This window comes from Rattus norvegicus, chromosome 20 (genome assembly GCF_021556685.1).
Source record: "Rattus norvegicus strain SHRSP/BbbUtx chromosome 20, alternate assembly SHRSP_T2T, whole genome shotgun sequence".
Taxonomy (NCBI): domain Eukaryota; kingdom Metazoa; phylum Chordata; class Mammalia; order Rodentia; family Muridae; genus Rattus; species Rattus norvegicus.
In genome coordinates this window covers 6,958,982-7,098,789 of record NC_141553.1, presented here as the reverse complement: position 1 = coordinate 7,098,789, position 139,808 = coordinate 6,958,982, and the positions used below count along the sequence as shown (strand labels likewise).

Genomic DNA, 139,808 nt, shown 5'->3' with positions numbered 1-139,808 from the left:
CTAACGGCTGTGCGAGCACACGTGTATCTCTGAAGCCATTTCTGGGGCTGCAGAGCATCAGTCTGTAATACCTTCTTGTGGCTGTTTCAGTGAGAGAAAGTAGAACATTAGCCAGCACTGGAGGGAAGTCAACAGTCATCCAGGTCACTGGAGACGTCCCTTCGCTGGGTCTCTTGCTGTAATTCTCTCCTTGGATACTCCAGCAAAGCCAGCAGTTTCTAGTCTTAAGCAACATACGTCGTATTAGTTTCCAACAATGGCTCCACACTGCAGCTCAGAGAAGCCTGGTCATGACACCAATCTTCAAAGTACAGAGACGGCTCAGGCTCAGTAGTTAAGAGCTCTGGCTGGGAAAGGGCTGGTGGTCAGGCTGGGATGCGGCTTGGTGGGTACAGCGCCTGCCCTGGAACGTACAAGGTCCAGGGCTGGATCCCAGCACTTATGGTGCCACGGGCCTGTTCTTGGACAGCAGAGGCAGGAAAACGAGGGGTTCACTGCTAACTTCAGCTACATACTGAGTGTGGGGTTAGCCTGGAATACTTAAGACCTTGTCTCAAAAATAAAGGGGAAAAAGGCAGACTTGTGATGGCTCAATGGGTGACCAAGTGTGACAAACTGAAGGAATTCCATCCCTGGGACCACCCACAAAGGAGGAGAGAACTGACTCCCAACAGCTGTCCTTTGACTGCCACATAAGGTGCTGTGGTATGCTTGTGTGTGCACAAACACATACGAATAAACATAATTTAAAATTCTAAGGAGTAGACAGCAGGGTTAGAGAGATGGCCGTGGTGAGGAGCCAATCCAGCCAATCCAGGCGACCTGGGATTGGTTCTCAGCACTCATGTGGTGGTTCCCAACTGTCTGCAGCTACAGCCTCAGGGGATCTGCTTGCTTCAGCCCTGCATGGGTACCAGGCATTCTCGAGCTGCACAGCTTACATGCAGGCAAAATGCTCGTGATATAAAATAATTCCTTTTTTATGTAGAGATCCCCTCACATCCACAGGCAAAGCAGGGACGGTGTACCCACAGAGGAGGAGGCCACTGTGGCAAAGGAATGAAGAAATGCTGTCTGGCCAGCAAGGATGGCTGAGACGTTCTAAGTGAAGCCTGGGTGGGGGCAGGGAGCACAGCAGCAGCCCCCAAGGCAGGGAGCATAGCAGCAGCCAGGGCAGGGAGCACAGCAGCAGCTACCCCAAGAGCACTAAGGTCAGAGTAGGGTCACACAGGGGTGTGTCCTCTAACCCAGCACTGGGGGGCGGGCAGAGGCACGGGTCACTTCAGTCTGGGTGAGAAGGAAGACAGAGGAGAAGGGAGTATGTCCTGATTCCTGTGTAGCACTAGCTTGAGACAGAGGGCAGACTGGTGGGTTCTGGGGCAGACGGGGCTGCAGGGGGCAAATGGGAGTGAAGGTTTAATGTGTAGGGTTTCACTGTGGGAACTGTGAAAGAGTCCCGGGGGTGGAAGGTTGACGAAGGCAGACACTATGGACATAGTCACAGCTCCTTAAAAAGGACTAAGATGAAAGGCTGCACGGGGCACAGACCACTCGAAAGCCTCCATGCACACAGATGCTCACAACAGAGGAGGAAGGATGAACAGGAGACGAGGGAGAAAGCACCCCAAATGTCCATCACTGGCAAACAAACGCCTGTGACTCTAGCATGAGTGCAGTGGGTCTGTCCTGAAGCTGTCTGTATTCGAGGCCCAGTTGCACAGAGCAGCTAGGGTAGAATAGAGAATTTAGTAAGCAGTAACTCGGGAGTATTGGCAGGAGGTGGATTAACCACAAGGTTACACAGTGGCCCAGCTGTTGTGCTGATTAAGGGAACCAAAATACAAAGGCTGTGTGTGTTCACTCAGGAACACAAACCACTGAGGCCGGGAGCAAACCCGCCACCGATGAGATATATAAACAATTAATTCAACACATAGGAACAGAATGAGGTCGGGGCTGGCCTGTGGCTGTTCACAGAGCGCTCGCCTGACATGCGCGAAGCCCTGGGTTTCATCCCCAGTGCCACATAAAACCAAGCTTGGTAGAGGGATAAACCCAGTATTGGGGAGGCAGAGGCAAAAAGACCTGAAGGCCAAGGTCACCCTGGCTTGGTAAGGAGTTCGAAGCCATCCTGGGTTACAAAGAGGCCCTGCTTCCAGAACCGGGAGTGGGCACCAGCACAGAGTAGGATCGCACGGGCAAACTGGAAACAGGATGCTGGGAGACGGCTCTGTGGGGAGGCGATCCAATCCTAAGGTGGTGGCCTGAGTTCCTTCCTTGGAACAGGGGACACATGTGTAATCCCAGACCCCAGTGAGGTGGGAGGCAGAGAGAGGAGAATGGTCTGGAAGCCCACAGGCCAGCTAGTCTGGAGCACACGGCCTGTGACAGAAACAGAAAGAGAACCTGCCTCAAACTCGATTAAAGACAGAGCCAAGTACTGTGAAACTGACCTCTGACCTGCACACATGCGTGTGCCCCCCCCACACAGATACACACACACACACACACACACACACACACACACCCCTACGATAGTTTTTCAGAAGCCAGGTAAGTGGCCGTGCGGTCCTCACATACAGAATAGAGACCTATGAGGGATGTGAGACCAGTGGCATGGGGTGGGCAGGGCCTTTGGGGCTTACCTCTCGGAGGTATGGGCCTGTTTTGGGGTAAGGCAGATACTGTGCAATTACATGGTAGAGCTAATCACGTGATATATTAAAAATCACCTTAAATTGATGAGTTTTATGTCAGGCATATCTCAATTCTAAAATGCTAAAACATATAAACAGAATGGACTGGGTGTGGCCCCTGGGGAGACACGGTGGGCAGAATCAGGAGTTCAGGGCCATCCTCCGTTACACAGTCAACTGCAGGCCAGCCTGGGGTACCTGGGACCCAGTATCAAAAGACTATACTACAGAACAGCTCACAGTGTGCCCTGCAGTGGGGTGACCCAGAATGTGCTCCCGTCTGTTCCCCCGAAAGTGTGCTTGTCATCCCCTTCCTAGCTGTCCATCTACCCCTTCCTTCTTCCCTCTGGCTCAGCCCTGGGCAGAATCACAGCCACCTTTTCCTGGCAGAACACCACCTACTTAGACCTGCCAGGGACCATCTGGAAGCCAAGATGCTGGCCCCTGAAGTCACCCCAGACAAGCTGCCCAATGGCTAGGCCTGCGGTTACTTACAGCCATGTGTCAGCCGAGGGATGCGGTTTCACATGGGAATTTAATTATAGCTCTGGAGGGAGGAGGAAGGGAGGCGGGGCAGGCTTGGAGGGGATGGACGGCAAGCCATTGCACTGGGCCTGCAGCATGCACGCAAACACACAGCTTACGCTAAGTGGAATCCTGGCACAAACCAGGCACAGGCCACCATTGCACACAGAAAACCTGGCCGAGTTTCGCTCGCTGCCCTGCTTGCTGGAGACCCCAGTCATCTGGTAGGCTCCCTGGGAACATCACTCCCAGGTCTCTCCCTGGCTTGGAGTTTTTCCTGGCACGGAAGCTGAGTGGATCTATAGATGTGAGCGGTCCCCCACCTCAGTACCACATTCAGCTCTCTCTCTCCCTACTCCCGAGGAAGCGTGACAGCTGCTGCCAGGTGGAGAAGGTAAATGTGGAGAAACGGAGAACCACCATGGAGGACTACGGCAGGGTGAGGTCCATGGCGGCCTCCTCCTGGTCAGCAAGAGCTCCCTGCAATCCTAACTCCTTCAACCGCTGCCCAAGAGGGAGCAGGGGACCAGGCCTCACCCTGTCAGTTGGCCACACTTACCCAGCCCGGAGACCAACCTTCCGTCTCAGGTTCCCCTCTTCTGAGCCCCAAGGAATGCTTCCTCAAAGCTATGAGAGAAAGCCTTCAAATCAGAGGGGGAGGGGGAGCTTTTCTAGATTGGCATGGAAAGAAATGGGAGTAAACAGGTATAGCGCAGAAAGATGGGGTCATGAGAGTGGCCAGCGAGAACAGGTAATGGAAGCGGGTATATTCCAGACATTACATTCACATTGTGGGTGAAGATGCCATGGGAACGCCATTGCTGTGTGTAATTATCATATGCTAGAAAAGCACAAACAAACACTAGCCAGGCTTACACAGTCTGCGAGACTGCAGCCACGACTGGCTGCAGCTACCTCACTGTCACTGATGGAAAGGGGAACGTCAGCCTCAGCCCTAAAAACAGAGTCTCCCCATCGACCCAGCCAGCAGCACATGACTTCTCTACTGTCTGAACCCTCTGCATGCAGCTTCCCGGCAGTGGCCAGGTCCTTAGCCAGAGGTGGAGCCCAATATCCTCAGGCTACAGGATTTCCCTGTAGCAACTCCCTGCTTCCCTTGGGAGGGGCCCTGTGGGGTCCCCAGGCTGTCACCAGCCGCAGGGTGATTGCACAGGCTGCTGCTCTCTGTAGAGAGGTGCAGTACTAAGCTCTGTTCACCCAAGGCTGCACGTCCACCTGCAGTGTGGGGCCATGAGGGGACAGTCAGGGTACAGGACAGACAGGAGGACAGCTGCTACCCCACGGAAGGCACAGTGACCTGCCCAAGGCTACCCAGGTAGATCCAGCTTGGCTCCTGCAGTTGCTCCTGACCACCACGTCCTGTTCCCCCCAAGTTCCCAGGCAGTGAGCTAGAATGACCGGTGCCGTGTGACTTCTTGCTCAGAGTCCACAGAAATGGGAGCGGGTGCTGCTCAGCACACCTGTCCCTCCAGCCTCCAGCCACCGGACCTGAGGTCCCTAGGGTCCGCAGTTTACAGGCCAGTAAGAACAGTTCCCAGAGACAAGCCAGAGCCCCTGCCACTCCTGCATTCTACTCTGGACCAGAATGGGAAAACAAACAGAAAGGGGTGCTTAGCCAGGTGGACAGGTGAGATGTCTCAGTAGGTGGCGCCTGCCACCAAGCCTAACCACCTTACTATAACCAACCCCAGGACCCACAGAGCAGGAAAGGATTGACTCCTGCAAGCTGTCTTCTGACAGCCACACAAGTGCTATAAACAATTAAAAGTAAGGTATGCCAGGGCGGGCACGAGGGGGCAAGGGAGAAGCAAACGTGAGAGAGGAGTCAGGTCTCTACTTTAGGGAGGGCTGGCATCTTGGAGCAGGGCAGGCCCAGGCCCCATACTGCTTCCAGTCTCTCCTCACAAGCCTGAAGTCTAACTAGCACATCAGCCACACACCCACGGAGCCCCGCTGAGGGGACACTGTCAGGACAGGCAGTCACTGAACGAAGAACAGAGACTCTGAAAAGCTCAAAATGATCTGACTCTCAATACCCTGCCCTTACAGGCTGCAAGGGGCAGGGGTGTGAGGAGGGTGGGGTTGTGGAGCAGGTAGGTGAGTGCTGCCTGGCTCAAGGGAGAACCTGATGAAGGCGATGCCCTCTTTCTCCTCTCCCCAGACGAAGACAGCCTCGCCATCTTTGCTTTCCCTTCCCTTATGACCTAGAGCAGAGCCTGAGCCCTGCCCCCCTCCCGACAAGGCTGGCCCTCAGTTACTTGTGTTTCTCTGGGTGTTGGAGCGGGTCCAGGCAGCCACTGATCACTGGGCCTCCTCTGCCTACTGACTGGAATGAGAGCCTGCAGGAGGCCTGCCAGAGCGCTGCTTCTGCTCAGTGACCAACAAAGGGCTGACTGTTCTCAAACCAACACCAGTCCAGTGACTCAGAAAGGTGATTTCCACCTAGACCAATCAGATTCAGCTGTCCATCCCTCCTAGGAAACATTCACGGCTTTCATCAGTCGGGTTCAAATCCCAGCTGTGTCCTATCAGCATGTCTGTCTGTCTCTCTCCCTCTCCCTCTCTATCTCAGGCGCACACGCTCACACGCATGCAGGCACACTCACTCATACATATACACACATGTTGACACAGACATACACACACACAGACCCACTGACACACACACACACACACACACACTCACTCATACATATACACATACTCAGACACACACACACACACACACTCACTCACTCATACATATACACACACTCAGACACACACACACACTCAGACACTCACACACAGACACACACACTTACAGGCAGAGTGTAAACACACTGAGGTGTGGAAGTGCACACTGAGCACTTAGCCCAATGTGGACAGGCACTCTCCACCCAGCCACAGTAGCCACCAACAGCTCTGGAGACTCAAAACAAGCAGCCCAGCTCCTGAAGTCACCATCGCCCTGGCAGGGGGCAGCCAGAGGTGGGAGAAGGGAGCTCAACTCAGTCCAGCGAGGGAGGATGGTCGTGCCCACAGGGAAAGGCACAGTGAACCCTGGCTTAAATGTCCTATGCGTGAGTGCTCCTCTCAGACACAGCCACCCTATGGAGGCAGCCACACTGGGTGTAGGCTTGCTGAACAGCTCTGTGGGGGGGCACTGCAGGGCTCCATCAATGAGCTGCACTCTGGGCAGATGTCGCTGCCGGTGAACAGTGACCCCCATCCAGGACTGGATGCACTGCAGATCTCTGACTCCTGACACACCTCGGCGGACACACTGATGGTCTCACAAAGTCAACAGAGAAGATGGGAAAGAGGGCAAGTGGAAACTGCAGTCCCAGGGAAGCCGCTCGCTCGGGAAGGCACGGCCTGTTCATGCACACTATCACACCCTCAGGAGTGTGAACGCTCACAAGAGTGAACAATGAAAAGGTGGCTGGGCTGACAGGATGGCCACCGGACAGCCTGAGTCTGAAGTCCCACTCCCATATGGAGGAAGGAAAGAACCGACTCCCACAAAACGTCCTCTGACCGCTACGCACATGCTATGCCCACTGGTAGGACACTATCAATCAATAACCAAACTTCTCAACTGAAAAAAATAAGCAGGTGGTCCTCACAGTGGTGGGGTCAGGGTGGCCATCCCACTCCACACTTGTAGGGCCCAGGCTAGCCCTGGTTGGGCACACAGATGCCAGCAGGGTCAGGCAGTTAACCAGACCACAGAGGAAACTGTCTACAGCTGAGCACACACAGCACTGGGCCAGGGCAAATCACACTGTGTGCTACACTACGCTCAGCATAAATGGCACCTGCTCCAGCTCACCGGCTTACTTAGCTGAAGCCCGCTCTTGGTCAATGGATTATCAACGGTTTCCCTCACAAACCCTGCCCTGTCCCTCCTCCCCTCTACTCCTGCTGGGGAGCAAGAGGGGAGACCAATCCCGGGGTGAGCTGTGCTCTCACCTTGCTATTCGAGATTCTATCAGAGGTGGAAAAGGGATGGGTGGGGGTTCTATTGACAACCCCTGGAGATGGGGAAGAAGGGCAGGCATAGAGGTGGTGTCACAGCTGAGGCTGAGTGGGGTGAGCGCACAGTGGTTCAAGGAGGTGCCACACATAAGGTGTGAACTGGGTGACAGACACTCCTGGGTACGTACGGAGCAGCAAATATTCCAGAGAGGAAAGGAGACAGGTGCTAGGGAGACTGACACACAGCGCTGGAGGTCAGAAGGCCCAAACTGGTTTCCCTGGACCAAACCCAGCATGATCATACTTCCCTGAAGGCCCTTGGAGAGCCTTTGTCTTTCTCTGAGGCAGAGCCACATTCCTCACATTCTCTGGCCTCATCTTCTGTCTTCAGAGCCAGAAGCAGAGCACCTTGCTCGGAGGTCCTGGGCCCACTCCCTCTGCTGCCCACTAACAGGGACGCCTCCAATGGTGCAAAGAACCCATCAGGCAATTCGGAACAATCCCTCAGCTCAAGGGGGCCCTAACTGTCACATCTGAGAGACCCACCTGGCTGTCAGATGGCAGCTACAGCCCTTCAGAGACTTACTCATCTCTTAAATGGCAGAGGCGACCCAAGGACACTCAGGGAATGCAGGTCCTGTTCGGACCGGAATCACACGCTTACTAGTCAGATAGTGGAGGGAGAGGGCCTGTGTGTAGGCTTTGGGGGACCCCTGATGAAGGGAAGGGGCTTTCTCCAGCCTCCCGAGGGCTCCCAAGGACTTCACTGTAGGATCTGCACTGGCCTCAGGAAGATATCTGTGTGCTGACATCCGGGGCTCCCTGACCGTCCTCGGGGCTCTTCTGCCATGGTGAGCTGTCAGAGTGTTCGGGGCCAGGCAAACCCATTTTGGATCAGGATGACAGGGACACATTCTCCCTGCAGCACACTGCCTAGGTGGTCAGAGCGCCCCATCCTCCGCTGTGAAGGGATAGGTTCGTGTGTAGCAATGTGCAGAGCAAATGCCACCAACTGTCCCAGGAATGTGGCTTCTGCAGACACCAGGCTGGAGAAGCACACAGCCAGACATGAGTGCCCTGGGAGATGGCTGTGTCCTCACTGGGATATGTTGTTCTCTGTAAACCACTCTCACCTTGCCAAAGCCCCCCGGGACCTGGTGAGGTAACATTAAGGGTCAACTTCCCACACAAGGCCTACCCGTTATCCTTACCCAGTGTGCCCAGCTGGCCAGGGATACTCAGGGAAATGGCTGAGAGGTGGTCCTCAGCTGATTTTGGCCCTAAGGGTACATACTTGGTGATGTCTATACATTTTGGGTGTTCACCGGCCTCTAGTGGACAGAAGTCAGAAGTCAGGCACTGCTAGCTTTACACACACACACACACACACACACACACACACACACACACACACACACACTCACACACACAGGACTGACTCCCCCAATACACCCAGAAGGCTGAGGAGCTAGTCTGTACTCAAAAATGTTAAAGCAGGGGAGGGGGGCAGGATTACAGCTATGAGCCTAGAAATGTTTAGGCATATAGAGAAACTGAGCAAACCTCCCTTCCTTGGAAATGGAGATGAGTGGGATTTTGGGTTCCAGAAAATTCCAGCACAGTGTGTTTATGAGGTGTGCGAGAGAGAGGTCTAGTCTGCTGTGCTGCCAGTTGGAAAGGTGAGTTGATCTGTAGAGGGGAAGCCAAGTTCTCTGAGCCTCAAAGGTCAGGACTCCTGGACACAGAGGGCCCAGTCTGTGCCACGGAGCATACAGGACAGAGGCGTGAGCTCAGGGCCAGGCAGTGCCCCTGACACTGTGAGCTTCTCCTAAGCAGCCCTCCGAGGGTTTCAAAGCTGCGTCCAGATGAGCTGTAAAGAACTCAGTAACTCAGGGAGAGCTGCTGAGATGTGCGGACAGGGCTGATGCAAGATGCAGAATGTGGGTCAGGAGAGAAAAGGAAGGGGGTGTTGCTCCCCTGGCCCCAACACCAGGTGACAGGCGGTAAAGACACTGTTTAAACCTGGTTCCCCAGTTGGGAGAGGAGCATCCTCAGAAGTCCTTCCTCAACTCTAGACCCCAGCCCACTGAGGCAGATGCACTAGGGAGGGCAGTTCCTTTTACTCCTCCAGGAGACGCTGATGAAGGGCTGGGGACACCAAACCGTAAGCCATGGTTAACTTGGCAGCCAGCCTCCTGCCGTGTCCCTAGTTGCCACTCTCCAACATGGCTTCAATCCTGTCTCTTCCCAGCCCTCTCCTTCCTCCTGTTGTGATGCTTGGTCCCATGGAGCCCAGGAGGGCTTCAAACTCCCTGAACTCCTGAGCCTCCTGCCCCCACCTTTCATGTATTCAGACTGCAGGTCTGTGCCGCCAAGCCGGGTGCTGTAAAGGACAGTATCCTCCAGGCACACTGCAGCCATCTTTAGGAGCTGGCCTGGGCCTGCTTCCCAAGGATCTTCACGTCTGGGCTCGTAGACTGTTAATACTCCCTCTTGGAAGTGGGTCAGGGGATGCTCACCCGAGGATCCAGACACCCCTCCCAGCCAGACGGAAGTCATTCTGCCCTGGTCCCAAGGCCTCTGGGGACATATAGAAGATGCAGGTGGAGAAGGATTGAGGGAGGGGATTCCACCCACACAGCCATGGGGGCATCGTCGTCCGCACTAGGTACAGACCTACTGTGGCTGCTTTGAGAACATCCATGCTGCCGAAAACCCCTAACCCCGGCTCAGTAAAGCAGAGCCTGATAAAGGTGCCACTGGCGGAATCACACCTTGCTTTGTCACTGAGACCGTGGGGGAGGGGGGAGGTTCCAGTTTCCCAAGGACACTTAACACCACCTGGCTAGTGTCTGTCCCCGCTTTTTAGAAATATTTTTAAAGACTCGTTTTATATCATGAATATGAACGTCGGGAGTAGTTTGTCCACATTCATGTCCTCACAGCAGGCACTTCCACACCTGGTGCCCTCAAAGGTCCTAAGAGGAATTGAGTCCCTGGAATTGGAGTTATGGTCAGATACAGTTGTGAGCTACTATGTGGGTGCCGGGAATAGAACCCAGGAAGAACGAGTGTTCCTAACCACTGAGCCACCTGCTTCCTTGCCTTGATAGGGTTTCTCTGTGTGTAGCCCTGGCTGTCCCGGAACTGGCTTTGTTGCCCAGGCTGGGCCTCAAAGTCAGAGAGCTCCTCCTGCCTTTGTCTCCTCCATGCTGGGATTGAAGACACACACTGCCATGCCAGGCTCTTCCTTGCCTCTTAATGGTCCTGAAATCTGAGTACACTTGAGACAATTACTGGTGTTAAAAATTATTTTGTCGGGGTTGGGGATTTAGCTCAGTGGTAGAGCGCTTGCCTAGCAAGCGCAAGGCCCTGGGTTCAGTCCCCAGCTCTGAAAAAAAGAAGCAAAAAAAAAAATTATTTTGTCTGCTGGGCGGTGGCACACACCTTAAATGTGTGGAAGGAGAGCAGACAAGCAAAAAAAAAAAACAAAAAACAAAAAAAAAAACCAACTATTTTGTCTGCCTGGTTTTTCACTGTTTAATGAAAGGCCCAGCTTTATCCGTGCCTTAGCCTTGACAGCAAAGCTTAAATGTAGCTGCCTCTCACGCACATGAGCCCTTCGATCTCTCCACGCATCGACAACCCTGAGGGGGCTGGAGGTCCCTCCTCACTCTCTGGGCCCTTGTCTGGTTGGTGGACAGATCAGAGCCAGTGCGGGTGACCAGCTGTATCCACAGGGATGACTATAAGAGCGGGAAGACCTCCCTCCTCCTCTGAGAGCCCTGTATGGTCCTCCCCTGCCCTGCCACCTCCTACAGTATTAGTACTCCTTCTCCTCCAAAACTACCAGTGACTCCCCACCACCCAAACACCCCGGAAACACCTTGCCTTGGGACTCGGCGTCCTCGATGAACTACCAGTGTGTTCCAGAATGGAACCGATGTGAAAGTACTTTCCTTCTGCCAGTGACTGGAGCGCAGGCCAGTGACCTTACCACAGCCTGCTCTATGGCTGTGCTGAGCTCAAGGAGGTCTCTCCCTCTCCACCTCATGCCTAGGTGCCAACCTCCCTCTCATGTGAACTGGTCCCATGACCAGAAGAATAGAGGAGATGACACTGTGATTCCTGAGACCAGGTTATGAGAGAGCTGGCTGTCTCCTCCATACATTCATCCTGGGATGTTTGTGTTCAGAGCCTAGCCACCATGCTACAAACAGCTGTTGTCCACATACACACAGACTCAGACAGACAGACAGACAGACAAGTGTAATTTAAAACATTAAAGGTGGCTAGATTATGTGGTTCATGCCTTTAATCCCAGCGCTCTGGAGGCAGAGGTGGGCAGGTATCTGAGTCTGAGGCTAGCCTCGTCTACAAGGACCAGGACAGGGCTACACGGGGTCAAAAAAAAAAAAAAAAAAAAAAAAAGAGAGAGGGTATCGGGGTGTTGAGGTCACGAGCTTGAAAACTACTATTCCCATGGTGATGTCAGAGCCTAGCAACCTTGTTTCCTCAGCCCTCAGGCCGCTGACTACAGATAAACCACCAACCATCACACCCTGAGCCCCTGCCAGCTCCCTGACATCAGGAGACATACCTCATGAGTGTCTTCTCTCCCCAGCCAGGCTCCTCAGCCCTGGACTAAGTCAGCTTAAGGCAGCCCCAGCCCCAAACTCTTGAGATTTGTACAGAAGCCCCTCAGGTTGAGCCTCAGTGGGAAGGCTCATTCTGAACTGCAGCCATTGAGGCTCTGCACGGACAGAGAAACCAGTGCAGCTCTCCCAGCCTGGAAGACTTCCTCCTCCTCCCTGTTTAGGACCTCCAGAAGCCTCGGCCCACCTCTTCCTCCCTCACACTCCCTTCAGAGGAAAGGGGCTAGATTCGGGTATGAGAACTGCAGGGGCTCTTGCCCCAGACCTTCCAGAAGGATCCAAAAACAACCTGACCCTTGTGACAGGCAGCCAGACCCAGGCTGGTCACCCTGTTTGGCAACAGGAAAATCTGCAGGCTGTAAAATTCAGAGAAAGGGAAGTGGGTCCCACAAACAGACCCTGGACCCCTGAACATCAGAGATTAAAACAGGGCCAGGTTTCCCCTGCCCCCAGCAGGGGCCCACCATAACCCTGCCCACCAAGGCATCAACACAATGACCATCAAACTCCCTGGTGTGCTCCTTCTGAGAGTTTCTAGAACCTGCCAGGCATCCTGAGAACAGGGAAACAGTATGGGAAGCCGGAGGCATTGTTAGAGTCTGCTGGACACCCAGCAGCGAAGGAAGAGCCCTGTTACTGCCCCACAGACCCGGGGGCAGGGATTAAACAACTCTATCATGTCCCCAGAGCCGGGCACACACCTCCAGTTCCAGCACGGGAAGAAGAAGGGTGAGCTACAAACCCAGAAACAAAACAGCAACTCATCTGTTGGATAAATAGAAGAGCTTTGTAAAGGAGTGTTCAGTTAGTGACTCAACAGACACTGGCTACCCTCTGTAGCCGGCAGCCCCTCAGACACGAGAGAAAGTCCGTGTTCTTGTGGGTATGAAGGTGAGAGACTCCACATTCCTAAAAGATCTACTGAGCCACACACACTTGACGAGCAGCCGTCATGGTGATAGGTGCAGATACCACATCTGGTGACCCCTGCAAGGCCAGGAGCCTGTGGAGCCTTGGCAGTCAGCCGGACACCCGAGTCAGTGAAGCGGGCTTACCTTTACCGTGGGTTTGTCCTCATCTGTCAGTGAGCAGGAGCCTCTGGGCGAGTCCCACACGCATAACCCCGCTGCTGCACAGCGCTGCAAGGTAGAAAGGAGCCAGTGTCGGTAACTGAGTGGTGCCGGGGTCCGATAAAAGAGTTTAGGAAGTTCTAACCGAACCCTGGGACTCAAGAACCGATGGTCCCATATGACCTCACACACACACACACACCCTGGGAGACTTGTCGATCTCAGACTGAGTCAGCAAATATTTCCCAATCCTGGAAGGAGCCCGCACTGCCAAGCAAGCAGACACTGGCTCTTCGGATCTTACCTGGGTGGGGCGGAAGGAGCCGGCAAGGTAAGAAAGAGGTGGTGCCTAGCACCCTACTAGTTCACAGAAGGAGAGGCCCTGAGTCACACCCCAGTCACTAGCCCTGAGTTACGAAGGCCCGAGGGAGAAGACCCACATCCTGAAACCCAGGCCCATAGGCCCTCGAGGCCCCAGCCAAGTACCCAGCTCTCCTCTGACTCTCTGGAATCCAGCTGCTAGGGCAAGCCACTCCTCCCCTGGCTCTGTCGGCATACAAACATGCCCAGTGACATCAAGCCATCTCCAAGAAACAGCCACAGGGCAATCTGGGACGACACGGCAGAGACAAGGGCACTGGGCACAAGGCTTCGGACACAACGCAAGCCAGAACCTGGCAGGACAAACAACCTTGTGGGATTGCTGGCAAGGGAAGAATGCTCCCAATGCGGGCAGTGCCATGAGGCTACTCCTGACATTACCAGGCCCGCCAGAGCCACTAGAAGGGGTACTAGAGTACACCCATTCCACCAGCCAACATACAGAGGGCAGCAGGGCTCAGCCAGGAGTCCAACATACCTCCTGAAGAGACGAGACTCGTTGTACCAGGGCATACCAGGCTCAAACCCTGGGGACAGCTTGCACAACAGCCAGGCAGCTTTGTTCTGTCCAAAATAGAGGCCTACCAGCTTCCGAGGCCTGTCTCCATACTGACTATCCTACCAGGCCTTTGGGGAAGAGAATAGGGGACCACAGGTGGGGCTGGCATTTGTGCCAACTCAGCATAGAGCATAGAGCACTATGATTGGCTAAGCAGAGACAGGACAATAATAGGTGGTTTTATTATCAAGGGTGGTAGGTAGGGGGACTGAAGAGATGACTCAGAGGTTAGGAGCACTCGTTACTCTTTCAGAGACCCAGGTTTGGTTCCCAGCACCCACACGGTGCGTACCAGCCAGAACTGGAAATCCGGGAGATCCAACACTCCCTCTTTTGACCTCCAAGAGCACCAAGTACACACGATACACAGGCGGTACAGCCCAGACCTATACTCAGGTAAAACACTCACGCATAAAATAAAATGAATAATGAGGGGCTGGAGAGATGGCTCAGCGGTTAAGAGCACCCGACTGCTCTTCCAGAGGTCATGAGTTCAATTCCCAGCAACCACATGGTGGCTCACAACCATCTGTAAAGAGATCCAATGCCCTCTTCTGGTGTATCTGAAGACAGCTACAGTGTACTTATATATAATAAATAAATAAATCTTTAAAAAAAATGAATAATGAATGAATTAATTTTAAAAAAGGACTGTCAGGCAGAGTCTCTGGGGAACCAGAGACTGGGCTAATCATTACCAAGCACTCAACTGTACTCCTCAGGAATGACCCGGGTGGGGTGGTATATCCCAGCGACCCCAGCACTCTGAAGACAGAGCAGGAAGACTGCCCTTGGTGAGGAGGCTAACAAAGTGCCCTCAAGGTCAGCCTGGGCTACATCGTGATAGTGTTTGTCTCATATTTAGAAAGGGAGGGACAAGATGGCTCAGCGGGTAATGGCACTGGTCAACTGGCCTGATGACCTAAGTTCAATCCTGGGAGCCACACACCAAAAGGAGAAACCGACCCTCAAAACTTGTTCTGCATGCTCACACAAATAATTAATAAATGTAAAAAGATATTTAAAAAAACTTAAAGGATGTTTCTCATAGGAAAAGATTCCTTCTAACCTCCTCCACCCTACCACCACCCCCACACACACCCGGTGCTCCATAGAGGGGCCTTAGGGATCAGAGGAGAGGAGACTAGCTCAACCCGAGGCCAGCCACAGTCTTCCTGCCTTCACAGAAAAGGGTCAGTGCACGCGGAGATTACAAAACTGTAATGTCTGGACAAGCTGGTTCAGTTGACTCCCTGCTGCGGCTCCAGAAGGTGGCCTGTCCTAAGGCCAATTCTGGCAAAAGACAGAGAGTGCCATCCTCAAAAGAGGAGACCTAGAGACCTGGTGCCAATGTAACCGTGCGCTCTCGCTTTTGAAGTGAGAGTGGGTCAGACTCCCACCGTCTTCAAAGATCATGTGAGCTGGGGTTGGGGATTTAGCTCAGTGGTAGAGTGCTTACCTAGGAAGCACAAGGCCCTGGGTTCGGTCCCCAGCTCCGGAAAAAAAAAAAGATCATGTGAGCTAAAGACAGGTTATGCTCTCTCCTGAGGATGCCTCCAGGGGTCCCTGGCCAAATAAAGAGGCTCAACCCCGGGCCCAGCTGAGCTGTTGATCCATGTGGCTGGAAGCAGACAGCCCAAGTTCCTTTGCAAGGCCTCACTGGTGCAATCCCTCGGCCTGCCCGGACAGATACCAAGGCAAAAGCCCAGACCACACCTGGGCAAAGGGAAAGATGTCAATTGCCTCTCCCAGCCCCAGTAAATACAGCTGCCCAGGAAAAAGGGGGAAAGGCACCAGAGAACCATGTCCAGGGACCCACACGAGAGGCACATCCGTCAGTGAAAGACATGAGAGAAACTCTGTCGCTTGTACAAGACATCAAGATTAAGGGGACAGATGACCAACAGCCCCAGGGCTTGCAGGCCCACAGTCCATTTAAAAACTCAAACAGGAACGTATTCTGGAACTGGTAAAGTAGATCAGCAGGTAAAGGTGCTTGTCATCAAGCCTGAATGGCCCGAGTCTATTTCCAGGGCCCGCAAAATCGAATGAGAGAGCCAACTCCCAACTCCAGTAAAGTTGTCCTCTGACCTATACACACCTGCACCCCACCCAACATCCACACCCTGCAGAAATAAATGTAACTTTTACACACACACACACACACACACACACACACACACACACACACACACACAAAAGCATTCTAGAGCCAGTACAGGGAGGAAAAACCAAGTTAAAAACCACGGTCATCCCTGGGCAAGGCTTCTGGAGACTCCTCTTAGCTTATGGGATAGGGCAGTGCGTAGAAGGAAGGCAACAACAGCACAGACAGCTTTAAGTATCATAGTTTAAATACATTCCATAATATCCCAAATGAATCCTGTTTCCTGGAAGGGGAAAAGAGTTATATGAAGCCTCCGGCTGGCTACCGCTGGCACACACCCAACTCAGAGCCGGCTCTCCCCAAGGGTTCCTGGAAGTCAACAGACTCATAAGGGGAAGTATTGTAAAGCTGAGATTACAAGGGCCTACCAACTGGACATTCCCTCCCAATCCAACAAACACCCAGTAAACCCTGTGACCCGAACAGATCTGGTCAAGCTGGCCCTCAACACCCCACTCTACCGCCCTTCTAGCTCAACTGAAGGTGAAAGGGAAGCCTATCGTGCACCTCTGGATTCTCCCCAAGCAGGGGGCAAAAAAAACCTAGAAGCGAGGCGGTCGGATGACAAGAGGAGAAAAGGACAGGAGATCAGAGCCCAGCAAAAGCAGGGCCTCTGTCGGTAGCCAGGTTAGATAGAGGAGGCTCGGATAAACCGGACTGGCTCCCAAAATCCTGGGGAAGATGGGGAGGGATCGGACAACTGGAGAAAACAGGGGTCGGAGATGAGAAGAGAGCATTGACCGACAGGGCAAGGGTGGAAGGCTGTCGAGGGAGGCAGGAAGGATCTGCAAGGAGGGCCTGGGTAGCGGGACACCAGAGAGGCACTCAGGAAGGGGGTCAGAAGGGAGGTGACATGGGGTTCCCGTGGAATTGGGAGGAGATGAAGCCACGGGGCTTCAGAGGGGTCAGGGTGGGTGGGAGGAGGTAAGAAGGCCGGCTCCGAACAGCCACGGGGGTCCCCGCGGTGGAGACCCTGGGGGTGTCGCCTCTGCGCGCAGGCCGAGCTTGGACGAGCCGCAGCCGCGCGGAACGCGGCTCTCGGAGCCCCTGACCCCACCGTCCACCTCGGCCCGGGCCGCGCTGACCTCTCCCGACCCGAACGGACCTGTTCCAGCCGCCTCTCCCGCCGCCGCCGCCGCCGCCGCCGCCGCCGTCCCGCACGCTCCGCAGAATCCCCCAGCTCCTGTCAAAACTTTTCCCATTAATCCCCAGCTCCGCCGCGGCCTGCGGCGTCACACGCTCCCAACCCCGGCCCCGCCCCCGGCTTCGTGACGTCACCGCGCCGCTTGCTCCCTCCCCCACCAAGCACTAGCCCCGCCCCCTTCCGCCGGGGGAGCATCCAATCGCCGCGCCTCCTGGAGCGACTCCCTTGATTGCCATCGCTCCGCCCACCGCACGGCTGCCCCCTCGCGCGTCTGCAGCGCCCTCTGCAGTCAGATGTGGGAGCAGCCGCTGAGGAAGGAACTGGGGAGAAGTTAGGGCAGGTCGACCGAGTCCACCAAGCCTCACTCACGAAAGGATATTTAAAGCTAGAAAAGAAGGTGGAGGTCATCTAGTACAACCTCCTTACCCTTCTTGAGAAGAAACTAGGCACAGACTTCTGTGAGCAAGAAGCAACGCCAAGGGCGGCGGGGGAAGGGATAGAGAGACAGACTGTAATTTTCAAAGGAGCTCAGGAGAGATGTGGTGGGAGACTTGGGAATGAAAATCCAGACACCTACATTTTACAAAATATCTATTTTTATACGTCTGGGTGTTTTGTCTGCATGTCTGTCTCTGCGCCACGAGCGTGCAGTACCTGTGGAGGCTGGAGGGAGGCGTTGGCTCCCCTGCAAGTGGAATTACAGACAATGGAGAACTTCCATGTAGATGCTGGGAAGCGGTCTTCTGCAAGAGCAACAAGCGCTCTTCACCCCCGAGGCATCTCTTCAGCACCCACAATTTTTTAATTTGAAAAGAAACCCCCTTCCCCAGGCAGTGGATGGCTCAGTGGGTCATCACTTTGCCTCCAAGCCTGACGCCTTAAGTTCAGTCCCTGGGACCCACACAGCGGAAGAACTGCCTCCTGAAGGTTACCCTCTGACCTCTACACACCGCATGTGCCCGTTCATGTACACCCACACACAGAAAAGAAAGATCTGGGAGGCAGGCGTGGGGGCACTGTAACTCCAGCACTCGGGAGGTAGAAGAAAGTTCAAGGTCATCTTTCACTATGGAGAAAGTTCTAGGCCAGTCTGTGCTGTGTGAGGCCCAACAGGAAAACAAACTAAAAAAGAACTTTTCTCCCATTCAAGATTTCTGTCACTGGGGGCTGGGGATTTAGCTCAGTGGTAGAGCGCTTGCCTAGCAAGCTCAAGGCCCCGGGTTCGGTGCTCAGCTCCGGAAAAAAAAGAAAAAAAAAAAAAAAGAAAGATTTCTGTCACTGGACCTACCTGTAACTTTGTCCACCTAAGCCAGGGGCGGCCTTCCCGGGGCCCAGAAGAGGAGCCTGTCACCCCAACTCTCCCCTTATCATAGACCATAGAAGGAATGTAGCCAGAAGGCAATCTGGTAGGGGCTGGTTTCATCATCGCAGAGTGAACAAAACTTGACTGGCAGGAAAGTCAGGGGGCACCTCCCTCCTCCACACCGCCATTAAAGTTACCCTGCCCTGCCTGGCACTCCTTAGAGACCATCCTCAACTCTTGCTCGCTCGATTTGAGATTCCCACACCACCTTTTCCTGCTGTTTCCGTGTGTGTGTGTGTGTGTGTGTGTGTGTGTGTGTGTGTGCGCGTGCGTGTGTGTGCGCGCGCGTGCGCGCGCGCCCGCTTGCCTGTGCTCACACATACATGCACTTGGAGGACAAACAAGGGTACTTAGTGTCCACCAAGGGTATATATATTTCCACGTTGTTCTTTTGAGGCAAGGTCTCCTGATGCACGAGCAGCTCTGGTTCTGTGGGAACAGTTGTCAGCGGTCGAGCTTGGACCTGCAGTTCCAGGAGTGCTGGGGACCACACCCTGCTTTTCCATGTCTGCTGGGATCTGAACTCTGGTTGCCCTGCCTACTCTTAACTTCCGAGCTGTCTCCCTAGCTCCCTTGGTCCTCTGAGACTTCATTCAGTAAAAATGGCCTGCGGGTGTCAAAGATTTCTGCCGGTTTTTTGTTTGGATAAACTCTGGTGTAGGATCTCAGGCTGGTCCTGAGCTCCTGACCTTCCTGTCTGCAGTTCCCACGTGCCGGACTCCTCCATCCTGGGTTTCTGTGGCTCTGAGTGCGGAACAAGGGCTTCACGCATGCCCAGTGAGCACGCTACGGACTGAGCTGCGTCTCGAGCCCTCCCCTAGATTCTTAACGTTTGTTTTGAGAATGTCACACCTGCGCTTTTTGAACTTTGGTCATATTCATGCTCACTCCTCCCAACTCCCTCGAGGTCCAGACAGGTGTGAGCTCTCCTATGGTTGCTGGGAATCGAACCTGGTTCCTCTGGAAGAGCAGCCAATGAGCGAACATGTGGCAGTCAGGAGGCACAACTTGTAGGAGTCCGTCTTTCCGCCGAGTGGGTCCTGGGGCTTGATGTCAGGTGGTTAGGCTTGGCAGCAAACGTAAACACCCTGGGCCATCTCATCTGTCCCCCTTTTGGTTCTTAACCATCTTACCTGCCCTCTTTTGTTTTTTAAGATTCATTTATTTTATGTGTATGAGTACACTGTCACTGTCTTCAGACACACACCAGAAGAGGGCATCAGGTCTCATTACAAATGGTTCCCAGCCACCATGTGGTTGCTGGGAATTGAACTCAGGACCTCTGGAAGAGCAGTCAGTGCTCTAACCGCTGAGCCCCTCTTTTGGGTTCTGAAGAACTCGGTCTATGGGCTGGTAAGATGGCTCCGTGGGTAAAGGTGCCTGTTGTTAAGCCTAAAGACCTGTTCACTCCTCAGGACCCGCATGCCGGAAGTAAAGAACTGGTTCCCACAGCTTGTCCTCTGACCTCCCCATGTGTACCGTGGTGAACTTGTTCATGTCCATAAATATTTAAATAAATAATTCAGTCAGATTCTTTCTGATACTTGGATCACAACCTTGACTGAAACAGAATCCCCAGATCTTCCCGTTGGTTAGATTTGCCCTTGGAGACAGTTGGGTGGGGGAAAAAAAGCAACGACAGGATTCTGCCAAGTTTTTCAGTCCTTTGAAGCCAGCCATTGATCTCAGCTACCCAAACCTGCCCAGAGATGCCAAAGGGCCATGTAGCTGGTTAGAGAGCATCCTGCTCACGGCTGTGTCAGCCTCTGTCCTGCAGGTGGCGACAGCTCACTCTCCCAGACCTCCCTCTTCCGCTTCTCAGGGTCAGAAGTAACAATTCAAAACAACCACTTTCTGGGTCTGGGTGGCCTCTGACCACAGGCAGCACGGCACAGAACGTTGAAGAGCCCAGAAGACACTCCATTTACCACTGAGGAAACAACGGAGGCACAGGGGACAGATGGCGATCTGGAGTCTAAATTCTTTGCAGGGTTAGGGATATAGGAAGACCCCAAGTTTGATCACAGCAAGGCAAGCATAAGGATTTGCCTTAGCAGGTTGGGGATTTGGCTCAGTGGTAGAGCGCTTGCCTAGCAAGCGCAAGGCCCTGGGTTCGGTTCCCAGCTCCGAAAAAAAAAAAAGAAAAAAAGAAAAAAGAAAAAAGATTTGCCTTAGCCACATGATAGCACACATCCGCCAGCCCAGCACTCGGGAGGTAGGGGCAGGAGGAGCAGCAGCAGTTCAGGGCCAGCCTCAGCTACACAGTGAATTCCAGGTCATTTGGGGCTATATGAGACCCTGGCTCAATGAACAATCCCTGATCTGTTGTTGTTGTTGTTGTTGTTTAAAAAAATAAACAAAACACAAAACAAAATCCCAATCACTCAGTTTTACCAATGAAGACTCAGGAGCCAGATGCCGGGATGAAAACTTGCTCGCTCAGAGAGACTGAGAAACACCTGGCTGACCTTCCTACTTTACCAATTCCCCAGAAGGAAAAGCCCTCTCTCCTCCTTTACGCTGTTTTAAATACCCTTCAACTCAAAGTCCCTCCGTTCTCTTTCCTGGGTTTTCTTATGTTCACTCCGGGTCAACTGGTTGCTTGTTCTGCCTCTTGACCTAGGGTTGACTAGGGTTGACTTTATTTAGCGCTTGTTTAGAGAAAGCACTTGGGTTATATGTGTGCACTGGGGCTGAGCCACATCTCAACAAGAAACAGGTTTTGCCAGTTCACTGTCTCTGGGTTCACAGTGGGATCAAATATCCTGCAATACCAAATAACAAATTTTATCTTACATATGGTCGATGATTTAGATAGTACATGCCGATAATCCCAGCTCTGAGGAGGCTGAGGCAGTTCCTGGTATTTCACGTTCATAACCAGTCTGGGCTATAGAATAGGAACTTTCCACAAAACTTAATAACAAAGATTTAGAAATCCACTCATCAGGCTGGAGAGGTGGCTCGGCGGTTAAGACTGTTTTTCCAGAGGTCCTGGGTTCAAATCCCAGCAACCACACGGTGGCTCACAACCATCTGTAATAGGATCGGATGCCCTCTTCTGGTGTGTCTGAAGACAGCTACAGTGTACTCACATATATAAAATAAATATTTCTTTTTTTAAAAAAAGAAAGAAATCAACTCATCTTACTTAGCGTTTTTCTTGTGATGAAACACCATGACCCAAAATGCAAGTTATCGGGAAATGGTTTATTTGGCTTACACTTCCACATCACTGTTCGTCTATGAAGGAATTCAAGACAGGAATTCAAGCATGGCAGAATGCTTGATGCAGAGGCCATGAAGGGTGCTGCTTACTGCCTTGCTTCCCCTGGCTTGCTCAGGCTGCTCTCTTATAGTACCCAGGACCACCAGCCTAGGGATGGCTCCACCCACAATGGGCTGGGTCCTCCTCCCTTGATCATTAATTGAGAAAATGCCTTACAGCTGGATCTCATGGAGGCATTTCCTCAACAGAGGGAGGCTCCTTCCTCTCTGATGGCTCTAGCTTGCACAGTTCCACAAAACTTATATAATCTGTCAAATCTGTGTAGTCTTCAAGAATCTTTCTGACCAGGTCTTCCTTTTCCTTTCTTTTCTCCTCTCTCTCCTCTCTTTCTTTGGTTTGCTTTAGAGTATGTATGTGCCTGGCTGTCCTGGAACTCACCAGTCCACCCGGGCCACCCTTGAACGCATAGAGATCTGCTTTTGATTTTTATCATAACCTTCTTCCCTCCCTTTTCTGTTTTTGTTTTGGTGGTGTTGTGTTACCGTTTTGAGACAGGGTTAGACATACTCCGGGGTAGCCTCAAATGCCCTCTGTAGCCTCCGATCCTCCTGCCTCACCAGCTTACTTATCATTAGTGCGTGTGCACGTGCGTGCGTGCGTGCGTGCGTGCGTGCGTGCGTGCGTGCGTGCGTGCGTGCAGGAGAGCGCGTCTATCCTGAAGAGCAGGAGGTCAGAGGACAGCAGCAGCTCCCAGGGACTTGGAACTCCTGACTCTCAGGGATAGTCTGCTCTTGCAAGAGGGTGAGTGGATGCAGGGATGGTCAGACTCCCTTTTGAAAGCAGAGACGGTGGGATTGAAAACATGAGAAGACAGTTTCAGTCGACAGTGCTTGGGAACTGAAACGGATCCAACTTTTTTTTTTTTCTTTCTCTCTCACCAAAATGAGCAAGTAAAGATGATTGAAGTCCAGGATGCCTTCTCCACACAGCATGGATCCAACTCTTTTTTTTTTTTTTTGGTTCTTTTTTTCGGAGCTGGGGACTGAACCCAGGGCCTTGCGCTTCCTAGGTAAGCGCTCTACCACTGAGCTAAATCCCCAACCCCAAATATGAGTCAGGATCATTATCTCTTTTTTTTTTTTAATTTATTTTTTATGTATACGTCATACACCTTTCTGCCTGCATGTATGCCTGCAGGCCAGAAGAGGGCACCAGACCTGATTATAGATGGTTGTGAGCCACCATGTGGTTGCTGGGAATTGAACTCAGGACCTCTGGAAGAACAGACAGTGCTCTTAACCTCTGAGCCATCTCTCCAGCCCCAGCAGTTACCTTTGTTGTACCCTAAGTATGAAGTGCTTCTCTGGGCCTACTTGTTCCATGGCGCCATGATCTTCGTGTTCATGGGACCCTGAGGGCTTTGCCAGCTTGGTAGCACACACCTGAAATCTTAGTATTTGAGTGACCGTTGTCAGAACGATGGTGAGTGCAGACCAGCATGGGCGAGGGTGAGCCCGAGGGCAGCCTGAAGCATGAATTAATAAGTAAAGAAGTGTGAGCTAGGGCTGTGCTGGAGAGGCAGCCCCTGAACAGTGAGCGGTAAGAAGGAGACATTCACAAAGCCCTAGTTGCTGTACTAAGCTCTGCAGAAACAAAGCAGACCAGGCAAGCCCGGGCAGCCTCCACTCATAGTCCTGGCACCTGCTTCCTTCTCCTCCAGTTTAGTTATTCCCACAGCACACGGACTTTGGGCTTCACATCCCGTCCCTCTGCTCTGCACCTTCTCACGCTAGTGGCTGTTTCATGGCACTTTAAACGTCACACACTTCCTTGAAAGAGCATCGGGTGCACTTGCAGGAGCTGCGAACTTTGTGATCAGATAGCGAGGAGCAAGCTCCGGGAGGGCGGGAACCCTTCCCCTATAATAGTTCACGCCAGGGCGGGAACCCGGGTAACAGCTCACACCCAGCATAACGCCTGGCCCATGGTAAGGAATCACCAGGTTCCATGCTGGACGGGCTTGAGCTGCAGTCGCAGCAGTATCCTCACATTCTAACTGCTCCACGCCCAGTCGTGCATTGCACTCGCTCACACAGCTTTCTCAGGAGCAAACCCTGTGCCAGGCATTGGGGACAGCGTTGAGGAAGACATGTCCTTGCCTTCAAGGACCTCCAACATTTGGAAATGAGGAGGAAGGACTTCGTGGTGAGACCTAGAAGAGTGAGAGGGAGAAGCCGAGGCTATACCCCTGAGGTAGAACTGTAGCAGGTCTTCTTGGCTTGATGAGCAAGGCCCTCGTGTCCCACAGTGCACAGGGGCAAGTAAATGTGACCCACAAAAGTCAAGCTGCAGGTCCAGGGTGATGGCTCGACAGGTAAAGGCACCTGCTGCCAAACTTGGTGTCTTGAGTTTGATTCCTGGTACCACATGGTAGAGAGAGAGAACTGACCCCTGAAAGTTGTCCTCTGACATCTACACGCTCACCATCACACAGAGAGAGAGACAGAGAGAGAGACAGAGACAGAGACAGAGAGAGAGACAGGAACACACAGAGACACACCACACAGACAGACAGAGACACACACATGCAAAGAGACAGAGAAGACAGACACACAGAGATACGGACACAAAGAGACACACACAGAAAGAAACACAGAGACAGATTTAGAGAGACAGAGAAGACAGAGACACACACAGAGAGAGACAGACACAGAGACACAGAAAGACAAAGATACACACAGATAGACAGAGACAGGGAGACAGACAGACAGAGACACACAGAGAGACACACACACAGAGCAGACAGAGACACACAGAGACACACACAGAGCAGACAGAGACACACAAAGATACAGAGCCCAAGAGACAAACAGACAGAGACACACCGAGAGACAGAGACACATGCACAGACAGACAAAGAGACAAAGGGACAGAGTCACACACACACACACACACACACACACATGTGCACACACATGCAGAGAGAGAGAGAGAGAGAGAGGAGAGAGAGAATATAATTAAATTAACTCTTGGATATAACTGAGCCTGATTGTCCTTACCTGTAACCCCAGCCCTTGAAAGACTCAGGCAGGAGCTTGCTGAGTTGGAGGGCATCCTGGGCTACACAGAGTGAGAGCCAGTCTTAATCACTACAAAGCCTTCTGGACAGCAGCAGGAGTCTGGAAGGGAGCAACACCCCTGCTGTTTGGAAATCCCACCCAGGGAACAGAATTGGAAGAGTGCCAGGGAAGCTCTTATTTAATGAGGAGCTGACAGAGACTGGCGTAAGGCAGTGGCCACTGGCCATAGCACCACAGGGATACTGACTTATTAAATGTGGGGGCAAATGGAGAAGTCAATGGTTCGAACTCTGAGCTATGAGGATGGGGAAGGGGGTTGTATTAATGACCTCTGTGTCACTGTGACACTGACACAAACAACTGAAGGGAGGAAAGACTTCTTCCGGCTTAGGTCTCAGAGGACTCTCACTCCATCATGATGCGGGCGGCATGAGGAAGTAGGTCCATCGGAGGGTGTTTACATCTGGGAGGACAGCAAGCAGAGAGCATAGAGTGACTCTCTTTTCAGGAAGGTCCCACCTGCCGGAGGCTCAACGGTCTCCCAGAAATAGTGCCCTAGCTGGGAGACAGGCATCCGACACACGAATGAGGGGACAGTCTAGACACAAACCATTCTAGAGAGAGTTACAAGGATATAAAGAACGGTGATCCCAGTGGACGTCCCAGGTTTGGGATGAGGGATATAGAAGTGGAAGCAAACTCCGTGGAGTCTAGAATCTCAGATGTCTTGTCTGGGAGAAGCTCAGTTAACATAACAGTCACTCAGCACTTAGGGTTTCGTTGGGAATGAAGTAATGTGGGTGGCCTCAGGGTAGACAGTAAATGCTCAATAAACACCTCAGACACTAGTGATGACAGTGCTCGCAACTGTGCCAAGCGCGAGCTCCACTCAGGAGGCTACATCAGGGGCTATGACCCTCTCCATAGGCCCATGTTGGGGGATGAAGTTCACCTGTGAGAAAGTGGCAGAGCTGAGTTCATCCCACAGTCCGTGTTCCTTAATTGCCTCACCACACCTGCTGCCCCAGAGACCTAGAACTTGAACTCAAGGTGGGGGGAGGGATAAATGGAGGGAGGGAGGGAGGAAGGGGCAGGAGCAGTGGGGAGGTGTGAGCAGTTTTATTTGGAAGTATGTCTCTGTGACTCGATCTGGAGGGAGGGGCGTGTGATCTTTTTTTATTTTTTTTTTTTTAAGAAAAATTTATGTTACGTGTACAGCATTCTGCCTGCATATGTGCCCGAAGGCCAGAAGAGGGCACCAGATCCCATGACAGATGGTTGGGAGCCACCATGTGGTTGCAGGGAATTGAACTCAGGACCTCTGGAAGAGCAGACAGTGCTCTAAGCCATCTCTCCAGCCTAAGGGGCATCTTGGTCGTTCCTCATCTTTCCCAGCTCTGGCCCCAGTGTTCTTTAGGACAAAACCATATTCTCAAGTATTAATATCCCGGACAGCCTCCATGGTCTCGGCCTGCTGAGAATGGCAACCTAGTCCGATCCTGGACTGGCTTTTGGTCAGCAGGTGGTAGCACCAGGACTTTACCAGAGGCGGGAGTCACCCACAGGTCTGCTGGGACCAGGTCCGTGGACACAGCATCGGAAGAACAAGGGGGTCTCATCGGAGGCTAATTTTCTGGCGCTGCATCCAGTTTCTCTTCCTGAGAGGCCAAAGCCAGGATGGGAGTCTCGTCCCCACCATTGAGGGACTTCTGTTCGCTGCTGTTGGCCGAGAGGGTTCTGTTGCCTTGGGACCCCCAGCGGGTCAGGCGCTTTAGAGAGGAGTCACGGCGGGCGAGCGGAGGGGCCTGGAAGCCGGTGAAGGAGCTGCTGGTGGTGGGACGCTTATCTGGTGGAGAGAAGAGACGGACAAAAGGGGAAAGTGAGTCGGAATGGGAGAAGAGAGGCTCATGCCTCGGCCCTGGGAGACCTTTGATCTTTCAGTTCCACCTCCGTGACCCGGGAGATCTGGCAGCCTCCCTTTCTCCCTCCCAAACTGGGGAAGGTTCACCTCCAGGCTCGATCGGATGCATGAGCCTGTTCATCTGGACGTTCCAGTGTTTCACGTTGGTGCTGGCCTGGCGCAACTTCCTCTGGGCAGCCTGCAGGGCAAGGTAGTGGGAGTGGGTCAGAACTGCCATCCGTGGAGTTCTGCTGTCCCCGTCAGGCTCAGAGGCCCTGAGAATCTGATCACAGCTACCCAGCTCCTCCCTAGGAAGGCTGGGCATGGCCGCGCATGCCTGTAGTGCTAGCCCTTGGGATGTAGACACAAAGGGCGGTCAAGGCCTGTGCTACATAATGAGTTAGAGGCCAGTGCGGGTTGCAGGAGCTCCTGCCCCAAAAAGGATGGGGGAAGGGAATTTGAGAGTGTTAAGAGCACTTGCTGATCTTTGCACAGGACCCAGGTTTGGTTCACAGCACTATGGTAACTCCAGTCCCAAGGGGATCCAATGCCTTCTTCCAGCCTCTGAGGAGTCTTGCATGCATGTTGGGCATATATATATATACAGTCTTCACCATCATCACCACCACCATCATCATCTACCGAGCTGCTAAGATATGCTGAGTGCCTTTACAAATTTATCTAACTTCCTAGACAAAAGTTAACAACAGTCAGATTTGAAACACGTTCAGTGTCCTACCCAGGAACATAGGCTGGGTACCAAAGCACTCAAAGCGCTGTAGGACAAAATTCTCCTGGACCTCACAGGAGAGTCTGCTCCAGCATTCAGAGCCCTAAGCAGGGGTCCGGTGGGTGGGCAGATCCATTCCTTCCCATGTTAACATTTCTGTGTTGTCGTAGGTGGCTGTGAGCTGGGTGCTGGGGGCTAAACCTGGGTCCTCTGTAAGAGTGACAAGTGTTCTTAACCACTGGGCCACCTCTCCAGTCTCTGTGTTGTTTTTCCAATGACTCTGCCAGCCAGACAAAAAAATAAATAAATAAATAAATAAATAAATAAATAAATAATAAATGCTTTTTAAAAATTTATTTTTAGAGGTTGGGGATTTAGCTCAGTGGTAGAGCGCTTGCCTAGCAAGTGCAAGGCCCTGGGTTCGGTCCCCAGCTCCGAAAACAACAACAACAACAACAACAACAATAAAAAAATTTATTTTTAACTGGGCTGTTGGTCTGTAGAGTGGGTTTCAGGATAGCCAAGGCTTCACAGAGAAGTTCTGTCTCGAAAAACTAAAGGCAAGGGCTGGAGGGATGGTTCAGAGGTTAAGAGCACTGGCTGCTCTTCCAGAGGTCCTGAGTTCAAATCCCAGCAACCACATGGTGGCTCACAACCATCTGTAATGTCCTTCTCTGGTGTGTCTAAAGACAGCTACAGTGTACTCACATACATAAAAGGAATAAGTCTAAAAAATTTTTAAAAACATTAAAAATATGGGCTGGAGAGATGGCTCAGTAGTTAAGAGCACTGACTGCTCTTCCAGAGGTCCTGAGTTCAAATCCCAGCAACCACATGGTGGCTCACAACCATCTGTAATGAGATCTGATACCCTCTTCTGGTGTGTCTGAACACAGCTACAGTGTACTCATATATAATAAATAAATACATTTTAAAAAATAAAATAAAATAAAAATACATAATTAGGCTGGAGAGATGGCTCAGTAGTAAAAACATTGGCTGCTTTTAGAGGACCGGGGTTGGGTTCTCCCACCCACATGGTGGCTTAGAACTGTAACTCCAGACCCAGTCGATCCAACAACTAACACCTTCTGGCCTCTATGTGCACTGTTCGCACGTGGTGCACAGACATTCATGCAGGCAAAGCACACATACACATACATTTTAAAAAGTTTAACAAAAGATTTTTTAAAAACTCCACCAAAACAACGACAATATACCAAACTAGAACCTTTTCTACGGGCATTCAAGCTCTAGGAAGTGTTTGGGGGTGGGGCGGGGAGGGATTCTACCCAGGTTTATAGCACTATTGGCAAACCAGCTGCATGAGATTCGGCATTTGCATACTAAATACCACGCATAAAATACACTGCTTCCTCTCCCGGATGAGAGACTTCAGACAGTTTAGGCAATTTGTAGGCGATAACACAGCCAGCTGAGGATAATGCGAGTTTGAAGACAGGTCTGGAGGTGGGAGCTATGACATACTGCCTCCCCCATCTTCTACGGTTCCCGGTCGGAATCTCACCTCCACGTCCTCGTCTGCCCTCTGCCGGTTCTGCCGCACCTCCTCCAGCTGCTGCTGGGCCTGCTGCAGGGAACGGCTCTGCAGCGCCATCTCCTGCTGAAGCTCCTGCTTCTCCTGCTGCGCTCGCTCAATGTAGCGCTCTTGCTCCTCCTTCAGATGCATCAGCTGCTTCAGCTTCTCCTCCTCCTCCTCCAGCAGCCTGCCGGAGTGCACAGGGACGTCTCAGAGCCCAGGAGGGTCCGCGTTGGCGCTGGCAGGAAAGGTTCCCTTGGCTACCGTGCCTACCTGGTCTGGGCGAGGCGCACGGCCTCCTCATCTCGCCTAGCTTTCACCTCCAGTTGCAAAGCTTCCTGCAGCCGCTCCTGCATCTCCTCCAGCTCCGCGATGCGCTGCCGTTGCCGGGCCGCCTCTTCCTTCTTCAGCTCCATCTCAGCCTGCATAGAGGCCCGGGCCTGTGGGGAGCGCCGAGCCGGTCAGTGGGATGCGGGAGAAGAAAGACAGGCTACTGCCTCCCTCCAACTCCCAACCCTGGCTCTTTAGTTGGGGTTTCCTGATCTGAGCTGTTCCAGACCCTGAATCTTCAGATTATTCCTGCACTGGCTTTAGAAAGAATAATTAGATGCTTGCCGGGGCTGTAGCTCGGCAGCAGAAGGCTTGCCTAGTCTGCCCACAGCCCTGTGTTCGCTACCCAGCCTCGCACAAAACAACACCAGTTATAATTACATGTAATTAAACATTATAATATGTTCTATTGCAATAAACCAACATTAAACGAAGGTAATCCCTTCCTAGCTCCTACCCTAACAATTATAATATCATTATGGTGGGTGCCAGGGACAGCAATTATTAAGATAACCCAAAGTTATTGAACTCTTATTTTTTTTCCGAGACCAAGTTGCTCTGGGTAGCCCGGGCTGTCCTGGAACTCACTCTGTAGACCAGGCTGACCTTGACCTCAAAGACATTCTCCTGCCTCTCCTCCCGAGTGCTGGGAATAAAAGCGTGTGCCGCCGCCACCCAGGTTATTATTATTACTATTAATTATTATTTTATTACTTTATTAAGGTTTTTATTAGTTTGTGTGCATGGGTGTTTTGGCTGCATGTAAGTCTGTGCAGTACATGAGAGCACTACCCAGCGGCAAGAAGAAGGTGCGGGATCCACTGGCTGGCTCTGAGCTCCCATGTGTGTGTACAAGCTCAAGTTGGGTCCTCTGAGAATGCAGCCAGTGGTCCTAACTGCCGGGCTATCACGTGAGACCCAATTTGTTCTTTGAGACAGGATCTCAGGTAGTTCAAGGTGGCCTCGAACTCCCAAAGTAGCAAGGATGTCCTTGAACTCTTGCCTTTCCTGCCTCCACACCTGCCTGGCTTTATTAAATTCCTTCTGTCTTCCCAGAATCCTCATCCGATCCCCATGAATAGAGTTCTGGTTACTGATACGGAGAAACTCAGTGCGTGTCTGAGCCCATACAACTCTTGAGGAGGTGTAATGGGCGGACGTGCCACAGCATGCCTGTGGCGGTCAGAGGACAACCTTGTGGAGCTGGTTCTCTCTGCCCATCTTTTCCGGGCTCCAGGAACGGAATTCGGGACTCTTGGTGTGTGTGGCAAGCACCTTTACCCTCTCTGAGCCAGCTCCAGAATTGATAATTCTCGATTTTAAAGTCAAATGTCTCTGTCCTTCACACGCGTCCCATCTTATGGTTCCCCAGACTGGTTTTGCTAAAATTTAGTTCAAGTCTAGATTGATTTCATTCCAAATTATTTGCAATCACGAGGTCTTAAGCAGCTTCTTCAGCCCAAGCCCTACCCTCAGAAAAGAATTCTGAACCAGGTCACATCTTACATTTAGGTTTTCCCTATCCTCTACCCCGTGTTCCCGCCCCACTCCACCACCCGTTAGGTCACGCCCACAACATCCAGACCTCACTCCAACCTATTCCCCTAAGGGCCCCTCAGGCCCCGCCCACAGCATCTTTCAGCCTCTATCTCCCCTCCATCCTTCAGCCGTTGGGCTCCACCCTATCTAGGCCCCTCCCATAGCCTCCTCAAGACCCTAAACTATGCCCTGCATTTAAGCTTCGCCCAGTACCTAGGCCCTGCTCTCCCTGTCACTCCCCTGTCACGGACCCCACCCCAACCCGCCCAGGCCACGCCCCCAGCATTCTCCCGCCCCTGACCACGCCCTCTTCCTAGGCCCCGCCCCGCATCTCGGCCCTGCGCTCTGGACCAGCCTTACCTGCTCCGCCTCCCGCAGCTGGCCCTCCAGAGCTTGCTGCAGCTCCCTGTGCTGGCTACGGCGGCGCTCCTCCTCCTCCTGCAGCAGCCGCTCCGCCTGCCGCTGAGCCTCCTGCAGCAGCTCCAGCTCCTGCAGCTTCCTCTCCTTTTCCTCCTGCAGCTGCTGCAGCCGCAGCAGCTCCTCCTCCTTGGCTGCCCGGCGCCTCTCGCGCTGCTCCCGCTGCTCCCGCCGCTTCTGCTTCAGGTCCTTGTGCAGCGACGTCTTCCCCTCTGCCTGTAGCCGGATCGCGGTCTGGATGGCTATGGGTAGAGTGGGACGGAGTCAGCCCGGACCCAGGCCACCACCGCAAAGGGGCTCCAAGGGTCACTCGGGTGAAACGACCCAGGGCCAGCTAGACTCAGGCCCGTACTCACCGGCCGTCCACTCCTGGCGCTGGCGCGTGTCTGAGGCGCTCATCTCGTACGTGCGGCTGGCAGTCTTCACACAAAACATGCAGCGCTTTCCTTCGCGGTCCGGAAGCACCTAGGAGATGTCCCAGGCCAGGTGACTTCGCTGAGATAGGAGCCACATCTGCCACAGCAGTGCCCCAGCTCCACCTTCCTCCTCCTCCTCCTGGCTGACCATCTTCTCTGGGACCTTTCCCACCCTGCCCTGAGTATGCATGGTCTGCGGTGGATGGTTAGTTACGGGGTGCGTGCGAGCCATTTTCATCTCGGTATCTCTCCATAAGGTTTAGTACATAGTACATGTTTGAACCTGTGCCCGGGGCCTCAGCACCTACAACTGCTGGTCTCTTAAATGTTACTCGTTCTTCGAAGGTTTTGGGGGATACTGATAATACAGGGGTGTGTCCGATATCCTTGCTCTCACTAGCTGTCTGCACTAGTGTTTTCTTTCTTTCTGTCTGTCTGAATTTCCTTCCTTCCTTCCTTCCTTCCTTCCTTCCTTCCTTCCTTCCTTTCTTTCTCTCTTTTTTCTGAGACAGGGTTTCTTGGTGTAGCCCTGGCTGTCCTGGACTAGCTCTCTAGACCAGGCTGGCCTCAAACTCTCCCTCTGCCTCTGCCTCTGCCTCCCAAGTGCTGGGATTAAAGGTGTGCACCACAACACACCCAGCTCTACACTAGTGTTCTCTGTACAGCATTTGTCTACGGTCATATATTGGGCCTTACTTCATAGAGAAAGAAATTGCTCTGACATACCTGGAGGCTTACCCAGCACCTGTTTCCTCATGCAGCAGAAAGGGTTAATGCTTTGGGTAACGACTATTTTCTTTTGAGACAAGGTTTTGCTGTGTAGCCCAGGTTGGCTTCCTACCTCAAAAATCTCCTCTGGGGTTGGGGATTTAGCTCAGTGGTAGAGCGCTTGCCTAGCAAGCTCAAGGCCCTGGGTTCGGTCCTCAGCTCAAAAAAAAAAAAAAAAAAATCTCCTCTGCGTCAGTCTCTGGAGTGCTAGGAGTCCTGAATAAAATTTTAATGTAAAAACAACAACCAGGGTGAGAGATGGCTCAGCGGTTAGAGCACTGACTGCTCTTCCAGAGGTCCTGAGTTCAATTACCAGCAACCACATGGTGGCTCATAACCATCTGTAATGGGATCTGATGCCCTCTTCTGGTGTGTCAAGGGTAGTGCGGTCATATACATAAAATAAATAAACAAATCTTTTTTTAAAAATGGGGGGAAAAAGAACATTTGGCATTTCCTCAAAAGCTAGAATTATCATTTGGCCCAGTGATGCTACTCCTATATAAGTGTGTACCGAAGAGAAGTGGAAATGCGTCCACTGGATACAGTGCTGGTTCAGCTGTTAAGCGTGCTTGCTTATTGTTCTTGCAGAGGAACTGGTTTGGCTCCCAGCACCTACGGGGCTGTTCACACACAAAACTAAAGTTTAGGGCAGGTGGGGGGGTGCAGAGCTAAGAGTATCGGTAAGGCCATGCTAGCCACGGGAGTTTAATAATGCCCAGCAATTGTGCCAAGAAGGCAAGTTGTGGGGTTGGGGATTTAGCTCAGTGGTAGAGCGCTTGCCTAGGAAGCGCAAGGCCCTGGGTTCGATGCCCAGCTCTGAAAAAAAAAGAACCAAAAAAAAAAAAAAAAAAAAAGGCAAGTTGAAATTGAACAACTGGGGGCTGGAGAGATGGCTCATAGGTTAAGAGCACTGACTGCTCTTCCAGAGGTCCTGAGTTCAATTCCCAGCAACCACATGGTGGCTCACAACCATCTGTAATGGGATCCTATGCCCTCTTCTGGTGTGTCTGAAGAAAGTGACAGAATACTCACATAAAATAAATAAACAAATGTTAAAAAAGAAAGAAATTGAACCACTCTCTCTCTGTGTGTGTGTGTGTGTGTGTGTGTGTGTGTGTGTGTGTGTGTGTCTTCTATCCATGGATTCAATGGAAGCATGTTTGGGGCTGATAGCGCAAGCCATTCCCTAGGGGTAGCAGTAGCAAAAACTACACTCAACACCCACGCAGGTCATAAGCCCCAGAGGCCATAACCTAAAATGATCATGCTACTAAACGGTCAGGGTATGTACGAAACTGACTCCTAATGACTCATGGGTATTTCCTAGGCTGGGAAGCTTCTGTGGTCAGTAGATGGTGGGCACAGCGTAAGAGACTGCAGAATGCTGGGCCCTAAAGGGGACATAGAAACCACAAACTCCCTCCCAAGGTTCAGGGATCACTTCAGAAGGGGATGAAAAACCTGCAAGAGCCTGAGGGGGCTGGTGACTACAAGGAAACATTATTTTCTGGACATGGCACGGCAGTTTTGACGGCACACATAAAGCCTTTGCAAACCCAAGCCAGACCCAATCCCAGCAAGGAGAGGAGAGTTGGGCACACTATCCCACCCCAGGCAGCAGTGCTACTGGCAAACTGTTAGTTGCTGGGAGAGGAAAGGTTGGTCTTCTCTAAGAGTGTAGCACTTTGTAAGGCACAAATTATCTTGAAAAAAGATACAAAGTATCGACATAGTAGAGCAAGGGGAGGGGTGAACGGAGGAAGAGTTGGGGAATGGGAGGTGAACATGATCAAGAGAAGTTGTATGAAATTCTCAGCTATGAGAAGATCTTGGTTCAGTCCCTAGAGTCCATGTCTGAAGGTGGGTATGATGTCATTACAGGTGGGCATGATGTCATCACAGGTGGGTATGATGTAATCACAGCTGGGTGTGATGTCATCACAGCTAGGCATGATGGTACGTGCTTTTTTTTTTCTTTTCTTTTCTTTTTTCGGAGCTGGGGACCGAACCCAGGGCCTTGCGCTTGCTAGGGCAAGTGCTCTACCGCTGAGCTAAATCCCCAACCCCCAGCATTTTCTCTCAAAAGGTAAGGTGAATGGCCCCTGAGGATGGCTGGAACACAGACACACCCATGCACACATGTGCATACATGCGCGTGCACACACATACACAGAGAGAGAGAGAGAGAGAGAGAGAGAGAGAGAGAGAGAGGAACAAACCAAAGCAGTTACCTCTTGAGGATTGACACCCTAGTTTAAACTTCGATTTCCATATATATGTGTATGTATACCCACGGGAACATGTACACACACACACACACACACACACACACACACACACACACACACACACACACACACAAACGATCCCAGTGTTTAAGAGATAGAAGCAAGAAGAGCATTGGGAATCGAAGGTCAGCGTTAACTATATAGTTCAACGCCATACTAAGAAACCCCGTGTCAAAGGGAAAGGGGAACGGGAAGATTGGCCGCAAAGTGTAGCTCTGAGTCAGGCCCTCGGAAGTCTCTGTTGAAGTCTAGTAATCCACCGGTGGCTTCTGCATCTGCTGGGTGGTTTTAGGATTCTAAGTGCTGACACTGGGCTGGTACGGTGAAACACCTGTCTTATCATGCAGGAAACGCTGCGTTTGACCCCTTACACGGTGCCCACCGTGGATGAGCGTGGCCTTGGGGCAGCCAGGTGGGTGTGAGACGCATTAACCTACTCTAAGCGGAAACCTCTTCCCATCGTTCCCAATACCGGTCCGCACTCTGCGTCCTCACCTCCACACAGCAGTGCGCGTCCAGGGGTATGGTGCCTCGTTTCTCCTTGCATTCCTCACTCCCAAAGTAGCAGAGGCAGCTGGGTTGCAGCTGGAACCAGCGCTCGGTCCAATTCCTCCTCAGGTGCCCTCTTTTCCACAGATAGCCCTGCGGACAGAGGTGAGGCGGTGAGAGGCCTCCGGGGTCTCCAACACCTCGCCCACTCCCTAGGGTCCCCTCCGGGGCTCCTGGCTTGCCTGACCTGTTTCAGGACGTCTTGGATGAGCTCCTGGTAGACTTCTTGGATGGCCATGCTGAGGGAGTCCTGCCCCACACCCCGCAGGCAGCGGCCTGAGTTGAAGAGCTCCAGAAATTGCCAGACGCTGAGCCCCCCGGAGGTCTGGGCTGATTGGGCGTCCTGGGCCAAGAGTTCCTCCAGCTCCCCGAGGCCCATCTCCAAGCTCAAGCTCCCGAGGAGCTTCTTCAGCAGATACTCAACCTGGAAGAGAGAGGGAGGCCAGTTGACCTCAGCAGACTCCAGGGCAAGGGACAAGGGCATGGGGAGGCCACACACAGGTGGAAACCAGGAGAGAGGTTTTTCTTTTCCTTTTCTTTTTTAAAAAAATATGTATTTATTATTATTATTATTATTATTATTATTATTATTATTATTACATTTTATTTATTATATGAGTACGCTGTCTTCAGACACACCAGAAAAGGGCATCGGATCTCATTACAGATGGTTGTGAGCCACCATGTGGTTGCTGGGAATTGAACTCAGGACCTCTGGAAGAGCAGTCAGTGCTCTTAACCGCTGAGCCATCTCTCCAGCCCGAGAGAGGTTTTTCCATGGGTCCCACAGCCCAGACATCCTCCGTCTTCCCTGTCCTAAGACCACCTCCTCTCTGCTATAAACTAAAAGTAGGGTCATGGTGAGCTTGGTGGTACACGCCCTGCACTTGCTTGGGACGCAGAGGCAGGCAGGCCCCTGTGAGGGTTTTCTGTGAGGTTTTCTTTTGGGTTTTCAAGATAAGATTTCTCTGCATAGCTGCTCTGGCTGTCCTGGAACTCACTCTGTAGACCAGACTGGCCTCAAACTCGGAGATCTATCTGCCTCTGCCTCCCAAGTGCTGGGATTAGAGGTGTATGCCTTCATGGCCTGGTCTAGATCTCTGTAAGGTTGAGGCAAGTGTGTTCTATATAGTATGGCCTGGTATAAAGAAATAGATAGATAGATAGATAGATAGATAGATAGATAGATAGATAGATAGATAGAGAATTGGGTCAGGTGGGACTTGAGAGGCCAGGCAGAGTGGCAAATCACCACATCAGACATAGTATAAGAACTCTCCTACCTGGCCAGGGTGGTGGTGGTGCACACCTTTAATCCCAGCATCCAAGAGGCAGAGGTAGGTGGATCTCTGTGAGTTCAAGGCCAGCGTGCTCTACAGAGTGAGTTTCAGGACAGCCAGGGCTACACAGAGAAACTCGTCTTGTAAGAGCAAAAAGAAAAAACCCTCTACCCGATGCAGTCAACTTCGCGTATGATGAAAACCAAGGAGCCATGTGGGAAGTGACTTTCCTTCAAGTCCCACAGCACACAGGAGGCAGCCAGGACTCCATTTGGATTTCTGATTCCAAAGCCAATCTCCAACCCTTGAGAGCCTTCCCTTGTGGGAGATCAGTGGGACCAGGGTTGGGGGTAAGCAGGGCAGGCACAGGAAACCCATGGTAGACGAACAGGAAGTGGTGGTTGGGGTACATCCTGCTTCAGTCCGTTCTCACAGCGGCATGGGCCTTCCTACTCGCTGAGGGACTGCTCTGCCCCAACTGGCAAGAACCTGCTGAGAGTGCCCACACTGACTTCAGCAACTTGGGAAACTCTCTTTACGAATGACACTCTAGGGGGACCACTGGGGGTTTAGTAGAAAGTATTCGTTCAGATCTCCTATTTCCCCCAGAACTAAGGAAGCAGAGCCCAGGCTCCTGGCCTCTTCCCCCAGCATGCTTTGTATCATTGGAGTCTGTTTGGCTCTCCAGTTTTAAAAAAAAATAAAGGAAACCTCTGGGGCCAAGGCCAGACTTGGTTGCCCACCTTGAGTAACTAGGGAGTTACTGTCTGCACACTGCTTCCCTTTCCCTGAACAAACGACTTTTCTAGAGTACCTCTGGGCCTAACCCTGCTATTCCACTGAATCCCGCTGCGGGATCTGAATGGTCTTTAAAAGCTTAGCAGTGTGCCGGGCCTTTATGCTGCCACAGAATGTAAACGTCTGTGGCTCATTTTCTTCCTTCAAGAACTTGGCGGAGTCCCCCGATGGGAAATGGGTTAATGGTAAAGTTAGGGGATCTGCGAATGCCCAAAGGTACTGTCTTCCTCTAAGGCTTTGCCAGGGGTTGGGCCCTCAGTGACTCCACCCTCTGGCTCTGACGTCACCCTTACCTCATCCGGAACCATGATCAGCGGGTACTTGTCCTCAGACAGGAAGTTGAAGAGGCACCAGAGACGGAAAGCGTCCTGATTGGAGAGCAGGCTGTTTCCGTTGCCTTCAACTCGGTAGTTCTTCTTGGCCGTCAGTGTCCAGCACAACTCATCAAAGTGCTCCTTAACGAAAGCCCCCTCCTCCACCTGCCGTGAGGCATGCGAGTCAGCCAGCTTCTTCATCCTCGTGTACTCTCAGATGAAGCTCCAGCCTGGCGTCTTGAGTTCGTCTACAGACACCCCCCCCCCACTTCCCCATCCTGCCAAACCCAAGGCTGAACTCAAGTTGGCTCAGACTCTCCAGTGTTTCCCACCTTCACACCCTAGCTTCTGTGGCAAGAATGAAACTAATTTCTCAGCCCTTGGGAGAGAGGAAGGGAAGCCCAGGGGATGAGAACCTGCGAAGACAGGAACAGCCGAGAAGAGTAGGGTGGAAGTTAGTGTGGGCTTAGGCAAGGAGACATGGGGAGCTTAAGAGAGAGGACAGGGCTGGGGATTTAGCTCAGTGGTAGAGCGCTTACCTAGGAAGCGCAAGGCCCTGGGTTCGGTACCCAGCTCCGGAAAAAAAAAAAAAAAAAAAAAAAAAAAGAGGTGCAAAAAGAGAGAGGACAGACAATAGAGCGGAGGTGGCTGCAGTGGTGATTGGAGATTGAGGGGCAGGAACAGACAGCATAGATAGAAATGCGAGTTTACTGGGGAATGGAGTGTTTGGGTAGAAGGCAGGGTATTAGGGTGCTGGGGGAGGGGCGCTCCCCCACGAGCTCCTCACCTTGTCTAGGATGTACTTGTTGAGGTAGGGCATGTATCCTTGACTGGACACGGGGCCGTCGTCGTCATCCCGGAAGTGTTCCTCCAGGGCCACGGGGTCATGAGGGATGTGAAGGACCGTGTACAGGTTGTGGGACAGCACCTTGGACAGAGCAACAGGTTGCTTTTCTGCATCCCAATCCGACTTTGGCCAGAAGACCGAGCCCACCTGGTCTGCTCACTGGCCCATGCCCTGCCTTGCTTGGCTGAGTTCTCTGTGAGCATCATCCTGTTCAACACACAGGAGCAGACTCTTGTGTCCCTCGTTCACATCACTGCCGTAGCAACCATCCCTGTCTGTCCCCAGGTGACAGAGGAGAAACTCTGAGGGCCCACTCAGCTGGCAGAGCTGGGATTCAGACCCGGGAGGATACTTCCCCATTATTTTGTTGTTATTTTGTTACACATTGAGAGCCCAGGAGCTGGGTTTCAGACTACAAAGGACTCTTCCTGGTTATTTTGTTACACGTCAGGAGCCCAGACGTGGTGAGATTTCAGAGCCCAAGGTCTGGTCACGAACCAGCGCTAGGCTATCTATCTGCAGGGAGTAAGTGGGTCATTCTGGGGCAGGACCCTTGACTTCGTCACTTTTAACCAAAGACTCAATATTTAGGGTGCCATGTGCATGTAGGCAAGTGTGATGTGAGGAGGGGTCCCCTGAACAGGGAAGCGAGCTAAAGAAGATTCAGAGAATGCCCGTGAGAAATGGTCAGTGAGAAATGGTCCCCCATGAGATGGAGAAAAGGGAGGAATGGTAGCAAAGTGGCAGTGATAGCCTGTGGGGTGGGGTGGGTAATGGCTAAGGAGATTGGTGATGCTAAGACAAAGGGCTGATTTGAACTAGAAGATTCGGTTAAAAAAAAGAGGGGGAGGGGGTTTTGGGGGAAATTCTGTTACAATGCTTAATCACCGACAGTGTGGTTAAAATAATGTTAAAAATAATAGTCACAGGGGTTGGGGATTTAGCTCAGCGGTAGAGCACTTGCCTAGCAAGTGCAAGGCTCTGGGTTCGGTCCCTAGCTCCGAAAACAAAACAAAACAAAACAAAAACAAAACAAAAATAATAGTCACTTATTGGGTGGGGAATGGTAGAGCATGCCTTTGGTCCCTGTACTCAGAAGGCAGAGGCAGGAGGTCTCTGTGAGTTCCAGGCCATTCTGGCCTACATAGAGAGTTCCAGGCCAGCCATGGATGCACAGTGAGAGACCCTGTCTGAAAGAAGAGGTGTTGTCTGTCCCCAGGTACCAGCCACTGCATAAAGTGACCTAAAATTTCTTATTACATTTATTCATCAGGCTTAAGCCAAGCTGTAGATGCAGAGGTCGGAGGACAACTTGAAGGACCCAGTTTTTTTTTTTTCCTTCCACCATGTCAGGCTCATCAGTAAACACCTTTACACACTGGGTCGTCCTTCCAGCCCAAATTGCTGTTTTAATTAAAGAAAAAGAATGTAAAGGCATCACAAGCATGGTGAGCAGACGTGGTGAGCAGACATGCGGTCCTGGCATTTTGGGAGGAGGAAGGAAGAATCAGGAATTGGAGGCTAGCCTAGGCTACATGAGACTCTCAAAAAACCAAATAAATAATTTGTGTGTGTGTGTGTGTGCACGTGCATGTGTTGTGTGTGTGCATGTGCATATGTGTGTGTGTGTGTGTGTGTGTGTGTGTGTGTACTATGCTAAGGGATGATGCCAGTACCTTGCTAATGCTAGGTGAAGTGTTCTACCACTGAGCTGTTCTCCCAGCCCCATTCCTGGAATTCTGGCTGTGAGAGCCAGTAAATACCCTTTCCCTTAAACCCTCTGCGTTTCTCCTTATGACTTAGATCCAAGAAAGTTCTGGCTAATGTATCTGTGGTCCATCTAAGGGGTGTTGTTAGCTCAAGGTTCAGCATTTAAAAGTCCAGTGACTGCTTCAATAACACAGTGCAGGACACCCCCAGTCTTTTTTATTTTTATTATTACCTTTTGTTTTGTTTTTTTTTTTTTTTTTTTTCGGAGCTGGGGACCGAACCCAGGGCCTTGCTAGGGCCTTGCTCTTGCTAGGCAAGCGCTCTACTACTGAGCTAAATCCCCAACCCCTTGTTTTGTTTTTGAAACGGGGTTTCCTTCTGTAGCCCTGGCTGTCCTGGAACTCTGTAGACCAGGCTGGCCTCGAACACACAAAGATCTGGAGCCTCTGCCTCCAGAGTGCTGGGATTAAAAGGCACCACAGACTGTTTAAAATGACAGTATGGGGGCTGGAGAGATGGCTCAGCGGTTAAGAGCACTGACTGCTCTTCCAGAGGTCCTGAGTTCAAATCCCAGCAACCACATGGTGGCTCACAACCATCTGTAATGGGATCTGATGCCTTCTTCTGGTGTGTCTGAAGACAGCTACATTGTACTCATATACATAAAATAAATAAATCTTTAAAAAAAAAGAAAAAAAAATGATGGTATGGGGGTTGAGGATTTAGCTCAGTGGTAGAGCACTTGCCTAGCAAGCGCAAGGCCCTGAGTTTGGTCCCCAGCTCCAAAAAAAAAGAAAAAATAAAAATAAAATAAAATGATGGGGGGTTGGGGATTTAGCTCAGTGGTAAAGCGCTTGCCTAGGAAGCGCAAGGCCCTGGGTTCAGTCCCCAGCTCCGAAAAAAAGAACCAAAAAAAAAAAAAAAAAATGATGGTATGCACCTGAGAGTCCCATCTGCTGTGTCTCTTCTCAAAGCACCTACTTGAGGATGCTTCCTGGAAAGCCTCAGCCAAATGGCTACTCTCTAGTAAGGACGGGGGGCATGGGAAGGCATGTGTGGTCTTGGATAAACCCCTTCACGCTCTGAGCCTTGGTTTTGCTTTCAATAAAATGGGCTGTAGCTGCTGTGGACTGTGAGATGTGCAGGCTCGGGTCTGCATGCAGGGAATGTGACTGTCTAGTGGGGAAAGTGGGTTTGTTGTTGTTTTTGAAAATCTATTTGTCAAAGATGCAAAAGACAGTAACAGCAAACACTAAGGAAATGGGAGCTTTAATAACCTACCACCAGCATTGAGTTAGTTTTAGATATAGTTGTGCATATAACTTTAAAACTATATGAATAGATAATAATATATAAGTATATGTATATTGCGTTGCCAAGGCTGGCCTTAAACTCACAATTAACCAAATATCACCTTGAATCAAGGTCCTCCTGTTTCCACCTCCCAAAGCTGAGAATACAGAAGTAGGTCACCATCACTGGCTACATTAGACATCTTCATGGTGTTCGGGAATCTCTCATTTTAAAATCGGGTGTGGGCTGCAGAGATGGCGCAGGTTAAGAGCACTTGCTGCTCTTCCACAGGACCTTAAGTTCAGTTCCTGACGTCTACATCAGGTAGCTCACAGCTGCCTGTAACTCAGGACATCTGAGGGACTGGAGAGATGGTTCAGTGGTTAGAGCGCTGACTGCTCTCCCAGAGGTCCTGAGTTCAAATCCCAGCAACCACATGGTGGCTCACAACCATCTGTAATGGGATCTGATGCCCTCTTCTGGTGTGTCTGAAGACAGCGACAGTGTGCTCATAAAATAAGCAAATCATATACATATATACATACATATATATGTCTTTAAAATTGGATGTGACCTTTGACCCAGAATTTCTTTTATTTTTTTCATTTTATGAAGATTCATCTGACTTTTTTTTTTTTTTTTTTTTTTGGTTCTTTTTTTCAGAGCTGGGGACCGAACCCAGGGCCTTGCGCTTCCTAGGTAAGCGCTCTACCACTGAGCTAAATCCCCAGCCCCGATTCATCTGACTTTTAATTATGTGATGTGTGTGCCTGTGCCTATCTACGTGTGGGTATGTGCGGATAACTGTGGGTCCCCTTAGAGGCCAGAGAAGGACATCAGTTTCCCTGGAGCCGGAGTTATACAGGCTGTGAGCCATCTGATGTGGGTGCCAACCTCGGCTGGATCTTCTTCAAGAGAATATGAACTCTTAACTACTTAGTTATTCCTAGGTCTTAAATATCTCTTTAAATAAAAGTAATCTAAAAGACGATGGAAACTTTAAGTGTATGGGTATTTTTTTGCCTGCATATCTGGCTGTGCACTGTGTGTATGCAGTGCCTGCACAGGCCGGCAAAGGGCGTCAGATCGCCTGGATCTGCAGTTATAGACAGCCGTGAGCCCGACCCAGGTTGGGTCGTCTGCAAGAGCAGTTAGTGCTTCAAGAGCCATCCCTAAGGTGTTTGTTTTCACATTAATTTATTTGCGGGGTTGGGGGGGGGAGGGCGGGGAGGAGGAGTGTAAACACCTCACAGCTCTTAGAAGTCACTCAGGCGGCAGACACAGATTCAGGGAGGACATCCACCGAGCTCTGGGGGAAGGGTTTGGCTTAGAAGTTCCGAATGGGTGACATCCCGGAACTCGCAAACGGGACAGCGCAAGATCATTTCATAGCGCAACTTAATGACCAGGCAGAGTAATGATAGCTGTTAAGGGTACACTTTGTTGTCTAAATCTATTATTTTAACAGCTCGTGTGTGGTGCTCAGAGGACAACCTATGGGGAGTCAGTTCTCTCCTTGCAACAGGGGGGTGCCCTGGATCAAACTGGCGACGTGGCTTGGCAGCAGGTGCGTTGACCTGCTGAGTTCTGCCAGCCCGTCTGTTGTTTAGCCCTGGAATAAGCATTGTCTTTATGACAGACAAAAATGGGGGAGGGGTATTTAAGACAGGTGCCCCTCCGTAGCCTCCCCGTCCTACCTCACTCAGTGTTCTGGTGCTGGGATCAAAGGTCAATATCATCTTGCTTCTTTATAGAACTGGAGTTATGAGGAGGAAGTTGTAAGTCACCATGTGGGTCCACAGCTCTTAACCACTGAGCCATCTCTCCAACCCATTCCTGTTCTGTTTGTAGAGACAGGCTCTCAGCTAGTCTGGGCTGGTCTCAAACCCATCCCGCATGACCTCAAACTCCTGATCCTCTTGCCTCTAACGTGTTCTCTAGCATGGCCAGCTTAGGCGGTGCTCGACTAAACCAACCCTGGGCCCCGTGCACACTTGCACAAGGCCTCCGTCCACTAAGCTGCGTCTCCAGGCCTGTTCCCTTCCTCGGATGTTCACTTGTATCCACCTACACATCCCGGTTTCCTCATCTGTGCCCTACATGACTGACTCCGCAGAACCCCAGGGCTGGGGCTGTCAGTCGTCTGGATGAGGAGGTGGGACTTGAGGCTCTAGATGCTTGGGGCCCTCTGCACAGAGAGGCTGACCTCAGACTGCGAGACTTTCCTACGCCTGAAAGTGGGGTGAGGGGCGGGACCGGGCGGGAAAGGAAAGAGCAGGGGTGGGGCAGGAGCTCACTGCAGATCTCAATCAGCACCCCGGGGGCCAGGAGGTAGGGACTCATTATCTGAGCTTTGCAGGTAAAGAAATGGAGGCTTGGGAGGAAGTGAGGTGCCCAGGGTCTAGCTTCAAGGTTCCCCCACGTTGGTCTCCACGGGAGCAGGTGAAACTGAAAGACCTACCCCTCCCTGACTCACAGTTTCCAGGGGGTGGGGTCTGGGCGTCTGCATTTTCTATGTGCTGTCATCTGGAGTCCCTCAGTCCCTGACCTCAGAGTGGACAGCCCTGTGCCTAGAAGGCTCCTCTGTAGGTGTGGGATGAAGCCCTTCTCCCCGGGGACCCAGGAAATTGGCTGTCGTGTCTCCACTGACCATGAGAATAGAAGGTCTGGCTCTGCAGTACCCAGCCCTCAGATCCTGGACCTCTGTCCGGGGAGGTGGGGGGAGGGGCGCACACAAAGTGGGAACCCCACAAAAGCAACAGGCAGTGACTTCGAAAAGCACAAGCAATCCCTCTCCTAAACAGACTACTCTGTCAATTTTTCCTTATTGGTTTGGTTTTTCTTTCTTTTTTCTTTTTTGGATAGGATCTTACATTGTAGCCCAGGCTGTCCTCAACTTCTCAGCAATCCTCCTACCTCAGCCCCCACCCCACCCCCGGCCTCCCGGCACTCAGTGGTGGGGATCACAGGTGTGACCTCTGCATAGGTTCCAAGTCATTCTCTTAGAAGATACAGCCAGGCATGGTGACATAGGCCATTAGCACCTGGAAGACGCAGAAGTGTGAGTTGGAGGCTAGCCTGGGCTACACTGAGTGCTGGGATTAAAGGCAAGGTACTGTGGCAAGACCTCCCAGTCTGAGTCCACCAGGGCAGGACAGTTCTTCTCACTGGTCCGTTTCCACCGTTCACACCAAGCTAGACGAAAGTCGAACTTTCTAAAGCAACGAAACGCAGTACAGACCTTGCAGGAGGAAGGTGCTTGTCCTGACCCAGCTAACTGAACTCAATGTCTGGGACCTACCTGGTGGAAGGAGAGAACTGGCTTCCTAAGCTGTCCTCTGACCTTTACATATACACTGCAGTCATCACACACACACACACACACACACACACACACACACACACACACACACACACACGTGTAAATGCAATAACATGTAAATAAGAAGAGTGCTGGGCAGCCGAGGATAAAACAATCAGAACAGAGCAAACAAAACAAAAAAAGCAAATAAGACTTCATGGAAGAAAAGCGCCTTTCTCCCGCCCTCCACTCCCTACCCCCAGAAAAAAAACCAAACCACTCTCCATCCTCTGGGTTTGTTTGCATCTTGATTTTTTTTTTTTTTGAGACAATCCCTGGGGTGTCCTGCTTCAGCCTTAAGGACTGGGATGGCAGGTGTGACCCCACATACAGCCCCTTGGGCTTTTCTCAACCCTTTCCTCTCTTCCTCTGGCCTCAGCAGGAAGCACCAGGCTAGCCAAGGCAGCCCTCCATGAGCACTTGGAGGGGAGAAGAGGCGATTCAGACATAGCCTGATCTGGGGTTGGGATGTGGGGGGTGGGTTTCTACAGCTTCCTACTTGTCCGCAGCAGAGAGTACCAAGGCTAGGACCATCTAAACCCAAGCCCTCCCCTCATCTCTACAGGAGACAGGGTGTACCCCGCTGGTGTATCTCTCTGTCCTCTGCTTCTTCCTCTGCCTTCTGACCACTTCTCCATTACTCTTCTCTGCCTCTCCCCACCTCCAACAGTGTTATTACTTCCCTCCCAGCCCAGCATCCACCACAGAGGGCCCCCAGGAGAGAAACCCTTCCCTCACATGCAGGGGCCTTGGCATTTCTGCCTCACCTCCACGTGGCCCCAAACTCTCTGTTTGAGAGTGGACAAGTTTCCTGTCGGGCAGATGTGACATTTACTGTTAGTCCTGTACGGTCAGAGATGTCACTGCGACTGGGCTGTACTCGAGCTGGGAGGTGCGCAGTGAGCACTCTTAGAGAATCTTCCCCAGAAATGCTCAACCTGTGGCTGCCCGGGGAGTGGGGGTGGGGTGGGAATGGGGCCAGTCAGAAGCTAACCCAGAGGCGAGGGGTGGGGGGGTGGGGGGTGGGGGATGAGGGGGGAGACTCTAGTTGGGAGGCCTTCCTGACTGATAACACCAAAAAATTAGAACTGCCTGAGGGCTGTACCCTCTGCACATAGGTCACAGGGAGAGCCTAGAGAGGGGTCAGAAGTCACAGAGATGGAACACAGAAGCCATGTGGTAGGGTACTAGAGAGACAGAGTGGGGGGGGGGAAGGCGAGTGGGGGCACAGTTTCTACAGGAGTGGTATCTGGACGATCTAGTTTTCTTTCATGGGCAGAACTCGACCAGGCGGGATGAGGGGGGCTTACATGGGAAGGGCTAACCTGCCTCTCTAGGGAACCAGAGGTGGTATTGGACTCTCTCCTTCCTGGGGGAGTTAGATCAGGCGTTAGATGCTCCCAAATCCAGCTAAGGGGGGAAGGGGGGGACACAACTAACTGGAGCATCTGAGTTCCTAGGACCCAACTTCAGCAATATCGGGGTTGAGATGGAGGTGGGCCTGGCCTATTCTGTCCCGTTTGCCTCCCAGGCTTCCTGTCTTGGTTGTGAACAGTGGAAGTTGTAAATAGCCCCACTCTTCTGAGGGGAGAGTGGAAGGGAGACACAGCCTCGAGTGGAGCATTAGATGAAGTATTTACAGAGACTGACTGGACCCCTAGCAGGGTCAGAGAGTTGAGGCTGCTTTGACACTGGGCTCCGGGTCTCCCTGGCTCCTGCAGACTCCAGACCTCTGGTGTCTCCCCCTACATCCCCTACCCCAACCCCAACCCCCTGGGAAGAGGACACCTACCCAGGAAGGAGAGAGAGCTGTCCAGGCCTAATGGTTTTAAGATGATATGAGTGGTACAGAGGCGGGGGCGGGGGGGGGGGTGTGAGTTGGGATGGGGGTGGTCACTAAAGAAGGAGTTTTCTCAGGCCTGGCTTCCCCTGCTACCCTCAGCCTGAGGTCTCAAGACATAAGATAAACACCCCAACCTGTTGTGTTCCTGTGCTGACAGGCAGAGCAGGACGGTGAGCCGTGAGCCACAAACACTGTGGAGCCTTGGCCATGACCCCTTAGCTGGCCCACATTAGCCCTCGCTTTGCAAATGGAGGAGGCTCTCGGCTCCAAAGGGAGTAACTGGCAAGCACTAACTAACTGTCTTTCTTCAAAGCCATGAGGAAGCCACAGGGAGGAGCGGGGTACGTGCCCAAGCATGACGCTGGGGAACCCACAAGGAGCCTAGGAGGGGGCCTGGCTACTGAAGAAACTCAGAACTTCGCGATGCCGCCTCCACTGTCTAGTCAGGGTACTTGGTTCTGGACGGTGGGTTCTGGTGACACAAACCTGGGGCCTCTGGGAAGCATCCACTGAGCTCCGCTGGTTTTGTCACTCCACGTCAAGACTCCACCCAGGGCCAGGGCTGCTGGATGGTAAGGTGTCTGCCGGTAGCAAGGGCTTCCGTGGCTGACTCCCAGGGGTGGGAACTGGTGTGGTGAGTCAGCCTCCCCTGAGCCCCAAGGATGCCCCCTTACCTTGAGTTGAGACTTGGAGACCTTGCCGCTTTTCTCCACGTCCAGTGCAGTGAAGGCGTACCAGATGGATTTGAGCAGCTCCTTGCGCAGGGCCATGGCTGAGGTGCCCGCCCCGGCCCAGGGGCGGCTCTGACACCAAGATCCGGTTTCAGGAAATGCAAACGGCTGCAGACCGCAGAGAGAGGCCCTGGCGCGCAGCAGAGCGAGAGCTCCACCTGCCTGCTCCCTCTTGCTTCCAGCGCCTGGCCAGTTGTTCGAGCCACACTCCACTTCTCACTCCTTGCAAGGGACCAGAGCTATCCTTCCCCGAGATAGACCCCCTCCTTGGCTGGGCCTGGCTCCCTCAGACTTTAGAAGTCTGCTTGTCCCAGTACCTTTCTTTCTTTTTTTTTTTTTTCTTTTCTTTTTTTTCGGAGCTGGGGACTGAACCCAGGTCCCAGTACCTTTCAAGGCTCCCGGTGTTATCTCTAGAGGACAGAAGGCAGGCCCTTCCAGATATGGAGGGAGGCAGGATCAGGTGTCTAGCTTACCAAGTGGATGAGATTGGACCAGTTACTCCTGAGAGTCTATTCTTAGTAAGTTCCTACCTCACAGGGCTTGTGTGGATGTCGGAGACCGGACATAAAGAAAACTATAGGCTTGGGACAGGACATTTCTCTTCGGGCCACCTAGCAGGACCTCAGTGAGGAGTTCTACAAAAGCAAAAGTCACCTAACCGGAGGAAGCATGGAGCCAGCGCGTCTCCAGGATGGGGTGGGTGCCTTGGCACTTTGGTTTGCTATCCCCTCCCCCTGCCCCCTGGCCTTGGCTCTAATAGAAACTTCAGGATGCTGTCCACTTTGTACCTGGTGGCCTTAAAGACACCAAAGGCTGTATTTAGGCACACGGTGTGTGTGTGTGGGGGGGGGCGGTCTTGACAGTGAGGCTCACCTCAGAGGCCCTGGCAGGGGCAAGCCAGGGGCAGCCTCCACTTCCTCAGATGCGATGCCCACATAGATCATGGTGGCCATTAAATTTCAATGAAGCTTTCTGGAGGCTAATTCTGGAGCATGCATGCACTCGCGCATACACACACACGCACGCACGCACGCACGCACGCACGGACGCACGCACGCACGCACGCACGGACGCACGCACGGACGCACGCACGCACGCACGCACACTCCCAGGGAAGCACCCCTATCCCCTCCACTTACACAGGGCTGACGTCCAGAGTAAACAGCAAACAGGATTTGGGGACACACACTATAGCTTCTCTCTTGGGAGTTCTAAAACTTGAGTTTGAGACCACCTAGGCTACAAAGAACAATTCTGCCTCAAAAACAAACAAGGCTGGGTAGTGGTAGCACATGCCTTTAGTCCCAGCTCTCGGGGGGCAGAGGCAGGCGGATCTCTGAGTTTGAGGTCAGCCTGGTCTAATAGAGTAATTTCAGGACAGCCGGGGCTACACAGAGAAACCTGTCTTGGGGGAGAAAAAAACAGGAAAAAAGAAACCAAAAAACCTAAAAAAAAAAAAAAAAAAAAGATCCCAGATAAGCAACAGCAAATGTGGGCTTTCTGGGTAGCCCAGGAGAGGATGCACTTATGCACCTGGTCCTTGATTTCCTGGCTCTATTCTCAGGTGGCAGGAAGGGGCTGGGGGCTCATTAGAGCATCGTATAGGAGGGAGGAAGAGTCACGCCGACTCCTACGATGTTCCTACACAGCTGTGGTTAGCAGTACAGCTGTTCCTCAGGAGTTACCTCCAGCACCTGTCCTGCTTTGGCCACTCTGGCCTCTCTCGTTCTTCAGTAGGGTTCCTAGATGTCCTGCCCACTCACTGGGTTACAGAGCTGGGGTGTCTGCCTAGGTACAGGGCATGGGAACCTCGCTGAGGGCGTGCGGGATGGGGAGGCGGCTGGGAAGGAAGGGCCCAGGCTCCATTTAACAAATGCAAGGCAGACCCAGAATTCTCCCGAGCCCAAGCATCAACCCCAGATCCGGCCACAGCCACTCAGGACCTGTTTGGTGTAGATGTGGGCAGAAGCCTATCAGCAGCTCTCAGAGCTCTCCTCTCCTAGGGCCTCCTCCTGCAGGGACCTCCTGCAGGGACCCACGGAGAGCCACCCTGCCTGCCTGCCGGGTGGGCATTGAGGCTATGCAGGGAAGCGGGCCCTGCCGCCAGGGCCCAGTGCTGAAATGACAGAGGAGCCGGGGTGGAAACTTGCAAGTTTTATTAAATACTCAATTCACCCGTTTGCCACCGCCACCCAGAGCAGGAAAAAAAATAATTATCAAAATAGGATTAAAAAAACCAAACCACAAAACAAATTAAACCCAGTCCCCAGCCGTCCAGGTGTGGGCCACTCTCTTGTCTTTCTGCCACAGACAAGTGAAGAGGCACCTTACGCCAGCCACAGGCCCCTGAGGAGTTAATTCTGACTGTGGTGGTGGGGAGTCCCTGGTGGGTGGCATCTTGGCCACCTTGCTCCCAGGAGATGGTTATTGCTGGGAGGCACTGGGCTGAGAAGCTGCCAACCTTTCCCCTGGTGGTATCACCAGTCAGGGTGGAGGCCAGTCCTTGTCCACCTAGTCACCTGCTCCCTGAGAAAGGGAGTGGACAGATGTGGGGAGAGCATTCTCCCCAGGGAGGGAAGCAGGTGTCTGAGGCAGCCTGGTAACCAAGCTCAACGTCCACTGCCTGCTGCCCGGCCCTCACCTTGGGTGTAGCCCACAGCCCTTTCCACTAGAGGCCATTTCCCTGTTGCCTCATCGCCCCAGAGGCCTACGCGGCCATCTTCCTGGGGTCAGCCACAGCTGGGGCCCCGTTGGCAGGGCTGCCTATGAGCATGGTGCCCTCTCCAGTGTGGTGTGGGAGCCGGTCCTCTTGGGCTCAGCAGCCGCTCTCCGTGGTTTCCAGGGTCACGGCCCCTTGCTGCATGGCAGAAGTGGCTACGCTTATGACCTCCTCCAGGGTCTGCTGATCCTCCAGCTGTGGGGAGGAATGGCAGGTGAGAGGGTGAGGCCTCCTTCCAGACCCCACAGGCCGCCTGTTCACTCCGCCTGCTGCTCTGTTGCTTGGTTGGCTTTTCAGGGTCTCTCTGTGTAGCCCTGGCTGTCCTGGAACTCTCTCTCTAAACCAGGCTGCCCTCGAACTCAGAGATCCGCCTGCCTCTGTCTCCCATGCACTGGGATTAAAGGCGTGGCCACCACCGCTCTTTCCTATCAGGACTGTACTAGAGGGAAACTCCCTGATAAAGAGTCCTGTTAGGTATATCTTGGGTGGACCACAGGCTGCTCTGCGCCAGAGCTGGCTGACAAAAGACTGACTAGAAAGGGCCTTGGAGAGAGTTTGCTCCAGTCTCTCTATCTCCCAGGTGAGGAGAAAGCCTTAGAGCTTGAACCACAGACTGAGGCGCTGCCTCAGTCACCCCAAGGTGAAGGACTCCCCAGTCTCCCTCAGTCAGGTCCTCGGTGTAGGCAGAGGGGGCCTGAGCTCTCCCCTCCCCTCCCCCTCCGCACCCCTCCTCTCACTGCCCCTCCCTTCACCCTCCCCTCCCCCTCCCCTCACTGCCCCTCCCCACCCCTCCCCTCACTGCCCCTCCCTTCACCCTCCCCTCCCCACCCCTCCCCTCACTGCCCCTCCCCACCCCCTCCCCTCACTGCCCCTCCCCACCCCCCCTCCCCTCACTGCCCCTCCCTTCACCCTCCCCTCCCCACCCCCCCCCTCCCCTCACTGCCCCTCCCCACGCCCCTCCCCTCACTGCCCCTCCCCACCCCCCTCCCCTCACTGCCCCTCCCTTCACCCTCCTCTCCCCCTCCCCTCACTGCCCCTCCCCTCATCCTCCTCTCCCCCTCCCCTCACTGCCCCTCCCCTCATCCTCCCCTCCCCACCCCTCTCCCCTCACTGCCCGCTCAGGTCAGGATCCCACTCCCTCCCTTCCTCAACCCACCTGCACAGCGATGTGTGTTCCGTTTGCTGTGGCCAACAGTGCCACCTGTTGGTGGTGAAGAGATGCCACACTCGAGTCCTCGGTCACCAAGGCCCCAGAGGTAATGATTGTGACCTGAAAACACAGAAGCAGAAAGACCTTGTTCCTGCTGACACTGGGGCTGGGAACGGAGAAAACCACTGTGGCCACTCCGAAAGCCCGGGATTTAGAACTGATTACAGTTGGATTTTTTTTTTCTTCAAAGTGCAGGATTTTCTTGGAGGCTGTCAGGGCGGTAGTACCAGCACTGGGGACTGACCTTAGGGACTTGGGTGTACATAGCCACTGAGCTATACCCCTAGTCCTAGTTTTGTATTTTTTGAGACAGGGTCTTGGTAAGCTGTCATCCAGGTCCAAGTTGCTGGGATTACAGCTGTAGGCCACTGTGGGCCACTGCGCCTGTCCTGCACGCTGTCTGAAGACGTCTTTCAAAGATGAAGGTTGCTGAGGGGACTGGATTTGTTTGTTTTTGAATGCTCTCTTTGTGGTCCTAGAGACTGTTATAATATAGATCAGGCTGACCTTGTACTCACAGACACCTTCCTGCCTCTGCAGGAAGGTCTGGGATTAAAGGTGTGCATCACCACACCTGGCCTTTGAGGGGAGACTTCACATATGTCAGATGGCAGCTCTTTTCCTGAGCTGGACCACACACCCTGCTTAGCCCTGACTGACCTTAAAGTTGTAGTCCTCCTGCCTCAGTTACAGGCCCAAACCACTAGTCCTGGCAAGGAGACTTTTTATGGTATCTTTGTCTCCTAAGAAACCTTGGTTGGTTTGGTCAGCGCATTGAATGCCCTCTGATCCCCATGACAAGGTTTTCCAGACAACAAGGAAACGGCCTGATCTTACGGGCTGAGTCTGTGTGCCATCGGCGCTGACCATGGTGACCGTATGTGTGCCAGACGTGGCCAGTTCTTCCTGATGACCGGGGATGGTAAGGGTGGTGCTTCTGTGCTGTGTCACCACACTGATGGCACTCCCCAGGGCCTGCAGGTCTTCTGGGGACAGGCTGACCTGCAGATAGGAGGGAGGTGTGCTGGAGCAGCAGGGGAGGTCCACCTACTGCCCTCAGCAAGCTGAGCTCAGCTCCCGGGCACAGGGGTGGGAGTGAGCGCTGGGCTGGCACAGGGGTGGGAGCGAGCGCTGGGCTGGCACAGGGGTGGGAGTGAGCGCTGGGCTGGCACAGGGGTGGGAGCGAGCGCTGGGCTGGCACAGGGGTGGGAGCGAGCGCTGGGCTGGGCACAGGGGTGGGAGCGAGCGCTGGGCTGGCACAGGGGTGGGAGCGAGCGCTGGGCTGGCACAGGGGTGGGAGCGAGCGCTGGGCTGGGCACAGGGGTGGGAGTGAGCGCTGGGCTGGCACAGGGGTGGGAGTGAGCGCTGGGCTGGGCACAGGGGTGGGAGTGAGCGCTGGGCTGGCACAGGGGTGGGAGTGAGCGCTGGGCTGGCACAGGGGTGGGAGTGAGCGCTGGGCTGGGCACAGGGGTGGGAGTGAGCGCTGGGCTGGCACAGGGGTGGGAGCGAGCGCTGGGCTGGCACAGGGGTGGGAGCGAGCGCTGGGCTGGGCTGGGCACAGGGGTGGGAGTGAGCGCTGGGCTGGGCACAGGGGTGGGAGCGAGCGCTGGGCTGGCACAGGGGTGGGAGCGAGCGCTGGGCTGGCACAGGGGTGGGAGCGAGCGCTGGGCTGGCACAGGGGGTGGGAGTGAGCTCTGGGCTGGCACAGGGGTGGGAGTGAGCGCTGGGCTGGGCTGGGCACAGGGGTGGGAGTGAGCGCTGGGCTGGGCACAGGGGTGGGAGCGAGCGCTGGGCTGGCACAGGGGGTGGGAGTGAGCTCTGGGCTGGCACAGGGGTGGGAGTGAGCGCTGGGCTGGGCTGGGCACAGGGGTGGGAGTGAGCGCTGGGCTGGGCACAGGGGTGGGAGCGAGCGCTGGGCTGGCACAGGGGTGGGAGCGAGCGCTGGGCTGGCACAGGGGTGGGAATGAGCGCTGGGCTGGGCTGGGCACAGGGGTGGGAGCGAGCGCTGGGCTGGCACAGGGGTGGGAGCGAGCGCTGGGCTGGCACAGGGGTGGGAGCGAGCGCTGGGCTGGCACAGGGGTGGGAGCGAGCGCTGGGCTGGCACAGGGGTGGGAGCGAGCGCTGGGCTGGGCACAGGGGTGGGAGCGAGCGCTGGGCTGGCACAGGGGTGGGAGCGAGCGCTGGGCTGGCACAGGGGTGGGAGCGAGCGCTGGGCTGGCACAGGGGTGGGAGTGAGCGCTGGGCTGGCACAGGGGTGGGAGTGAGCGCTGGGCTGGCACAGGGGTGGGAGTGAGCGCTGGGCTGGCACAGGGGTGGGAGTGAGCGCTGGGCTGGCACAGGGGTGGGAGCGAGCTCTGGGCTGGCACAGGGGTGGGAGTGAGCGCTGGGCTGGGCACAGGGGTGGGAGCGAGCGCTGGGCTGGCACAGGGGGTGGGAGTGAGCTCTGGGCTGGCACAGGGGTGGGAGTGAGCGCTGGGCTGGGCTGGGCACAGGGGTGGGAGTGAGCGCTGGGCTGGGCACAGGGGTGGGAGCGAGCGCTGGGCTGGCACAGGGGTGGGAGCGAGCGCTGGGCTGGCACAGGGGTGGGAATGAGCGCTGGGCTGGGCTGGGCACAGGGGTGGGAGTGAGCGCTGGGCTGGCACAGGGGTGGGAGTGAGCGCTGGGCTGGGCACAGGGGTGGGAGTGAGCGCTGGGCTGGGCTGGGCACAGGGGTGGGAGCGAGCGCTGGGCTGGCACAGGGGTGGGAGTGAGCGCTGGGCTGGCACAGGGGTGGGAGTGAGCGCTGGGCTGGCACAGGGGTGGGAGTGAGCGCTGGGCTGGGCACAGGGGTGGGAGTGAGCGCTGGGCTGGGCTGGGCACAGGGGTGGGAGCGAGCGCTGGGCTGGCACAGGGGTGGGAGCGAGCGCTGGGCTGGGCACAGGGGTGGGAGTGAGCGCTGGGCTGGGCACAGGGGTGGGAGTGAGCGCTGGGCTGGGCACAGGGGTGGGAGTGAGCGCTGGGCTGGGCTGGGCACAGGGGTGGGAGCGAGCGCTGGGCTGGCACAGGGGTGGGAGTGAGCGCTGGGCTGGGCACAGGGGTGGGAGTGAGCGCTGGGCTGGCACAGGGGTGGGAGTGAGCGCTGGGCTGGGCACAGGGGTGGGAGTGAGCGCTGGGCTGGCACAGGGGTGGGAGCGAGCGCTGGGCTGGGCACGGGCACAGCACAGGGCCATGGCTACAGAAGCAGCAGCAAGGCTGCCCACTGGAATTGTATTTCCCACATTTCGCCTCTGTCACCCGCTGCATGCAGGTCAGGGCCTCCACCTCGTGTGTCTTCCTCTTCACTTTAGAAGGAAGAGGCACACTACACAAAGAGGCATGGCCAAGGGGCAAGGTAGACTTCCGGCTTCAAGACCCTCAAGGCCTGATGTGACCCCTCTTAAGCACATGCATGGCAGTCAGATGAGGACACTGGGAGGAGCAGGTCTGGGTGACACACTGGTCCCCTCAGATGCAGCTCTCTAAAGACCATAAAGGCAAGACAGGTGCCCGGGTGGAGGTGAGGCTGAGGACCTCAGGGGCCATTGTGAGACTGCTCCACCCATCCCCAGGGCTTCTACCTGCTGGGTACCATCCTGAGTGATGAGAGCCACCTGGGGGGCCCCATCCTCCTCCGTCACCATGGCTACTTGGGTTGGGATGTCACTGCTCTCTTCTTTCACTTCCGAAAGGTAAGCAATGTGGGTTGGTTTGGGTGAGGGGCTTTCCTCGGCGGCGCAGGCAGCTAGGAGAGGAGAGCCCAGGCTGTCACCCGCTGCTGGACTCCGGCAGAGGCCTGTGAGCCCCACCTCCCGCTCGCTTGCTGCCCCCTCACCCTCTAGCTGCTGCTGCTCATACAGGGCCTGCTCGCTCTCCTCCGTGGCCTCCAGCTCGCCGTGCGCGCTGCGCTTGTGCATGGCCAGGGTGGAGGTCTGCCGGTAGGTCTTGCCGCAGCTACTGCAGGTGTAGGGCTTGCAGTGCGTGTGCACCACGTGGTGCTTGTACAGGCTCGAGTACTCCGTGAAGCGCTTTCCGCAGCCAGGCACCGTGCAAACGTATGGCTTCTCCCCTGGGGACACTGGGCTGTGAGGGGGGTGGGAACTGGGGCTGGCAAGGGGGAAGCTAAGGGGATAGGGTTGGGGGACAGGGCGGTGACAGGAAAGCCAGGGGAGAGGGCAGGGGCTGAGAACTGAGACTGGGGGACAGGAGTTGGGGGAGAAGGCCTGTGGAAGACAGGAGGGCACGAGAGTGGGACCTCTGCACCCAGAGACAAGGCAGAAAGAGTAAGGGGGGCTCAGAGAAGGGGAGTGACGTCAGACACTGCAATGTTGGGGTGCAGGGTTAAGAGTCACGGGCGGAAGAGGAGAGACAGTGGGGCAAAAAACGAAGTGTCAGGATGGGAGAAATGGCTGAGAAACGATGGAGAGGTGGACAAGGGTGTGGCGCTGGAGGTTGGACACCAGAGTCACGTGCAGAGTGGATGCTTGGAGGAGATGAAGGTGACATTTCCGTAGGAATGTGGCTAGGAGCTGTCCTACTCTACAGAGGTGGACAAGACCCATCGGACTAGACCCAGCTACCAACAGGGGTGCTGCTCGCTGTAGGTGAGACAGCCATCTGGGGTGCACACCCAGTCCAGCCTGGAGTGGGTGTCAGCGAAAGGCTGGAGCTGAGAGGTACCCTGGACCAGAAGCCTACGGGAGGGGCTGGGGAGGGTGGAGCTCACATGCCAGCTGGCCCACCTGTATGGATGCGCACGTGATTCTTGTAGTTGGTGGCGCTGGTGAAGCCACGGCCACAGTGGGGCTCGGGGCAGGTGTAGGGCCGCTCGCCTGTGTGCGTGCGCACATGTACCTTGCGAATGTTCGATGTGGTGAAGGAGCGGCCACAGCCCTCAAAGGGGCACCGGAACGGGCGTTCACCTGGGTGGACAGGGATTCGAGGGACAGCTAAGGAGGACCAGGGAAAGGAGGGAGGGCTGCAGGCTCTGGGCCTCAGTGGGAAAAGCAGAGTGAGTGAGCCCCCGGCCCCTGGCATGGGATAGCAGGGCCCAGCCTACCTGTGTGGGTCCGGACGTGTTTCTGCAGGTCCCCTGAGGTCTTGAAGGCTTTGCTGCACAGCTCCTCTGGGCACTTGTATGGTTTCTCACCCGTGTGAGTACGAACGTGACTTTTTAGCCCATAGCCTGTCCGTGTGAGGAGGATTAAGAGAGGCCAGCGGAACCTCATCCCTGCCTACCTGCCTTACTTAGGGGACCTCTATCCTGAGTGATGGTCCAGGAAGCGCCACAGGCCTGGGACAGCCTCTATTCCATCCTGCCCAGGAGAAGCCTACAGTGCCCTGGAGGGTACTTTCTAAGGCCAGATAGGGACATTCCAGAACATGGGGCTCAGGGAGCCTAGAGAAGCAGAACCCGAGAGTCCTTGTTTCACAGAGCAAACAAAGCTGGAGAAGCCACAGGCCTCCATAGTTGTTAGCTGGGGCCTGCCAGAACTGATACGAGAGGCAGTCCTCTCCTGAGCCTGGCCTCTCCTGCAGGCCCTTCAGAGAGCACGCACCTCAGTGGTTTCTCTGTGCTTGGCCACCTTTGTAGAGGCCCCCAAGTGGATCTAGAACCCTCTGTCGCCTTCATCCAGGTGTTACCTGTTGCGAAGGCCTTTCCACAGCTGGGGAAGTCACATCTGTATGGACGGTCACCTGTGTGAGCGCGTTCGTGGACCTGTGAGGAAAAGCAAACCCGTAGCTCAGTGGGATGGGACTGGGCAAAATCCTCCCCAGCTACGCCCCCTCTTTAATATTTATTTATACACTGTGGCAGACACACCTGAAGAGGGCATCAGATCCCATTACAGATGGTTGTGAGCCACCATGTGGTTTCTGGGAATTGAACTCAGGACCTCTGGAAGAGCAGTCAGTGCCCCTAACCACTGAGCAATCTCTCCACTCAAAATGCTAATTCTCTTTCCTCCCACACTGTGTCCCGGCTTCCTCTGCAGACACTTCTGTGACTGTGCCTCTTCCCTCCAGCAGATGATATGGGGGGAGGGGCCAGGCCAGTGCTAGAGCAGCCTCACAGGGAAGACGGGCCGGGCTAAATGCCTTACCTTTAAGTGATGGGCAGTGGTGTAGAGGCGGCCACAGCCCTTGTAGCCACAGCGGAAAGCTCGGTCTCCAACTTGCTGCCCTTTGCCATTGTGGGAAGCCGGGCTATCGTGCAGAACCTGAGGAAAGAGATCTTGGTCCCTATATGTCCTCCTGAGGGGATGAGAGGGAGGACACAAGACCCAGCTGACAGCCTAAGACCCAAAGAACAGAATTAACACGGTTGGGGGAAGGGGGACAGGACAGGAAGGCAGAGACCTCCATTTCCCAACACAAGCACAAAACCCTGGGAAAGGACCAGAAGTGGCATGGGGCATGCCACACCTCCTTCTGCCCCTTCTAAATGTCCCCAAAATTTCCACCAACTGGGAACCAGGGGTTCAAGCATTCTCACTCAAACCCCACAGCACGCACGGCATAGCCCCTCATGGCCAAAGGCTGGACTCAGGTGGCTCTGAAGGGAGGGAACCAGACTGGAGCTCCTTCTTAGAAATGTATTTTTATTTGTGTCTGTGTGCATGTGTGAGTGTGTGTGCATGTGCATGTGTGCGTCTGTGTGTATGTATATGTGTGAATGTGTGTGTGAATTTGTGAGCGTGTGTGCGTGTGAATGTGTGTGCGTGTGAATGTGTGTTTGTGTGCATGTATATGTGTGTGAATGTGTGTTTGTCTGTGTGTGTATGTGTATACATGTGCATGTGAATGTGTGAGTATGTACGCATGTATGTGTGTGAATGCATACATATGTATACACACACACACACACACACACACACACACACACACACACACACACACACGATGTGTGAGCATGCATCTGAGGCAGAGAAACACATCTAGACTGGCAGGGACAGCCAAGCAGGCACGCTCCATGAGAAACAGGGCTGGCATGCAGTCCTGGAGCAGCCCTGATGGGTAAAGGAGGCTGGGTGTTCCGGGCATCTAGCAGGATCTCCTGGGTAGCAGGGTTGCCCTGAGGGCGGCTGACCACACACACTTAGGAGGCTGGGGCTGATCAGTGTGTCTTCTCCCAGTAGGAGACCCTGCTGAGGAGGGGCAGGCACCATCATCAAAGGACTGGAGTCAGGGCTGGAGGTGGTGGTGGCAGAGCCGTCCTGACCTCGAGGCTCTTGCTTTTGATAACGTCTAGTTCTCTTTCAGTCTCACATCTGGCCATAGGGGCTGAAAGGAGATGTAGCCCGAGTGGCCTGGAGTAGCTTTGTGCTTCCTTTTGAAGAGACAGCCATTCCCCTCTTTTCTCCTACAGTTTAGAAAACTAAGCTCGGGGCTGGAGAGATGGCTCAGCGGTTAAGAGCACCCGACTGCTCTTCCAGAGGTCATGAGTTCAATTCCCAGCAACCACATGGTGGCTCACAACCATCTGTAAAGAGATCTGATGCCCTCTTCTGGTGTATCTGAAGACAGCTACAGTGTATTTATATATAATAAATAAATAAATCTTTAGAAAACTAAGCTCTCCCAGTCTGCAGGCTAACTGCTGTTTAGGAAACTCTGTCCGGTCCATCCAAGGCTCTGCGGTCTGGAGCAAGCCCTTGGCTCACAGGTTGCTGCCCTCAGCAAGTGTGGCCACAGGCCGAGCAGAGCTCATCAGGCCTCAGTTTCCAAGACTCCCAGTTGCTCTAGCTCGCAGGCCTGCTCTCTGCCTCAGAAAAGCAATCAATCTAGCACATCTTATGTCGGTGGATGGGAAAACTAATAAAAAGACACAGGCAGGGTTTCCCAAGAGCAGAGGATTATTGTCCCGGCAGCTTGAGATGGCTACGGCTCACTTCCTGCCACTCGGAAGCCACTGCGCCTTCCAGTGGCCCTCCCTTCTCAGCATAAACCAGTGCACAGCTGTCTGTTATGGCCCCACTGGGTCAAAAGAAGAGGAGAGAGGGAGGAGCTGGGGCAGATGCGCTGAGCCCAGGGTAGCCCAGCATGAGCCCAGGCCTGCCACTGCTCCCTAGACAGGTGAAATTGGTTTGGTTTGAGATAGGATCTTGTGTGGTCCAGGATGGTTTCAAGCTCCTGCCTCCACACGCCAAGGAGAGGTGGTGGGCAGGCGAGACCCTACTGTCCCAAGCATTGGCGGTGCCCGGCACTCACCTTGCTCGCATATTGCTCCAGGGCTACCACCGTGTCTGCGCCAAAGCCCTCCTCCTCCTCCGCTGCCAGGTCCTCCAATCCCACCTCTGTCTGCACAGCCAGGATGGTGCTGTCCGGCGGCACAGACACAGGGTGATGGATGTAGGCGGTGGAGCCATCTTCCAGCTGGACAGCCTCCAGGGCGCTGGGGTCATAGCCCTCTACAGGGCACACGAGGTTAGGCCTGATGCCACACGGGGGAGACCCAGCTGAGACGCTGGCTCAGTGCAGAGTCTCTTCAGGGGCCTCATTTTGGTGACTTTCCCTCCTTGGTCCAACTGGAGCTGCCTCTCAGAAGGACGAGGCCTCCCCGGGGCACACTGACTGGGGCCCTGGAGGGCCTGGTCCACTCTCCTCTTGACCCAGATTTCCCCAAGGGCTTCCTGCCCAGGGTCTGCCAGTCCCCACCCCACTTCAGTCTCAGGAGGAAAACCAGAATCTCTGCTCTGAGGGGCTGGACTCACTATGGCCTTGGCTCCCATCCCTTCGCCCGGTTCCCCAGCCCTCTTGCTCTAGTAAAGGTGGCTTCCCGCACCTGCTCCTGCACCAGCTGGTCCTTCTGGAGCACTGAGTCCACCCTGCCACTCCTCTTCCCTAGGCTCCCAGATCCTTAGACTGTGGACCTCGCACGGCTCTACTTAACGCAAAGTTGGGGTTGTGAAAAACTGGGCAACCCCGAATGTCTCTGAACGTGCATCAGCTAAGAACTGACGCCACACGAAGTGTGCGGTGAATCTGAGGTGTTTCCGAGGGGCTGGTAGTGTCGCATCACATCACCGCCCTGCAGCCTCAGTTCTGAACTCACCGCACACACTTTGCGTTCTGCACGCTGTCCCCACACAACACAAACCAACCCCGGCCGAGACCTCAGATCTGATTCTGTGTTTTCATTTTCCCCCAGTTTCTCACTCTGAATCATTATTGTTTAACGGGAAAATAACTACAGTATTTTTCTATGGTCACCGCTCAGCAAATGTCAGATCAGTCTACTTTTGGATTATATTGTGTTATTGGTTTGACTTTTAAAAGCCGTGGTGTGGATTGCTGGGTTGAATTTCATGAAAACTATTCAGTGAATTCTAGCTTGGGATAGGACAGGATTTCAGCCGCCTTTGAGACGGCTCCTAACATGCACTGCAATGTGTGATGGGGCACTGAGCTTCAGTCAGGTCTGCAAGGTTGACGATGCACTACGGCCCCCATCTGTCGTCATCCTATGGTCCAGACATTTAGCCAAGACCTCAGCGTGGAAATCTGCACTTGTCTTCAATGACAACAAAGTCAGAACTGTTGAAGAACTGGGCTTTTTAAGATTAAGAAGTGTGTGTGTGTGTGTGTGTGTGTGTGTGTGTGTGTGTGTGTGTGTAAGAGTGCCTGTGTGAGCTTATGTGTATCACTGTGCCCAGGAGCCTGAGGGGGCCAGAGAACACTGGATCCTGTGAAACTGGAACTCTGGCTGATGCCTCCTGGTTGTGTGTGCCTGGTCCTCGGTAAGGACAGTGCGTGCTGCCACCTGCCTTGTCACCTCTCAGACCAAGGGCTGTAAACTTCTTTATGATCCATTATCAGTTTGTATAGCAATTTCACATAACTATATGTCTAGAGATTAGTGAAATTTCTTGTGCAAAAAGGTATGGTCAGAAGGGGAAGCAGCTGCTGCAGCCCGGTGCCCTTTAGTCTATCTGCCTTGCTCAGAGGCGCTCGCCCTGGGTCTGTTCACTGTACAGCCATTCGCCCATGACGGCTGAGCTTTGGTGGGGCGGGGCTGTCTGCTCTGCTGTGTGTGCTCCAGCACACACACACTGGGTTCTAACTCACAGAGATCCTTCTGCCTCTGCCTCCCGAGTGCTGGGACTAAAGGTGTGCACCACCACCTATGGCCTAAATGATCTAATGAGTGCATTAGAAACTTCTACAGACAGACCCACTCCATAGCCACCCTGCCTACTCCAGAGCTTCTTTCTCTGTTAAAGACGAGTGAGTTTCCTTCCCTTGGTTTGTGATAATGCACCAGGGTCCATGCTGATGTTCGAGTCTCCCTGCCCCCGCCTGTGGTTTGCCCGGGGAAGGTATGGGGAACGTAGGGTAAGCAAGCAGGGTTGTATCCCCGGGAAGAGGGAGGGTGCTTGTGCTCACCCCCAAGCCTCTGCCCGGTCGGTCCCTTCCCTCCCCACCAGCCATGACGCCCATGGGCCCACCTTTGGGTGTGTGGTGTATGTAGGCCATGCTCCCGTCCTCCAGCTGCACAGGCTGACCATCTTCGAAGGAGAAAGACTCTGTAAGGAGAGCAAGGCCAGTCCTTCTCTGGAGCTCGTGGCCGCGAACGCGCTTGTGGGGGCTGCCAGACCCCCCTGCGCACGGGGTGTGCTGGGGCACCTCACCTTTCTGTATCGTCACCTGGTGGATGTATGCAGTGGTCCCGTCCTCCAGCTGGATCACTTGCCCTTCAAGCAGCTTCTCCCCTGGGGATGCGGAAGCAGGGAAGTTGGCCAAGGTCTGCCACAGGCTGGCCCGGCTTGGTAGATGCCTGTTTGATCTCTGAGCCCTTGCCTGTGGTCTAAGCAAGGGAACTTTCATCACGTTCCCTCCTTCTTCACCTCTTAAGCCTCGGTCTGGAGGCCCTGAGGGGAAACATCCTGCCGTGAAGTAACCTTGTGTGCCACTCAGCAAGGAGCAATTTCCTTTCTTCCTCTACCCATGCCCATGAAGACGGGAACCTCTAATCTAACGGGATCTGCCGAGGCTGAGCTAAATGGAGAGCAAATGTCCTGAAACCAGGGAGGATCCCAAATATGGAGAATTCAGATAGAGGCCCGACTACGTGTTAAACACATTTCCTCATTTCCCCAGAACAGTGTGCCAAAATCTGGGGCCTCCAACAGGACGTTCGTGGGTATGGGCGGTAGCTATGGTGTGCTCTGGAGCCGGGACCTACCTCCCGGTGTGGAGCCCAGGCTCTCCCACTGTGTGAGCTTAAGCTTGTACTCAGCTCGTGTCTCAGCTGCCTGTTCCTTCAAACAGTTCTCTCTTCCGAGTGCAGGGGCTGTGTGGACTGCGTGAGCTCACGGAGAGCAGGCCAGGCGTATGCTCAGCCTCCACAGGCTTCAGTGTTCACTTTGGTGAGTCCGGTGTACAGTGTGAGAGTCATGGGACCCAGATTGGTGGTGTTCACATACAATCCCAGCGCTTGGGAAGTTATAGAGGAGGCCCAGGGGGTCAAGGCCAGCCTCTGCTACAGTTTGAACTTGAAGCCAGCCTGGGCTACAAGAGACCCTTCAAAAACAACAACAATGGGTTGGGGATTTAGCTCAGTGGTAGAGCGCTTGCCTAAGCGCAAGGCCCTGGGTTCAGTCCCCAGCTCCGAAAAAAAAAAGAAAAAGAAAAAAAAAAGAAAAAAGAAAAAAAAACAACAACAAACCCCAAATAATCAAAAGAAATGGAAGTGAAGGGATAGAGAGGTGTGGGTGCATGTGCATGTGTGCGCTTGTGTGGGCGTAGGCCAGAGGTCAACCTTGGGTAGTGTTCCTCAACAAGCCTTCCCCTTGCCTTTCAGACAGCATCTCTCATTGGCTGGCCAGGAGCTCCCAGATTCCCATTGGCTGGTGGGCCAGAGTCCCCAGAGATCCTCCTGCTCCACCTCCTGGCTGAGGGATATAACCATGTGCCGCCTTACCCATCCTTTGACATGGGCGCTGACGGTTGGACATGGGTCCTCACACTTTATGTGCTACCTGAGCGAGCCATCTGCCTAGCCTGAGTGTGATACTGTGGGCCCATCTACAACTTACCTCACTGTCACATGATCTATGCAGCCTCAAGCTCCACCCCCAGCCCACCCACCAAAGCTTTTCTTGAGACCAGATCCTGCTCTGCGTCTCATGCTGGCCCGGGATTTCCTAAACAGACAGATGAAGACTTCAGAGTCACTGCAAGCCTCCTGCTTCAGCCTTCTAAATGATGAGGTTAGAGGTCTGTGCAACAACATGTCAGGCCTGCTCTTCTTTTCCAGGCCTGGGAACTAAACCTTTAGCCTTTGCCTGACAGGCGAGGGCCTCACCCATGAGCTAGTATCCCTAAACTTTGATGTTTTTACACAGGGTCTTGTGGCCCAGGCTGTTCCCAAATTGGCAATCCTGTTGCCTACGTCTCTTGGTTTTTTTGTTTGTTTTTTTTTTTTTGTTTTTTTTGTTTTTTGTTTTTTCTTTTTTTCGGAGCTGGGGACCGAACCCAGGGCCTTCCGCTTGCTAGGCAAGCGCTCTACCACTGAGCTAAATCCCCAATCCCCCCAAATTGGCAATCCTGTTGCCTACGTCTCTTGTTTTTTGGGGGAACCACAGGTGCGGGCCTGGACTCTTTTCTCTTCTCTTAGATGGGGTCTCAAGTTGCCCAGGTTGGCCTTACACTCATTACAGAGCTGAGGATACCCCTGAATTCCTCCTAGGTTCCTGCCTTCACACCTAAGTGTGAATGAGCCACCAGGCCTGGGTGGGCTCTTGGGATCAGGGCGGGAGGACAGAAAGACAGCTGGGGAGGCTGACAAGTCCACGCAGGAGATGTGTTTGTTCTTTCTTTAGACGTTCCCTGATGGAGAACTGGCTGTGAGGAGAAACACTGGCCGACTTCTGACTCAACCATCCTTGGACATTTCCCCAGCAGGGGACCCCCAAGCTCAGCCCTAGAGGGGGTCTCCTCAGGTCCTGTTACGCACATCGTGGGTGTGACTTATCAGTTTACGTAGCTGTGCACAACCTTGAATGTCAAATGCCCTCCTCATTTCCAAAGTTCTGGAAACTGTAGGAGGTGGGCCTAGCTGGAAGACGTCAGTCCCTGGGGGTCCCGTGCTCTCTCTGTGTGTGTGTGTGTGTGTGTGTGTGTGTGTGTGTGTGTGTGTGTGGTTTTTTTCCCCTTAGTCTCTTTCTGCCTCATTTCCTCCTTACTGTCAGCCATGAGGTGAGCAGCTCTCTCCCACCAACCACAGGCTCCTGTCTGTCGTGATGTTCTGCTCAAGCACAAGGGGCCGAATGACTGTGGACTGAACACCTTAAAACCATGAGTCGAAATAAACCTTTTCTCTCACACATGACTTATGTAAAGTATTTAGTTTGTCACAGCAAGGAAGAAGGAACTCACACAGAGAACTGACCTGACAGTGTGGATCTTAAGTCTCGGGAACTCTCTGTGGAAGGAAAGACTTGGGAAAAGTAGGGAGAGGCAAGCCAGAGGCGGCTCAGGCTGCTGTGAGCAGAACTTAGTCGGCAGTTCCTGCCCTTGTTCAGAAGACCAGGATGCCAAGAGGAAGTGGGCAGTTGAGACTAGGGTACCGTGCTTTCAGAGGGGAACAGGACTCTAGGTAGGAAATGGACCTGAGGGCCATGAATAGTACATTCTGGCAAAGAATACTCTGCATGTCCTAAGATTTTGAGTAAGGCTGAATTTAAAAGCAAGAGTAATTATTTGATGGAGGATTTTTTAAAATTTAAACTACATTTAGTTGAGTGTGATTAAGTGCACATATGTGGGTACACACACATGGGTACACACACATGCGTACACACACACACGAATGCACACAATGTGACCCAGTATGGGGGGCAGGAAACAGACCCAAGAAGAATGATGGGAGAAAGATATAAATAGAAGGGCTGGAGAGATGGCTCAGTGGTTAAGAGCACTGACTGCTCTTCCAGAGGTCCTGAGTTCAAATCCCATACATGGTGGCTCACAACCATCTGTAGTGAGATCTGATGCCCTCTCCTGGTGTGTCTGAAGACAGTGACAGTGTACTCATATACATGAAATAAACAAATCATATATATATATACATATATGTGTATATGTATATATATAAACAGAGAGGTGGAAGAAGCAAAGACTTAACTTTAGAAGGTTTAAGATTCTGTTCTTTTGAAACAGGCCTGCCTCAGTCTCCCAAAGGCAGAGACTACAGGTGTGTGCCTGGCTGTCAACCACTTCAATCTGTTCACTAGAAACCCTCTGTGGAAAGCTGAAGCAAGGGAAGTGACAAGGGTCTAAGGAGAAACCACAGCCCCACCTAGAAATCCTAAATTCTTTCTGACAAACTGCGCCAGAGGGACAGGATGCACAGTGCGGGGACAGAGAGCTCAGGCTACAGAAGTATTCCTGAGGAAACACATCCTCAAGAGAACGATCCTAGGCCGACTGTGACTGGCCTCCAGAAGCCACCTCAGGAGCTTGCTGACGACATCGAGGGCTGTCTCACTTCATTATCAAGAAACAAAATTTTCGGCCAGGCATGGAATCCTAGCACTCGACGCAGATCTCAGAGTCTGAGGCCAGCCTGGTCTACAGAGTGAGTCCTGGATAGCCAAAGCTATACAGAGAAACCCTGCCTCAAAAAAACAGAAAACAAAGCAAAGTCCACAAACTTACATAACAAAGCACTAAACAGGGCAGATGTAAACTTAAGTGCGGCCATCTTAGTGTATTGAACTGAAGGAGGGCAGCAACGTGCACCTCATCTGAAAACCTCAAAGTCTGCAGAGCTCGGAATCACAAGTTTTAGGTCAGGAAACTGCAGGCTCCAGTCTACACAAACACTTTAAAGTTCAGGTCACCGAAACCTGGCGTGTGTCTGCTGTCCTTAAAGCTTTTTAAAATCTTATTTTTACTTTTATTTAGGTCTGTGCGTACATGTGTGCATGTGTGCATGCGTGTGGTGTGTGTGCTCTGTGCACGTGGGTTACCTCAGAGACCGGAAGAGGGTGTTGGATCCCATGGAGCAGCCACCCTAGGTGCTGGGAACCCGACTCAGGTCTTCTGAAAGGGCACCGCACGCTCCTAACCACGGAGTCTCCATGCCCCCATCCGTTCTTAAGTACTCTGGAGGATGGACTTAGTCTTTAATGCTATGATTATAAACACATGCCCCGAGCGGGCTTGAGGACACGCTTACACTCCTGAAGAATCTGTTGCCTATCTGTGACACGAATTTCTCTGCGAACCCAGTGTGTTTACTTCCTGCCCACTGGTGTCAGACACTAAGGCATACATTGTACGCTGGGTGCCACGGCTGCGCCTAGGGTGTCTTGCCAATGGCAGAGACTCAGAACAGCAACATTTGCTTTAGTCAAGATGGTGACCTGCCTCTATCCAGGAAGTGCCCTAAGCTGGAACGGGGTGTCTGAAAGCAGGAAGCCTGGGCTAGCATATGCTCATTCCTCCCTCAGGGGTTTATTCTAACTGGTGCCCTTTCTGTCAGGGGACCCTCGAAGGCACAGTCGGCTGCACCGGGTGGGGGCCAGCAGGCAGGAGAACAGGGCGGTGAGCTCCTGCGGACGGACATCTGAGGGCGCGACTCTGAGGTTCCCGCAACGCTCACCTTTGATGGCCTGCTGGACGTAGGCTGTTGTCCCATCACTGAGGGTCACCGTTTGCAGCCCCAAGCTTTCCATGACAAACTGCAGCTTGTGCCTTCAGACATGAAGTTGGCTTCTGGTCACCACTGAGGTCAGAGATTTCCTTCTGGGTCACCAATCTGAGAAAATGGACAATGTCAAAAAATAAATAAATAAATAAATAAAAAAGCTCCTCACAGCTTCTTCCTGTTGCAAGCAATTAACCAGGTCAGCCAGCAGCACACAGATGCTGTTTCAGAGAACCAAGGTGGTTCCTGTGAAAAGCGTGTGACACACACACACACACACACACACACACACACACACAGAGAGAGACACACACACACACAGAGAGAGAGAGAGAGAGAGAGAGAGAGAGAGAGAGAGAGAGAGAGAGAGACAGTGTTAGTTCTAAATGGTGGGCATATGGGGTTGAGGATTTAGCTCAGTGGTAGAGCGCTTGCCTAGCAAGCGCAAGGCCCTGGGTTCGGTCCCCAGCTCCGGAAAAAAAAAAAAAAAAAAAAAAAAGGTGGACATAGAAGCATGGTGGTCAAGACGTTTGGGAAGTAAAAATCCCCCGACTGAATGAACCATTTGGAACTCGCTTCCCATGAAAGGCTGGCAGGCAGGCAGCCCCTCGGCCTGGCTGGCTGTGCTTACTCAGATCTCACCCATTCACTGCCTCTGCTGACCTCTGTCAGAAAAGCAGGTCCCTAATGGAATTCACAACACTCCCACTGTGATGGTTTCTATGTTTGGCTCAGGGAGCTGCACTATTAGGAGGTGTGGCCTAGTTGGAGTGGGCGTGTCACTGTGGGCGTGGGCTTAAGACCCTCACCCTAGCTACCTAAAGTCAGTTTGCTGTTAGGAGCCTTCAAAACCAGTACCACCTGGGTGACTTTTCTTTTTTCTTTTTTCTTTTTTTTCGGAGCTGGGGACCAAACCCAGGGCCTTGCGCTTGCTAGGCAAGCGCTCTACCACTGAGTTAAATCCCCAACCCCCACCTGGGTGACTCTTACACATGACCAAGTACAGCTGAGGCATGAGGTACAACCTCGACTCTCTCTGGAACACAGCTTCTTTGTGCTCTCAGAAAACACCTCCCAGAAGATTTCACCTCAGTGATGCTGGTCTCTTCTTAATCACCGCTAATTTCTTAGCTCCAGCTGACCAGCATCAATTGTCCCAGCAGTCCCTTCTATTCTTGACTCTGAAGCCAGAGCCACATGGCCAAAGCTGCTGAGTTCTGCTGCTTGCAGGAGCTGGAACACGTCCTGTTGTTCTACTACATTATCACCAGCTTCCTCTTTCCAACTCCTTCACTGCCCAAGCTTGGCTGTCCTGCTCTGTAGATTGGCCTTGAACTCAGAGATCTGCATGCCTGTCTCCTAGATTAAAGGTGTGTGCCTAGATATAAATTTACCTAGGTAGGATCTTGCCCCAAAGTCCCACTCCCTTAATCTGCTATCTCCTAGAACACAGGATCCAGCTCCATTTCACTTCCTGGTGCCCCTTTAGTACTCAAACTACATATTTTATATTTTTCCTTTCTCATATTGCTACACTTGTTTAAAATGCTTCTCATGAGACTTAACCAGACAACAAAGCCTATGATGGGCGTCGCTGAGACTTCCTTTGTTAGTGCAATTAATCTGAGTCTTTTCACCTTAGCCTATGGCAGACTTGAGACAAGGGCAAAAAGTAGCCACATTCTTCACCAAAATACCACAAAAACAGTCTCTGCACCACATACTGAAATTCTTCTCCACTGAAACCTCTTGGGACAGGTCAGCACAGTTCAAATCACTCACAGCAACAAAGTCTTCCATATCCCTACTAGGATGGTTCATTAAGCCCCGCTTAAAGCATTCCACTGTTTTCAAAATCCAAAAGTCCCAAAATCCACATTCTTCCAAACAAAAGCATGGTCAGGCCTATCACAGCAATGCCTCAGTCCCCGGTACCAACTTGTGTCTTAGGGTTTTATTGCTGTGAACAGGCACCATGACCAAGGCAACTCTCTCTTAAAAAAAAAAACAACAAAACATTTATTTTAAGTATATGAGCACACTGGAGCTGTCTTCAGACACACCAGAAGAGGGCATCGGATCCCATTACAGATGGTTGTGAGCCACCATGTGGTTGCTGGGAATTGAACTCAGGACCTTTGGAAGAGCATTCAGTGCTCTTAACCGCTGAGCCATCTCTCCAGCCACTCCCCACACTACCCAAGGCAACTCTGTTAAGGACAACATTTAACTGGGGCTGGCTTGGGGTTGGGGATTTAGCTCAGTGGTAGAGCACTTGCCTAGCAAGCACAAGGCCCTGGGTTCAGTCTCCAGCTCCAAAAAAAAGAAAAGAAAAGAAAAAAAAAAAAAACTGGGGCTGGCTTACAGGGTCAGAGGTTCAGTCCATTATCATCAAGGTGGGAACAATGGCAGCATCCAGGCAGGCATGGTGCAGGAGGAGCTGAGAGTTCTACACTTTCATCTGAAGGCTGCTAGCAGAATACTGACTTCCAGATAGCTAGGATGAGGGTCTTAAAGCCCACGCCCACAGTGACATACCCACTCCAACAAGGCCACACTCACTCTGACAAGGCCACACTCACTCTGACAAGGCCACACCTACTCTGACAAGGCCACACCCACTCCGACAAACCCACACCTTCTAATAGTGCCACTCTCTGGGCCAAGTATATACAAGCCATCACAGCTACCTCAGGGATGGCACCTCCATCTGCCCAGCGGCGGGTCATCCCTAAGTCCTCTGCTCCTAAAAGTCAGGCTACCTCTTACTCAGAGACTCCTAACCATGTCCTCAGACAGCCTTGCCTGTTTCTGATTTATTTTCTAACAGGCTGTGAGGCTGTCCTTTAAAAAAAAAAAGAAGCAGCAGCAGCAGCACAAACCTAAATCTAAATATGCAGCTTACTCCAGAAGCTGTGGTCCTTCCTCTTCCTGGTGCTCACAGCCCTGGGCTCGCCTCCTTCACCATTTATCAGTGTAACCTGGGTTCTACCCAGGGCTCTCCTGGCTCGGGGTGGCTTCTCCAGCCCCACGTGCTGTGCACAGGAGTGACTCGCTAAGCCCCAGCCACATGGAGCATGGTCTACTGTAGACCCCCATATGTGACCTGCCAGGAGCCCTCAGGCCCTGCTTTTGGTCTCGTTAAGATTCTCTAAAAAGGCGTTTTCCTTTCCTGCCTTCCACCATGTGGATCCCGTGATTCAGACGCAGGTTGTCCGTCTTGGTTGCAAGTGCTTTTACCCACATAGCCATCTTCATCATCTCAATTAAGGTTCTCCCAGACCGCCTACTTTAACCTTGCAACAGTCAGATGATAGGAGGATGTTTCTGTCACCGGGTACGTGTGGCAGAGGGCAGAAGTGACAAGCTGAGGCTTCGGGCCTCAAGGATTGCAAGATCAGTACCTCAGTGTCACTACAGCCCATCTTGGGACGTGCTGGCCCGGGGCGCTCCATCCCAAGCTAGAACAACTTGCTCTGGAATGCGCTCTGCTCCAGGGAGCAGGCAGCATCAGCAACAGCCAGCCACACACACACACCTGGGAGCCAATGGGACTGCAGGGATGTGGGCGTGCTCACATCTCTACACTCTGGTACTCTTATGTTCCCTGGTTTAAAAGCATTTTCTCTGTGTGTGCATGTAGTTGTGGGGGTCAGAGCGCAGCTTGAGGGAGCTGGTTCAGTCCCTCTGACATGTTGGTTCTGGGGACTAAACTCAGGTTGTCAGGGTCCCTGCCTTGTCGCCCCTATTTTCTCTGTTTCGTAGTTTAGTCCTGAGACATCGAATAACTTCTTCCTCAAGGTTGCAGAGAGTGAGAGGAGGATTTGAACCCACACCATCTGATCCAGAATGAGTATTCAAGTTCTCCACTATGCTGCCAAAGAGAGGGTCTCCTGGGGGCTTAGAAACCCCGAGGCCACTAAACAAAATACCCTTGTGGAACAGGGGCCTGTCTACATATTTTTTTTCTGTCTACATATTTTTAACCAAGTTGTCTAAGGCTATTAGAGATCAAATGGCCTCTGGGAAGTCAGACCCGAGCCGTCTCGTCTAGGAGTGACCCACCTTGCTCGGATCTCGGGTCCTGACTGGTCCCAGGCTTCTCTAAAACTCTCAACACCCATTCTCTTAATCAGGGAGACATTCTTTTTGGTAACCCGTCTTACTATAACCACAATACAAGAGAAACAAGGACTTGGCCTAAATAGAAAACAGGCCACAGGCTGAAGAGACAGAATGGACTCCAGCCTTTATGGCTGGGCTTGTAGCTCCTGCAGTGACAGGTGGTTTAACTTAGAGTGTCTGCTCTCCACAGGGCTATGAAGCCTGATGGCTTACGTTCTAATCCGGGAACTATCTCTTAGAAGCTTTGCAACCTTGGGCAAATGAACGACCCTCTCTGAGCCTCATATGCTGCAGCTGAGACAGCAAACTGCTTCTTTGGTTATTGTGAGGGCTCTAAATCAGGCCCTAAACCCTGCCACTCGGACAGGGCAGGTCCACGGAAAGCGCTCTAGAATGGAGGCTAGTTCATGCCCTCATGAAGGAACTAGACAGCTCTCTGCAGAACTGGTTTCTGCCTTGATTGGCCTCCCTGTCTGCTTCCTTGCCCGTTGGCCCTGATGGCCTTACAGTCCTCCCCAGGGCTCAGGCTAAAACAGTGATGGTGGACACACCCTTCCTTCTGTGTGCTGAACACTGCTCAATGTGCTTGTGTGTACTGACAGGCTTGTGTGTGAGGCGGCTACTGAAGCTAGGCTGTAAAGTGATTGGCCCCCTGTCCAGCCTACATGTGGGCCTCCTCACTTCCTACTGTAAAGCTCTGTTACCTCACACCAGCTATCTAGGTCTGCCACGGGAGGGCGAGAAGAAAAAGCTGGAGTCACATTTCCCTTCTTAGACCCAAAGAAGACTGAACCTAACCTTCTCTTCCTCCTTCCTTCCCTCCCCCCTCCCTCTTTTTCTCTTTCTTCCTTCCTCCTTTCCTGTCCTGGGTCTTAAGCCCAGCATGTGGCTCACATGCTCACACGCTCAGTGTTCTGCCACTAGTTGCCTAGGCCAACAAAACACATCTCCACTCCTCTGTCTGGCCTCCCATCCGCATCCGGGTGAAGCATCTAGCTTAGGCCCCTCTCCTCCTCCAACCTCGAGGTGCATACCCTGGAAGTGGCTGCCGCTGTCTCCTCACTTCCCCAGCCTTTGAGAACCTTCCTAAGGCACGTGACTGACATCAGGCCTTCCTAAGTCATGTGACTTTGGGACTGCCAGGCACGAGCCTTGGCCCTCATTCTCCCTTCCCCTTTCCTTTCTTCCTTTTGTTTGAGATATGGTCTAACTGTGTGGCCCAGGATGGCCTTGAACTTGTGATCCTTCTGCCTTCTGAAGCTAAGATTACTGAGTCTTGACCCATCCAGTCTAAGGGGTGGGAGCCTTGATGGGCAGCCACCCGCCTTTAACCTGTAAACTTCAGCCTCCCTTTCTCTTCTTTAAATGATGGCTCACTCTGACTCCTCCTCCATTTGCACTAAATTCACAAGCCATCAACGAGCAGACCTCAGAGGCTGTCTAGGCAGTTTCTGTCTGCCTTGGGCATTTCAGATTCAAGATGGACGGAGGAGTATGCGGTTTACTGGCTCCTGGGAATGGTGAGGAAGCACTCCTGACTTCCTCAGAGCATAGAGTTCTGCTGGCTCCACTTTTAAAAACCAACTCAACCTGTTGGCTGAGTGCAGAAAACCCCCTGGTCGTGTTGTGCTGATGCATTTCCTATTGCCAAGGAACCGGGGAGGCAAGCTTCTGAAAGGCTTTGCAGATGGGTGGATTGTCTCTAGGTCCCCCCACAAAGCCTGCAAGAGGCAGGAGACTGAAGAGGGCATGCGCACTTGGTGTTCTGCAGTTTGCAAAGGTTCAGATCTGATCTGGCCCACATCCAAACTTCTCATGGATGGCAAACATTAGTCCAGGAGGGACAAAGGCTGGTGGGGACGAGGGGCAAACAAATCAGAAATAGATTTGGGAGCACTGCACTAACAAAATGGTTCTGCATCTGCTGATGTACACAGAAAAGGACTTTGGTGCACATCAAGACCCAAGCCTAAGTTTGTGGCTCTCTAAACCATGAAGAGAAAATGGGAAATTAGTAACAGAAAACTGCGCTGCTCAAAGCATCACACACACACACCTGCAAAAGGTGTGGTGGCTTTAAAAGCCCAGCTCATGCTCTCATGGCTATGTGGCTGCTCTGACTGTACAGATGAGAGCTAGTCACAGCAAAGGCAGTGGCCATGTAGATCACTTCCAGTTCCAGAGCACAGGGAATGCAGGCCCCTGCCATTATGGAACAGAGACCATTTCAACTAAAATGGAATCTTGGCTATACAATTAACTGGGTTTAACGCCTTGACCTGTGAACATCCCAAATAGTGGTCATGGCTGGATCTCACCCTCACTTTCAGTTCAGGAGTGTCAAGGCATTTTGGAACTCTCAGTAGAAATGTTTGACTAATAGGCAAATTAGCAGAGGTATAGACTGGAGGTAGCAGAGTATACCTTTACTTTTATTTAAATTTTCCCCCATTGAACACTCGATTAGAAGCTTCATACACTGTTATCATTCATGGTGCTGGAAGGTGCTCCCCATGCTACCAGAGGAGAAAAAGTAATGTCAGCCTCCCCTAAGCTACGAGTCCTGCAAGCTACAGTAATGACTGGCTTATAGGTATAGCCACTGGTGCAGGGGTGGCATAGTTTTGTGGGTGTAACCATTCTCTGAGCATCACCTAGCACTCGGAGGGCAGACGCTGGGATATCTCTTTGAGTGCAAGGCCATCCTAGACTACAGCAAATGCCAGGCCAGCAGACGTATACAGTGAAACCCTGCCTCAAAACAAAACAAAACAAAACAAAGCCAAAAAACAAACAAACAAAAAAAAGCAAGCAAACAAATGAAAGAACGAAAGAAAGAAGATATTAGAACAATGATAAAGGTATTTAGCTGTGGTCACCACTGGCTTGACAAGTGGCGTTTTTGTGAAAAATGATATATCCCATCAGCAGCAGGAGGGACAGGGATACCCCATTAACACCGTTTAGTAACGACATCAAAGTGGAACGATATGCTAAATCTTAATGAGGAAGAGAAAGCAGTTTTGGCTTTAGAAGGAGAGAAAAAGCCAATGGATAAAAATGCTTGTTAGGAAAATCAATAGTTGGGGAAATTTTAAAAAATATATAAAAATATATTAAAAACACAGAAACAAACTGTGTGTGTGGTGGCTCACACTGCAAACCTACGAGGCAGACAGATATAGGAGGACCTGTGGACTTCAGGGCCAGCCTGGTTACATGTAAGCCAGGGCTACAGAGTGAGACCTATGTCAATAACAATAAAGAAGGGGAAAGCCTTGAGGAGACACCGGAGGTAACTGAAAACCTGCCAGCCCTGAAAGACTGTTAGGAAGCTGAGCGCCCAGAACACTGGCAGCAACCTGCACATCCAAGGGTGTGCACTGACATGACATCTCATCTCCTGTCACGGGGACAGGGAAAGGGGACGGCCACTGTGGAAAACAGTTTGGCAGACACTTAGGTTGGGGCTGGCACAGCCTTCCCATGTGATCCAGTGGTTGCTCCTATTATCCTGAACTGAGAATACATCCACAGACGTGATCATTCAAAGCCCAAACTCATGGAAACCAAGATGTCCTCAACAGGCAAACTGCGGAACGTCCCTTTGATGGAATATTTGGTTTTAAAAATATCTGTTTGTGCGAGTGTGAGTGTGTGTCTGTATTTGAGTGCATAAGTGTGTGACATGTGTCTGAGTGTACGTGGAGGTCAGAGACTGGAGGCTCACACCGGTGTTTTTCTCATCACTCTGTACCTTACCTTACTTTCTGAGACAGTCTCTTGGGATCCTGAAACTCACTGGTGGGCGGGAGTAGTAGACAGCAAGCTCTGCGGGCCGGTGTGTTTCCAGCTCCACAGTGCTGGAGCGACAGGCGCACACCAGTGCAGCCGGCTTTCATGTGGTATGGAGGCCCTCAGGCCTGTTAGTGTGCTGACTACTATGCTCCAGGAGGGGCAGGCTCAGTCTCCAAAGCTACGCCCTCAGGTGGCATCGGTGGGCCACATGGGGCGAGTGCTCCCTGGTTGTTACTTTTTTTTTTTACCTCAGCAGGTAAGATTATAAGTCATCCTCTTATAAAGGTAAGTTACAGCCCAACCTGGGCTACATGAGACTGTCTCAGATGGGGGCAGGGTGGGCAGAATTCCTAACCCCCCTTCTCTTAGTCTGACTTTACAAACTCGCTCCTCAGTAAATGGGAATCAGGAGCCGACCCTAGTGTCTTTACCTGACACTTTCAATCCATCCATCTATAGGTACCTGTTTCAAAATGAGGCCAAAATCCAACAATATCTCTCTTACTCCTTGATCCAAGCCATCAACTTTCCTTTTCTGGACCACTGCAAGAGCACCCCCAACACTTCCTATTAAATGAGGCTTCTACCAGTCCCCACTGCAGGCGCACCCCACCAGTTCCCACTGCAGGAGCAGAACCCCATCAGTTCCCACTGCAGGAGCCAATCAGTGCCTGTCTCCACTCTGCCCCAACACAGCCAAGTCACAACACAGCAGCCAGAGGGACTCTCAGAACGATATGCCGTGTATCTGCCTGGACTCCTCTAGTGACCGGTGTGGCCTGTGAGACCCAAGATCTGCTTCCAATCCACTCCCCACCTCAACGGCTCCTGCTTTTCCCTGCTCACACTGCCAGTCATTCCGCAGCTGTACTGGCCGGCTCCTCACGTTCGGGGCCTTTGAGCTTGCTAGTCTACTGTTACAGAGATAAACTTCCTTAGACACAGACACCAGGCTCATCCCTAACTTCTTTGTTCAAATGTCACCTTTTCAAAGCAGCAAGTTCCTTACCACTCTGACTAAAACAAGAACCCTGGCTACCCTCTCTTCTCTACTTGACAGTTTCAAATGTCTTTTTTTTTTTTTTTTTTTTTTTTTTTTTGGGGATAGTCTTCTATCCCAACAACTAAAAGAGTGCTTTGCATATAGCAGACACTGACCAAGACATACAGGATGTGTGGATGGATGGATGGATGGATGGGCGAAAGAATGAATAAGCACCCATGCCTTCAGGATCTCCCAGTATGTCGGAAGGAGAAACTCCTTGCTGAGCCTGGCCTCTCTAACCCTCCCACTGCCTCACCTGAGGCAGTCAGCTATTTCCCACATGAAACCACCCCTGAGCTGGGGAGAGGGCAGCACCAGGGCAACAGGTTCTAGTTGCTAGGACAATGCAAGTCCCAGACCGCAGGCACAGGCTTCTGCAGAGTACGAAGTTTTAAATGTAGCCTTCTGATGTCACACAAATAGGAGAGGCCAGATATAAGTTAGGCCTAAACAGTCTGCTTAGCCTAGGTGGGTTCTGATTCAGTCATAGAAGCTCATTTGACTGGGAATGTTTTCTGAGGAACGGGGCGAAACTTTACGTAGTCATCCATCTGGTCCCCAACCTCCCACCACACCCCCACCCCTGATGTAGATTTCTCCAACACACGCAAAAGCCGACCCCCCCAATGATTTCCAACAGCCAACTAGCGATCGGTCCTCTGCTCTCACCTAAGCAGTTCACACAGCCATTTTCTTCAAAACAAGTCTATACGCATCGGTCCCTGGCTGTTTCCACTAACACCCTTTAAAAACTCTATTCTGTGTGTGTGCATGCTTGCACTCACCAGCATGCCTTAGCGTCCGTGTGGCTGTCAGAGGACACCATGGAGGAGACAGCTCTCTCCTGCAGTATGGGCCCTGGGGTTCAAACTTGGGTCATCGGGCTCATTACCAGCAGAGCCATCTTGCCTGGAGTCTAGTGTCTCCTCAACTTAACCAAGTGAACAACCCCAAACCCAGCATTTCTATCCACTGTCTCATGGGAACCATGACTAAACAAGGAGGCGGCTCAGTTCCTCAACGTCTGGCCTGCTAGCATGCTTACGAGGGCTGTGCGAGGAGGAAGCGGCCTCAGAATGTGTTCTATCTGCCAGCAGGTGACACAGAGTTTCAGAGTCCCCTCGGTGAAGGAAGCAATGGCTGACTACCTTCAAAAGACAGGAGGGATTCTGGGTCCACTCGGTGCAGAATGAAGGGGAGGATCAAGATGTCAGAAGATGAAAGGATTCAGCCTCTGCTCTCAAGGAAGTCATAGGGAGGGGAGAAGTAGACACAGAAGGCAGACTATGTCCTAAGCAAGATAAAAGCAACCTGGGGGGTGTGATCCTCCCGAAATCCACCTTGCAGGAGCCTGCCATTTCGCCTTTGGCCCATTGTGGCCGTGTAGCCAACACTGGGATATTGGTGACCTACAGAAGACAGTGGGGTATATTTCTCTGCTACTCACATTCCGGCTTCCAGTGGGAGGGGAGCCAAGGGCTTAGAAAACAAGAGGACTAATTTCAGTGCCAGGGGAAGGTGACAGCACACCCTCTCCTCAGAGGATCTGCAGCAGCTTCAGAAAGAGGCTAGGAAGGAGAGTGTGTTTGGGGAGACATAGCCAGGTCGGTTCTGAAGGCCTTCCAAGGGCTCTCTCCTTCCTATGTAAAGACAGAGAGACTCTCTAGCATCTGAATCCGTCAGATGTTGCTGGGGAGCGCGGTTCTCGGGACAAACCAGAGGTTTAGGGGTGCCTCTCCTATAGGACGGAAAGTAGGAGTCTCAGAATCTCAAAGCCACGGGCACTGTAAGAGCAGAGCCGGGCCCGAAACAGAGACACAACAGTCAGTCTGTCAAGATCCCTGAGGTGAGGACGTCTACTGATAAGAGCAAGGAAGGAGGAAGCAGGGTGCTGCGATAGAGCAATTTCTCTTGATGAAAAGGAAAGGGGTAAGAGGCAGGATCTGGACAGGAGTGTAGGCACAACAGTGGGGTCCTGGAATGGCCAGCATACAGGTGTATGAAGGGTGAGACCATGCTAGGGCAGAAGCTACTCATTTCTCAGACGCTAGGCAAATGACAAGGTCACTAGGAGTGCTAATTTAGAGGTCTCAGAGAACAGGATGTGGCTGGGGATGGCAAAAGTTAGGGGAGGAGCTAGAACAAAGGCTGGAAAAAAAAAAAATCAGGTTCCCCATAGCACAGGGGCACGTAGATTCCTCAGGCATATGCACCCTGAATGGACTGAAGGTGACGTCAGTGACATCACTGAGTGAGAGCCCAGAACTCCAAGGGCCCACACCTGAGCCAAGCTCAGACACAGGAGCTGAGAATATAGTTTAGTAGTAGAGTGATGGTTTAGCAGGACGGCTGTTAGGGTTAACTGGGCTCAGGAATGCTACCCTGAAACACAGCAATCCGAGGGTGTGAGAACCGAGGTCTCATCTCCTCTGAAGCAGGTCATAAGACCCTCATGTGCCTTCCTGTACCCAATGTGGGGGGGGAGCACCCTTATTTTAAGGTCATAGGTAAGAGCATGAACATTTGGGGGTTGTTGTTACCCCACCCCTATTCACTGCATCTTCCTGGCCACGTGGTCTCCATCTTCCCAAGCCTAGAATAAAAATGTCTGGATCTGATCTTCAGGTCTTTGCCTCCTTAACTGAAAGTTTCCCACCGAGTAAGTTATACTAAATAAACTCGGATGCTTTTCTCCTGTTCATCTGTCTTTTGTTACAGGAGCCTCAGGGTTTTTTTTAAAAAGGTATGCCCTTCCCAAACAAGGGGCAAAGGGTTCGAGGGTCACGAACAGGATGAGAAAAGTCACTGAGTCACGGGACAAAGAGGAGAAGAAGCCTTTGAGGGTCATTAGACGAGCTAATGTTGAATTTAAGAATTCTTGGAAAGCAAGGAGCAAGGGCCCCAGAGAGAAATCTGGAAAACCAGGAAGTCAGGCTATGAGAGACAATGGAGTGGGTGAGTTTCCTGGGACTATTCGAATGTATGAATTCCAGATTCCTTTATTTAAAGCAACTCTCAGGAAAAGGCAGGGAGGGAGGGAGTAGTGACAGAAGGAACTAATACCTCGGGCCTGTGAGAGGTGAAGCTCGGCATACAATAGTTTCTGGGGCAGGGGTATCTTACCAATGAACTATGAAAGGTCAGAGAGGTGAGAGGCAGATGGGATTCCAAGGTGGCAGCAAGTAGTGACTGGCACGGGTCAGGTGCTTGGTGTCTGTGGCGTCCCCAGCACCCAGTACAGTCAGACATTGACTAAAAACAACAGCTCTACCGTAAAGGTTTCCTGTAGGGGAGCAAGGGTCCTGAATGTTTCTGCATGTGTTACCTCAGGCATTTTATCCCCCTCACTTGGCACAGTGGAGACCAAGGGGTCAGAGGGCTTTAAATGCTATGCCAAAAGTTCCACAGCTGAAGAGCCAAGCTTATGGTGTCAACATCCCAGTGAGAAGCTCTGTGCCGCACTGTTTTACAAACTGATAAGAGCCCAAACAAGGGGGACGGGTGTTAATCGAGCGTTGGGTCACAAGAATGAAGAAAAACCGTTCAGTAAAGCAAGTGGACACCCCCACCCCACCTCCGGGGTGAGGTTACAAGGACTGCATTTCTGGGGCAGGGTACAAAAAAGTTCGCTATTTTTGTCTTGACTAAGAATTGCATAACTTTAGGCTGGAGAGATGGCTCAGCGGTTAAGAGCACCGCTCTCCCAGAGGTCCTGAGTTCAATTCCCAGCAACCACATGGTGGCTCACGACCATCTGTCATGGGATCTGATGCCCTCTTCTGGTGTGTCTGAAGACAGTTGCAGTGTACTCATATAAAGTAAATAAATAATTCTTAAAAAAAAAAAAGAATTGCAGAACTTTAATAAGAAGAAACATGTGGGATCACCAAACTTAATCTCATCACAATTTTGATCAGAAACTCAAGCCTGGCCTAAGGAAAGGACCTTTGCCAAGGTTCCCAAAGCCCAACATGATAGAATCTGAACGTGAACCACACACTCAATCCAGAATCCTTCGGTGCCTCAACTGATACTTCAAATTCATTCCCAAACACACTTCAGAGCCACGATGGTGGCGGAAGTTATGTATGTGTTGATTGACACTGGAGGCTGGGGGTGGTCAAAGAGGGAGGTCAGTAGGGTGAAGATGACCGTGGTGTTACAGGACGAGGTATGTGGATGAGTAGGTGGGAAACGGCTCGAGTCTGGCTTGCAGTAGCCAGGAGAGGACTAAAAGGGTGTCCACAGAGGGTAGATCAGGGGTCACTAGGGACTAGGGGGATCTTGGAAGCCGTGTGATGATTGTATCAGAACTGAGACTGGTGGGTCCAGAAGCAGGGCTGGGGTTAGCACTCAATGAATCAGGGGGTCACCTGGTGAGGTCTGGGGTCCCGAGGATGAGGTGTGTGTATGGGGTCAAAGTGGAGGAGGCGGGCGCGGTCACGGGGTGGGGTTTGGGAGTCCTGGGGGAGGAGTCTCCGGGCGGAATAAAGGGGCAGGGACCCTGGGTGGGGGTGGGGCCAGGCCGCCGTCCAGGGAGGCCCAGCCGCCAGGCCAGGGACCGAGGAGGGTGGGCACGACGGGCTCGGGACCTTCCCGGGGCCCCGCGTCCGCCCGGCCTCCCGCCTCGGGGCACGGTGGACCCACTCTTCCCGCGGCCACCAACCTGACAGCCCCCGAGGGCGACTCCGCCGACAGACCGCCATGCACCGGGCCCTGCCACCAGCGCCGGCCCCGCAACCCGCCTGCGCCATAGCCCGCCCGCCCGCGCGCGGCTTGCCTCGCGCGATATCCAGGTTCCAGGGCGGCCGCACTTCCCTCTCGCTCCCGGCACGGCCTCCGCCGGGCCCCGGAACCCGGATGACCAGCGCGGGGCCACGCTCCAGCCCGCCCCCCTCCGCCGCGGCGGCCGGCCTGCTTATCCCGGTTCCCGGGCCCCGGAGCCCAGGCCGCCGAGTCTCCTCGGGCGAGCCTCGGAGCTAGCTCCGCCCCGCTCTTCTCACTGCTGGCCGCCGGGTGACGCGGCCTCGCCAGCCCCGGCGCCGGGGGAGGGCGTGATGACGTCATGACGCCGGGTGGAAGCCGCGGTCGCCCTAGCAACGGGGAGTCGCTCCGCGGCTGGCTGCTCTGGAGGAAGCCATTGCAGATATCGCTAGGTGGTGACTGCAACAGACGGTGAAGAGGAGCCTGGAGGGGATGGGACTCCGAGGGACGGTTCTCCCCGCGCTCTGTGCAACGGCGTCCCGAGGGATGGCGCCCTGGCAGCCATCTCTGCTGGACGGTCCTCCCCCTGGGACTTCGCCCTGAGGGACTCATCTCTCCGCGCTCTGACAGAAGGTGAAGGGGCTCAGCACCCTGGGGGATTGAGGGACAGAGGGACAGAGGAACGGTCCTCCCTGTGGGCGGGATGGTCCTTCCGCAAGTACTGCACTCCGAGGGTCAGTCCTTCCTGCACTTTGTGGGAAGATACCCGAGGGGTGAGGTGGGGTGGGGGAGGGACAGCGTCATGAAGGATGGCGCCCTGACAGTCCTTCCTGCGGAACAATCCTCCCTGCAGTACTGGCCTTGTCCCATGTACTGGGGCACAGTGCCCTGGGGAACGTGACTGTTTATGAGGGTTGGTGCATCCTTCCTGTCTCCTGAAGGGCCCTGAGGCTCCCCTCTGCTGGACTGGTCACCCAGAGGGATGATCCTCCCTGAAGGAAGGTTCCCTCAGCGCTTGCTGAGGAATAATCTTGCAGTATTGCCTTCCCTGAGAAATAACATTCTGATGGTCGGACCCCTGAGGGACTGCACCCTGAGTGTCTTCTCAGGTTCTTGGGCGCTCACTCATTCCAACATCAGCACCCCCCAAACCAACTGCTCCCCTTGATTAGGGTAGCAGTGTGAAGAACAAAATCAAGTGCCCCCTTTTCTTCTCTGTTTTTCCATAGTTTTGTCTCTCTTTTTTCCCCCCGGACTCAAACTACCTATCTCAAGGTGGACTTGAACTTGTGATCCCTCTTGCCTCAGCTTCATACCTGGCACCCAAACTGTAAAAGTTCTTTTATCATCTCTCCTCCAAGCAGGGAGGAATTGCGATTTATGATATTCTCAGAAACTTGAGGGAAAATGAGCTTCCAGCTAGAAATAAGTAGATGAAGGGGGAGGAGCCTTGGCACGCGCCTGTTAATCCTGAGGTCTCGGAGTGGTACTGGGATTTCTACCTGGTGCCCTAGTATATCCCCAGCCTTGCTGTCTGAGCACAACAGACACAGGACCTTTCCAGGGTTTCACAGTTTGGATTACTGGTTAGAAATGTGGCAAGAAAGCCAGACTCGATGGCCTATAAGGCCAGCCTGATAAACCTTGGAACCAACAAAACAAGGTGGAAAGAGAGAACCTGCCCCCTCTCCCCCCACTCCCCCCGTCGTCCTCAAAACCACAAAGGCACAAGGTAGCGTGCACACACACACACACACACACACACACACACACACACACAGACACACACACACAGCTTGCACATGCATGCATGCTCACAAATGCACTCACCTACTCAATGAAGAAATTCAGGATCCCTTTCAGTTACCTGGTGAGTTTAAAAGAGTAGGATTCAGAAGGAATATTTATGTCTGCTCAGCTCCGCCAACTTCTATGACACGGACACGCATCTCTTCTTTGCAGATGGTACTTGCCGTTCCATGTCCTCCTCTTCGTCACACATTTAACAAAAACTCAGAAAGCGTTTGTCTTAAGTAAGAGATGAAAGTTGGCATCTCGCTAAGTAGCCTCAGCTGGCCTGTACCTTCGTCTAGGTAGATCAGGCTAGCCTCCAGCTCACAGATCTGCCTGCCTCACCCTCCCCAAGTGCTCAGATCAAAGGTGTCCCTATTCCCAGCCAAAGCAGTGGTTCTAAGACATCTCAGGTCCGAAGCATTGGCCGGGAGGGAAGCTGTTGTGGAGTGGGATTTTATTCTTTTGATATCGGGAGCCAGATTCAAGGCCCTGTGCACACTAGGCAGAGCGCTACGAGTGAGAGTGAGTAAAGGTCAGAGAGGACGCTGTCAGAGGACGGCTCTCGGCTGCTGTGGTGCAGCGACCTTGGCTCTGGCTCTCGTCCTTCGGTTCTAGAAATGTAACCTTCTACCACACCAAGTCACACTCACAGGAAGTCAGCGCACATACGATAGAATGCTAGTGCGCTGACTCCTCTAGCCACCAGTGGAACAGATCCTCCCCCTTGTTGAGAAATCTGTTTGGACAGTCAGGTAGAATTACAAAGTCACTCGCGTGAACTCTGAGCGTGGCGGCTACTGTCGTCAGGCAAAGACAGCAGCACTGCCTTGCTTGGCACAAAAGAGCAGTTCAGTGATGGTGGCGTGGCCCCACCTAGCTTCGTGACATGTTAAGGAGAAAGCTCAAGATTCTGCTGGGCCAACCCAAATGACTGCTTCAGCAGCCATTTCCCCTGTCCCTCAAGTCACACTAGAGGTGGCGATCCATCTATCTATCTATCTATCTATCTATCTATCTATCTATCTATCTATCTATCTATCCATCCATCTATCCTGACCTGAGGCTGTCATGTATAACGGTTGGGGACCGCTTGCCATGGCCCATAGGCAGTGTGGTGACAGTGGTAGTTGCTGACCCATCCTGCGTTTCAGAACTTTGGTGTCCAAGACCATGTTCCATTGAAAGAGCTGTCAAAAGTGCTAGGAATGGGTCCCCTTCTGTTTGTTTGGTTGGTTGACTTTAGTTTTTTTTTTTGGGGGGGGTCTTTTTTTGGAGCTGGGGACCGAACCCAGGGCCTTGTGCTTCCTAGGTAAGCGCTCTACCACTGAGCTAAATCCCCAGCCCCTTGACTTTAGTTTTTAAGACAGGGTTTCTCTGTGTAGCTCTGGCTGTTTGGGAACTCACTCTGTAGACCAGGCTGGCCTTGAACTCACAGAAGTCTACCGGTCTCTGACTCCCAAGCACTGGGATTAAAGGCGTGAGCCACCACCGCCTGGTGGAATGGGACCCCGAACTACGAATATGTCTGAGCCACTTATATCCTGCCCAGCCTCTACAGATTTTACTGTGGTTAAGAGGAATCATACTGCAAACATTTATTTTTATTGTTTTGCTTTTGTGTTTGATGAGTATGTGTGTGAATGTGTGTGTGTGTGCGCATGCACGGAGAGACATTAGCCGCCCTGGAGTTGAAATTTTAGGTAGTAAAAAGCCTCCTTATGTGGGTGCTGGGAACTGAACTCAGGTCCTACGAAGAGCAGCAAGTGGTCTTAACTGCTGAGCCGTCACTCCAGCCCCAGGAGAACAATACTTTAAATATCCACCCAACCCACCCACCCTCCCCCTTTTTTTTGAGACAGGTTTTCATTATATATCCCTGGCTGACCTGAAACGGTATAGATCAGGATCAGGCTGGTCTCAACCTTAAAGAGATCCTCCTGCTTCTGCTTCCTGAATACTGGGATTGAAGACCTAAGCTGCCATACTCAGCAAAGGGAAGTTCTTGATGATGCTTTTAAAGCTAGACAGGGACAAGAATTTCCAGATATTAAAATCATTAGGAATAAGATAAACTGTGGGAGGAGGGAGCCAGTCTTGTCTGGCAGTGAGAAGACACTTTTTGAGTCTTTAACACCCCCTGCCCCCAGCTATATGTAGGATAAGCCGTTGAGGTAGAGGAAAAGATGTAGGCTAGACCTCGGAGTTTCATTTAGTATTTTAATAATATAAAAAAGACAATACAAAATCCAAACATTCCTTTTTACAAGTTCAGATACATATTTTTCCCCCAAGTGCAAAATACTCTGTGTACCACATTGCTGCTGTCTGTTGTTGGCTGAGATGCTCGCTGTGTGGGAGGCGGTAGAAGGCAGATATAAATACAGTATTTTGAGATCTTTTTCTTTTGCATTAAAAAAAAGCCATCCACGTGATAATTATTCTCTGAAAGTTCCAACTTACATAGAACAAAGTTTTGAGCTTGTTTGTCTCAGGAAGCTGATCGCAGAACTGGGCTTCTAGTCCTTCTAGCTCTCAAAGGATTCCTAGTCGAACGAAATAATGGCAGAAAGACAGAGTGTGCCAGCTTTGAGACAGGTCCAATGTCAAGGTTTCCTTCGTGATGTCTGCTTAAGAAAGGAACCAGGTGGGGTAACATGCTCTGCTCTCCTGCCTTGAAGCTCAGGAGCAAACACAGACCCTTAAATGTGCGATAGCTTTCTCTTACACACGAGATACGACTTCCTAATCCATTTAAGAGTCACCTCAGACATGCACATGGAGAACCCTTCACAGATTCACAAAGACTCATAGGAGCCAGAGCCCAGACCGTACCACTGAACTTGAAGCAATAAACCTGTCCTCTCCACCTCCCGGGGAAATGAGCAGAGGGAGGCCCGATGGCAGTCCTCAAAGGGTCACCGTAGGCATAGGGTGGGCAGCTAAAGTCCAGGCTCTGGTCGGACCTCTCCTGTTACCTCAGGCCTGACGACACAAATAGAGGCAGAGGGCTAAAGAGGCGTCGAGGTGCCTGCTTGACGGTCACTCGCTTGTGGAAGTGGATTCCCACACTGGGACTCAGTTCAGGGCAGGTCTCGTGCTAGGATGGATGAGGTGCCACAGTTATGTGACCCCAAAAGCACCAGAGCTCACAGAGAAGCTTCTGGGTCAGGTCACGAAGGGTTCCTGTTCACACCGTCTCCCCAGCCTCCCACTTCCTCCTGGAAACCTCTTTCGTTCTACCTGTGCAGTCCTAGAAAGTCCCTGAGTTCCTAACTCCTCATTCAGTCCACTGAGCCCCGAGAGTTGGTGCCTCAGGGCCAGGATCCTCTGTAAGCTCTGCCTGGATTCCTAACTGCCAACTCGGTTGGTGCCTCAGGGCCAGGATCCTCTGTAGCTCTGCCTGGATTCCTAACTGCCAACTCGGTTGACAGCTCAAGTGCTCGCTTGATCTCCTCCATCCTCCTTGACATCAGCTAAGTCTAGTGGCTGCTCTCTCCATTAACCAGCTAAGTCTAGTGGCTGCTCTCTCCATTAACCAGCTAAGTCTAGTGGCTGCTCTCTCCGTATGGTGGATCTCATGCGCCACTCCATCAGCCATAGAGTAAATGATTAGAGGAAATGTCTGTGCATGTGTGATGTGTGACGGGAATGCAGAGAAGCTACACCCTAAAGGCACACATTGGGAGGCACTGTCACGGTGTGGCTTTCCAGGAGCTGGGCAGAATGGCAGGGAGAGAGGATCTGCAGTTATCCATGCTCCTATTAGGACGATCAGAGTTGATCCAGGCTGTTCTGGAGCGCTTCTGGGGAAGCACAGACATCCCTCTAAATGCCCAGTCACCCCTTTGTATGAAGCCATTTAACAGCTTTACAATAGCCTCTGACCCCCACCCCACCCTGACCATGTTGGCTAATGTGTCCCGGAAGCTGGCCTTGTTTGCTGTGTGTGTGAGGATCAGACTTTTTGGTAGTTGAAACTCTTGGCAGTTACCTAGAGTTGGACCTGAGGACTCACGGTGGCTGTCCAGGACTCCAGCCTCAGGGGAAGGAGAAGGAACAATTGGGAGACTTTACAGGCAGCAACTGGGTTAAGGGTAGAGCATGGGTAGAGCCTGGGCCCGGGCACAGACGCCTTTCTTCCTTTTGAAACAGTAGTCGAAACAGGCTTGAGTCAGCTCCAGGAGGCAGGCAGCCAGTGTCAGGCACATGTCTGCTTCTTGTTCCTTCACCAGCTTCATACATGGCTAACTATCCAAGTTGAGGCTGCTCCAGCCTCTGGATGTCCTGGGAGCTTTCGCTGGCCATCCTGATGCTCTTCCATGGTATGTCAGGAGAGAGCATGAAGCAGGAAGACAGGTTGTCCCTACTCGCAGGAGATTCCTGACCAGTCCATCTGCATCTGTGACCACGAATCCACAGAGACAGACACAAGGAAGGCAGCATTGGCTCAGGCAGGAAGCCTCTTCCTCCCGCCCCATCACTTTACGGAGCTGGTCTCCGGTGCCTTGGGCGCCTCTGAGGGCTTGCACAGCCGAGGGCTCTGAAGTTCTGGGCGGCCTCAGCTAGGACAGAGACAGATGAGATGCTCTGGCTCTTAAGGCTGCTGACAGTCAGACTGCTGTTCCTCCACTCCCAACACAGCCCTCCTGGGCAGCTATAAATAGGGCTAAGCTAAGAGGAAAAAGAAACAAACAAAAAACCCCTCCCTCTAGACAACACAGAAAGACTCAAAATGATTGCACTTCTCAGATGTGGAGAGGGTGGGCAGGCAGCTTGCCAAGGGCACTCACTCACTCCTCCTGCTGCCCACAGCCTGAAGCTAGAGGTAGGCAGCTCCAGGCTGACTGCAGAGCCCATCCTCTTTGCTGGAGCCCACAAGCCACCTGGGGCTACAAGGGAAAAACAACCGTGGAGCAAGGTCCAGACCCGGAGAGCCAACAGCCAGGTTTCTCTAGGGACAGCACTTAACAGGCTCCCCAGGGAGCCCTTAGGTAGGGTGAGGGCACAGCTGGCACAGAGGGCTGGCAAGGAAAGGGTTAGTGTTTGAGGCTGGCTTCCACTTGTTCTGCAGGGAGCTCCTTTAGGCAATACATTTTCTTTCCTTTGTTTTGGGCAATGTTTTGAAAAGCTGCTTTCTGTCCTGCAGAGCTATCTGAGAGCTTTGTATGTCTGGGGCCCCTGCCTGCTGTTCTCCCTTCCCTGGCAGGGGTTTGCCAGCCCAGCAATATGGAAACTTGTAAACCCTACGGAGTCAGCCCCAGTCAGAGCAAGGAGCTCCACAGATGAGGACACCAACTGTGTGGGCACCCCAGGGCTCAAAGTGTGTGCCCCAGCAGCCCAGTCGGGATAAACCTGCCATGTCAAAGGCTTCTTTGGCAGGACTCTGGGCTGGGAAGAGTCACTCTGGGGATCACAGGCTGCTGAGGGAGGAATCTTTTGGCTCCTGGCTAGCAAGGCACCGCAGTATAATGGCAGAGGGGTAGAGGGTGTCTATTCCTTCACCCCTGGGGGGAACAGACAGCACTGAATGACTTTTCCAGGAGAGAGACAGAAGGAAGGCAAGGTAACTAGAAAGACAGAAGGGGAGAGTGCCTGGTGTCGTGGTATCGCTCCTCCAAGAGGAGAAGACAGTTTGTTGTCTGAGGTCGGGGTGCCAGCTCTGAGGGCCAGGGAGGTGGGAGCTCTGAAACCCGGGTCTCGGAGCCCACAGGCACTATTTGTAAGGCCTCAGGAAGCTGGAGACCTTGGAGCGCAGTAACTTGATGAAGGACTTTGGCAGCATCTCCTTGTGTTTCTCTGTGTACTTGAAGTAGTTTTGGGGGTGGGCCAGGACCTCAAAGAAGGCCTTGATAAGCTTCTTATCCTGCAGAAGATGGCAGGTGGCAGTTGTCAGCTTGGGTGGCATGTGGAAAAGGGAAATACTCAGCAGACCTCCTCCTGTCCAACAGCGGCTCCCACCGAGCATGCCCAGAGGTGAGCCCTGGCCTCCTGTCCCTACCGCCGGCGCCCCAGAACCCTGCAGCCCAGGTAGTGACACAGGCCTAGTCCTCCACTGCTAAGGCCCGGCCCTGACCATTTCCTCAGAGCTACAGCCAACTGTTGACTCTCCCTTCAGTGTATGCCCAGCATCTGACCAGCTTGCCATCCCCACAGCTGTCACACGGAGGGAAGCCACCGTAATCTCTTGCCTGGGCTGTTCCAATGGTGGGTCTGTTCCTTTCCTTTGTTTTATGTGATGCTAAGGGTGGGGCTGAGGCCCTCATACACACTAGGCTAGTGTTCTTTCTTCTCCTAGATTTACTTAGTTTATGTGTATGTCACCTGTGTGTGTGCACCCCATGCATGCCTGGTGCTTGAGGAGGTCAGAAGCGTGTCAGAGTCCCAGGAACTGGAGTTATGGATGGCTATGAACCACTGTGTGCCTCTGCAAGAAGTGACAAATGTTGTTAACTGCTGAGCCGGCTCTCCAGCCCTGGGCAGTTCTGCTGTTAGCAATTCTAGTATTGCTGTAATAGAGTTCTCTTCTAGTCCGTCACTCTGTAATAGCAAGTCTAGTAGTGAGCTCTGTCCCCAGAACTTTCGTTACTTGAGATAGTGTCTCACTCAGTTGCTCAAAGTGGCCTTGAACTTGCTTAGTAGCTCCAAATGACCTACAACATGCCATCCTCCTGCCTCAGCCTTAAGAATAACGAGGATTAGAGGCGTGAGCCACTGGGCCTGGGTTTGATGCCCTTGTTTCTATCCTTGGTCCACTGTAGATTTTTCTCCTCACAACACCCACAGTGGGGTGTTTAATTAGTCTACTTTATGTTTGAAACACATGTTCTGTTCTCTGCTTTCCATTTGCTGAGATGAGATGCTGTTGTCTTGGGTGGGGTAATCTTAAACCTCTGGGTTCCAGTGACCCTTGTGTTTGAGCTGCCTCAGGAGCCGAGCCCACAGGCAGGTGCTATTGTGTCTGCAATAAGTTTATTCTCTTTATAGCGAGGACAGAAGTCAGCCCCAGGAGCCACACCAGGGCCTTGTGTCTGACAAACGTTTCTCTGCCATGGATTACACTCCAGGCCTGATTTCTTTCCTCACTCACAGTAAAAGCCAGGTCCCTAGTGTGCACGCTAGCTATGTGTCATTTGTGTCCTGCTTCCCTCTTCTCTTCCTCACCTTGTGGAAGGATGGCAGTCTTGGGGACCTTAAATACACTGCACTACTGCTGTACTCACTGGCCTGGACCACTTCTTGGCCATCCGACAGGTCCTTTCAGAGCTTGCCTTCATAGGTCTCCAGCCCGCCTCTCTATAGTGCCAGGCACTGCCCCTTAAAACTCCTCTCTAGGCTGGCGAGATGACGTATCAGGAAAGGCCCCGACCACCACGCCTGACAACCTCAGTTTGATTCCCAAGACCCATGGCATGGGAGGAAAGAACCAACCCCTCCAAGTTGTCCCCTGACCTCTACATACACACACGTACACACAACCCCATGCCCTCAGAGACCCAGCAATACAGTCCTGGTTTCTAGGTTGCACACTAAGACTTCCAAGATAGTTGGGGCTTCCGGCCTCTTAACTCCACTCTAACTAAGACAATTGTACTATATTGTCCTTGTTTTGAGACAGAGTCCCACTGTGTGGCCAGGGCTGGACCTAGAACTCTCAGAGATCCTCCTGTCTCTGCCTCCTGAGTACTGCGATCAAGGGTGTGTAGCCCCAGCTCCAGTGTGTTCGCACCGCTTTGTGAAATACAGTTGCACAGGGCATTTGACTTGCTGTTTGAGATGGAGTCCAGCGTGTTGCCCAGGCTGTTTTCTTTTCTTTTCTTTTCTTTTCTTTTTTTTTGGAGCTGGGGACTGAACCCAGGGCCTTGCACTTGCTAGGCAAGCGCTCTACCACTGAGCTAAATCCCCAACCCCTCAGGCTGTTTTCTTAATCCTTGGGCTCAAGTGATCCTTCTGCTTCAGCTCCTGAATAGTCGGGGCCACATGTGTGCACCTTCACACCCAGCGACACTTGGTTTGAAATAATGGCTTGGGGCTGGAGAGCCAGCTCAGAGGTTAAGAGCATATACTGTCCTTGCAAAGATGTGGGTTTAGTTCCCAGCAGCCATACTAGGTGGCTCACATGGGTTCAACGCCATCCCCAGGGGGACCTGACCCCTCTGACCCCTCTGTGCTCACATATACACAGTCATACAAATAGCTATCATTAAAAATAGCAAAGTAAAAAATAACAGTTGAAGGGTCTTAGTGTACAGCCCTGGCTGTCCTAGAACTCCACAGGTAGACCAGGCTGGCCTTACACTTGGAGACCCATCCACCTATGCCTCCTGAGTGCTGGGATCAAAGGTAAGTAACACCACGGCAGGCGAGACCCACAGACCCACGGTAGTGTTTGTTCCTCCACGTTAGAAATATTTCTTTTCCTCTGGGCCCGTGATCCCACCTGGCACTTAGCTGGAAGCAGGGGAACCTGGAGTTCAAGGCCAGCCTGGACTCTTAAGACTCCGTCTCCAAGGGGTTGGGGATTTAGCTCAGTGGTAGAGCGCTTGTCTATCGAGCGCAAGGCCCTGGGTTCGGTCCCCAGCCCCGAAAAAAAAAAGAAAAAAAAAAAAAAAAGACTCTGTCTCCAAGAAGTAAACAACACATCATTGTGCAGTTTACCTTCTCTGCGTCTCTCGATGGACGGGCATCTCCTGCCCTCCCCTCAGGGTGATGCAGCATGCTGACACTGGCTCTGTGAGCTGGGGATGAAGAAAGTGCATACCTCACAGAGCCAGGGGCAAGGCATGCTATACTTAGTGCTTTGCCTGCACACTGGTGCTCGCCCGTTTACGCCAGCACCGCAGTGATATCACTTGCCTTTAGGATCTCCTGGTGGTTCTCAGAGGCGTACAGCCGGCCATCCCGCACTATATCTTCCACCAGCTGCTCATAGTCCTCTGTGAAGCCAACAAGGTTGGGGACTGAGCTGGGAACTGTGGTCTCCTGGTTCCCTCGCAAGTCCCGCCCACCTCGCCACCTCTCCTGTCCTTGCTCACCATCGTAGGTTACATAGGGAATCTGAAAACCACGCGCGCTGTTGGCCTCGCTGGTCTTGAAGTTGATCCAGAGTTTCCTGGACCGGGCGGTGAAGGCGATGGGCCGCTCGTATGTCTGGCAGGTCTCATACGTGGTGATGGAGGATGGGGAGGCTGGCAAGGCAAACATTAGGTCAGAAGAGTAGTAAGGCTGTGAGCCATTCTGACAGAGGCTCCCCCCGCCCCACAAACACACAGCTGGCTGCACACCCACTTCCACCATCAAGGCTGACTACTGCACAACCACATGTGTGTTAAAATTGACATTTACAGGATGAGAACAGCAGAGAGGCTAGGGTTAGACAGGCAGCAGCACTGGCAAACCAGCCCCAGGACTGGCTTCTTCACTGCAGCCCACCAAACCTGCCCCACATGTCCTCTGCTAGCTTCTGTCCCCCAAGGCTCCTATCCTATTTGCTCTCATTGGTTCCCAACCAGATTCCAACCGCCCATGCCCGAGCCAGCTCTGCAGTCACCCACAGTTCTTTCTCATGACCAGGACGTCCCCACACTCGTCCTCGGACGGCAGGAAGATTTCAGGGACCACAATGAGGATCTTGCGCTTGGGTGGGGGGTTGATGTTCCAGATGCACTCCACACCAGCTGGGTAGTTACCCGGGTAGTTGGGAGACTCGATGTAGCCAGTGAACTCACCCAGCTCCCCGCCACACTGCCTATCTGCAGCCATAGCCCAGTGGGGAGAGCAAGAGAGAGATGAGAGTCAGTGGGGAGCCACGCTGAGCAGGCTGAAGAGCTGGAAGGTGGAGGATGGATGCGGATGGTGGACCATGCTCTTCGGGGTTCTGGGTCCACCCTCCTCCTTGCCCATCCGGTATCTAAAAAGATGCTACCGGCCTCACCCTGACAGCTGGCCGCGGCCCACCCACTCATCAACCCTGCTTCTGCTGCTTTACCACCACCCCCCTTTCCATGCACATGGTTCCAAGATCTCTCCCCACTTCCCACAGCCTCGCTGGCCGCGTACTCTTGCACTGGGCCACACTGGTAGAGCCATCGAAGTCCGTGCTTGTATTTCCTGGGCAGCGGGTGCAGAAGTTCTGGCGGAAGTCTGGCTGGTAGGAGCCCACAGCACAGCGGATACAGCGATGGATGCTAGTGTTGTAGTAGTGGCCCGGGGAGCACTGGACTGCAGGCCAGAGGGGAGAGGGCAGAAGCTGAGATGGTAGGAAAGTAGGCATCTGGGCCACAGAGAGGCAGGCATTTGTCACAGAGAATCCTGACATCAAAGACTCGCAAGTTTCTTAGGGTCCCTACCATTCCCAGCCATGGTCTAAGGCCAGGGAAGAGACTTTCCAGAGTGGCTGGCTACAGCACCCTCCTCTTCCTGCAGGCCATGAGCAGTGTCAGTCTGATATAGGAGCCCATTAGGGGACGGAAGGGAATGGCCACCCAATCTGGACGGGGTGTCGGGGTGGTTAGTCGCTTTGTATCCCCAGGGCTGGCTCTGAGAACAAGACGGAGTAGTTAGGCAGGCAGCTGGGTCTCCCCTTTTGGGGGTTAGAAGGTCGGATAACAGACGCAGGCCTGCAGAGGGGTTTGGAGATTTGTGGAGGGCAGCTGGGGACAGGGAGGCCCTCGGGAGTAAATATAACCTGCTCACCTTTGGTGTCACAGTCCTGGAAGGAGACTGCCCCCTCGTGCTTGGTAGTGAGGCCTCCGCCACAGGGGAAGCACAGGGTTCGTCCTGCTTCGGGCTGATAGGTGCCACGTGGGCAGGGCTGGCAGGGCTTAAATCCATCCCCTGAGTGTTGACCAGGTGGGCACTGACCTGCAGTGAAGCAAGGTCCCAGCTCTGATGGGGTTGACCCTGACTCACTCCATGGGATCACCCAGTCCTAGGGAGCAGAGGCTTACAAACAGGACATCAACTAGGACACTGGCCTGGAGCCTGGGCCTGCCCTTTGGGAAATCCCATGCCCATGGGCATCCCAGTGCCCACCCTCGCCCATTCTGTGTTGTTTGTTCCCCTGGCACCTGCACACGTGGTGACGTTGGTGGCTCCAAGAGGCCCGTGGGCATCACTCCCAGGGCAAAGGTCGCAGGAGAGCTGCCCTTCCCTCTCCTGGAAGGTGCCCGCTGGGCATGGCACACACTGCTCCGTCTGGCCGTGGTAATACGTTCCCTGCGGGCAGCTGACTGAGGGAGAGTCGGCCGCGCTAGCCACCCCCCATCTCCCACCACCCAGGCCTAAGACCCCCCTTCCCGCTCCTCTGGACATGGGAGATCTATTAGGGAACGAGCGGAATCCTGCTTGGAGAGATAGGGACGTCAAGTCTGTGTGCAGGAGAACTGCTGGCCCTGCCTGGTACCCTAGATTTCAGCCTAGGACTGGGAAAAGGAGGCCCGTGGACAGGGTCTTTGCTACCTCATGTTTTGAGAGCTTCACCTGAGGCAAGGGGTCCTGCTCTGCTCTGAGCCAGGGCCAAGCTGGGCTTCCCCACTCCCACCCCCTTGCCTCCCAGCCAGCTCCCTTACCACACTTGGTGCCTGCTCGGTGCTGCCCGGGTCGGCAGACCTCCACTAGCTCTGCTCGGTCCCCAGCTGCCAGGCCTGGCTTGTGGGCTAGCTCATAGTCAAGGCCGGCCAGACGCAGCAGGAACCGGTCCTGGTTGATGGACTTTCTGAGCATCTTCAGGGACCCTTTCAGCCTTCGTTCCATCCGCTGTCGGAGGCAAGTCAGCCCACAGCCAGCTAGTGATGGATGGATGGACGGATGGACGAGGAAAGAGCGCTCAGAGCAGAGGGCAGCGGACAGGGCAGCCCTGGAGCTTGCTACTTCCTGTTACACAGGCTCAGAGTTCAGATGCTCCCTCCCCTTGGCTTTTCTCTCTCTCTTGGATCCAGGCTGTGTCCCCTCCTCTTTGGCCCTCCACCCAACAATGTCCCTTGGCCTACCTGTCGTTTCTTCTGCTCTGACCTCAGCTTCTAATTCCAGGGTGAGTCGGGTAACCTCCTTGCCTGGAGGGGTCCGGGCCCGTCTGCCCTTGCCCTTCCGAGAAGAGTCACACTTAAGATGGATAAAGGTGACCTGGCAGTCAGAGCAGGAGGCACCACCTAGAAACAGAGGCCTTGTCAGCCCCAAACTGTAGCTCCTACTGTAGACAGAATTCTCCCTCCTGGCTCTCATTCCTCCGTCCACTCCAGTCAGCCCTGAGCCCACCTCTCAGGGCTCCAACCTCTCCTGGGCCTCTCCCATTTCTGCCCACAGCTCAGGGCACAGGTGAATGAATCACTGACAGAGGGGCCAAGAGATGGGGGGGGTATGATTTGGTGGAAGCCATGGGAGGAAGGTTCAGACCTGGCCCCGGGGTTCTGCCGCTGGCCTCCTCCGCTTTGCCTTTGTTTCGCAGATGCAGACGACATTTGGTGTCCTTGATCTTGAAGGAGGCCCTCTGCTTGACTGGCAGCACTGCAGCCTCTAGAGGGGTGAGAGAAGTTAGCACAGCCAGGGCTAGGGAGGCTGCTGTGGGAGGGCGGCTGCAAGCTGAGCCATGAGGTTTAGCTGAAGCAGGATCATGAACGCCAAGGGCATTGATGGAAGGGCTAAGGAGCTAGGCTTCGAAGCCAGAGTAACACAGGAAATAGAGGGAAGGCAGGCCAGGAAGTGGGAGGGCTTCTGGGTAGATGCTCACCATGGCAGGAGTTGGAGATGGTGCTGTTGCCCGGGTGAATGGCTCGACCTGCAGCAGCTTTAGGGCTCGGGGTACCGCAGCTCACTGTGAATCCGTTCTCTGACTCTGAGAGAAGGGGACTATCACAGCTCTGACCCGCCCCTCAACCCCCAGTGGTCGGAGTTGTCCCTGGGAACAGAGGAACTGTCGAACAGCCAGTCTCCCCTCCCTTCTCCCCAAAGCCCCACCCTCCCTATACCTGGTAAGAACCGGGCGCGGGAGGGGCAGGTCAGGGCACAGGTATCCTTCTTGCCCGAGCGACTGCAGCTGAGCATGGCTTTTGAGGCTCCAGAACTGCTCTGGCACTTCACTGGCTCTAGGAAGGGAAGCAAGGTCTGAGAATGTGGAACATCCCTCGTCTACCTGCTCCCTCAGACGGCTAATGCGGAAAAAGACTGTCTACATGCCCAAGGAGACACGGCACATTTTAAACCAGAAATGTCTTGTCTAACCCAGCTGGCTATGTTCCCCCACCCCTCTCCCCTCACACCTTCCCACCAGACCCCAACCTTCCCCTGAAATAGCATTGCCAGGTCTGTCCAGCAGAGGGCGCCACACACCTGTGCAATCCTTTCCGTTCCAGTGGAGGCGGCCCTGGCCTGCCGGGCAGGTACACTGATAGCTGCCTGGGGTGTTGATGCAGCCAAAGCGGCAGCCCCCCTTATTGATGCTGCATTCATCCACATCTGTGGGAGGAGTCAGAAAACACTGCCAGTGGTGCAGGCATAAGAGCCAGGGACTGGGCTTCGAGGGAGGAGCTGAGCTAAGCATGGTAACTGACTACCTTATAGAGACGACTATGTATTTACAAATCTGTCTGGTAGGTAGGTCTCACGTTAAACATTCTCGCAAATATATGAGACGGTTCTCTGGGCTGCGAAGAGCTCAAACTTCTTTCCCTTCTCTACAGTCAAAGTCGCTGTTGAGCAGGGGCCAGTCCAACCAGATGAAGGTTTCAGAGCCTTCCTCTCTTTCCCTCTCACTGAGCCACAGACTGAGGGCGGTCTCTGGGCACAGCCAAGGGAATGCAGGGTAGAGTTAGGCATGGGAGTGTGCCACCTGTAGCCGCAACCCTTGAGAAGTGAAGGCAGGAGGATCGGGTTCAGAGTCACCTCTGACTACACGTGTGTCGAGGCCATCCTGGGCTCCGTGAAACCCTCAAACAAACATCTCGCTGCCAGGATGCTACTCTCTGGTACCCTGTCTCCCAGCTGCCCTTTGGAAGCTGCCTTCTGTTTTACACGTTGGATGACACATGACACATGCACCCAGTGGTTTCTCATTACAAGCCAGCATGGGAACATCAGACATTTGGGATGTGAAGGGGCGAGGAGCTGGGGCAGCTTGGAAGCAGGGGTGTGAGCTTGCTGGCTTACCCCCACAATGAGAGATGCCATACAGAAGGTAGCCTCGATGACAGAGACACTGGAAGCTTCCCGGAGTGTTGACACACATGTGGTCACAGGTTCGATCAAAGGAACACTCATCTATATCTGGAACAGCAAGGAGTCTGTCTTGGGGAACCTGAGCCAGGCTCAGGTAAAGGACTCTGATGCTGAAAGAGACCCTGGACTAACTCCATGTCCGTGGCTGAGCACAGACAACTCCCTCTGTGCCCTTTGTCTGGGGGTTTGGGTTTTTGTTTGTTTGGGTTTTGTTTTGTTTTGAGACAGGGTTTCTGTGTAGCTCTGGCTGTCCTGGAACTCACTCTGTAGACCAGGCTGGCCTCGAACTCAAAGAGATCTGTCCGTCTCTGCCTTCCAAGTGCTGGAATTAAAGGTGCAGCACCACGGCCCAGCACAGATATGTCAGGGTCTCGAACCCGTGGGCCATGCTATAGCATGTGCAGCCTAGCTGCAGCAGGCCACACCTGGACAAATCCGGATTGTGGTAAAAGCTCTCTCTCCCCTTGCCTAGCTGTGTGCTTCAGAAAGGAGCTGGCCTGCAGGAAGGAAGGTCCTTTGCCTGTCTGCAGCATAACCCTGGCTGTAGAGACGTTCCTGTGTCTATGGTCACTTGGACTCTGGCGTCCCCGAAGCCCTCTCCCCTTGGGCAGGCTGCTCACCCTGGCAGCTCCTCTCGTTGATGAGAAGCTTGTAGCCCTTCTTACAGCTGCATTCAAAGCTGCCCACTGTGTTGCGGCAGATGTGGTCACAGCCCCCGTTGTGTAAGCGGCACTCGTCTATGTCTGGGGACGCAGACAAAACAGAACGGAGGACAATATTGAAGGCTAAGAGCAAAGGAACAAGATCTCTTCCTCACAGAGACAAGGAAAATCAAGGAGGACCCTGGCCTGTCCCTTTTAACTTGGCTGTCACCTTCTGCCCCATGCCTTCCCTGCTTAGGGCATCTGGTCATTAGTGACACCATCTCTTCTGATGCTGAGTCTAAGCCAACAGGGAACAAGTGTCCAGAGTTATGGGAGCAGGTGGTCACTTGACCTCCAGGCTGCCCCACATCCCCTACTGTCCAGCTGACAGCCATTCCCAAGACTTAGGTAGGGTTCTCCTTTCCTGTCACAAAGACTGGGCCCTGGTCATGTGGAGAGCTAAAGGGACTTACTGTAAAGGGGCAGCCTTCAGAGAGGGGCTGGTCTGAAGAGGCTGGGTAGAGAGGACTTCTGAGAGAGAGGGAGGAAGGCTGAGGACGAGGGAGATGGGGGGCCAGGCAGGGGACTGGACTGGCGAGGTCTGGAGAGGCTCGGAGCCTGGCAGTTTTTGGTAGTAGAGGGAAAGGGGCAGCTTCCTTCCTGAGGTCAAGTTCCCCAAGCTGGTGGCAGACAGGACCCAGGCTACTTACCACTTGTGGAGGGGCGGGGCAGGGACTTCTTTTGGCCTACCTGCCAACAGCCCTTCCCAGCAGGAAACCTCTCAACTGCGGCTGGCTGACCTGCTGCCCCTGCCCTCCCCCTTCTGCAGCTGTTGGGCCAAAAGACACAAAGAAGGAACCCGGCACTACTCAGTCCCCACTCCTCCCCAGTGGAGGACCCGATGGACATGAGGAGTCAGCGTTTTTCAAAATGGCTACCCTCCCCTTTTCTTTCCCATCTTTCCCCAAATCCCAGCTAACTGGCAGGAGGGGTGGTGCAGGGCGGAAGCCATAGGGAAAGCTAAACCAAAAGGTTCCCACATGGCAAATTCTTCTAATTATTACAACCCATTCATCTCTGCAGTACACCTAAGAGCCAGGGTGGTGGAGGAAGCCATGACGGCATAGCATGGAGAAATGGGGATGAGAGTAGGAACGGGGAGCCCAGGCCAGGGGGCAGCAGAGTGGTAGCTGGACTTCTGTGCCCTTTGGACTGAGGTGAGAGAGGCTAACAGGAGACAACCTTAGCTCTGACACTAAAGAGCAGTTAGAGATGTGGCAATAGAAGTATTCTCTCATCTCCCAGGGATGTAGAGGTCTCTCTGAGGTCTCACCTTTGCAGGTCTTTCTGTCTGGCTGCAGCATGAAACCCACAGGGCAGCTGCAGTGGACGCCGGTCGCTGCATCGTGACACTTACTGTCACAGCCTCCGTTGTTGACGGCACAGGTCTCTGTTGATGGAGAAGTGGGTGGTAATAGGGTTAGTAGCCTAGAAGAATGCCAGACTCAGGTAGCAGGGGCCTGAGGGAAGGCTTCAGCCACCTCACTGGGGTAAGCAGGAGCATTAAGCGGAAGCTCCAGCCTCCCCTTCCTCCCGATGCCCACCCCTCACAAGTGCAGGAAGCGCTCGCTCCACATCCCTGCCCCCTACTTGATTGAAACAAGGTGGACAGCAGTGAGGCAGGTACAAGCCAGAGCTGTCAGGCAGGAATGTGCTGGGGGCAGGGAAGCAGGAGATGAAAGCCAAAGAGGGCTTGTCCCAGGCCTGAGCTTCTCCTGTTAGCATCAGGGCCTGCCAGGGAGCAGAAGGGGCAGCACCCCAGTTTCTTCCTATCTCCGGGATGGGGGTGTGTGTTGGTGGCGGACCATCTCCTAAAAGGCCTGGTGGAAAGAGCATCTCAAGACCCCAGGGCTGCCCATCAATCCATCCCCCTCTGACATTGCAGCCCTGGGTTCTGCTCCTTTATCTCCTTCCCAAATCCTCGCGTCTTCTGGAAACAGGCTGGCTCTCTGAGTCTCTGATTTTCTGATGAGATAATGGGGGGGGGCACTAAAGGAGAAAAATCCAGAGAGAGGAGAGGAAGACAGAAGAGAAAACTCAGAGCCTTGTTCTCTCTCTCCTGTCTCTCAGGTCAGGTCTCTCCTGTCAGCTCAGTTGGCTGAGAGGCCAGAGCAGGAGAACAGACTTAATCAGCACTTTGGAGGGGAGTTCAAGGGAAAGCCATCAGCCCCAGGAGAGCAAGGGCCTGGCATGGGGACTGAGTGCTGTGGCTTGTCCTAGGTACCAGGCCTTCTCACTTTGGCATCCTAAGGTCTGCATGGGACAAGAGACAAGAGTTGTTCTAAGAATGAGGATCTCAGGGCTCCAAAAGAAGCCCACCTCTGCCTGGAAGTCCTTGGCCTGCCCTGGTCCCTGCTAAAGTCCAGGCTCCCCCAAAAGTGCTCTAAGTATGGAAGGAGGGCTCCCAAGGCCTGGAGTAGCACAGTAGTAGGGACAAGATACTGTCTATGTGTAGATCTTGGAAGCATCCAGGATTTGTGCACCCGAATTCACATGCTATTCACCCCAGACTAAACCAAGAAGCTAGGCAGAGTTGCCCAGCTCTGCAGGACAGTGACTAAGTTCAAGGAGGGGGCCACAGCTCGCCCTGTCCCTCATGCCAGGCACGGACCACATGCTAATCACATCCGAGAGAAGGAAGACTGTCATTCCCCTCCTGCAGAAGAGTGGCCCAAGGGTCAGAGGAGACGGAGCTCACTTGAGACTGGCTGGTGAGGTGACAGAGCTAGGATGTAGACTCAGGTCTACAGAACCCAGAGTCAGGTAGAAATCACCAGCTAATGCTGGTGACATGCTAATAGAAGGAACCCAAGAAAGATGACCTACAGAGAGCATGGATGGCATCAAACTCTGATACACTCACTTATCAGCGGTATAGTGGGGACAGTGGGCAAGAGGGCACTGGCTGCACTGACCAAGGGGTGTAGAGGGCTGGGAGGAACTGGGGCAATGAGAGGCAGAGAAGGAGGCACGAGGAAGGAAAGCCAGGAACCAGAAAGATGAGCAGCACAAAGGTTCCTAGGTTCACCTGATGGGCCCAGAGCGCACACTGCCAGAGGAGCCCTTCTGGGCATGCAGTTAGTGGGAGCCCCAGCGGGTTAGCCCTTCCCTAGCAAGCTGGTGAGTGCAAGCGGAGAGCAGACATATTTACCATTAGAAACGGCCTGAGTGGGCCCGTGCTGCTCTAGGCGCCTTTCCCCTGTTTGACATTGTAAAAAAGCTGTTTAGATTTGGGGCAGGGCCCACCCCACACCCTCCACCCTGAGAGTCCAAACCACTAGCCCCATATGGTGATCCCAGGGCTCCCAAATTAGCCTCCTTCCTCAGTCTTGTCCTACCTGGTACCCTCAAAAAAAAATCAAGCCCCATCAAGGGACCATAAAACAGATGCCAGGTCTCCGAGAGAGCAGCTGTGGGTCCAACCCCACACAGCATGTCAGGCAAAGGTGGCATGGGATGTCAAGTTCGCATTTCGCCACCTCTGAAATCCTTTCTCCCCATCTCCCCACTCAAACTGCACCTCCCCGTAACCCCAGACATTTCCTCCTGCCGAGGCTGCAAGAAAAATGAAGTCCAAGGCAAGTAGGTTCATTCCCTCAGGGCAAAGGGAGAATGATGGAAAGGGAGCAGCCTCACTCGCTTGCTCTGTCCTGTCTTGTTAGCTGCTGCCCAGAGGATTCACTGGGTCAGGGAAGTCCAGCTTGACAACAGGCATTTTCAAAAGGCAGCCATGTTTGAGAACATTGGAATGGAAACCCAAGAAAACCATGTGTCCGCACCCCCCCGCCGGGGTCTCTGTCCTGCCTCATGCATCTTCTCCCTAGGGACCGCATGCAGTTTCTTCTGGAAGAATCTGGGGCTATGTGGGTGTGTCCAGGGTGGTGGGAGGTTTGCGAAGCAGAACTACTAGCCCTGTCAGGAGAATAAGAAAGGGGCTGGACCAGCACAGAGAAGGCAACAGAGAGACCTGAGCCTGTCTTAGGGCTCTGAAGAGGCAGAGAGCAGAGCAGGAGAGCTTAGACCTCGGCAGTACTTTGAAGCCATGTGTGGAGCCCATCTGCTGCCCTGTCCTGGGGCTGCAGTGAAGAGACAGGGACAAGGGACGGACCAGTTCTTAACCTGAATTTGCCTTGGACACATGGGGCTTCACAGAGCATGTGTGCCCACCTTTCCTTCCTCAGCCCGTGTGGCTCACCAGACACACACCTCCATCAACATCAGTACCACAGAGCAAGCTCACACACCTCTGGCTGGCTTGAGACCCTGCCTCACACCTAGCCAGAGCCCCTCCCTTCATCTCCCACTTCTCTAAGGAGATGTCCGGTAGCAAAGGGGTGAGGAATTTGAGGTTAACTTTAAGGACTTAGCTCATTCAGGGTACCTGGAGACTCTGGTCAGACCTAGGAACTCAGGGGAAGGGTCTCGGGCCTGAAGGGAGGGAAGGCTGCAGCAAGGGAGGGTGTGGGCAGCCACAGGCACAGTGGATGCTGGCTGGGAGATGGGACTAGGGCATCAGGTGAGGGGTAAGAAGCAGGTGTGCCGGGGTAAAGAAGAAGGGGTTGGGGGGACTGGAGCCACCCTCCTTACTCAGCCCAAGGCTAACTGCTCTGGAAACATACTGTGCCCTGGCACCAGTTCCACAGTGGAGACACTGGCTGTGGTAATTCCCCCTCACCACGCTAGTCAACCAGAGCCTGGATCAACAGCTCAGCTGAAGTTATGGTTTCAGCCTTGGTTGGCCAGCACCCCTGCTAATGGCTGCTAAACTGGTGATGCTTCAGCATGGGAGGAAGAGGAGGGTGAGACTCCCGGGGAGGGCAGATAGTCAGGTGTGCCCTTTAGTCTCTCAGAGTGGTCCTTCAGCCTGGTTCCCACATCAGTAACTCTAGCACCTACATTCCACCCCCAGGGTCTCCCCCTCCAGCCCCACCCCCAACCCCCACCCGCCAGGAGTGGCTTGAGTTGTTCCTGGCCCCACCCACCAATGCATGTCTTTCCGTCCGTATGGAGCACAAACTTGACGTGGCAGCCGCACCGAGGACCCTGCTCTGTGTCATCGCATGTGTGCTGGCAGCCACCGTTACCGTAGTTGCAGGTCACTGCACAGAGGGAGGAGACATATCGGCCTGCTTGTCCCTCATGCAGCAGGTCTGCGTGGGGAGAAAGCCACCCCTTTCCTCACTGTGCCCCCTCCCAGTCCTCTTTCCTCCCACCCCTGCCCTCTGGCTACTGAGACCCCACACCCTCCTGTTCCCCACTCCCCTGCCTCACGTCTCACATTTACAGTCCCGTTGGTTCTTGGTGAGCTCGAAGCCAGGGCGGCATTCACAGGCAATGCCCCCCTTCGGAGTCTCCCGGCAAATGTGGGCACAGCCGTGGTTCTTGTTCATGCAGTTCATTCCTTCTAAAAAGGGAGGAGAGGCTGACGCTCCATCTGCACCCGGAGGCCTCAGTGGGGTGAACCATTGTGGCTAAGGACGCTCATAAGGACCAACCAAGCCTGCTACTCAGAGGTTCTCAGCATCTAGGAAGGGCCCAGAAAAACTAAAACAGGATCTCTTCCCTCCAAGTGCACACTGAGACAAGAAAGCATTAGAAGATAAAACAGCCATCAGACTGAGGGTTTCTCTGTAGCCAGGCTGTACTGCAACTCACCCTCCAGACCAGGCTGGCCTTGAACTCACAGATCTGCCTGCCTTTGTCTACCATGTGCTGGGATTAAAGGTGTGAGCCACCACACCTGCCTAGACCACACATTTTATTAAGCTTCTGCCATAGGCAAGGTGGCATGCTAGGTGACAAGGACACAAAGGCAAATTAAACCCAGCTGCTGCTCTCAGAATATCAAAATCCGATGAGGGAATGAGCCATTGATCATGGAAGGGGACACAGGTGAGGCTGTCTCAGAGAAGTAGCAGCTTACAGACAAATGCTCACCAACAGAAACTTGCTTCACCTTGCAGCTGGACCAGAGAATGCCCCCAAGGTAGCTTCTGTCCATTCTGCAGACTTGTCTCTGTGTCTAACATGAAACCCTCAGGCTGTGAGTCAGAGAAAGGGTAGAGGGGAGGAACCTAGAGTGTGGGACGGGGAGTGCTGAGGGAAGGAAGGTGGGGAAGAGAAGCCTGGGGACCTCAGGCAAAGGCCCTGGGCTGACCTTCTGGCCGCTGGATACAGGTGTGCTGGTTGTCACTGAGGAAGAAGCCATCTCGGCAGTGGCATTCATAGCTGCCCATCATGTTGACACAGCTCTGCTGGCAGCCCCCATTGCCCTCTGCACACTCATCCACGTCTGTGAAGACAGGAGACTGGTGGGACTGTGGTAGCAGCATAGACTGAGGGCACACTGAAGAACATGTACACACACACACACACACACACACACACACACACACACAGGCCCACCCTTAGCAAGCACTCCTTGTCCCTTGTCAGCTAAAACTCCCATGAGTGTGAAGATGCACCTCTGTCCAGAGCTAAGGTAGGGCAGGTAACACCCAAACCTGGCCAGCCAAGGTAAGGACTGGACTCCTCACCCACACTGAGGAGACTGGGTCTGACTCCTCCAACCTGCATTCTCTCCCCAGGGCCCACATGGCAGCCAACTGCCTGAAATTCCAGTTCCAAGGAACCCAGTGTCCTTTCCTGACCTCCACAAGCACATGCGTGGTACACAGACACGCGTGCATGCACATGTGTGGGTACTAGTCCTGCGGAGCGGCAGTGGTGCTGCACTCGGGATGGAGGCTAGCCCTGATGAGCAGCCAGGAACCAGGGAACCTGGAGATGGCTCTTTTCTCAGATAGCGGTATGGCTGAGGTGCCAAAGATGGAGGGAGTGGCCCCCGAGCCACAGGTCCTCGTGGGGCAAAGGCCGTTTCTGTGGACTGGCCACAGCCTCAGCCTTCCCTTCCCCCAGGCCTGGGCTCACCGCCATATTCCCTAGTTTTTCTCCTATTTTGGTTTTATTGGCAGTGTGGTGTGGAAGGGTGGGGAAGGTGGCCAGGCCTCACCCTGAATGGGAGAGGGGTAACAATAGGGTGTCCCATAAGTCACCCTGGGAGTCTCACTTCTGTGTCTGCACTCTGTCCTTATCCTGGCCACTCCCCTCCCGTCCCCTATTTCTTCTTTAGGAAACTGAGGCCCTTAAGTTTTCTTGTTTTCCCTAAGAGTTAGAAGGGATGGTTGAGGCTATGAACCCTCACCTTAAACAGGCCTTTGTAACTCTGACCCCTCAGCACCTGCTTTCTCTTGACTATGGTTAGTCCTTGGTGATAGTTGGAGTTAGGACCCAGTGGAGGTCAAAGAACTAGAGCTGATGTTCACGGTCCCGTGGGCACCCCCATCCTGTACCCAGTACTTCAGATCCTGTCCCTAAATAGTTCCTCGGGTGACGGGAGAGAAGGTTCTTCCATAGTAGCCAAGGGGCGAGGGGAGGCAGCCCCTGGGAAGGGCCTGCTGGGGACCTGGGTGGAGGGACGGCTATGGCGACCGCATGCAGCGAGGGGGCTCCTAGGCCATGGTACATCCAACCAATCACGTTGTTCTGGTCACTGCTGCCCTTCCCTTTGCTGACACATCTACAAGATGTATGAGAGAGGACCCCAGTTCCAAATCGCAAATCTTGTTAGAAGCTTCAGATTTTCTACGCAGGGGAAACTCTCACATGGTCTGAGTATCTCTCAAAGATGACTGGCTGCAGCTGAGTTCAGCGGCCCAGAAATTCTATCTGAAATAGATCTCCGGGACAGGTGATAGCGGGCCAGACGGAGGCTCCGAACTGGAGAGGGTGAGACTGAAGACAGGAAAGGAGTCGAGGGACAGAGGCGTCCAGGGCTCAGAGGGCATCACCGGCTGCATTAGCAACAATGCCCCTGCCTCAGCACCTGCTCTGTGCTAAAGCTGCACGGGGCTTTTAACACATGTGCTCCTGACGAGCCCACACACTTTAGGACTTAGAAGGGTCCTAAACCCACCCCCGCCCCCAGGCAGTTTAGGGATGAGGAGTCAGATTCCAACAGGCTAGTTCACTGGCTCAAGGCCCCACAGGTTCTAGGTAGCAGAATCAGGATTTGTCTGAAGCTAAGTCATCCCATGCACGATGCTAAACCCAGCACGCGTACACATGCTCACACACTCGTGTGCACTCACACTTCTAGCAGTGCCCCACCCCACCCCCATATTCCCTAGCCCGACTGTTTCATCCTCCCTGGCCAGTCTCAAAGGGGAGGCCATCCTTGCTCTCTTGAAAGACTGGAGCTCGAGCTCTTCTTGACCGCTTCTCTCCTGCTTCACACACACTGAAAACAGCTCCTTCCACCACCCACCTAGCCTGCCTCACTCACCCAGACAGTTGTGTCCGTCGTGTGCCAGGTGGAACCCGTCGTAGCAGGTACACCGGTAATTACCAGGGATGTTGACACAGTCGTGCACACAGCCAGCGTTGTCCTCCCGTTCACACTCATCCACGTCTGCGCAGAGAAAGCACACAGGACATTGAAGGCCCATGCAAACAGGCCATCTTTTCCTTTCACTTTTTTTTTTTTTATTATGCCGTTCATATAAAGTTGGAAAGAGTGTCGTCACTTAACTAGTATCCCCCAGGTCCCGGGAGGCGGTTGCAGTTCTCAGTGTACTGTGTCAACCGAGAGTAGCATGCACTCTGTCCCCTGCAGCCTCGATTGCACTTGGAACTGCTATTCCTCTGCAGCGCATTTACAGCAAAAGCTATACTTGCTCGTGGGCGAGTTCCCACTGGGGTCAACTGGTCCTGCCCTTTGCGCATGATCTTGATTTGCTCCTGTTTCGGGGCTCTTCAAGGCTTAGTTTTGTAACTGAGGTGTGCCAGCCCCAGACAGCTATGTGGCTACAAGGCTATGAAGTGTCCCCACCAGCACGTCACCTTGGCTCTGCGATGCTCTGGTACCCACCAGAACACTGTGATCTCTGGGAAGATGCGGCTGTCCTCCTTGGCCTGTATAGACTGCAAGCCTCTGGGAACCATGGTGCAGCTCCCAAGGCATCAGAGTTAGTCCCCACTTTCCTGCAGGCTCCTCTTGGGCCACCCCCCGCCCCAGCCTCACCTTTGCAATGCTTGCCATCCCCCGTGTAGCCGGACTTGCAGATGCACTTGTATGACCGTGGGGTGTTCTGGCAGATGGCATCAATGTGACAGTGATCCGTGCCCTCCACACACTCATCTACATCTGGCCCGGGCAGAGGAAGACACATCAGAACAGAACTGGTGTCTCGGGTGAGTTTTGAAGGTGTGTTCCCCAAAGGCAGAGTCCCCGTATGCCTGTGCATGCCTGAGGTCCCCTTGCATCCCTCTGAACGATTCAGGAATTCGAGTGAACCCTCACTGCTCAGAAATACTCAAACCATGGTGACAGCTCCACCATGCGCTGAGACACTCCTCTTCAGTTTGAATAGCACACACTTGACGTGTCAGACATAGCCAGCCCAGTGCGGACTAGTTTATCTTTCTTAGCAGCAGACTTGGAGGGAGAGAGACAGGCACAGAGTCCCTGATGATGACCCAGTGAGCACTGATAATGTTTTTCTAGACCCATACAGTCCAAGTTGGCCTAGAACTCATTACATAGCTGAGGGCGGTCTTCAATGCCTGCTCCCTCTGCCGCCTGCTCCCCCACCCCATCTCCCAAATGCTGGGGTTATAGGCATGTCCTACCCTGCCCAGCTGCTCTCTAGTAATTAAGGAAGAAAGGGAGATGCAGCCTGTCTGGGTCCGCCGGAGAGCACGCGAGTCCTGCCTGGCATCACGCCGCCTGCTGTGATCCCAGCACTGGGGTACAGCTGCACACACAAGAACAGAACTGGTGTGTCTCTCTCGGGTGAGTTTTGAATGTGTTCCCCAAAGGCAGAGTCCCCATATGCCAGTGCACACCTGAGGTCCCCTCACCGTCCTCTGAACACTTCAGGAATTCAAATGAACTCGGAGACCGGGGCAGAAGGATCAGGAGTTCTAGGTTAATGAGACCCTGTCCCAAAAACCTAGGAGAAGATGAAGCCAGCCCCTGACTGTTCACCACACCCTTGTCCACCATGGCACCAAGGAGCTTTAGAAGAACAGGGCTCTACTTGGGAAGATTTCTCTTGGCCCTGAGCTATCAATGGAAGGACCAGGAACCTGGCAAGCCTCTCTTCCTCTATGCCCTCTCTTTCTGGATACTTGTGTGCCAACACTAATTGCTTCCTCTAGTCAGTGTGACAGACAGAGCCACACTAAAGGAAGAGGCTCCTCCAGAGGGGGTTGGTCAGGGGGAGGGTGGTGGTTAAGGACGTCCAGGTGTGGTGGCACACCACTTGGGAGGCAGCCTGGCCTATAGGAGTTCCAGGACTATACTAAGAAACTGTCTCAGGGAAAAAGTGAAAAAGAAAAAGACTTTAAACAGTTGGGAACAACATGGAACCCTAAAGAAGTGATGAAGACGAGGTCTCACTCAGCAGAAGAGGTCCTGGGTGGCGGTTGTTACATTCAGAACCGCACAGGTGACTACCCAGCCAGGATACATGACAGCTCAAACTGGTCTGTCCCATGAGGCCTTAGGGATGAGCCTCAACCCAGGCCGCACAGCAGAGCCGACTCCCCTAAAAATGCCTCAGGCCTCAAAGACTGGACTCAACACATCTGATTCTAATGAGCAGCTGGGGTTGAGAACCTTGTCACAGTCTGAGGAGGAAGAGCCCACATCTCCCCTACGAACTGGAAAAAGACAGTGTGTGGGTTGAAGTCTGCCAGTAAAGGAGCATTAGTCTGGGAGCAAGGCTGGTGTGACTCCAGAGCTTCCAAGTGAGGTTCGTCAGAACGCAGATTCTCGGACCTTGTCGCCCACCCAGTGAATCCAGCTGCTTAAGGCTCCTCGGCTGAGCAGAGAAGCGTGCCACACACCGGCAATCTCTGCGGTCTGTAGGTACAGTTCTGAGTATTAGGAGACCATCTACACTTACCACCCACCTCAGCCAAGCTCAGCAGTCACGTGCCTGCCAGGCCATCACCAAGGAAGAGAAAAGACGGAGAGCAGAGAGCCCCAGCAGTCAAGTACCTAAACCAAGTAAGAGACACCTTGTGGATGGCAAGAGGCTGTTGGGGGATGTTTGACCAACTGATGGAATGGATACAAAAGCAAGAAATGTCCTGGGTCAATAAGGTGGAGATGACAGCCCCAGGCTGAGATCCAGCTCTACCATTTTTCTGGGGAGGCTTTTTAAGTTTCCTTTTAAAAATTTTACTTGTAGTACAGGCTGACCTTGAACTCATGATCCCCCCCCACCCCCCGCTCCAACCTCCCTAGTGTTGGGACAGCAGGTGCGTGCCACCACACCTGGCTTCTTTCTCATTTTCCGCCCTTAGATTCCCACACCCCTCCTCCCCATACAGGGCAGGATGGCAGTGCCTCCAAGGCCGTTCACGAGTTAATCTGTGTGAACTGCCTGAGCAAGTACGTGGGTAAGAGCTTGAGTGGATGAAGCTGAGGGCTGAGCACTGGGGGAATCTCGGTCCCTTCGGTCCACTGCGGTGGTAGCCAGGAGCCACATGTGACCCTTTTCATCTCAAAGACAGCTCTTCAGTCCCACTACCTTAGGCCAAATATTCGTGGTGGGCTGTGCAATGGGAAACGTCCCCATGGCACAGAGTTCACAGAACAGAAGAGTTAGCTCTAGGGGTTCTAAGTAAGGAACACTTCTGGGTCTAGCCCAGAATCATAGTGACTCCTCCAGAAGTCCCTCTCCCCAACCCTGTCGGTGGCGCCTGTCTCCATGTGCTGGGTCTTGGCTCTTGATGCATCAAGCTCTTCCCTTGGTCTCCCTCAAGTGGCCCCCAGGACCAGAGCAGCGGTGAGGCCAACCACAGCAAGGGTATTCCTGCTGGCTGCCTCGGGCTCTTCCTAGCCTCAGCCATCTCCCTAGTCTCAATGTTTTCTGCTCTGGGAGTTCTGGGAGGTGACCAAACCTGCTCCCACTTTCCTCAGTACCAGCTACTCCCTCAACACCAGCTAACCGATCCACCACATATCACCTTCTTCCCGTTCATGCTGCAGGCCCAACCCACTTCTGTTTTCCAAGACTGGCTCAGAATTGTCTGCCCTGACCCCAGTAAGCTCCTGGGCCCAGGGGGACTCCCCTCACCCCCCCACCCCACCCCCGATTTGCGGTCCCTGCCACTTAGCAAACTCTCTGAAGCTGTCTCATGTTCCACTTCTCCTGTGGCCGGCAACTGCTGAAGAAGGGACCTTCCAACTGTGTAGCTGACGTTTGCTGTCCTGAGGCACAGAGCAGGGAGACCGGGCCCTAAGTCATACACTTCCACCTCAGCCAGATGTTCAAAGCTCCCTCTCGGCACACCTGCCAGCCCAGAATGAGGCCCCAAAGGGACCTCCGTGGCACACATCGGCAACCGCGACCTATCCATCCTCTTAGAAGCTGTCTACCAGCTGCAAGCCAAGCAACACTTCCGGGCGCGAGTTCGTTTAGGCTAGTGGTCCTCAACTCAGGCTGCGCACTGGGATCTAGGACCTCTGAAGACCCACGGAGGTCAGACCCAGTAAATCAGGACCTTTCTCTTCCAACTCATGTAAATAAGCTGTTTGCCTGGGCTGGGAGACCCTCTGGAGGCAGCAACATGACACAGTAAGAGAAGAGGTTCTAAAGTGACCACCACTACGCCAGTCCCCGTGCAGGCTTAGGGCCATAGTTGAGTGGCCTTGAGCAGCCTCTGAACACACCCGCTCCCCTCCCCCACAAGACCAGTCACAGCACCGTCCTGGGAACTGCCACCAGCATCAAATGGGTTAATGCCCACCCAGCACCGGATGCCATGGTGTGTGCACACACAGTGGGTGCTCATTACTAGCTTGCTGTCTTCTCTCATCCACTCCAGCATTCTCTTGGATGCCTGCTTCATGTTAACTCGGTGCGATGAATTCCTCGAGGCCATGGCTTCTGAACCTTTGAACCCACCAGAACTGCTGGCAGAGCCGTGCACACTTGAGCACTCAGCAAATGGCTACCAGGTACCTGCACAAGGGTAAGCACTGTGCCAGGGACTGAGGGCTCGGCCTCGAGTGGGACAGGATAACCAGGCAGTGAAGGTGCCCTGTGGGTATCTGTTAGACATACGGTGGCCGAGACTGTTACCTGCGGTCTACCCCGGGGAAGAAGCCTGCCCCTTTACTCTTGACCATTTGGCATTCTGGGAGACAGGGGTGTCCTAGGGTGTTTATTCTGAGGCGTAGGGAGCTCACTGGGTAAAGCACCATGGAACCTGACCTGGGATCCCCAGAACTCATGTAATGCTAGATTCAGGACCCGGCATCTCTTGTCAGGTTTCCTACACCAAGATGGGAGGCAGGGACAGGTGAGTCCCCAGACTGCCTCACTTATGGAGTGGTGAACGGGACAGTCTGTCCCAAACAAGGTGGAAGGTGAGAGCTGGCCCCTGAGGTTGTCCTCTGACCTCCATATGTGTGCTGCGGCCGTGTGCCCACGAGTACACAGTACACACAGAGATATAAGAGCGCACACAGCGTGCTGGGGGCCTGAGACACAGAGAGAGACAGAGATCTCGCCTCCCCTGCCCTCAGCTCAGTACTTTGTTCAGCTTGAGCAAGAAACCGGCACAGAGCATGAGATGGACCCGAGCCGAATCCGATGGTTAAAAACCAGCATGTAGATGCTGGGACACACAAGAGGGAACCCGGGTAGACAGAGAGCCAGCGGGCAGACACGGAGGCAAGGAGGAGAGGGTGGGCGGACTCAGTGGTGGGCAGGTGTCGCCAGCCTTGGGATTCACTACTCTGGGGCCAAGCAGCTGGTCAGAAACAAAAACAAACACCAGGGGGTACAGGCTCCTGCTGTTAACAGCTTCAAACCACCAGAGGAAAACTCCAAATAAATATAATTAGAAACTTGTAAAAAAAAAAAAAGTCCTCTCTGTAAACCTGCCCCCCAGGATCTACCCCTTAAGCATCTTTCCACCCCCCCCAGAGCCCACATAGCCTGATGCTGTACCTCAGCCAGGGGTCCCTCAGGCCTGTCTCTCATCCTGCGTCTCCTACCCGCCAGCAACCCAGTTTGCTAAGTTTGCCCCATTCAGTAACCACAAGCAGACAGCCCCAGGCACACAGCTCTGAAATCCAAAGCCTGCAGCTCTCTGGGGCTACGGTTCATCACAGGGGGAAACCATTGGCAAACCAAGGCCCCTAGTGCCCCATTCAGGGGGTCACCCACCCACTTCTGAGAGCCAGCAGTGGATCCAGCTCTAACTACCAAGCAAACCCTTGATCTGAGGAGGGAAGGGGGCGGGGTGGGGTGAGGTGGGAGGGTGGGAGGAGACAGAGATCATTCGTGGCTACCACAGGACACAGAAACACACACACACACACACACACACACACACACACGCAATTCTAGGGTAGCTAGCTGCTCATGGGACACAAGACTGTTAGATGCTTGGGAAACCGAGGTGAGGGGCATTGGGTGGGGGGTGGGGAAGGAAAAATACCAAGTAACCAGGCCTCCAGCAGGCAGAGGAGAGGTCGTCCAGGTGGAGAGGGCCTGCCCTGTGTGTGAAAAACCAAGCCTGGGGCCTAAAGCTGACCCATATGAGTGAGTTCAGTAAAACTGGCCGAACCCTAAAGCTCCCAGCCATTGGGCTTGGCATTTGTCAAAACTCACACCCTACCTTCTGCCCACCTAGTGCCTCCCCAGTCAGGCCAGTGGGCAAGAGAGTGGCTAGCCTACAGACAGAAAGGCAATGTGTTTGCCCAGGTGAGGTGAGTAACCCATTCATCCCCTCCAAACATCCCCAGGGCTGACCGTTTTCACCTCTCCCTGAGCTCTAGCACTCCACTCCTTCCCAGACTCCTGTCTCCCCAGGTCTGGGCCTCCCGTAAGCACTGCCAGCCTGCCTCAGAGCCGCTCCACAGTTTCCAGCCCTGACAGGAACCCTTTCTTACTGAGTGGTCATGTGCCCACACCCGCACACCGAAGCAGGCCGGGGCAGCAGAGACCAGGGTGGGTTCTGGCAACAAGCTTTTCCACCTCCATCTTCTCCAGAGAATGTGAAGCCATGCCCTCCCCTCCCCCACCCTCAGTTCAGGGCTCTGGATCAAGCCCCTCTCCTCCAGCTAAAACAAAATGCACACGTTGCCCACTTCCTCCCACCCCACCCCGTGCCCCCAGTCACCAGAGCACCACACACACACGTGCTCACACACACGCACACGCATGCTCGCACACCTCACACTCCCTGAACTCACACTCGGGCCCTGCCTCCATTTACAACAGGTCCTAGCCGCTCGCATCTCAAACCGGTTCTCATGGTCTCAGATTCCAGAAGGTTCCAGAAAGCAATTTCATCTGAGGGTTCCTGATGACTGTCCCCTTCCTTTACCTGTCATGGTTGTGGTGGTTCCCAGATCATTTAGTCCCCTCTCTCCATTCTACCCCACAGAGACTCAGGGGGATTTGAGGTGATGGGGGGAGGGGGAGGAGGGAGAAGGAGGAATGTATATCCTCCTAGCTCTGGGCTTTCCCCACACCTAAGACATGCCAGCAAGCCTCGTAAGGCAGTCAAAGGGGTTTCTGAAAACCTTGTTAGAGTTGGGATGAGCTTAAGGAAAACAGATAAAACAGGCTGTAAGAGTGGAGTCTGTCCATCCATCTGTCTATCTGCTCTCTCCTGTAGGGCCTCGGTGGGGCATAAGCAGTAGCAGCCGCCCGAGGAGCCACCCGCGCCCGCTGACACGGCTACGGCTTTCATTTCATATTTTAGAGGGAGGGGCTAGGAGGAACAGTCCCCTCACTGTAGACGCCGGCCACAGGAGCCGAGGGAAGCAGGGAGGAGAGGGAACAGCCACATTAAAGAGGAAGAGAGGGGAGGGGGAAAGGAGAGAGACACACACTCCCAGACAGAGACCCAGAGACAGAGAGACACTGTTCAGCCCCGGATGAACGCCCTCAGTCTCGGGGACGGTGTGATTTCTAAACGGGTGACTTTCTCAAAATTCTATCCCTAACAAGGAAAGAAAACTACCAGGTAAAGCGGACGGCCAACCTGGCTGCCCCAGAGCCTGCCTGGGGACAGGACCAGTTCCCCTGGAGGCCCAAAGACCTTTTCATTCAGTTGCAACCTGAGCCCTAAGTGAGGATTAGGTCTTTTTAACGATAGCTGTCCTCCCATCGCTACCCCACCCCCACCCCCACCCCCACCCCCACCCCCCCAAAAAGCAAAGCAAATTAATGCCTTTAAGTTTACAATTACCTTGGTTATCCAGTCTGTCTACTTTAAGACACACAGACAGGCACTTGAAAACCACTCAAAACCATGTACCCGGCAAGCTCACCCCCCCAAGTCCCACCAGCTGACCCCCTCCACTCATCCCCTGAGACAAAACCCTCAGCACTCTGGATTAAAGCTCCCCGGTCCTCATGGAGGCAGAGGGGCAGGGACGTCCCAGTGTTGGTGTCCCCGTCTTCGGTGTTCCTCTCCCGTCCTCTTCTCTACTTGAGATCATGTTCTTGTTCCCCTCCCCCGGTGCATGGCTTTGACCCTCCCAGAGACACAGATGTCCCAGGGGTGCAGAAGCCCCTTTCAAGATGCCTGCTGAAGGAGCCTGTAACGTCCAGACTCTCTAGAGCGCCACTGAGAAGCTCGTAGCATCAAAGGCGAACTCCTTAGCCCTGGTGATAGATGGGAGGTATGTCGAGAGGGGGCACGGGAGGCCTCCCGAAGCCCACAGCACTATGGGTAAGCCTGCAAGGCTCAGACCAAATAGTTCTCATCTTCCCTGTAACATCTACCTGCAAATCTGAGTCCAAGGACGGCTCTGTATTCCAGCAAACCTGTTGTTAGGCAACCTTAGATGGACAGGGTTTCACAGATTTCCTGAAAGGCAGGGTTAATGGGAGGCTCCATTCTAAGCCCAGCTAGACTCAGAAAACCCAAAGGGGGCTGGGCACGGTCACTGCAACCTCATCAGGGGCAGGAGTGGCCCATGACTGAGATAAAGCAGGGACCCTGCGGGTACCACCTCTACTCCAGCTGAGTATCCCCCAGCACCCAGTGGGGGTGTCCAATAAAAGAAGGTGCCAGACTCCCTATCCCCAGCAGACGGGCTGATCTCCGGTCTCCGGGCTTGAGAGTTTTGGTTCTCCAACACCTGTCCCATTTAGGGGTCTCCAGCTGCACCTGGAGCCCCTTTAATAGGCTGCTTCTCCTCCTGCCGACCCCCCCATCCCAGACACTGGCTCCAACTTGAAAGGGGCCCTTATCTTGTCTCTAGATTACTGCACGAAATCTGTTCCTTCCTCAGACTAAACTCCTCAGCTAATTCCGTGTTATGAGTAAGTCAGCGTGCACTACAAAAGCCAGCTTTGTTTACGAAAACACACCAGCAAATCCACTGTGGGAGAGGGGCTGTTCCAGGCAGCAGTAGCCGGCGGGCGGTCTGGTAGGAAGGCTGCAGAAACAGCAGTTTGGGGCTGGAAGGAAGTTGGGGTGGGGTCTGGTACTTGACAGCTGAGGGTCTCTAGCGTTTGATTATGTTAATGGGACGGGTTGGAGGGGGCAAGGGAAAAGGCAGTGCTTTGGGAGAGGAGGAGGCGTTGGCTTAGCACCTTCCCCCAACGGTGAAAAGCTGGTGGTATAGCCCTGCTTAAGACTCAGGCCCCTGGACACACTGACCCGACTGACTGACTATCAGACAACTCAGACTTCCTCAACTCCCAAGTTCAACTTTCCTCCTGGCCCAGACACCTCTTCATCCCTGACTGGCTTCAGGAGCCCCCTAGGACAATAGGCAGAATCTACCTCCCGGGCAAAATCTCGCTAAGAGGAATTTTCTTTTTGTCCATATAAATCTCTTTTGGGTGAGGACAGCGTGGGGGGAGGGGTACAGCAGGTCAATGGGGGAGGGGAGGCTGTCCCCAGAGAACTGTGGGACACCAGCCTGGTTTCTGCCAGCGCAGCCTTGGGACTGGCTGGGTAGGGAGCTCGGGGTCAGGGACCGGGGCAGGAGGGCCTCCCAGTCTCTCTCTCTCTAATTCCTAGAGGGATCTGTCAGAGCTCCCAGCCTGGAATTTTACTTTGTTATTTTAATGCAATTCTGACCTGGATTTAAATGGAACTGGAAACCCCAGGCCTTAATAAATAAATATTATGATAGGGAGTGGAAGCCATGCGAGACGAAAGGGATCCCCCCCCCCCACCTCCAAAGGCAGAAACGCAACGTTCGTGCCAGAAGGCAGTCACAGACATTTTCTCCTACTGCCCCCTACTATTCCGTGACAGGCAGTCGGTTTCACCACGAAAGAGCCTGTTTTTCTTTAACATCCTTCGTCTTGATAAGACGGCAACTTGGAAATTTCGGCCTGACTCTGCCTCATGCGGGGTGGGGAGGAGATTACCAAGTGTATGGCGCGGTTGAAAACTTCCTTCCCTCAGTCTCAAGTGAAGTCCCTGGCAATGTTTGAGAGAAGATTCTCTCTAACCTCAGAGGAAGATGCTAGATGGTGGCAGAGAAGCCGGCAGAAGTGCATGCTCCCTTCTGCTGGCCGCCCCCCACCCCAGGCGCTATTGCTCGCGGCGCAGCGCCCCAGGGTCTAGCCCTGGCCGAGGAGTCCCGGGGCACAGGGCCGGGTCCTGACAGCCACGCACTTCCAGGCACCTGCCCTAGTTCCTCGGGCCCCGCCGCCCCGCCACCCCGCCGTCCCGCAGCCCCACAGCCCCGCGCCGCGCCTCCCTTACCTTGCGCAGCTTTGCCATGCTGGGCGGCGCGAGCGTGGACCAGCAGGACGAGCAGGCAGAGCCCGGGGACGCGCCCCGAGCCCATGGCCTGGAGCTCCGCGCGGCGGGGCCGCCGGGGGTGTCGCAGCCCCGGGGAGGGCGCGAGGCGGAGGGGGAGGGGACTGGAGGGCGCCCCGCGGAGGCTCCGGGCTGGGCGTGGGGAGCGCGCGGTGGGGAGCGCGGGCTGGCGCGGGGCGGCGGCCCGAGGGGCGGCCCGGGCTATCGCACCCGACGCCCAGCTTCGCCCGCGGGGAGCTGTAGCCGGAGAGCGAGCGCGCAGAGCCCGAGCTGGGACCTGAGAAAGGGGAGGGGAGACGTAGCGCCTAAACACGCCCTTTCTGCCTCTTTCTTCCTCCCTTGCTTTCTCGTCTCCCCGGCTCCGTCTGTTTTTCTTCGCCTTTCTCCTCCTCCTCCTCTTTCTCCTCCTCTCCTTGCTCCTTTTCGTTTTCTTCCTCCTCCCCTTCCCACTGCCCCTCCTGCTTCTCTCCGTCCTCCTCCTCCTCCACCTCCTTTTTCGTGCCCTTTTTTTTCTTTCAAAGGGGGCCTCGGCGTGGCGGCCGCTCCCCCTGCGCGCCCGGGCGCGCGGCCCCCTCCCCAGGCTGCCGGGCCGCTGCCTGCAGGAATTTACAATCCGGCGCTGGGGGAGCGGGCCCGGTCTCCATGGAGACGGCTTCCCCGGGAGCAGGGAGGTCAGGCGCAGACCGCGCACAATCAATGGATCAATGCAAGCCCCCGCTCCGCTCCAGACCAAACAGCACCGGGGCTCCGGCTCGTCCGCTCTCTCCCCGAGGGGAGCTAGCGGGGGAGCCAAGGGTGCGCCCCCCGCGCTCGCACGCCAGGAGGGCCGAGCGGCGAAAGTCTGCACGCGCACCTCGGTGGGGAGACAAAGAGGGCGCGAGGTGTCGGGGAGGCTGGAAGGGCTGCACCTCGGAACTGAGATGGGCTCGCATTCCGGGCCAAGTAACGTCCTCCGATCCTTTAGCCCTAAAGTCACTCCCACCCTCTGGACACAATCCTCAGACTCAGATGAGTCCGGGCTAAAAGTGCCCGGCTCCCAGGGCAGGCTCTGTGGGCGTTGAAGGTGGCCCGCTGAGACGCCCTTCTCGGTGTGACTCCTATATGCACTGTCTAGTGCTCAGCACACCGGCAGAGGCTAACCCACGATCATCTAGGGCACACACAAAGGCTCTGTACAGTCTCCAGACCGGCTTTCAGTGCTAACCTCACTGGCAGCAGCTAGGTAGTAGAAACACTACTGAAGGAGCGAGTTCCCCCGAGGCCTGGACACTGTCCCCCTTCCCCCTCCCCCTTCAATTGATCTAAGCCAATTGTACCAGGCCTCAGAGTCCGGCTTCAGAGCCAATTTTGTGCAGGAAAGAAAAAAATCATCCCAGGGTACCCAGGAGAACTGGGCAATGACCAAGGTCTCCCTAAAGATGACTCAGTTCTCAAACCCTTGACATTGGCAGCGGGCTTCAGCTGGGGTGGGGGGTGGTGGGCTCGGTCAGCAGACTCCTTCCTAGCCTGGGGAAGAGTTTAGCCCTCCCTTTAGCAGGGATTAAATGGAAGAGGAAGAGAATGAACACAGGCTTTGACTTCCCAGTCCCGGCTCCTGAGACAGATGCCTCTTGGCTTCTGATTCCATCCCGATTGGCCTCAGCGATTGGCCTCAGTTTCCCCGGCTACAAAGGAGGATGGGTTTGTCGGCTAGAGGATGCGGAGGGAACACTGCCCCTGGAAAACCAGGAAGAGGAATCCTCGAGGCCCCTTGTACAATGCGAGAGATGGCGCGGGGGAGGTGAACACACAGGTCATGGGAATGGAGTGGAGGCCACAGAGAGGTTGGTCAGATGACCCCCAACGCGGTCCCTCCCAGCCCTGTCACTCCTGAGATTCCTTCCTCCCCCAGTCCTCTGGTAAACCCCTCCCTCTGGAGCAGCCGCGCCTGCTGCCACCAATTATGTGGAAGCCGAGAACAAGTTCAAACTTGTCATTCTCTTTGCCCCAAACAAGAGGAGAGAGAGAGAGAGAGAGAGAGAGAGAGAGAGAGAGAGAGAGAGAGAGAGAGAGAGAGAGAGAGAGACTGACTTGGAGGTAGCCAGACCGTGCCTGGGGAGAAGTGGGGAGAGCCTAGACACCCCAAGGTGGGGAGGGAAGTTGTCTCCCGCCCTGCCTTCACCTGTAATACATCCTGAGGCAGGCGGGGTTTGCTCATTTCTCCCACCCCACAGCTAAGGTGGGCATGGAGGACTCTCCAGGAGCTTGAGAGTTTTCTGGGGCCTTCTCGATTGTTCCCAGACCCCCTGAACATCGAGATGTCCCCCTGGGGTTTTCGGTGGGAAGGGCGTTGAGTGGCACGCCCTTCCAAGCCACTGCATCCTCTGGAAGCTCTGATGTTTGACTGCTGTTCCTCTCTCTTCCCACTTTCCCGTTTCCCTCTGACCATCTTCTCTCCTCCTCCTCTACAACCCAGGGAGCTTCTCCCACAGATCTGCTCTCTGCCTGCAGGTAGTATACTCTTCCACCCTCCAGAAGATTCTATGAGGTTAGTGTCAGGGGGTCTAGCCTGGGCACCGTGAGTTGGGGTGCCCTCTGCTCTGTCCCAGATTTCTGCAAACTCACAGCGACTCATGACCATCGGGGAGAAGCTCTGAGTTGTCAGCAGCTCCTGACAAAGTGTCCGTCCCCTCCCAACCCTCCCCACTCACTGCCCAACTGCATTTTAAAAATTTACTCTTTCTTTTTCTTTTTTTTTCGAAGCTGGGGACCAAATAAAAATTTACTCTTAATTTTTTTTTTTGGATAGTGTCTCATGTAGCCCAGGCTAACCCAGGATGACACTGACCTCCTAGCCCTCTTGCCTTCATCCCCCAAGGGCTGCCATGACAAGTGGCCATCCCCGTGCCCAGGGAAGCCGCATCGGCCTTTGAACCTCATCTCCCTTGCTTGTGAGATATACGTATTTCTTTCACAAACGTCTCTGGTAAGGGAGTTCTCCCAGAGGCGCCTAGCTGATGTCAGGGTCAGATCCTTTCAGGGGCATCCTCATTAGAACCTAACCCCTGCTGTCACCATTCTCAGCCTTGGCTCAAAGGAGAAGCCAATCCATGGTGCTAGCCTGACAGGCAATAGAGTCCACGGAGGACAGGTACAAGCCAGAATGGACCATCCCACCATCAGTGTCAAGCCCTGCCTGCCACCTAGCTGCCCTGGTGACTTAATCCCTTCTTGGAATCACAGCTGGCAAGTGACAGTGCCCCAGGAAGACAAGGTATACATGGGCTCCTGCCACCATGAGCCATATGGTTAAATGAGTGTGTAAACATCAGCCCAGTTACGTGTGTGTACGTGCCCGTGCAAGCGGATATGTGTGTACACACGTGTGTAAGCACATGTATGTACACATGTGTACATGTGTACGTGTGTGTGCGCACACGTGCACACGTGTAGGTGGTGGCCAGAGGTCGACATCCACGCTCCTCTTCAATTGCTCTCAATCTTACGTTATTGACGTATTTATTGGTTTTTTTGAGGCAGCCTTCCATTTTACAGCCGAGGTTGTCCTAAAAGTCAGACTAGGCTGGCTGGCCTCGAACTCAGAGATCCTCCTGCCTCTGCCTTGCAGTGCTGGGATCATGGGTGTGCCCTGCAGCCCTTGGCTCTCAATAGGATCTTGCAGAAGCCCTCGACCATTGGCAGCGCTCCTCAGCCCTCGGCCCAGTTACATATCGGATCCGCTTTAGCCTCTCCACTGACCAGCCTCTCAGGGTTCACGGCGGGGAGCACCTGGCACGTCAAGGCGTCCCGTACAGGTCACGGTTGCCTCCTCCAGAACCCAGGCAGGAACAAAGGCCCTAGTGTTGGATGGGTGATAGAGTCTAGGAGGGCCTGGGACAGCCAGCCGGGGTCAGCCTAGGCTTTGATGTTTGGGGTACTGGCAAGGTCAACTGGGCTAGTGCCTTACCACCCCTAACAGGTCCCTGTCTGTCACACATTCCTTCCGAGAAGGTTCCAAAAATTCCACACATTCCAGCGTACTGCCTTTATCTGTGGCCTTCCTTTTTACAGAGCACGGAGAAGGAGCTCACCTGACCCTCCGGCCCTGCCTCCTTGTGCCCTCTGCCCCACCTTAGGAAGCTGCAGATGCCAAATTAGAGCTCCCGGCCACTACTCACTGAGGAAGGCTTACGTGCCAGCCCTCTCCCGCACACTCCAGCCAAGGCCTGGGAGGCAAGAATTTTAATTAGTACCTCAGTGCCATAGACCCGGGTGTTGAACTTCGGTCCCCCCCTCCACATGCTGGGCAAGCACTCAATCACCGAGCTACACACTAACCCTCCTTCCTTACATTTTGTTTAGAGCTCACTAAGTTCTCAGGGCTGGCCTTGAACTCACTCTGCAGCCCACGACAGCTTTAAACATGTGATCTCCCCACCTCGGCGGAGAAGCTGGGGTTGCAGGCCTGAGCTATCAGGCCTGGGTGCAGTCCCATTCATACTGAGAGGAAAACTGAGGCTCCAGCAGGCAGACTGACTTGCATCAAATGCTACAAAACCAGGGCAAAAGCCGGGAGAGTGGGTAAAGACGTGACCCACTCCCTAGGTCAGCTGACGAGAGAGGTCACGTGATATGCCCAAGGTCACCCAGTATATATAAAGGAGTAGACACAAACAGGGCTCATCCTTTGATCTTAGATCAGGAGTAATTTTTTAATAGTTTTATTTATTTATTTATTATATATAAGTACACTGTAGCTGTCTTCAGACACACCAGAAGAGGGCATCAGATCCCATTACAGATCGTTGCGAGCCACCGTGTGGTTGCTGGGAATTGAACTCAGGACCTCTGGAAGAGCAGTCGGTGCCTCTAACCACCGAGCCGCCTCTCCAGCTCCTGTAGTAATCTTTGCTCTCAGGGTCAGAGCTGTCAGAGGTGGCTCCTGCTTTCCCTCTTCCTAATGCTTGATCAACCACCCTCCATGTCAGGATGCTGTGGGATCCTTGTCCCTCACCCCACAGCAAGAGAATTAGGGACTGTGATCCCGGTCTGAAGCTCAGTGGTTAGAGCCTTTGCTCTGCATTCACAAGGGCCAGCACCACATAATCACATAATACAGAGGCACCACGGCCCACGCCTGTTACCCCAGCACGCGGAGGCAGGCACGGAGGCAGGAAGGGGCTAGATGGATCGATGGATGGTTAAGGGTGCTTGCTGCCTTTGCAGAGGACCGGAGTTCAGTTCCCAGCACCCACAAAAGGTGTCTCGCAGCCGCCGTAGCTCCAGAGGCTCCAACACCCTTTTCTGGCTTCCGAGGGCACGCATTCAGAGCACACTCGAGTGCGCGTGAGTAAAGATAAAATCTTTAAGGAAAGAAGGGAGGGAGGGAAAGAAAACGCAGTCCGTGCCGGAACTGAGTTAGCACTGGGTTGGAAGAGCCCAACGAACACCAAAGTCTGAGGTGGTCTTAGCGGGCGCCGAGGACACGGTGTCCCGGTGACCTTGAAGGGCCCAGGAGGACAATGCCAGATCCTAGGACACAGGAACTGGAAAAGGATTCCCGGACAAGGTGTCAGCTCTACCTTGACGAATTTTAAAAGGACAGACATAAATCCACAAATAGATATATGGACACAAATCAATGGAGGGTAAGTAGAGGCTCGTGGTCAAAAAGGAAAGGAAAGGTCAAAAAGGAAGGGGGGTCTTCATTAGGTGACAGCCAGGTGGCTCTGATCAGAGATGGCTCAGGATAGGCAGAATCAGTGTGTCCCAGCCCTAGGTCCCAGGATCCGGTCACACATCTCCTAGCCTTTCTTCTAAACATTCAATGCTGCTGTCTCCTCGCCCGTGTCTAACCCCCCTCCCTGTCCATCTCCCTGTACCTGAGTCAAGGTGACGCTGGCTTCCTCTCCTCAGATCTTTGCATGAAGAGAACAGAAATTTCCTAACCTCCAACGGCCAGGTGTATCTCCAGCCGCCCCAGAGACAACGCCTGCCCCCCACACCTCCCCAGAGGAAACTTATTTCCCAGTCTCTGCCCTCCGCCTTGTCCCCTGTTTTTCCAGTCAGCATCCTTCATTAGCATGGACATCCCACATCCCATCCCTCCCTCTGCCTTTGGGTTGGAAGAGAGGTCTTTCCTCTTAGCCAATACCATATGTGCAAACCTGCTCACCCCATAGATTAGCCTTCCGCCCCAGCTTCCTCCCCCTCCTAACACAGCGTAAGCCTCAGCAAGAACCCATGCCAACCTCTCAGGCCCCCCGGGCTTCTAGCAGGAGCCTGCCTGTATCGGTCCTGACCGGGTCACCCCTCGCTCTACCGAAGCAAGGTCCCGACACTGCCCGGGAGCCAAGGTCTCCTGGGGCTTCCACATGCATTTTCCACCCTGGGCTGCCTGCCAGGTCTTATCAAAGCTTGACCTGTCTGCATCATCCCGAGGCCTCTGGTACAATCTTCTCTCCCATCTTGGAAGCCCCTCCTTTCCCTGGATCTTCTCCTGGCAAGTTTCACGTTAGAGCAGTTGGCATGTGGAACTTGGATACCCCCCCTCCCTCCCTCCCTGACCTTTCATGATGGAGAGCCATGGCCGGGAAAGGAATACAGACTGGGCCATCCATTAGTCAGTCCTGAGTGTAAATTCTTGCCTGGTCAAGGGGGGGACTGGGAGAGGCCTCTCCTCTCTAATCTGTGCCTCCTTCCCTAGGAACTAGATCTAGGCTGCTGGGGTGAGGGGAACAGCGGTGTAGCATGTGGAAACCCTTAGCCCCCTCCTAAGCCTGTATCACTAAGTCCCCTGACCACCTCCTGGCCCTCACTCACTCTGCAGGCTCCTCCCTAGGTCTCCCCACTTTTTTTTTTTTTTTTTTTGCCAGCTCCTATTTTGAGACAAGATCTTGTTTCTCCTGTTGTTGTCTTGTTTGTTTGTTTTCATTTTTTTTTTTTTTTTGTTTTTGAGGCAGGGTCTCTTTGCATAGCCTTGACTATCTTGGGATTTACTGTGTAGAGCAGGGTGGCCCTGAAACCACCAGATCCAGCTGCCTCTGCCTCCCGTGTGCTGGGATTACAGGTGTGTGTGCTAGATCACGTTCAGCGTTTGGGGCGGGATCTTCCGTTGACCTGGTTGGCCTCCATACAGAGCCGAGGATGACCTTGGATTTCTTATCCTTCTGCCTCTACCTCCCCAGTGCTGGGGCTTCAGGGGTCCTGCTTCACCACACCCCATTCATGAGGGGCTGGGGGTGGAATGAAGGTTTCACGCATGCCGTGGGAGCATTCTGCCAGCTGAACCTCGTGCCCAGGCTTCAGTGGTATGAACTCAACCTGGCCCTTACTCCTGTCATTGCCTGCCCCTGCCCTCCCTACTTCCTAAGAGCTGAGCTGAGCTGAGTGACCTCATGACCCCACTCGGTGGTCATAGCCAGTCGGTGTCCTTAGCTCTGATGACCCTGAAATCCCTCCCTTCTTCCTGTCCTGAACCTGCAGTGTCGCCCAGGAACCATTGCCAGACAGGATGACTTCCTGATGCCTCAGCATAGTTTGGTGGCCCTGCATGCCAGCTCTGAACCTTTCTCTGTGATGATCTTAGCTGTCCCTCCCAAACTACTGCATACCCAGAGCATAAGCTCCTGCCAGACAGCTGGTCACTGCTGTCCTTAAAGATCCAACTTCAGAGACATCTAATCTCTGAAGCCACCTTACTACCCCAGCAGATTGGAACTCAATGGCCCTACACACACACACACACACTCACACACTCACACATACTCATACATACTCTCACACACTCATACACACACACACACATACACACACACTCTCACATACTCATACACACACACACTCTCACACATACTCACACATATACTCACGCACACACATACTCACACACTCACACACATTCATATACACACAGCACTCACACACACACATACACTCACACATATTCTCACACATTCACACATTCACACACTCACTCTCTCACACACACTCTCACACATACTTTCACACACTCACACACTCACACACACTCATATACACTTACACACATATATACTCACACTCACACACACTCACACTCACAACATACACACATATTCTCACACACACACACTCACACTCACACTCACTCACACACCCACACCCACACCCATACCCACATGAAGGCCCTGTTTGTGTTGTGCCTGTTGACCTTCCACAGGTCTGCCAGGCCTCTCAGGGCAGAGCGTTTTTTGGTCTCCACTGTAGCCTCAGCCTCAAGCACATGTCGGCCAGTGATGCTTGAACAGACACTCGTTGCATGACTGAAAGGATAAGGGAGTGGATGGCTGTGTGATGTCTGTCATCTAGGCAATGAGTTCAAGGTCATCTTTAGATATCAGGGCAGCCTGGGCTACATGAGACCCTGCATCAGAATTAACCAAAGGGGGAAAAAATACCACGAAGGAACAAGGGGTGTCCATGGGAACCCTCAGTCTAGGAAGAGCAGCCCTCACCATGGTCTCCCTGCCTCTCCTCAGCTTGGAGATGATACAGACGGCCTAACAGGCACAGGGCAGCCACGTGTCCATGGAGTGAAGGAGACCCGTAGCCAAATGAAACCAGGGAGAAACAGGGGGTCCTTGTATTCCAGAAGACAAAGATGGGAAGCTAGAACCTCCCAATACAGATATCAGAACGTCCCCCAAAGTTTGGAGCACTGGATGGCAACGGCCTGGATTCAATAGTCTGAGGCAGGAGACTGGCCAGGAAGAAGCCTGATGCCAGAGACCTGGGGTGAGAGAAGATAGAGCGGGTCCCATAGACAGATCCCAGCTGAGCTATGAGCAGGCGGAGTCCTAAGTGGGACCCTCCAAGAGTCTCTACTGCTGCCAGAGATCCGCATGCTGACACTTAAAACACGGTTGCAGACAATCCTTTTGTGTGTTCGAGAGAGCATCTTATGCAGCCCAGGCTAGCCTCTGACTCTCTATATCTAAGGACGACCTTGAAGTCCTGACCTTCTCACTGCTGTCTCCCAGGTTCTGGAATTTGCAGAGCATGCCACCACACTGGTTTATACAGAACTAGGGGCTCTGTGTATGGCCTGGGGCTTTGTGGGTGCCAAGAACCTTCTAACCACAGAGCCACTTCTCCATCTCACTTCTCTGAGATGAGCTGCCTCCCAGGTCTGCCCCTTTGACCTCACGTTTAAACAGCCCCATACAGGTTATGGACAAGGCCTCTGGTCCGTGGCCAGTGTTCCCCTTGACGGTCCCACCCTGAGTGGAAGAGGCACCTCACATAGGCTTCTTTGTCTCAGTCCAGGCTCCCTATGTCTCACCCCACACCCCCGCCCTTCCAAGGGAAAGATGGAGGGGTAGCATTGGACCTCTGTCTCTTACCAGTCCCCGTCCTGTGGGTGTTAGCTCAAAAGGAAAGATGGAGAGTGGGCTGTTCATGAGCTTCAGTGCACAGAGGACTTGGAGAGCTCCCAGTGGCTCCTGCTGCCTTCTCGCAGGACAGCTATGGACCAATAGTCCTCCTAGAAGCATCTGAAAAAACCAAGAGAGGCGTTGTTGGCGTGTCTGCTCCGGATGTTGTAGTGTTACCAACCTTAGCCAGTTTCTTTTTTTTTTTTTTAATTTTTTATTTTTGGCAAGAGGTCTCCTCATTGACTTAATACTTATTTAATTTATTTTTCTTGGAGACAGGGTCTCACTATGTAACCCAGGCTGGCTTCAGCCCCAGCCTAATCCCAGCCAGGCTCTGTGCTGGCAGGTGTGTGTCCCCCACATCCTCACCCTGTCCTCCGAGCTGACCTTGCAGAACTAAATCGGGGATTCCCTGGGGTCCTACTCTGGTCTAGGAACATCCGATCTGCAGGAAGTCACAGCGGGCTGGGGTGCAAGCTCTTCCCGGTGTCCCTGAACCCCAGAGCACTGCGTTGCCTCGGGATCAGGAGCAAAATTGCTCAGGTCTGGAGTGTCAGGCTTTCAACTCCTGGGTCTGGCCCCGCTGAGCTGAGCGTCTTCTAGGCTGCGATGCCGAGCATCACCAGTAGGTGCCGCTGTCCAACATTCCATCCTCGAGCCCCCGGGTGAAGTTTTACGTGAGACCCCGGAAGCTTCCTCCAACAACCACTGGCCTCAAACACAGTGCAAGTGCATTTTAGAGGCGAATGAGGTGTTCTCTCACTGGGGAAGGAAGATGTATCAGTTGTAGGTGTTTCTTTATAACCATTGCTTGATCTTCAACCTACAGTTGTGCGCTTAAAGGATGCAGAGATTCAGAATGACTCCATGGGTAGGAAACACGCCTAGGACTGATTAGCATACAGGGCAGGACGTGACGTGACGGTATCCATAGACGGAAGCATCAATATAAAACCCTAGTGAGAAAATGAGGCAGACAGATGGATTGCATCTGGAGGCCTGGGGCTTACGGAGAGACGGTTTAATAACATCTGTCCTCAGAGGCACTCAGGGTCCCCACCTATGCAGCTCAGGGATGAGAGGAGAAGGGCAGGGGCCAGGTGAGCTGGCCTTGTGGGAGGAGAATGTCTCCCCGAAATTAATAACGGGATTCAAAAGTACACGTGTGGGGCTGGGGAAGTCCAGTGGTTAGAGAATTTTGCCTAGTGTGCATGGAGACCTGGGTTTAGTCCCTAGCACCACCCCCACGGTGGGCGGTGGTGCACACTCAGGAGGTGGAGGCAGGGGGATCAGTTCAAAGGGAGAGAGACTGAAGGGGGCTAAAGGCGCTCTGAGAGACAGGATGGACCTGAATAAACGCGGGAAGCAGGGGCTGACACTGCTGGATCAGCTTTGGAAACTTTAAACGCCATATTTCCCTGCACTCAGGTGGTAGAGGCAGGTGGATCTCCATGAGTCCAAGGCTAGCCTGGGCCACACAGTTAGATCCTGTCACAAAACAAACAACTCCAATATCATTGTGTGAGTTCCAGATTGTGTGTGTGTGTGTGTGTGTGTGTGTGTGTGTGTGTGTGTGTGTGTACGCGCACTTGAGCGCACAGGGGTCATCGCTGCATATTGGACTCAGGTCCTCAGGTCTCTACAGCATATGCCTTTACCTGCTAAGCCCCTGATGACCAGGGAGGAGGTGGAAAATAGAGAAGTCACGGATGAGGACACCAGATACATAGGGAAGAGGCACTGTGCTGGCTTCTCCAGGCCTCCGGTTTCAGGCCTGGCAGATGGCTTAGGACAGTGTGTGGTGGATTTGCCAGCTTCTTTTGCTGGCCCATTTGTTCTCTGCCTGTCCAGCAAGGAGTGTGTCTGTGGGAGAGGCAGACATATAGACAGTGGCAGTGGCCTCCCAGCTGGCCTCTGGCTGGTAGGATTCTGTCACGAGGATTTGTGGGCACCAGAGCTGGCCTCTCAAAGTCCCTGTGAGAGGCCTCTATGTGTGAGCTAAGTCAGCTGTGTCCTTGTTGCACACACTCTGGTAGGTGAGAATTGGCCCTTAGGCTCCTCCATGAAGCCAGGAAGTCCTGCTGGGCTGAGGAGCAGAGAAAGAGAGAGAGAGAAAGGGAGAGAGAGAGAGAGAGAGAGAGAGAGAGAGAGAGAGAGAGAGAGAGAAAGAGAGAAAGAGAAAGAGAGAGCACTTCCCAACCCCAAGGCCCAAGGGCGACTGAGGGTCTTGTTCACGGAAGGACAGATTCCTTGGCACTGCTGGGGTGTGGACCCTTCCCTCCTAACGTTTATTGGCTCATTGGCAACATTAGATGCTCCTGGCTAACAGGGCTCTGGGACACTGGCCTCAAGAGCTCCCACTGGTGGGTGTGTGCACAGTGGGTGTGTGCACAGTAGATATGTAGACAGTGGGTGTGTGCACAGTAGGTGTGTGGACGGTGGGTGTGTGGACGGTGGGTTTGTGCACTGTAGATTTATAGACAGTGGGTGTGTGCACAGTGAGTGTGTGCACTGTAGATGTGTAGATGGTGTATGCACAGTGGGTGTAGGCACAGTGGGTGTGTGCACAGTGGATGTGTAGACAGTGTGTGTGTGTGCACAGTGGGTGTGTGCACAGTAGATATGTAGACAGTGGGTGTGTGGACAGTAGATATGTAGACAGTGGGTGTGTGCACAGTAGATATGTAGACAGTGGGTGTGTGCACAGTAGATATGTAGACAGTGGGTATGTGCACAGTAGGTGTGTGGACGGTGGGTGTGTGCACAGTGGGTGTGTGCACAGTGAGTGTGGGCACAGTAGGTGTGAGCATAGTGAGTGTGTGGATAGTGGGTGTTTGAACAGTGTGTGTGCATAGTGGGTGTATGCACAGTGGATGTGTGCAGAGTGAGTGTGTGCCCAGTGGGTGTGTGCACAGTGTGGGGGTGTGCGAGGTCAGAGAACAGCTCTGAAGAGTCAAGTTTAGTGGCAAGCCCTTTACTCAATGAGCCAGCAGTCCCAAGGCAGAGGCAGGTGGATCTCTCTGAGTCCAAGGCCAGCCTGGTCTACAAAGTGAGTTCCAGGACAGCCAGGGCTACACAATGAGATCTTGTCTCAAACAAACTAAAAAGGGCTCTTGAAGTTACGAGAGAAGCTTTCACCCCGACTCTCTCATTTTTGACACGGGGTCTCGAGATCCTGGATTTGCTGTTGATAATCTTGAACTCCTGACCCTGCCTCCACCCTCACAGGCGGACATTACTGTTGTGAGCCAACATGGCCACCTTGTTTTAGCTCGTGGCTTCCCCGTCACTTCCACTTAAGGGCTTCACTCCCGTGTTAAAATGGAAATATCCCGAACATGTAAGTCATTTACACATGTGTAGAAGTTGGCAATACTGTCATGTAAGTATTGAGGTGATTGGAATCCCCTATCATACACAAACCTTTGCCCCAGTATCTTTTCCCCAAGTCACGCTTTCTGTGGTGTCCTGCAAAATTCCATTACACATTCACCCCTAGTTAAGATTTAAAATGCATAATTATCGGTCCCCAGCTCCGGAAAAAAAAAAACCAAAAAAAAAATGCATAATTAGGGTACGAAAGGCCACTCCCCTCCCACCTTCGGCCTCTGTTTGGCCAACCAGACTCCTAAGAAGATACCTTGCTTTCCTTCTTGGAGACGGTTCTCCATTCACAGACTTCCCACTGTCAGCATGGCTCAAAGGTGTCCAGAGCGGGAGGGAGAGGGAGATGGGGATGGGGAGGGGGAGGGGCAAGACCCAAGCCCTTAGCTCTAGGTTGGTCCATCTGCCTGGCAGTGAGCGATGGCTCTTGGTGTTCATGGGACAGTCATGAGCTTGCTGGGAGCACAGGACACAACACTCCTTCTGTACCTGTATTCTCAGCATCCTGATGGGAGGTCAGAGAGGGGTGGTGCTGGGCTGGTGGGAGAGAACCCTCTTCCACTCGGATAGCCCCATCTTCTTTGAGTTCTTTCAGTTTCTCCAAAGGCCCTTTGGGGGCTTGAAAGGAAAACCGAAGGTCATCATCCTAACATTGGGGAGACTAGGCTAGCCTTGGCTACTTTGTGAGTTCTGGGTCAGCCTGGGCTACTTCAGACCATTTCAAACACAATAGAGGGAGGGGGAAGGGAGTAGGGAGGAGAGAGGAAGGGGGCAGGCTAGGCAGATGGCTTCGTGCTTTCCATAAGAGCATAAGGACCAGAGTTTAATCCCCCAGAATCCATGATAGACATAACAGCCAGGTGGCGGAGGCGCATGCCTTTAATCCCAGCATTCAAAAGGCAGGGGCAGAGGCAGGCAGATCTCTTTGAGTTCAAAGCTAGCCCAGTCTACAGATCGAGTTCCAGGACAGTCAGGGCTACACAGAGAAATCCTGACACTACCTCTGGTCTCCACGTTCATGTACACATACCTATACAGCACACTCAGAGAAAGAAATGTTTCTTGGGAAGGGAGTCAGGACTGTGACAGTCACCCAAGGGAAAACAGAGCTCAGAGCAGGGAACGGATGGTACTTGGAGCGGGGTTCAGGAGCGCCAGCGCTGCGGCCACACAGTACCTGTTCACCATGCCCCATTGTCTCTCTGTACCTTATGCTGATCACCTGGATTGGTCCGATTAGCCAGGACCCATCAAACCAGCTCTGTGACCACAGCGGAAATCAACAGACTAATGCAACCGACAAGGAGCCCAGAGGAGTGGGGGCAGCCTCTACCCTCTCTTCCTCTTGATGTGTGGCCTTGCCCAAGGCGCAGACCTCAGCGGACCTCTGCGGCCTCCTTGGGAGAGCAGTGGTGTACCTGCCCAGCTCTGAGCTCTGGAGACAATGAGTGTATTCTTCTGAGCAGTAACAATGATAATTAGCAACTGTAACCACTGGGGCTGCAGTGAGGCCCCTTGGTGCCATGACAATGAAAGGTTTTGAGGTTGGTTTTTTTTTTTTTTTTTTAATCTCTAGGTGGGGGAATTTTTTGGCCTCGTATTGATCTCTGGGGTTTGTGCAGTTGATACCGGGGAGGCACGGAGGCCTGGGGCGTCTTTAGTCTCCCTTCAGCACCATTTGATGAATAAGCCAATGCCTGCCTCTTCCCCCAGTGGCCTTCAAGTTGCCTCTTTCTTCTTTCTTTCTTTCTTTCTTTCTTTCTTTCTTTCTTTTTTCTTCCTTTCTTTCTTTCTTTCTTTTTGTTTTTATTTTTCCAAGACGGGATGTCCTGTAGCCCAGGATAGCCTAAAGCTCTCTATGCAGCCATAGTTGCCCCTGACTTCCTGACCCTCCTGCCTCCAGTTCTCAGATGCCCGGATTACAGACCACCTTCTTACTGGAGGTGGGATTCAGGATTTCTCAGGACTCCACCTTCTCTGCCAGCCTGCATCCCATCCATTTAAAGAGACAGCAACCTGGAGATCTTAGAGATTTGGGCCTTGGCCACAAACTAGCCTGAAACGGTGGCACTGAGTCCCTTCCACCTATCCCTCTTAGTGGGCTGATTGACGAGCTAGGGTGTGTGCGTGAAGCCCCCAGGGGTGATCCCGGTGCAACCAAGCCAGCTTCACTTGAATGTGGGCTCACTAGGTCTCCAGCTTTCAACCATGGGTCACACAGTGACCGTTGTCAGCATTACTAACACGGAGTGGAAGTTTGTTTGAATAAAGCAGATAGCGGACTCACTCTCCCCATTGACTCCTCGAACTGACAGAGAAGCTCCCGTTGGGTGGGATGTGGCTCAGGTTGTCTGACTTCATGTGGCCCTAGTGACATCCCCAGTGCCTTATGAACTTGGGTGATAGCCCTGAAATCCCAGCACTGGGCAGTTGAAGCAAGGTGGTCAGGAGTTCAAGGTCCTTCCCAGCCTGTGATTGGAGGCAAATTCAACACTCTGGTTCCTAGGAAGGTCAGGTTCTCCTTCAGCACAGCGCCAGGGTAGGACTGGGACTCAGGAAAGATGGGACATTTGTACTGGTTTGAATGTGATGGCCCCCATTAGTCTTGGGCAGATGAATACTTGTTCCCCAGTTGGCCATCTTTGGGAAGAAAGAAAGGAAGGAAGAAAGGAAGAAAGGAAGAAAGGAAGGAAGGAAGAAAGAAAGAAAGAAAGAAAGAAAGAAAGAAAGAAAGAAAGAGGAAAGAAAGAAACCAATCCTTGGATTGGCCATGCCCAGAAATCGAGACACATTATAGTAAAAAGTTTAGAACAAGAAAGCTCTAGGTGTTCCCATGGGAAGCAGCATTGTGCATGATGTAATGGACGAGTCCTCTTGCGGTCTTCAGATGGGAGGGAAAGACAGTCAGGGTGTCCTGAGGAAATGCTTCCCACCCTCCTGTTCTTTAATCCCAGAGAAGATGCTTAACGGGGGCGGGGGGGGGGTAACAGTGAGTTCAAGAAAGAAGAAGCCGGGTTTGGGGATTTAGCTCAGTGGTAGAGCGCTTGCCTAGAAAGCGCAAGGCCCTGGGTTCGGTCCTCAGTTGGGGGGCGGGGGGGGGGGAAGAAGCCCCGAGCAGGGGAAACTGCCAAGGGCTGAGAATGCAGCCTGCTCAGTGAAGTCTGAGTGTGACAAGATACAATGAAAACGTTTAAGTCAGTGGAATCAGCCTTCCAAATGCTGTGACCCTTGAATACAGCTCCTCAGGCTGTGCTGACCACCCCCCCTCCCTTAAAATTATTTTCATTGTTACTGTGTAACTACAATTTGCTACTGTTGTCTTTTTTTTTTAAAGAGAGGTATCTTTCTTTTTTTTTAACATTTATTTATTTATTTTGTATACATCATACAGCTTTCTGCCTGCATGTATGCTTGCATGTCAGAAGAGGGCATCGGATCCCATTACAGATGGTTGTGAGCCACCATGTGGTTGCTGGGAATTGAACTCAGGACCTCTGGAAGAGCAGCCAGCGCTCTTAACCTCTGAGCCATCTCTCCAGCCCCTATCTCTCTCTTTTTTAAAAGAATTATTTATTTGATTTATATCAGTACATTGTAGCTGTCTTTAGACACCAGAAGAGGGCATCAGATCCCATCACAGATGGTTGTGAGCCACCATGTGGTTGCTGGGAATTGAACTCAGGACCTCTGGAAGAGCAGTCAGTGCTCTTAACCACTGAGCCACCTCTCCAGCCCGTGTTGTGGGTCTTAATGTAAACATCTGATATGTAGGATATCTGATATGCGGCCCCTGAGAAAAGGCCATTTGACTCCCCAGAGGGGTTGAAACCCACAAGTTGAGAACTGCTGATTTAAAGGCTGTTACTTCAGAGCCAGGTTCTCAGGATGACCTCAGCTTTGGGGACATCTAAGGAAGATTCAGATTGTTTTCCCATGATAGGGAATCAGGGAATCCAAACAGGCTGTGGTTCCCAGCACTCGGGAGACCGAGGAAGGAGGGCAAGTGTTTGAGGCCAGCCTGGGTGACTTGTCAAGGTGCTGTCACAAAAACGAAAACCAAAATAATGTATCTCTGCACATTGCATATATAGGATTCAAATTTAAGGGCAACCAGGCCCTGAAAGATGGCCCAGTGGCTATGAACACTGGCTTCCCTTCCAGGGGACCTGAGTTCAAGTCCCAGCACTTATCAGGCCCAGCCTGATAACTTTCTGTAACTCTAGTTCCAGGAGATGCAGTACCCTTTTCTGGCCGCCTCGGGCATCAGGCGCACACGTGATGCACACACATATACGCAGGCAAAACATATACACAAAATAAAAATATTTAATTTAAGGGTGACTGAAAGACGATAGGGAGTAGAAAACAAACTCGAGTTTGGGGATAAAAGTCGGTTGGTAAAGCTGACCCAGCATGTGCAAAGTCCTCGGTCCACCTCAGGCATGCGCAAAGCCCTCAGTTCATCCTCAGCACAAATCAACTTGGTGATGCACACCTGTCACCCCAGCATTTGGGGGATGGAGGTAGGAAGTCAGAGCTATCCTTGGCTACAGAAGAGAGACTATCTTCTATCTGTATGGATATAGTACCCGTCAGCAATACATCCGATGGCTTATGGCTTAAGCGGGAAATAGGCGAAACATCCAGGAAGCAGAGAGAATTCTGGGGTAGAGCCATGCTCAGGAGACTCGTCCAGGGAGATGTGACAAGATAGACGCACGGTACCTATGCACAGGTAACCAGCCACAGGCTGACTGCAGGTGAAAATAAATGGGTTTCGTAATGATCTAGTTAGAGAAGAGTCTGTAAAATAATCTACAAGTATATTTTGAGTCCCAGTATTTCTGGGAACATGGGGCTGGGAGGAGAGCCAGACCTAACTTTTTTTTTCTTTTCTTTTTTTCGGAGCTGGGGACCAAACCCGCTGAGCTAAATCCCTAACCCCCAGACCTAGATCCAGTGTAGGGCTAGCCTGGGTTACACAATAGCCTGTCTCACAACAAAACAAATGGGAAAGAAAACGCCAGAGGAAAGTGAACCAGTCTCATGAAAAGCAGAAAAAGCACAGAAAGGGGAAAATCATTGAATAAACAGAAGAGGTCTAAAATTACTGCTAATGATACATGTCTCTCTCGCACACAAATAAACGTTACAAAATTTTTAATTAAAAACTATTCTTCTCAAGGGACTCAGGGGTAACTGGAGAAACTAAAACAACTTCCTGGCCTGGATTCAATTCCCGGACTGCACGTTAAAGGATGAATGCCTTCAATGTGGTGGCACTCACTTCTAATCCCAGAACCTGGGATGCAGAGGCAGGTGGATTGCTGAGTTGGAGGCCAGCCTGGTCTACACAGACCCAGGGCAACCTGCTCTACAGAGTGAGTTCTGGCACAGCCTGGGCTACACAGAGAGTCCCGTCCCCAAAACAGACTGTGACACATATCTGCAACCCCAACACTCCTACAGCAAGATGGTTTAGAGGCAGAATTGACAAGTACAGGGGTTGGCCAGCCTGGGTCTGTGCCATGAGATATCCCATCTCAGCAGGGTGGCAGGTGAGAACCAACTCTCAGAAGTTGACCTCTGACCTCCATGTAACACTAGGACACGTGCAGACCCACACTTACACTTAGATCACACGCGCGCACACACACACACACACACACACACACACACACACCTTTTAATAAGAAAAAAGAGTTGTGCCTGCAGAGGTCAGAAGAGGGCATCAGAAGGAACTGAAGTTACAGACCTTTCTGAGCCTCTGCGTGGTTGCTGGGAATTGAACTCAGGACCTCTGGAAGAGCAGTCAGTGCTCTCAACCGCTGAGCCATCTCTCCAGCCCCCAGGGAGATATTCATTCTCTGGCCATTCCTCGGAAGCCTCAACAGGAAAGTCCCTGTCACCCATCATGTGATGGCTGAAATATAAAAGGTAAAGAATCGCCTGTTTGAGAAGCCTCGGAACATTGCTGCTGCCCACACGGCTCCTATGCTAGAGTCTGTCTGGCATGCACGAGATCCTGGCTTCCATCCCTGCTGTTGTAAAAGTGAGCGTGGTGGGCCTTGCCAGAAAGTGGAAGGTCAGGGTTCAAGGCCACCCTCAGCTACATAGTGAGTGTGAAGAGGCACCCTCTCCGACTGAGGTTTTGTGTCTGCTTCAGGGTTCCATGGAGTCTAAACTGGCCTTGAAGCCACTGTGTAGACCAGGCTAGCCTCAGCCTCCTGAGTGCTGGGATTAAAGGCATGCACCACCGGGCTGGTGACCCTTTTAATTTTACAAACTAGGAGACTGAGGCCCAGAGAGTCTGCCACGGAGAGAAGATTCAACACTGAATAGCTGGGGCAGGGTTGGGTAGAGGGGGTTCCGTTGGGGCAGGGCCAGGAAGGGTCAGGAGGTGACAGCCTTCTCTGTGCTGTAGGCAAGGCATCATCTTGTAGTACTGGCCTCTCTGAGATGCAAGGTCTGCCCCAGGCTTAACCAGCCCAAACACAGAGTCCCCTGTCCTCCTGTCCAGGCCAAGTGCCACCTCTACTTGCCTCCGGCTACCCTGCTGAAGGAGGCCTCCCATCCCTTGGCCCAGGGAAAGTCCAGGACAATGCATTCAAACCGAAAACATCTCTGTCTTTCTCCCCAGAACAATGGCTGTTAACGAGTGTGGAACTGGAGCAGAGAGAAGTGAATTCCAGAGGCTGAGGGCCTGCATTTGTGGGGTACAGGGGTGCTGGGGAGAGCTTTTCTTCACCTTCAGCCACTACCCTTTTCCCCAGAGGCATATTCCCAGGAAAAACGCTGGGCCCTGCCCCTCACCCTCTCTGAGGACTCAAGCCTGAAGAGGACTGGCACCCCCTCGCCAGCCTCACCCTGGACACTTGCCACCCACCGGGAAGTTAGCGAAGCCAACCGTTTAAAACAGCTCCCTCCACACCCCCAGCAGGGTAACCCGCTTCCAAGACCTTCCTGCTAGAAGCTCAAGGGTGACCTGGAGGTCAGATCCCCACTTCCCTTACCCCCGGGAACCCCACAAGCTTAATCTCTCTCTTTTTGTTTTTTTTTTTTGGGGGGGTAGTTGAGACAGCGAGTTCTTGTCGCGAGCGGGAGATGACGCATTTTTCTGCAGCCACAAGCCACTTTTGACGGGTCCGCCCCATCGGGGAGCAACGGAAACCTCGTCCCACCCAGCACGGCTTTTGTCTATAACGCATGTTTATCTTATTTGGAAGATTTTTGCGGGTTCTCCAGCACATACTGCCCTGAGGGGGACGCAGGCCGCGGAGGGGCGAAGGGAAGGGTAAGAGGCACTCTGAGGGCTCGATGCCTGGTGGTTACAGCACATTTAGGGTGGGGGAGAAATATCCCCCCCCCGCCCCCGGCACCCTCCGTGCCCCACAAAGACGCTGGAGACCTAGCCACATCCCAGGCCTGTCTTTTCTGGGTCTCTCCTCAGTACTTGCTCTGATGGTCTGGTTTGTTTTGGGCTGACTCTCGGGTAGTCCAGGCTAACCTTGAGCTCACTGTGCAGTGGTAGGGGCCCTTGAACGTCTGATCCCCCGCTTCCTCCCCCATGAGCCCTCCCCCATTCCCACCTAAGTTCTCCCTTCTTTTCAAAGATAGGGTCTCATAGAACTCAGGCCAGCTCTCGCTGTCTCTCTATAGCTGAAGCTGGCCTTGAACTCTTAATCCTTCTGCCTCACCTCCCAAGTGCTGAGAGCCTGGAAGCAACCACCTCCTGAATTTTTTCTCCTAAGAGTTACTTCTTTTATGTTTGTGTGGGTGTGTACCTGACCGGCTTTATATGCGCCACATAAATGCAGGTGCCCAGCGAGGCCAGGAGAGGGCGCCAGCTAACCCGGAGTTGGAATTACATGTGGGCGTTCGCCACCTGATGCAGGTGTTGGGAACTGAGTCCAGGTTCTTTGTAAAAGCAGTGAGTTCCCTTAACCACTGAGCTATGTCCCCAGCCTGTCTCCTCATAGTTCTGACCGTGGGAATGTTCTTCCTCAGGTTGAGACCAAACTGGCTGCTTCCTGGCTTGCCCTCAGTACTCTCATCTAAGCTACATCAGAATACTCTAGGGGCTGGAGAGATGGTTCAGGGGTTGGAGAGATGGTTCAGGGGTTAGGGACACTTCGTTATTCTTGCAGAGGACCTGAGTTCAAGCCACAGCACCCACACCAGGCAGCTGACAACTGAACTGCTCATAACTTCAGTTTCAAGGTGTCTCCCTGGCCTCAGGCACAATTCTAGTCCCCCCCTCCCCACACACACAAATCTATAGTCTCCCACTGAGGCCATCTTTTTTCTTCCTTGTTTCCTCCCTGCCTCCTTCCTCTTCCCTTCTTTACCCCTCTCTCCCCTCCACCCTTTTAACTTACTGTGTAGCCAAGGCTGATCTCTAACTCACAATTCTCCTGCATCGGATCCCATTACAGATGGTTGTGAGCCACCATGTGGTTGCTGGGATTTGAACTTAGGACCTGTGGAAGGGCGGCCAGTGATCTAACCACTGAGCCATCTCTACAGTTGGAGCAGTCCTTTATATTCTTGGGAGTTCCTATTGTGCTAGTCATTAGCGCCCTGTGTCCTTGGTGACCACAGATTTAGGGTTCCCCTTCCCCTGTTGGGGCCCTCTCTAAACTGTCCCAGTATCCACAGAAGGCCACAGCCTTCCAGAGGGGCTCCCCAGTGTGTGGCACCTCAGATCAAGAGATCAGGGGACAGGAGGGAGAAGGGGGTACAGGATTGTGGCTTTGCCTGTTTCTAGTTGTACCAAGCAGCCCTCCTCCCTACGTGGGAGCCATGGGCATTCACCATGGAGACCTGTCTTGTTCCCCACACACCTCAAAGGTTGTCTCCCAGCCATTAGTGTCCATTTTAATATAGCTATTCAGAGGACTATCTGATTGATGTTTTAGGCCAGAGAGGGTGACTCACTCTGGCTTTTTGGACCAGTGGGATATTTTGGGACACAAAGCCTTGCAGCACCCAGCTGGCTCCCCGGCCTCTGTGGATGATGGACGGCCTCCAGACCCAAGCACCTTTGCCTAAAGCCAGGTAATTCTCAAGGGACCGTCCCCTCCAGACTGCAAGCGCACCATCAGGTCAGACACAGAGCAGAGTGCTTGCTTGCCCTGTGGGTCACAGTCTTTCTTTCTTTAAAAATTTTATTTTATTTTTAAAAGATTACTATTTTTTTTAATGTGCATGAGTGTTTGCCTGGAGAGAGAGAGAGAGAGAGAGAGAGAGAGAGAGAGAGTATACAATGCCTACGAAGGCCAGAAGGGGGCATCATATCCCTTGGAATCAGATATAAGGATGGTTACGAGCTACCATGTGGGTGCTGGGAACTCTACCTGGGTCCTTTGCAGCCAGTGAGGGCTGGAGAGATGGCTTAGTGGTTAAGGGCACTAGCTGTTCTTCCAGAGGTTCTGAGTTCAATTCCCAGCAACCACATGGTGGCTCACAACCATCTGTAATGAGATCTGATGCCTCTTCTGGTGTGTCTGAAGACAGCTACAGTGTACTCATAACATAAAAGAATAAATATTTTTTAAAAAGCAGCCAGTGAGCCATCTCTTTAGTACGTCTGTCTGTCTATCTATTTATCATCTATCTATCTACCTATCTATCGTGTGGTGTGTGTGTGTGTGTGTGTGTGTGTGTGTGTGTGTGTGTGTTAGGTGAGTGCACGTGAGTACAGGTCCCCTTGGAGGCCGGAGCTGGTAGTTTTGGCAATTAGGAGCCACCCACTGTTGGTGCTGGGAACTGAACTTGTGCCATCACCTGCTCGTCACTGCTCGGGCCACCCCTGCATCTCTGTCACCACCCCCTACACCCGTGAGGAATGAGTCGTTCCCATAGGAGCAAGACGGAGTCTTTAACGTATTCCTGAGCCAGTCCTGAAAAAGAAAGCAGAGAGAGAGGGGAAGGAAGGAAGGACAGGAGGAAGGAAGGACAGGTGGGCGGGCAGAAGGAGGGGCGGAAGGAAGGAAGGAAGACTGGCTACCTCTGGGTAGCAGAAAGATGTGATGTCTTCTTTCCTTTTGCAGCACAGGCTAGTCATGCTCCTGCCTCAGCCTCCTGAGTACCAGCAGAATGGAGGGCTTGTCATCTGGTTTTTTTTATGTTCCGTGTATTATACCGAGGTCCCCTGGGTGAGGGGGATGGGCACCGAGGCCGATCCCTCCTGACCACCCTGGAGGCCTCGCTGTGTGTGCTGCGTGGACAGCGTTCTGTATATATGTCTGAGGGATGAACTGATTGGCTCCTTCTTATTTTACCCTCCGGGGAGATATCCCAGGTTCCCCTGGTGAAGCTCCGTGACGATGAGGTGCACGGTGATTTCACACAGCTGATGGGATATGGCGGGGTACATCCATGCCTCCTTGTCCATGCTTAGTGGTGGGACTCAAACCTACGTCTCATTGCCTCTTAGGCACTTAACCACTGAAGTACACCTGCCAGTCAACGTCCGAATCTGTTAACTTAGAGACAGGAAATCGAGTATCCCAGGTTGACACGAACCTTGTTATGAGGTGTGTGCTGTGCTGTGGATGGAATCGTATTGAACCAGTTCCCCAACCACTGAGCTGCATCTCCGTGGATAACTTCAGCGGACACAGCCCCTGCTCTTCCGCAGAAGACCTGAAGAAGCAGCCACAAGTTCAGAGTTCAGGAGAAAAGCATGTGCTGAGCCCCTGAGACTTGGTGGAGGGGGGGG

General features: G+C 53.3%; 4 protein-coding genes and 1 long non-coding RNA gene across 15 annotated transcripts in view; 1 reads left to right on the top strand and 4 right to left on the bottom strand.

Moving 5' to 3' along the window:
• Ppard (peroxisome proliferator-activated receptor delta) overlaps positions 1–17,278 on the bottom strand; it is a 65,419-nt gene extending 48,141 nt beyond the window's left edge. The window contains exons 1-2 of one of the 3 annotated variants that reach the window (XM_087596967.1): positions 17,140–17,278; positions 12,913–12,996 (exon numbers count right to left, since the gene is read on the bottom strand). The gene's annotated coding sequence lies outside the window, so the exon portion shown is untranslated. 3 annotated transcript variants of the gene reach the window in all.
• Positions 17,279–26,000: 8,722 nt separating this feature from the next.
• Positions 26,001–47,584, bottom strand: Def6 (DEF6 guanine nucleotide exchange factor). 3 transcript variants are annotated; one of them, XM_087597375.1, is made up of 11 exons: positions 47,451–47,584; positions 38,510–38,776; positions 37,702–37,887; positions 35,518–35,754; positions 35,277–35,423; positions 31,663–31,771; positions 31,250–31,548; positions 29,294–29,460; positions 29,009–29,207; positions 26,859–26,949; positions 26,001–26,696 (listed from the first exon to the last, which is right to left on the bottom strand). In XM_087597375.1, exons 2-11 carry the CDS (start codon positions 38,540–38,542, stop codon positions 26,476–26,478), a joined length of 1,689 nt encoding a protein of 562 aa, XP_087453501.1. In that variant the 5' UTR covers positions 38,543–38,776; positions 47,451–47,584; the 3' UTR covers positions 26,001–26,475. The 3 variants fall into 3 exon arrangements, with proteins under 3 accessions (XP_087453501.1, NP_001178646.1, XP_087453502.1); NM_001191717.2 differs by having other exon boundaries at positions 38,510–38,650; positions 47,451–47,581; XM_087597376.1 differs by lacking the exons at positions 37,702–37,887; positions 38,510–38,776; positions 47,451–47,584 and adding an exon at positions 36,614–36,732.
• Positions 47,585–49,646: 2,062 nt separating this feature from the next.
• Zfp523 (zinc finger protein 523) lies at positions 49,647–81,078 on the bottom strand. 3 transcript variants are annotated; one of them, NM_001434633.1, is made up of 14 exons: positions 80,741–81,078; positions 67,062–67,217; positions 62,083–62,163; positions 61,900–61,977; positions 59,663–59,862; positions 57,556–57,672; positions 57,095–57,170; positions 56,511–56,636; positions 56,194–56,373; positions 55,287–55,520; positions 55,033–55,196; positions 52,274–52,438; positions 51,383–51,496; positions 49,647–50,421 (listed from the first exon to the last, which is right to left on the bottom strand). In NM_001434633.1, the coding sequence occupies exons 2-14, from the start codon at positions 67,132–67,134 to the stop codon at positions 50,323–50,325; spliced, it is 1,707 nt and encodes a 568-aa protein (NP_001421562.1). In that variant the 5' UTR covers positions 67,135–67,217; positions 80,741–81,078; the 3' UTR covers positions 49,647–50,322. The 3 variants fall into 3 exon arrangements, with proteins under 3 accessions (NP_001421562.1, NP_001421563.1, NP_001128227.2); NM_001434634.1 differs by having other exon boundaries at positions 80,855–81,078; NM_001134755.2 differs by lacking the exon at positions 80,741–81,078 and adding an exon at positions 72,266–72,289.
• On the top strand, positions 80,591–111,417 carry LOC108349039 (uncharacterized). Of its 2 annotated transcripts, none has more exons than XR_015645616.1 (3): positions 80,591–81,411; positions 106,641–106,736; positions 110,385–111,417. It is a non-coding gene; the product is annotated as an uncharacterized LOC108349039 (long non-coding RNA). The 2 variants fall into 2 exon arrangements; XR_015645617.1 differs by having other exon boundaries at positions 106,596–106,736.
• Positions 84,770–116,650, bottom strand: Scube3 (signal peptide, CUB domain and EGF like domain containing 3). Of its 4 annotated transcripts, XM_087597064.1 has the most exons (23): positions 116,253–116,650; positions 106,567–106,689; positions 105,829–105,954; positions 103,642–103,776; positions 102,763–102,888; positions 102,467–102,583; positions 100,636–100,683; positions 98,758–98,874; positions 97,401–97,523; positions 96,712–96,828; positions 95,896–96,021; positions 95,535–95,651; positions 95,297–95,401; positions 94,963–95,082; positions 94,560–94,718; positions 94,140–94,355; positions 93,639–93,800; positions 93,265–93,432; positions 92,629–92,790; positions 92,124–92,321; positions 91,605–91,757; positions 91,426–91,505; positions 84,776–88,435 (listed from the first exon to the last, which is right to left on the bottom strand). In XM_087597064.1, exons 1-23 carry the CDS (start codon positions 116,335–116,337, stop codon positions 88,286–88,288), a joined length of 3,033 nt encoding a protein of 1,010 aa, XP_087453190.1. In that variant the 5' UTR covers positions 116,338–116,650; the 3' UTR covers positions 84,776–88,285.
• Positions 116,651–139,808: the final 23,158 nt, after the last annotated feature.

What these genes read in the sequence shown, in the direction of transcription:
- Def6 (NM_001191717.2), bottom strand. Translation starts at nt 47,546, where the DNA reads ATGGCCCTGCGCAAGGAGCTGCTCAAATCCATCTGGTACGCCTTCACT. An exon ending in TCTCCAAGTCTCAACTCAAG is followed by an intron (nt 38,651 to 47,450) that starts GTAAGGGGGCAT and finishes GCTCTGTCCAAG; the next exon opens with GTGCTGTCCCACAACCTGTA. An exon ending in TGATCATGGTTCCGGATGAG is followed by an intron (nt 35,755 to 37,701) that starts GTAAGGGTGACG and finishes TCTCTCTTCCAG; the next exon opens with GTTGAGTATCTGCTGAAGAA.
- Zfp523 (NM_001434633.1), bottom strand. Translation starts at nt 67,134, where the DNA reads ATGGAAAGCTTGGGGCTGCAAACGGTGACCCTCAGTGATGGGACAACA. An exon ending in TGGAAAGGCCTTCGCAACAG is followed by an intron (nt 56,637 to 57,094) that starts GTAACACCTGGA and finishes TCACACGGACAG; the next exon opens with GCTATGGGCTAAAAAGTCAC. An exon ending in TCACGTGCGCATCCATACAG is followed by an intron (nt 55,521 to 56,193) that starts GTGGGCCAGCTG and finishes CAGTGTCCCCAG; the next exon opens with GGGAGAAGCCATACGTTTGC.
- Scube3 (XM_087597063.1), bottom strand. Translation starts at nt 116,337, where the DNA reads ATGGGCTCGGGGCGCGTCCCCGGGCTCTGCCTGCTCGTCCTGCTGGTC. An exon ending in GGATGGCAAGCATTGCAAAG is followed by an intron (nt 105,955 to 106,566) that starts GTGAGGCTGGGG and finishes TTCTCTGCGCAG; the next exon opens with ACGTGGATGAGTGTGAACGG. An exon ending in GGACGGAAAGACATGCATTG is followed by an intron (nt 100,684 to 102,466) that starts GTGGGTGGGGCC and finishes AATGTCAAACAG; the next exon opens with GGGAAAGGCGCCTAGAGCAG.